General features: G+C 34.1%; 3 protein-coding genes across 5 annotated transcripts in view; 2 read left to right on the forward strand and 1 right to left on the reverse strand.

Moving 5' to 3' along the window:
- LOC115447758 (tyrosine-protein kinase hopscotch) overlaps positions 1-25,180 on the forward strand; it is a 26,701-nt gene extending 1,521 nt beyond the window's left edge. Inside the window, exons 3-22 of the mRNA XM_030174970.2 lie at positions 6,265-6,423; positions 9,889-10,066; positions 10,387-10,541; positions 10,808-10,900; positions 10,978-11,097; positions 12,566-12,714; positions 13,163-13,297; positions 13,853-13,980; positions 14,335-14,471; positions 14,824-15,021; positions 15,850-16,000; positions 16,883-17,021; positions 17,515-17,589; positions 17,871-17,983; positions 18,199-18,429; positions 18,825-18,977; positions 19,110-19,283; positions 19,487-19,659; positions 20,117-20,266; positions 20,610-25,180. Coding sequence (XP_030030830.1) covers positions 6,265-6,423; positions 9,889-10,066; positions 10,387-10,541; positions 10,808-10,900; positions 10,978-11,097; positions 12,566-12,714; positions 13,163-13,297; positions 13,853-13,980; positions 14,335-14,471; positions 14,824-15,021; positions 15,850-16,000; positions 16,883-17,021; positions 17,515-17,589; positions 17,871-17,983; positions 18,199-18,429; positions 18,825-18,977; positions 19,110-19,283; positions 19,487-19,659; positions 20,117-20,266; positions 20,610-20,748 — 2,950 coding nt within the window. The 3' untranslated portion in view covers positions 20,749-25,180. The remainder of the gene's footprint in view (positions 1-6,264; positions 6,424-9,888; positions 10,067-10,386; positions 10,542-10,807; positions 10,901-10,977; positions 11,098-12,565; positions 12,715-13,162; positions 13,298-13,852; positions 13,981-14,334; positions 14,472-14,823; positions 15,022-15,849; positions 16,001-16,882; positions 17,022-17,514; positions 17,590-17,870; positions 17,984-18,198; positions 18,430-18,824; positions 18,978-19,109; positions 19,284-19,486; positions 19,660-20,116; positions 20,267-20,609) is intronic.
- A 24,147-nt stretch (positions 25,181-49,327) lies between these two features.
- On the forward strand, positions 49,328-119,621 carry LOC115447771 (sex peptide receptor). 2 transcript variants are annotated; one of them, XM_030174994.2, is made up of 8 exons: positions 49,328-49,487; positions 77,331-77,674; positions 94,052-94,210; positions 105,108-105,244; positions 106,532-106,634; positions 106,773-107,353; positions 107,519-107,575; positions 118,973-119,621. In XM_030174994.2, the coding sequence occupies exons 2-7, from the start codon at positions 77,387-77,389 to the stop codon at positions 107,541-107,543; spliced, it is 1,293 nt and encodes a 430-aa protein (XP_030030854.1). In that variant the 5' UTR covers positions 49,328-49,487; positions 77,331-77,386; the 3' UTR covers positions 107,544-107,575; positions 118,973-119,621. The 2 variants fall into 2 exon arrangements, with proteins under 2 accessions (XP_030030854.1, XP_030030855.1); XM_030174995.2 differs by lacking the exon at positions 107,519-107,575 and having other exon boundaries at positions 49,330-49,487.
- An 18,831-nt stretch (positions 119,622-138,452) lies between these two features.
- Positions 138,453-143,216, reverse strand: LOC115447770 (allergen Tha p 1). 2 transcript variants are annotated; one of them, XM_030174992.2, is made up of 3 exons: positions 143,146-143,216; positions 142,544-142,736; positions 138,453-138,841 (listed from the first exon to the last, which is right to left on the reverse strand). In XM_030174992.2, exons 2-3 carry the CDS (start codon positions 142,725-142,727, stop codon positions 138,648-138,650), a joined length of 378 nt encoding a protein of 125 aa, XP_030030852.1. In that variant the 5' UTR covers positions 142,728-142,736; positions 143,146-143,216; the 3' UTR covers positions 138,453-138,647. The 2 variants fall into 2 exon arrangements, with proteins under 2 accessions (XP_030030852.1, XP_030030853.1); XM_030174993.2 differs by lacking the exon at positions 143,146-143,216 and adding an exon at positions 143,085-143,109.
- Positions 143,217-144,179: the final 963 nt, after the last annotated feature.

Consider the following 144,179-nt stretch of genomic DNA (forward strand, 5'->3'; position numbering starts at 1 on the left):
GGGGATATTAAAAATAGAGGATTAGAATTATTTTTACAATTTTATGCATTAAATACATGTTTGTGTTGATAATTAATAGTACCTAAGTAATAATGTTGTAATGATATTAACTAGAAGCATAGGTGCTGCTAAGATAATTTTTAGGGAGGTGCATCTGCATAAGTAGGTACTACATCATTTGTATATATTTTATCAAATAAAAATCGCACAGGTATTTGCATATGCTAAACTATAATAAAACCTCTGTGGTTGATTGTTGCCATTTCCATTCAGTTATTTTTATTGTGATTTGTACCGGATAGGAGGGTGCATGTGCACACCCTTGCACCCCGCTCCGGGCGCCCATCACTAGAAGTCATATTATGTACTATGATCTTATTGTTTTAAGGCTGTACATATAAATTTATATTGAAAGTAATAATTCCTATGCAATTTATTTTAATTGTTAAATCTATAACTTATAATTAGTGGTGAGGAATGTTATTATAACTGTAGTTGCACCAATAAAGTATGCTATTTTATCGCTCACATTGTATTGTGCACAAATAAGAGTTTTTATGGGCATGTTTTAAATGATAGCTGTCACAGCTCATTCCAAATATTTTATAAAGTGTAAAACTGACTTTTATTGACATAATTATATATTTTGTTTTATGTAATTAACCATCATCAGCCAAAGGCATGACAAGTCCTTTCTAGACTTTAGTGCTTAATCTAACCTCCTCAAATCTATCAAACCTGGTTCTCACATAAACTTCTAGTTGTGTCAATATGATATGGTGGTGCTGAAGACATAGTCAAGATGCCTTTCAACAGTTGTATACAATAATGGAAAAAAAAGTATGGAAATTACATATTCTAGTGACAGACTTATCGCTAGGATATGTCATACAGTTTTTGTTTTCTATTAGCGTTAATGATTACAGAACGCCGTCTTGGTTACGACTTACGGCCCCTGGGTGTAATATGGCGGTGTACCAATTCACATTGCGCGACATTGTGGGCTTTCAGTGTCGATGGCCATACAATTGTACTATGTCCTATTCCTTTTGTGTTTCATTTAGCATCGGTTCTGGGTAACTGACTGTCGCGATATTAGAACAAAATTTTCGTGTTTAGTGCATTTATGGGCCACAATGTACATATTGTGGCCCATATACAGACATAATATACATATACGCAATATACATATGTACACATAGCTCACCCTCTTATTGTTCCGCTACTTGATAGTAGCCGTACTTGACTCGCCCCCCCTCAGTCGTGAATCACTAGTAAAATTTACGTTTGTAATCAGACATAAATTATAATTGTATTATGAAATCATTTGGAAAAAAAAAATACTATGGGTTACTAACTTTATAAGTGAAATATCATAATTGGTTCATTATATTTTATTTCTAAATTTACCGCGCGCCGGTCGTAGTTACTGTAAAACACTTTATATTTGCTACACTTAATGCATTTTCTATGAATTCTTTATAAAAAAGCTAGCATACGAACTATAAGTTTCTCGAAATTCCAAATATTTTCACAGCTGCTGTATAACGATAAATGTATGTGTATTAATTAAATTGTGACCTCGATAAGTGCGGTGCGTAATTAAATTTAGTTATTCCCGTATACTCGCGAGCTACCTTTTATCGCCCAGGATATTTTTGTTATACCTAAAATTATAACTATTATTTTGTACGTAAAATACGCAAGCTACTAAGTTGAATGATAAGAAAGCAATAAACACGTTGCGTACATAGCGATTTGATTCGTTACCCAAAAACTACTGTTAGTTTGTATTTTGTATTACGCATAGAGATGTGTTCACTAACATTTAGTTTTAATCTCAATTTGTTACGTTAGCGCGGCACTCATTCAATTAGCACGATAGAATTCGCTAGCGACCGCCGTACGTTGTAGCTTTCCAGTAACTATAAATATTAATCAAATGCATAGGTCAAAAAGAATATGTCAACCGTGGATAATAATAAATCATTAAGTGTTACGTTTCCACCACCTTTGGTGCACAACAATGGACCATAAAAAATTTAATTGGTTTGTAACAGGGAAACAATAACCATCAACCAGATCTATTAACATGTGATATCTCGGTAATGATGATATTTGTTTTGCCATACTGTTAATCGGAAAACTATAAATTTGTTATAAAATTTCTGGTCTTTAGAAATGTTCCCAATTTTATAGACGAAGTGAGTTTAACCTGTTAATTTATTTACTGACAATCATTAACAAATCGGAATGCTCAAAAAATCACTCATTTGTAGGAAATAGAAAAAAAAAGCTTAGATGATAATCAAATATTGCAGCAATGTTTTGCAATATATTACTTAAATAACTTGTTTCTACGAGTCCGCTTCGCATATTATTTAGTTTAGCATTAAGCTTCGTATCGATTACTCGCGGCAGTTACGCGCCCCGTGTTTCATACGCGGCAAAACGAGTATTTGTAGCGCGAGTCGTTTTAGGTCTGAATTTTTATCTTGAGTGCGATTGCTGCGTGCGGCGCAAGCCACCCTTCTCAACTTAATTCTCAGTTGTCCATGGTTGGGCTTTGGAATATGACACTCTGCCTTGCAAGCCGAATTAAAACATGAGACAATTGACACGAATGTGCTCGAGCTTCTCGGCAGCCAGCCCATTTGCTGCGTTTCTAAGCATCTACAAAAAGTGGCTCGTCACGCGGCGTTTGTTGAGCGCGGCAATGTTTGAATAGGGGACCGGACAGGTATTACCAAAAAATCTGAAATTCAGTTTAAAGTAAAGTTTGTAATATTAAAAATAGTATCTCATATTTGTTTTTGTAAAAGAGTTGTGATTTGTATTTTTAAATCAATAAATAAAATACAATAATTATAATATTTTTAGTCTATTCTTTACGGCAAATGAAACACCAATCACGGCGCATGACGTCACACGTGGGCAAAATGTAAACAAACAGACGTCATCTGGATGTCATACCGCATTGTGTTATTTTCTGAGGTTATTTTAATGCTTTAAATGTGTTTTTTGACACAGAACTACTCTAATAATTAATATTAATTTATACGGGACGTTGTTACTATCTTCCAGCTTAACGTTTACAAATTGTTTAATCGTTAATCATAATGGACCACAAAAAATATCGTTGGTGCGTCGTACCTGAATGTAATAATACTTCTATATCTTTACCAAACAAATTATTTATTGATGTACCACGAAAAACACATATACGAATAAAGTGGTTGCAGTTAGCAAGACGAACCTACGACGGAATGTCTGCAGACTCACCGATTTAGTTCTGTGAGGATCACTTTGATGTAAGTAATTAAAAAATAGTATTTCGGTTTAAAATAAACCGATGAATATTTCAATTAATTAAATCTTTTGTACACCCAGGGAGGTTATGGTTATGAGATGTATTTATTTATATTTTAGCTGCCACATGATATGGAATAGAATATTTATTTATATAGAATTCTGGTTGTTACACAGTAACCTGAGATTGCCTGAGATTACCACGGTCTATGCAGTGTTGCCAGATCATAATTTCTCTTTACCCCAGGATTATTTGGAATTTAAAATTTTACCCTTAAACCAATCATAAATAATTCGGTACTTTTTTTCTATATCCTTATCTATGCAGACGCCACTTCTTTCTACACTTCCACTTCAATAATAATTAATTTAATTATCTCATTTTATTAGGAACAACTAGCTGTACACGAAAATTGTATTGAATAAAAAATTATAATTGTTTCATGGCCTACAATTTTTGTATGAAACATCTTTCTCTAAGCTCCATATTTATTACAATACCGTGAAACAATAGCTTTAATACCTTAACTCGTAGAATTACCCCAAAAATTACCATAAAAAAATACCCTGCTGATTCTGTTTTACCCTAAATCTAGGGTAAATAACCCTAATCTGGCATTATTGAATCACTGTTCAAATGACAAGACTTGTCAAGTTGCTTTATCCACGTATGACGTCACACGAGACGAAATGACATAATGTAGCGTTTGCGCGGGAATTATAGCTATTTAACATTTAGGCATGGTTTTATGTACTTTTTAAGCTTTATTTGTGCAAAATGCTATTTTTCTTGGCTATTTATATCCACAATGATCAATTTAAAACACCTTCTGAAAATTTGTCCGGTCCCCTATTGCCTCGCGAGGCAATTCGGTACCCATTAGGCGCGGCTCCCGCGCGAGCGGATATTCGGGTATTTGCCACACGTATTCGCTACGAGGCTTAATACGTGGCGTAGCGTCGTATGAAGCTGAATAATATAGCTTTCCATTAATGCAACATTTTCAGAATCGGAGCAAGAGTCCATACTACAGATTATTGTGTTCTAATTAATATTTTTCACTCGATATTAGATCTCCAGAGAGGATTGACGTTAGACCTAACAGAATTGTTTTTGCATTAGTTTAAAATTTTTGTGCTGCCTCACTAGAGAGGGACAAGAACATACTTATAGGTGTTAAAAGTGGTTAACAGTGCAAGGTATGACAATTTATCCTTCGGCAATTAGGCATTATGAACCTTCATAATGCCTAATTGCCGAAGGATAAATTATTTTTGTCCCGAAAACTGACTTTAATGCAGGCGGAGTTGCAAGCTAACTCTAGTGATATATTTAATTCACGGCGTTGGCATTATTTGATTACTTTACATATTATCTGGATGAGCTGTAGAAATGGCTGCACTTTATTTTGTGCACCTGTGGTAATTCGTTATTGCTACAATAAATGAATATTTCATAGCAACTTTCCTGCACTTTGGAACGACATTCGGATGGATTTTATACGCCACTTCATGATATATTTTTCGCATGATATAGGTCATATCTTTTGCTAGGTTCATGACCGCAAACGAAACTAGTGTATTGTGTAGGCAAATGAGGATTAATTCCGTTGACCATGACCTAACATAACACTGAACTTTAAGTAAATTCTATTCAATTTATTATTGATAGAGTAGTTTTATTATTCACTAAATCCACCTATTATTTTCGGATTCACTATTTCATTATATTAATAAAAATCCATTTTGCGTGACAATATAAAAAGTCTAGCGTGTTGTAAGTATTAAATTCACTCAAAGAATTTTTCAATTGGAACCAGTAGTTCTTGAGATTAGCGCGTTCAAACAAGTAAACTGTTCAGCTTTTGTATATTAGTATAGATGCGTAAAATTATTCATATGAGAAAAAATGTTTCTCACAGTATCATTGAACCCACTCAGATATAAATTTATTACATTTGCTTTGTAGGTATTCCTTAAAGACGCTTTTATAAGTACTACGTAAAATATATTTAAGGTTGTGAAATATTCATTGTACTGACTTATATACTGGCGTTGTCAAAAGTAACTCATTCATCCGCATTAGTCCGATAAGATTTATAAAAAAAAATATATATTTGTGCTAGTCCTTATTACATATACCAGGAGTGCGGGAGAGAGTTCTAAAATTTACGTTATTGTTGAGGCACTTCTCCCACTGTCGACGACGAACGAACAGCGAGGAGAACTACTAGAAACGAGTTAACGAGGATCTAGCAGCGATCGTATAGTTCCAATAGTTTCGCTGGGAAAAAGTCAGTGCACGAGTGTGATGGGCAATTACTCACACTGTAGTAGAAAATGATCTCTGGGAGTCTTGGCTATTATCTTTAACGGCTCTTGTCACTGCGATAAACTATTGGAAAGAGATTTCTCACTCATTTATCCTGGAGATTTTCAAGCTGGCGTACCCGCAGGCAAAAGATAGTTATGTATAAATGGTTATTCACACGAAATCTACATCTATTTTACGTTGCTTGAGCGAGAAAATAGTCGATAGCAAATCGCTGTCTCGTCGGTGCTGGTGAGACAAGTACCTAATACCAATACAATCAAACTAGCTTTGACAAATATTGTACAATATTTGTTCCAAGAGTAGTCTTCTCGCCTTCAAAGACGTGAAACTCGATCATTCAGATATATTCAGGAAAAATTTAATGTTATTGCTATAAAATGTGAAGATTTTACGAGATTAATTTTAGGTTCATAATTTATCTTTATTTGTTTAATACTGAGAAATAAAATATTGTAAACAGATGATGAACAGGATAGAATGGTTTTAAAATAAATACTTCAATTACGCCATTAAAATTATATTTGGATCCTTTTCAGTTTTCTGTAACAAAAAATAGACTTTTGTTTTTAATTTATATAAAAGCCTTTCATAGGTCCATTACAATTGGTGTTTCTTTTCAGGACACGTGCAATAGCTGAAGAAAAACTGCAACTCAATGATGTAGTGAGAAATTATAAAAAATATGTGCCCAAAGAGATTGTGAGAAGACACGGTCCCGTTCCAAAGAAATATGCTCATGCATGCCTTCCACAACTGTGTGCCGTTGGACACAATGTGAAGTAAGTGTTAATATTAATATGTACAATTATCGTGTTGAGATTTCGACTTGAATCCCCGGATCGGGTAAAGGGATGTTGGGTTTTTTGCTTAATATCAGCCTGGAGCCTAAAATAAATAGGGTATTTTTTGTTTTTTTCTCTTATCAAATATTTACCTCGTATTAATTTTAACTTAAAAAGAATTATTAAAATCCGGTAAAATTAACAAGTTATAAGCCTTTGAATTAAGGTAGAAGGGGTGAGTGTTTTTTCATTAAAAAGTATTTATTCAGTGAGGAATTATATTGCTTGCTTAAAGATATCGGTGTATTCGATATTGGTTATTACATAATTATACAGACGGCCATAGAGGCCTTTCATGTCATTTAATTTTTCCTAATAATTCATAAAATGGCAGTCGTTATTTTTTTTTGTTTTTCTTTTCATAATGACCTTTTGAATTTTAATTTAGTTTGTAGAACGGACTAAATAGGGTATAGTATATATGTAGTACTATTTCATGGTATTCGTTAGAGGTGAGTGCAAGTTCCCTTTGTAGACAATGGTCAAGGCATTTTATTTTTTCTATATATTGTTTTTACTGACTAGTATTTAGTTTGTGGAATACCTTTCTTGGTAACGTAATAAATTTATTTCGGTATAGACGAGAAATTATTACCTGTTATCTTAAAAATAATTATTGGCATGTAAAAGGCTATGTATAATGTAAGTCAGTATTATGTTAATTTTATATTTTTTGATAAATCTTAACATTATTTAGGAATAAAAGTAATTATTTTTTATTGAATTTATCGCCAATTTTTATTTTAATTCAATCAGAAGCTCGCTTTACAGAACCTTTTTTTCACATTTATTTTAATGATTAGTTAACTTTTAGCGACTCTAATATCGTAAATTCTAAAGGTATACACATCAAAGCGTTTAACGTCAAAACCGTCAGACATCTTACAGGTTTATATAGTATTTTGTTTATATAATATCATATAAAATAATATTTTGATGCTTATAATTCCTAAGCTTGTGTAATTACGAGCGTAAGCCAGAAATATTAAGCATTCTCATAACGTTTAATCACAATTACTGCGAGACCTTTGCCACTAGGCAACACATTCATCGGAGAGATCAGTTCATTTGTGTATAATTAATAGATAATGCCATACTGTTGGTGACACGTTTGACGTACTCGTATTAGTAAGACCGGTGAGTTTGCCTTGTCTTACATATTTATATTATAAATTCAAACGATTGGATGTTTGTTAGAAATTTATGCTGTAACCGCTGAACGAATTTGGATGAAATTTGGGTACACGCAAATCCTATGTCTTGAATTACCATATAGGCTCCTTTCTATCCCGATAATTTGCTTTTATGTGAAATATTTTTACTTTTAAATGTTATATTTTAAGTGGATGGCGCTGGTCGTAGAGATGACACTATATAAAAATACGCCATTAAATAAAATTGGTCTAATGAATCGTAATAAAGTATGTATAAGACAACAGCAATATGCCCTGACCTGCAATTTACAACGGGGAGTAACTAATGGCACTTTTTCACCAACGACTTTTTGTTTACGGGCTCCTTCGGCAAACAGCTTGGAGGAATACGTTCCATGCTTGGTGACGCGCGAATTACAGACGGAAATATACAGATTTACCAAACATTTTGCCAAAGAAACAATATTTATGTATTTTTAACAATATTAAACCACTAAATAATTCGCTAGCGGTAGGATATATTTTATATCCGCTCAGATAGCGACCACCGTACACAAGGTGTTAAAACCCGCCATAGTCGACCACGTACGTCGTGGTCCGGGATAGGCTTGTGTGTATCCGGTTCCAACAGGCCGGCATAATTGTGTCGACTGTCGAGGGGTAATCATCTCTCCTCAGTCGACGTTCTATTGGACACCACTCCGGTTCCATTAAGTGCAATTGGGTCACTTTGTCACGCCCATATCAAAAAAAAACCTTATTCAATTGTTTATCTGATAGTGTTGGTTGCAAATTAGAATGATCTATAGATGTATTAGGAGGAAATGCACGGCATCATTATTTATTCACATTTTGATTATAAAATTAACCAAACAATATCCGCATTATTAAAAATAATAAACATACAAGGTAAAGATAACATATAATAATAAGACAAATAACATAACATATTGCAGAAATATAATTATATATTTTTATATGTTTTATAAATTTTGAATAGACGGCTTCTAAAATACGGCTAGCGCTCTGTTTTGCTGGGGGAAGAGTAATATTCAATTTTCGAGTTGTGGACAATTACGTGTGTCACGGGAATATAACCTTATATACTACATAATAAGGTGACACGCGTAATGTCATGTAGCTGTCATGTTTGCCGGCAAACATCCAGGTGCTTCAAGGGTCAAATGCTTTACATCCGCCGTAGGCACTGTTTAATATTCTCTGTATGTACGTAATATAAATACGGGTTTTTGTGTGCTTACGATATATCATTTGGACTTATTTTTTGTTCTTTTTTTGTATAATTGTAATATTTTATGTGCTTTACGATTATTGTCTGTGTCGGTTTTTCTGCTTATTATAAAACTTTAGTCTGGAATTGTGTCCGATAAATGGAATTGTATATGTAATTTAGAAAAGAGCACATCTCAAAAATAAAATATCCAGATCTATACCGAGAAATGTATATAAACAAATAACAACGAAACTTTGTAACTGAACCCAAATTCTAACAAAAAGCGGCGATAGCCTAGTTGGTTGTGGAATGGACTGCCGAAACGAATGCCCGCAGGTTCAAATCTCAAAAAGGCACACACCTCTGATTTTTCTAAAAATTATGTGTGTATTCTTTGTGAATTATCGCTTGCATTATCGGTGAAGGGAAACATCATGAAGAAACCTGCATACCTGAGAAGTTCTCTATAGGAATTTCGAGGGTGTGTGAACTCTACCAATCCGCACTAGGCCAGCGTGGTGAACTAAGGCCTAATCCCTCTCCGTAGTAGAGAAGGTCCGTGCCCAACAGTGGGACAATATATAATACAGAGTGATATTATTATATAACCCAAAAATAAATTTAATTTTTTCTACACGACTAGGAAATTTCCATTTTCAAATATGTTCGCCATATATTACACAGGACTTAATATCGCTGGCAAATTGTCTGTTTATTATGTCTCCCCCTATAACAGAAGGGGAAGAAAGTGCTATGTTTGTAATCTTTAAAAGCAGATAACGAAACTGCGAAAGGTTTACAAATTAAGCTTGAATGTAATACTCGGATTGAAGGCATAAGGTCAAGAGATAATGTTTTATACATATATAGGTATATCTACTATTATGCGTTGCTTTATAGTATATTAAGATAATGATTTTTCTTGGAATAATTTTCATTGATCATGTAAACTAGGTTTATCCAGAGTAGGTAAGTGTGTTATTTTCCTTAATACATGTATAAAACTTATTGCAGTTACGTGAAGAATTTATACCTGCAGCAGTTGTACGGTTTGGCGCCAAATTATTTGGCGGAAGAATTCGATAATGTTTTTTGGCAGAATGGTGGTGACGTGATACCCGTTAGAGTAATGGTGACGCCCTTCCATCCGCATCAACCTGGTATAAGACTGTACAATACTTTAAAAAGAGAGGTAATTTTTTTTATTGTTACAATTTCCTCGTCTTAAATATTTTTTTTATAGTGAAAACTTTGAATTGATGTCCCTACATCGGTGTTTTCGAGCGTGTATAATCTGTCCTTTAATCGATGTTTAAAGAGACCCGTCAGACTCACATCCCGGTTTGCAACAGCTTGGCCGTGGCTCTAATATAGCTATAGTATAGTATAAATTAGATTCCATGTCTCCTTATGCTCAGTAGTTGTATTGTACCCTTTGTATTTGAACTTGTTATATTTATTTGAATTTATATTTGACTATAATTAATATATATTGCGTGCATTTTATTGTAGTGGTTTCATGCGTGCACAATAGAAGAATTAATTTATTTGACAAGGAATGGCGATAACTCTTTGGAGTTGTCCAGAAGGGGTACACCGATATTTCTCAAGTTTAAAACGGAGGAGCAGATATCTTCTTTTATATCTGTTTGTGACGGATATTATAGGTATACAGTTATAATATACACTAATTATAATTATAAAAAAAAAACAAATAATTGAAATTAAACTAATTTTCTGATTCTATCGCGGTTTTAGTATTTTTTATTTTCTCCCGACGTTTCGACGTTTCGAAGACTTTGCAGCCTTGATGGTCACGGGGGGGGACACTCCCCGTGATAGAATCCGAAAATTAGTTTAATTTCAATGTCTAACATTCGCGTAAACATAAGAAATCATTAAAAATAAATAATATTTAAATTTATAATTATAGGTTAATGGTAAAATGGACGTTTAATCTTTCGAAAGACGACGAGACACCGTCATTGAAGGATTTACAACGCATAAAATGTCACGGTCCAGTTGGGTAAGTGTTTAGGCAAATTGTATGCGTACGAGTCGATTTTGATGGCGGGCTAATAGAATATTTATTGTTATTCGCAGCGGGGCATTTTCATACAGAAAACTTGAAGAGAAACGTGGAAAAAAACATGGTTGTTATATATTGAGGCAATGTCAGGACGAGTACAACGTGTATTATTTGGACGTTTGCACCAAAAATAGGTAAATATTTGCATGACTGGTTTGAAACTGGCTTCCAATGACGATATTTGTTATTGGAACTTTCGGTGACCTACTTCGTTGCAAAACAAATTAATTTTGAAATAATCATGACGATATGATTCGTCAATAAAAATGTGTTAAAAACAATCTATATAATAATGACTTGGCATCAATGACGTTTTACAAATAGACGCGTCATACACTAACAAAATGGCACATAAAAACGGCGCACTATTGGCTATAGTCACGTACCTCTACATATAATTACAAATTGGCTCGAGAAGGAATAAAAAGATGCAGCACACATTCGTTAGAAAAGGATCTATATAAGTACATCGACAGTTACGTAACAACGTTAGTGCCGCACGCTCATTGGCCGTTAAGTCGGGCAATTACCTTACTTTCGTCTTGCCAGTATTGAGCTCGGACAACGTATCTATGTTATAAAAACATCTTAGCTTGGCATATTTTTTGGTGTAGTTTTGAAAATTACTGTCGTCACATTAAGGTATACGTAATATACGCGAAAAAATAGAAAATTAAAAATATATACATATATTGAGGAACACAATAAGAATTTCGAAAATAAACTATAAATAATAACTATATTCAACGAAATATTGAATTTCCTTTTATGTTTGAGAAATAAGCGAAAAGTAAGATTTGATTGATTATAAAACAGAGCGGGCAACACAGCACGAAATAGTCGGTGAAGGTATTTACATAGTATTTAAATCTCTGCAAACTATCCGTCGGATGGACGTATTACAGCGCCGTGAACACAAGAGAACCAATTGCTTTTAAGATTTGTATTATAATTAACTCTTAATTTTGTTTCATTTAACACTTACTACTATGTTGTTTCAAAAATTTATCGATTGTCGTAAATCGAACATAATTATGAAAAAAAGTCGGTTTTGACTCCATTTGTACTAAGTCATCTGAATTTTAGTATTTTTTTAATCTACTCGCCCCCTTGTCAGAAAAATAAGGGACTTTCTCACCCTTTCCCCCATACGTAATGTTTACAAAGTCTGTTGAAATTCCTTTATATATATTTTATAAAAAATAATTAATAATAATAATATCAGCCCTGTATTATATACTTACTTGCCCACTGCTGAGCACGGGCCTCCTCTACTACTGAGAGGGATTAGGCCTTAGTCCACCACGATGGCCTAGTGCGGATTGGTAGACTTCACACACCTTCGAAATTCCTATAGAGAACTTCTCAGATGTGCAGGTTTCCTCACGATGTTTTCCTTCACCGTTAAAGCGAACGATAAATTCACAAAGAAAACACATGATTTTTTAGAGTTCTAACCCCCCCCCCCTCGTCTCACATGTCATCGAAAATAAGCAAACCATACCTCCCTTTAGTGCTTACGTAAGTATATATAGTATTACTTGAACGGCCCCTTATTGGTATGCCGTTCGTAAAAGCCTTAATAAAACTTTATTTTTACAGCACAACGGAAACATACAGAATAGAGTTTAAAGGACATTGTTATATATTTAATTCGGAAGAATACTCTAGCATCGGAAGACTGATCGAGTGTCACCTGAATCCTGAAGGCAGGATATTTCTAAACGAGTGTATACCTCCATCGGAATATGGTTAGTAATACTTATATCTATATACTATATTATAGGATATTATTATTATTATTATTTATTTAGTTTAAGTTGTTCTTCCTGGAAGTATTTATGATGTAAAGGTAAGATCTTAATTGGTGATTTTCATTTTTATGTTGAATTCTTTTGCCCTATCTATAATTATAAAAATTTCCAATTTTGAAATGAAACTTTACAATGAATTTTTTGTTATAACAAATTTTTGTCGTTGCATTTTATCAGTCTTGCTTATAAATTTGTTTAAGCGTAAAGAGGTGTTTAAGAATTGCTTAAATACCTGTCAAAAACATCACCGGTTTCCTACTTTAAACCTTATTAAGAGGCAACATGGCGGGTTTCGACTTACAACTGATCGAGTAAATTTGTGTTTTAACTAAGCATAGCTTTGCGAAATATCTATAGGTAAGACTATATGTTTATATATTTTTAGACAAATCCCAGTTGCTGCTATGCGGGGAACCGATGAAGAGAGGTGTCCGTATCGATCAGGCGGAGTTACAAGAAATACTTAAGGATAATAAGAGTCCTAGATGTCTGCCCAATAAGGATATATTGCTGTATACAGGTAAATTGTATACAACTAGCATTTTTCATTGGACCCGTGTAGCAAGTCTCATCAGTTGAGTCTTAGTGACAGTCCTAAGTAGACCTTTCTAGCGTGTGCCAGCAAGTATTATGAAGTAATCAAGGTCTAACGTATGTGGAATCTTAAAGTTTTTGAGATATAGGTTATATTAAACTATTGTGGGAAATCTTCGACCTGCTTATAAGGATTGCGTCAAAGTTGGTTAATGTTTGAACATGAGGCATGGCAAAATATGCCTTAGAGCCTACGTCACAACTGGTGAGTAAGTGTTAGCCGTGAGGAATGTATAAGGTGTACAAACATAAAAGTCACACTTAAACCTATGCCTCTAAATAAATGCTAATAAAATGACTACTATTTAACTTAACTGTCTAATATGATGACTGTCGAAATAACATTTATTTTAAAAATTTGAAACGGGCCTTTAGTTTCGAAATGGGACAGCAATATATTTTATTAATTTTTGTTGCTGCATTTTAGTGTTACAATAATGTAGTTTGCAATACTTATATGCGCTTGTCTCTTTCTCTGAAGGTTCTGAGAAAGTTGGTTCGGAAAATATATCGGCAACATACAAAGCTCTGTGGAGGCTTGATGAAACCAAGAAGCTTTTGGTTGCGTTCAAAACTTTGCAGAGAGAAAAAGCGAACGACTATCTGAAGGTATTGTTAATAAAATTAAAATTGTGATCACGTCCCCTGTACGACGTAATGTTATTCTCATTTATGCATTTATATCTAATCTCCGAGATTTTTTCAATTTCGTCTATGACATACAACGTGGTTAGTTGCAAGCTGCATTCAAAATGTATCTTAATATAATATGTACATGTTTTCGACATAATTGTTTATTCGATATATATTTTTACTTTGTAAGAATGATAAATCTTTCTTTATGCAATAATTACTGTGTTTTGCCTACGATGACGTGTAGATGCGCATGCGCTTCCATATACGTTTGTATAAATTCTTACCCTACAAGTGTGCACGATAATAATATTTTTTTCCTCTTTGTAGGACTTCGTCGACTTGGCAAGCAAGTGGGCATGTATACAGTCCAGTTCAATAGTTCGGTTGTACGGCGTGACGCTCAGCTCGCCCACGGCCATGGTGTTAGAATATCTGCCGTACGGACCTTTCGATGAATATCTGAGGTGAATAAATCTGTATTTATTTAATATAGAAATGAAACTAGTGTTCGGATTTTATTGCACTTTTTTATATTTTAATCTTCTCTCAACGTTTTGAAGACTGCGGACCGAGGTGTTGGTCGTCCGAAAAGTTAAAGATACAATATCTACCTACATTTACGACCTAACAACTCAGTTCATCCCGTGACCATGGAGCTGCAGTCTTCAAAACATCTGGCGTAAATTAAAACATAAAGAACCGTGATGAAATTCGAAAATTAATTCCATTTCGTCTTGTTCGGGCATCGAGTGAACATCTAGTCAGGCCAATAAATATAAGCCGCACGTTTTTAGCTAGTTTATAATATTGTTGCAGAGAGCACGGGTCGCGCGTGAAGCCGCTGCAGCTGAAGAAGGTGGCGGCGGGGCTGGCGCGCGCGCTGTGGGACCTGTCGGAGGCGGGCGTGGTGCACGGCTACATCCGCTGCCGCCGCCTGCTGCTGGCCGCCGTGGACGGCGAGCGCATACAGGTCAAGCTCTCCGGGCCCACGCTGCGCCACTACACGCACACCGAGTCAGTACACATTACTTACTCAATCCCAATCGTAATATCATGTGAAACATTGTCAAAATAGGCCGTATCCTAAGATGTTTTTATTACATAGATACGTTGTCCGAGCTCAATACTGGCAAGACGAAAGTAAGGTAACTGCCCGACATTCACTTCGTCAACCTCCAACCACTGTCGCGGCTAGTCGGCTTACTAACTTCTTGTATTTTTATAAATAAAATGCCTTCCTGTGTTTTTAGACGATGTACAAATTATGCTCCAACTGTGAATGAAAAAACGTTTCATTTCATACGTTAGTAATAAGTATACACTATTTAACTTATTTTTTAAACTAATAAATGCATTTCATTCGACTGTCATGGCGACGGGGCGGCCGACGCTCGGGCCCATTCGGAACCACTCGGGCTCGCTCGGGCCGTATCGATGCGAGCCGCTAGGGCTATGACTATAGTAAATACTCCGCTGTTTTTATGTGCAATTTTGTTAGGGTATGACGCGTCTATTTGTAAAATCTCATTGGCCGTGTCCCTATTCTATGGATTAATATGTAGGCTACTTTTGTCCCAGTCATTTTGTCCTGTGGAAAATATTGAATCATTTTTTTTTGTAAACATGCGCTTGCCTGATTGGAAATTGAATATTACTATTTTTGTCTTATTACCCGGGCTAATGACAGGCGATACATGCACAGGGTTAATGCTTCATGTTTCTAATATAATTTTAGTTCCTTTCTTAAAAGTACACAAAGTTAATAAGTGTAAAAACCGTTGATGTTCTTAAACACAACTATATGCTGTAAATAATTGTTTAATAGTGAATTTCTTGTTACAGCGTGCACTGGATGCCTGTAGAATTTTTCTCGGACATGAACCTGGCGAAACGGTCTGTGATTGGTGACATCTGGGCGTTCGCGACCACGCTCTGGGAAGTCTTCTCTTATGGACAATCGCCGACGGAAACTAACCCGGTCCTTACGGCCAGAGTAAGTTCATGCGGTCTGATACGTTTAATTAGATTTTACGATAGTTAAATACGATTTAATAGGGAACCGGCCTATTTTGTTGTTGTTTATGTTCTATTTTGTTCATTATTCTATATGTAATGGTTAATAACACGAAAAAGAAGCACTCATGCGAAAATTGCATAAAAATTGGTTAAAAAATGAGCTAGTAATTCATATTTCAAATATTGTAACGTGCAGAAGTGGCGCGTTGTGGGTATATCGCTTCATCTCTTTCTTTTGCACGCGTCGTAATTCCCGATGACGTCAAATGTGGGTATTTCGTCTCTTTTCTGTTTCTTGTTAATTACTCCTTCTATCGACATTCAAAGACTTATAATTTATTGATTTTTTACCGGATTTTAATAATTTCTTTTCTGTTATAATTTATATAACGTAAATATTTGATAATAGTAAAGAACAAAAATGAGTCCGGTACCCTATTGTCGTTTATAGTAACTTGGCAATCCAAAAGATTGTAAAAATCGGTCGATCGTCTGTCCAAGTGCTTGTCTCTGGTCAGACTTTTAAGTTAGCTCTCTCCTTACCTTGATTTGTTGACAGGTTATGTGTTAGTTCATTATCTGTATAGACTGCTATAATTTGAAGAGTATAGAATTAAAGGCTGCATCCGTGATTTGCACTGGTCTTTGGAGATGTTAAAGAAATGCGTTTTTCACGGTGTAGCAATAATGACTTGACATTTGGGTTGTGTTGTAGATAATGTTTACGTATTTCTTCAGCTTGGTAATATCCAGACAATAATAAAATATTATGTGGTTTTTGCCGTCTCCAAAAATCAGTCTAAGTGCAGATTGCCGATTGATTGTGTACGAGGATGAGTAGTGAGTGTTGTGTGTGCAGAGCTACGAGATGGGCGCGCGGCTGCTGTCGCCGGCGCGCTGTCCGGGCGAGGTGTGGGCGCTGGTGACGCAGTGCTGGCAGCCCGACCCGCTGCGCCCGCAGGAGATCATGCGCGACATGAACCACATGCTGCACAGGGGTAACACACACACACACACACACACACGTATACTTTACTAGCATTTCCCGCGGCTTCACCCGCGTGGACAAGTTTTTCCGGGATAAATATTTTCCTGTGATAAAAGTATAGCACTCAAGAATTAGATACATTAGCTTTCTAATAGAGAAAAAAAAAACAAAATCTCTTTGGTAGTTCTTGAGATTAGCGCGTTCAAAAAACAGTTCATATTTTTTTTTTATAAGGTCACACAGCAAATTGTCTCCACTAGGTTTGATGGTAAGTGCGTCTAATCGATTAACAAGAGATCATTATCACTCAGCATTCAACACAATGAAGAATGTCCATGTATTCATTGAATCGCTTACAATTTTATTATTATAATCGAGTCTATACTATAAAAAACTTTAACTTTTTTTTTTCATTTAAATCCACCGTGTAGTTTTGAAATTACAGTATTTTAGTTTCTGCCTTATTATGTTACATGATAAATAAATGTAAATTGAATTTTCAGAATACGTTCCAATACATCATCACTACGAAGAACCAAAAATAGCGCTTGGTTATGATCACCCGGACACAGTTTCAAGTAAGTAATTTCATAGGACATTTATGTATAGAAGTGCGAAATGATACAGCACGCGAACGTACAAAATGAATTATTTTTAATAATATTGTGGGTCGAAATACGGAGACGCTACAGACATTTAAATGGTATTTTTAATTACTTTTTGTAATCACTGATATATGCCTGTTGAAAATGTCTAAGGATGTTAACTAAATAACTAAACCTGAGTACTAGAATTATATTGATATTTTACTACTTTAAAAATCTTATATCGATAAATTCATTAATCTATATATTTTTAGGTGACCGATTCATACCAAGCGAACTGAGTGATGCGGGGAGCAACAAATCCCTCATATCTGACAACAGCGTTCTATCAATGAACGGCACCATGTCCGACCAATACGATAATCCTGTGAGTATGTAAAATGATTTAAGTATTTTATATATTTTTTAGACTAGATTATCTCAGGGGCGTAGTATTACAATTGCCGTATTGAGTCCTCGGGATCGATCACCAGATCGGATAGTGATTTGGGTTTTTATAAATAGAAAAACACGGCGCTATATTATATGTAATTTGTTAAGTACATACCAGTTTTGAATAATACCTTATCTGCTGTATTGCAGTTCGCGGACAACAAAAGCTCGAACTCGTTGGAGAGCATGAACGCTCTCGCGTACGCGTTGCGCAACGAGATGTCGTCCGGCCGCAGCAGCAGCCTGGCGGGCGGCGCGGGCGCGCTGGCGGGCGACGACGCGCTCGGCCTCGACGACGCCTGGACCGCGCCGCGGCTCATGGAGTCCATCGTGTCGCAGGGCAAGACCTACCTCGTCACCATCACCAAGAAGATCGGAAGCGTGAGTAGCTGTAGGCAAAGGAATCTATGATCATACGTCATACAGCCAAAGTGGCTTATTAGTATTTTCTTTTCAATATTCGGGCAGTGTTTTTATTAAATTACAGCCAAATTTGGAAAACAAAAGTCGCTAAATTATGTAGCAGCAGCAATTAACGTATACTTAGTATGCAAATAAATAATTAAAAAAAAAAAAAAACTAAATGTGTTGTCAGTTGCTACAAGATGAACATTATAATTTTGACAAATGTAATAATAACGTTGACTGCTACTGTCAATAAAACAATTGGCAGTTAGTGATTAAAACTGGAATTCAAACAATAATTATTATTTTTATATTGCCTTTACATGTTTTTTAATTTAATCAGTTTCTAAAATATGAATGCTTTATTACAGGGTAATTACGGTCACGTGTTCAAAGGTTGGATGGAGCGTGATAATCAAGAATCTCAAAGGAAAGAAGTGGCTGTGAAAAAACTAACTCGACAAGCTGCTGAGAGAAATGGCACATTGTACGAAGACTTTAAAAATGAATTAGAAATTATGAAGGTAAATATTTAAAGCTACTTAGGTTTCAGATTAAAAATTTTCAAAGTAAATATAGATACACTGAAAATTATACCCTATTTTTTGTTATAAATGGTACAGATTAGTTAAGTAATATTATTTTGTCTATTACAGTCTCTACAGCATATAAACATAGTGGAGATACTTGGTTATTCGTGGGACCACGGGTCAGACGTACTCATTGTCATGGAGTACTTGGAAGAGGGCTCACTTAACTACTATCTCAAGTTCCAAGGGGACAAGCTGCGGATCTCACACTTGCTTAAATACTGCAAGGACATAGCGACGGTTTGTTTATCCGAATTTTATATTTGGTTTTACATTTCCATTATAAACAAGTTATTTGATATAAAAATATCAAATGCTAAATTGTTCTTTTCATATGAGGCAATAATAAATAAAATAATTTTTAATGTTTATCAGGGAAATTGCAATATATAAATAAATAATTTTTTAATCATTTTTAATGTAGTAAATATGCACATTCTCAGGGCATGGATCACGTGTCAGCCAAAAACATGGTACATCGAGACCTCGCGACGAGGAACATTCTCGTAGTCAACAAATATCACGTGAAGATATCGGACTTTGGACTTGCCAGGATCATACCCAAAGAGGAGAGCGCTTACAGACTGAAGACAGAGAGGTTGCTGCCTATTAACTGGTAAGTTATAAAAATGTTACAGTGTAATGCTAATGTCCACTAACTTTATTATTAATTTGCTTGCTATAAATTAACTATACAACTGCGTCCATTGAAAATGCGCCACAGAATGACTAGGTCACTGTGAATAAAAATATAGTTCGTTGTATCCACAAAAGCGCGCCCTGCCATCTTTTTAGCGAGGCTGGCGCGACGTACGGGGACTGATACCAGCACTTTCATCGACGCTATCGAACGCAATGTGAGTGCACTTACGTTGTTCTTACACACTGTGATCTATTAGGCAGTAATGGGGCGTCGCTTTGTGGATGAAATGATCTATAAATGCATTTATATTCTACTCTCGTCGACACTACCCTTTATGCGGACTCGTCTTTATAGTAAAGAAAGCTATCAGCTTCTTCAGTTGTTAATCATACGCTTTGAATATAGAATTTCCTTTTTATTTGATGTACAGGTATGCGCCGGAGTCGGCTGTGGAGCCGTGGCATTTCTCTACGAAGAGCGATGTGTGGTCGTACGGTGTGACGGCGTGGGAGATATTCACGCGCGCCAGACAGGAGGTGCCCAAATTCGACGTCGAGAGGCCCAGGGAACGCGCCTCCTGGTGAGAAATGCTTTATAGAATTGATCTCATAGTGTACTTAACCTTACTTGTGAAGATTAGCTTAGAAACTACAAAAAAAAAAAAAAAACGTCGAATTGATAACCTCATGTTTTTAAAGTCGATTAACAAAGATAGTGTTGACAGATTACAAATTGTGCCCGAAACTGGATTATATTGCCCAGTATCACGTCATGAGACAGATAATTAACAATATAAGCTGGGCGACATGTGGTCGCACGGATTACGCCTTTGCCTATCACGTCACATCTAAAAGCGTGAGCCTATTTTGTGAAGGCAACTATTATGTTGCAACATTGTTACAACATGTTTTTATTTGTTACAGTTTCCAAATACCAGACGGCTGTCCATCAGAGATATTCAGGCACTTGATGAAAGACTGTTGGCATCTAGACCCGAACCTGCGGCCCAAGTTCATAGACCTCATCCACACATGCAAGAGGTTCATGGCAGAGTATAAATAATTAGATTTCGCTTCACGCATTGGTGTAAAATCAAATATTTGAGCGACAAACAGGTATTTATAACAACTTGTGTAAACATTGCCTTGTCAAAAAAGGTTTAATTCAATTCGAAATGTTGCCTGGGCCGTTGTTGATATAAAAAATAGTGTCTACAAATATGGATACTAAATTATAAAGTATAATAAAACTTAAGTGTTATCGATTTTTTGTAACATTCGAACACAGATTTTAAATGTTGTGTAGCTTTGTTAGTGGATGTTTGTCTGTTTTATAGATGGTTTTATATAATTCGCAAATTGAAAACAAATGTGGCATTGTAAAACAAAAACAGATTTTTCTTTATGCCGTCAAATTTTGTATATCAATATTGTTATGAATTGCAATTTATTTTAATAATAATTATAGTTATTAATGCGGTTCTGCAAGGCGTAGTAATCGTCGCAAATATATTGTAAATGGATAATGCTATATTTGTTTTCAATGTGTATTATGTAAATAAATTGTAACTGGGAATTTATGACTATAGTTTTTGCAATGAGGATCGAAGTTGAAGTTTGGATTTATCGAGTCTCGTTTATTGCAAATTGTAAACGCATTTTGCAAATTTTACTGGAAACGCAATAAATTGCGCAAAATATGTGATGTTTAGCATCTCTAACGAAGCAGACTGTCTCTTTAATAGAGACTTTGTGATTAAAAAATGTGTTATTAAATACACGCTACAAATTGATTTATGGTAATATATTCGTATATCTATATATTAAAATTATGTCGCAATCAAATTCATTACCGTACAATCCGAATCTTTATCATGTTAAGAATTTTTCTGTATATTTAGTAAAGACCTTTTATCAAATGACATTTATAATGCACAAATGATTATATAGAATTGTATGTACACGATATGTAATTGTATTTGTGGTTCCTCGAAGCATTTGCCTTAGTTGTCTACCGTTAGTTTTGTTTTGTAAATATATTTTATTATAGTGTATTTTCAATAATCATGCATCTGAATCCTGTGGAATCTGATTACGTTTATTCATTCGTGCAATGGTGTGGACTGCGCATGCGCATTATTATTGTTATTTTTACATTTTACGCTATGCTTATTATAATGACGATAAAATACTTGCCGAGTATGTTTTAGATGTGACTAATTTAAAGTCATTTTTTAGATTAAATGTATTTTATATTTTGTGAGTGTGTATACATTATGCTAGTCCAACCATTCTGGGACAATAGTACTATGCCCTTTGAATTACATATAGCATATGATGTAATTACTGTTTAGTCGTCGTAGACACTAGACATGTCACGAAAGTAATATACAATATACATATCTGCGTAACTTCATCGTTAATTTGATACACGATAGCTACAGTGTTTATTAAGCTTGTAATGTTAGTTACAGATGGTGATATTTAAGTGAGTTTTAGGCTGATTTTACATTGAAGTTTCGTCAGCGTGCGTATTTGTCGAATGTGCGCATACGCACGCTCGAAACGCCAGTGGAGTATAGGCTTTTAACAGACACAATTTTATGTCGATTAGCACAGTCAATTGTTTTTACTAAAGTAAATATTTTCAATTAACTTCTTTATGTTTCAAGTCGAACAGAATAATCAGTTAACGCATTGTGAATTGAAATAAGATATTATGTTGACCTGTTAGTTAAATCGAGATTAACATATTACAAAATCGATGTTGTTTATTACAGTTAGTGTGCCCTCGGAATGGTTACTCGCATTGTTTGGCTACAAAACCAAAGATGATATTAAATGTTATTGTAATATCCGAACAATATGTATATTATAAGAATTTTATTAATTTTCTTAGTTTATAAGTTTTTTTTGCAATTTACTGTTGTGACAAATAATTTAGATATATTATATGTTTTAAAGCTAATGAAATGGTATAATGAATCAATGTAATTCTATAGTTAATTGTTTATTTAGATGATATTCTGAAAATATTTTATAAAATTGTTTTAAAAGAAAATTAATGTTTATGATTGGCAACATCTCAATTAATATAGGAGGTAAGTTATGGCATTGTGATCACAGAGACTGAGTTATCGAGATGTAGCGGTGCTAGGGAAGTATGGGCCTTATATATCTTGTCTGTTAAGGTTGATAGTGCATTGGCGAACATCGTGGCGATTTGTGATTACACACATGAGTTTTTGCGATGTAAATGATTTCATTAGGTCTTTGCTATTTATAGCTTGACCAGGAAAATAAAAAACCTGTGGTTGTATATGGAACTAGTTTCTTGTACTGACGACATTAATTTTAGAACGAAATTGCAAAAGTGGCGTCCACATTGCAGGTTGTTTATTCTCCTGGTTAGGCTGTAATTGGGGTCAACTATTAAATCTTGACGAAGTGTATACGTTTAAAGATTATTATAATAACATCTTTACTTTTTTTATTATTTACCATTCTAGAAACTTTATAAATCCAACGAATCAATTTTCATTTTATTGTTATCTTTATGAAAATATATTTAATCTTTTGTAATTTACCCACTCGGTATTTTTTTTATTTCAGTAGGTTTTAAATTATTTTGTATATACCTATAATTTGAAACGCAAGACCTTTCAATGTGATCATTTGCATTGTTTTGTGAAGTAATAGCACTGCTCATTAAATTGCTTGTAAATCAATGTATGCGCAAATTGCGTCCTATGAGGACATTAGAGAACAAATAACAGATAATATAATTAAATAAACAAAAGCATATAGCAAACGACGACAATAAATATAGAGTTGGTGGAACTACATGACGCAGCAACGAATTTAATATTTTAGTGTAGTGTGTCCATGTTAATGAGAACATCACGGATTACACGATTGTTTGAAAATATACAATACATTTATCACTTACCGATTGTATTGGCTTTGTGGGTTTTGGACAGACCGTTGTGATGTAGACGGGGGCGTAGTCGAGGCACGTAGTTGGGGGTCTGGACCCCTAAGTGGTTATGCTTGTTTAGATTTTGTCCATTTCGGCGTAGCTGAAGTTATTGAGAAATTTATATTTTGTTAACGGGCTACGCTTGAATGCCTAAACATAAAAGCCTTTTGATTTTTCACGCTTATTTCATATAAAAAATATACATCCTCGTTATATCTCCGTAGAACGTCTAATAGTTCCAGGGTTTACTTTACACAATTTATTAAATATAAATTAAATTCCGATTTTATTTTTCATAAAGCGTAGTTACATTGATATGACAGGTGCAATTTAGTTTCTTTTTACTTTTAACTATTGAAAAACCACTGGATATTACAACTCTTCCAGAAATGGGAATATATATTTGATAAAAAAAGATATTCATTTTGAATGTTATAATATAAATACCTACTTTAATAAATCACATTTAGATGTTCGTTTAAATATTGCACAATTTGATGTTCTTCATAATTATTCGCTAATAAGTTGGAAAAAAATACCTCGACTCCTTAGCTAGTCGATTTTTAATTAGTAATTGTTTGTGGTGCATTTTATTGTATGTGCCCTCAAATCTTGTGTGTGTGAATCAACTGATTTGGTTTGGCTAAATTCGTGTTATTGTGATGACTTTTACCACGCAACGATTAAACTGTTTGAAATTTGTTATAAAAAATATATTGTGAAACAGGCATAGATTGAGATCGTGGTTCGGGGGTTTAGTGCCACAAAATGTTGCGATATTGTATGTTCTTAGTTAATTAATCGGAGATCAATTTTCAATTCAGACATGAATGAAACGAAAGTAGATTAACTTCTAAATCTTATATTTATTATTCTCGTAACACTTGCTCCAAATCGAAAACCAGGTCGTTTGCTTGTAATGTTGCTGTAAATATAAGTTACATTGTGATGTAAGTGGATTTTCAATATTTTAAGACTGGTCTGATGTTCGAGCAATGTAAATTATGATGCAATGAAATTTTACTCTACAATTATTATTTTGTGTTGTTGATTTATTTGTGCGCAAGCAGGCCGTTTGGGTGTGTGTGTAATTGTCTTATTGACTGATGGCCCGTAAGGCCGTGTTGATTCGATTTAATAAGATTTACAGGCAGTTATTGTGATAAATATTCACGAGAATATTTTCATCCTGTGTACGTATATATTGTTGGAGTTCGCACGGAATTGCTAGTCATCTGTATTTGTGCCAGTTTTGAACCTTTTGTCATTGGTCTATGTCCCCCCTCACCCCAAAACGCTATAAATGTTAGGAGGTGACTAGCACTTCCGCGCGAGCCGAAGTACACGTTTATGGAATATTTTATAGAAAGGTAAGACTACGAACGTACAACGAACTTCATATGATTGGTATATATTTTACTTAGGCTGTAAGGCGTTATGTTTTGCATTGTTCGAAATAACGCCACGTCGATGTTATTTGCCATGAAATTTGAAATAAATTATTATTGGTACGTGATGTGTTATTTTTATTATATTATATCCCTTTCCTGGTGCTGTTAAAAACAGTTTTATGGTTTGATTATCGTATTTATTTACCCCCTTATTCAGAGACGTTTTTTATGGACTAAGGAACGGAGTAAAGCTGTGATAACAAGTCTGTTTCTCAGTGCTGACGGCATGGCAGCCGTCGCAATCCGTAGGCCTAGCGCCATTGTGATACAACAGATAAGAAACGTCTATGAGTAAGGGGGTTAGAATATATTTTGCGTAGGTGCAGATAATTTTAATAAAATATAAAATCTAGGATGTGAATAGATTGCTGGGAACGCCAAGATTTGGGTAGTAAACCACATCAGTATTAGTATCAAACGGTATTTAAATATGTTTAAGGGGGTCGAGTCAAATCTCATCTAATCTTACGTTGGAGAGAGGAGGGGTCTCTGCAAATATCACGCAATTTTTTTTCTGATTGAAACAAAAAAAAACCATTTTGGTCCATTTAATCCAGATTGTACATGCTTAAGATTTAATCTTAAGCATAATCGTAATACGATTAAGATAATTGACTAATCCGTTCGAAAGAAAATAATTTCATTCATACTTCGACGTTATACATCTACATCTTGAAACCGCGCATGGTTCTCCATGGACATAGAGTATATATTCTTTTTTTAATCGCAGTAGTTACGATACAGTATATTATTGTTAAATTTTTATTACACTTATAACTCTCAATAATATTTATTACTAATCTTAACTAGTCGTAAATAAGAGCACGAAGCAATTATTTTTTTCTTTTTACAATAACATACCAACGCGTTTACATAAGAAACTCACATTTTGAAAAATCTCACGTGAGATTGAGGGATGGGGCAGGTGGTTGAATAAAATCTCACATCTCACCAGGGCCAGGGAGGGACAGAAAATTTAAAAAAAACACTCACGTAATTTATGGACGCCCCCTTATTGCCTACGTTAAAAGTGCTAAATTGCACTAAGTTATAAAATTCTTGTTTATTTAAGCTTAAAATGATATCCAAGATGCAAAACTTCGGTGTCATAAGTATATAAAGTTGCCTAAGTAGTGATGTTATGAACTGAATAACTTCAACGTTGCCTCGGCAAAATTTAAGCGTGTGAACAAGTTTCTACAGCCAGTACATATAATGTTCTATACAAGATTTTACTCAATGTAAATTGAATGATTATATTTTGCTGATGTTTATAACGAGAGACAGATTTTATAATTTGATGATTTCTGATTCTGCGATGCACAACTCTAAATTCTCAGAAAGAAATCAATTTCTTTTAAATATACTTAACAGCATTCTAGAAAAATCTAAGGTCAGGTGGGGCAAGTGCGCCGACGGGGTAAGTGCACCTGCCCTAAAAAAATCGAAAACTAGTGATGTTATACAATTATCGCAATCTTATATCTATGCTTCTAACTGAAATGGAGTTCCACTAAAAACACAAATGGCTCTGTTCATTTTAATACGATTTATTCGCCATTTTATTTTAAGTGTCATTTAGACCTGTAAACAGAGATGACCCCGTGAAAGATAAAATCAAATATTTCAAGATATTTAACATATTTCTGTAAACCAGTAAGGTGAGTACATAGTTTAAACCTTTTATTTTAACTTCCTGTCCGAATTTTATCTATATATACTAAAATAAAGGTTTTTTCAGCAATGCGAAAAAATGCACTTCAAAATTGTCGAGTAGGGCAAGTGCGCCACAGTTAATAGTCGTATGGCGCACTTACCCCTAAACCATATATTACCAACCTTTTTTGAGAATAAGTTTTACTAATATGACTTATTATTATTAAAATGTAACAGCATCATTTTTTGTACTCAAGGTATTTTGTTTTGAACCGACTTAAATAAAAAGCTGTATTAGTTAATTCGTCGGATATTTGTTTGTTTTAAACGGTTCGTTTTTACAAAAGAAGAAATGAAAAATGTTATAAGGCCAAATTCTAAGTTTTTGAGTTATAACGCATTCAAAAATGTTAATTCCTACATAATTGTATGTTTTTTTTTAGTTTTTAGAAATAAAATGGATTTCGTATTAAAGCTACCATTTCTTTATAACAACATATCCGTACATAAAACTCGAATATTAATACCTACATATAGCAAAAAAAAAAATGGGTAAAATGTTTTGAAGCCCTGATTTACAAATATATGGCGCACTTGCCCCGAATTTGATTTGACAGCCATAGTTTGTTATAATATTAAGTTATAAAAAATTATCCAAGAGCAATGCGGGTAAAAATTATTTTTCTATGGACTAAAATGAGTGTTTTCTTTATAATGTCTGTTATTGACGTTTTTTTTTACACAGGCGCACTTATCCCATTTCCGGAGGCAAGTTCGCCTACTACCATCTTTTTTTACTTTGAGCAAAATATTATTAAATTATTGTCTGATTTCCTTGAATGGCTATAGGTCGTTATCACAAAATACCAAATATTCTTAAATTAATAAAATTACATTCTTAAGTCAGCACGAAAAGAAATTATTTTGCATTGAATCCAGCTATGATAATTTTATGGCGCACTTACCCCGACTGACCTTAATTGTTTTATGAGCTGCAATATAAAATTGTTATTAAAATTTTATTTTAGTTCAAATGTCTATTATAATTAAATACGTTTCAAAATAAAGCATAATATTCCCATCTAGCGTTATATACTCGCTTTTCCAGTTTTTTTTTTAATTTTATTTATTCTCTTTTTTTCTCCTAAAGTACCTACACATCATTTTAATTTGCTAGCTATTTATTAGATAGACGATTTAATAAGAAATATTTTGGTGTTTAAATTTTTTTTAAAAGTAAAAGACTTATTCGAGTTTTTTGATTGCAACTATATTTACATTAGTTGTACTTTTTTGCTAAAACAATCAGATTCTTAACTTACATTTTATTTACATTCTATGATTTGATTAGTTTGTAAACTAACTAAAATGGCTGCAAGAAAGCCAGAAGTTAAACATTTGGCATATTCTTATGTTTAAGTTAAATTAATTTTGCATGATTCGTTCTCGTGGTTTAAGCTTCGAAACATTAAACTTACCTACTTATAGACCTATCAGATATGTGTCAAAACTCAAAATATAAAGCGCGAAAAAATGCTACGTTGTATTTACAAGAGAAGTTATGAGTTGGTGTCAAAGGAGTATTTATGGATGTCTGCCGTCGGTGCAGTAGCGTCACGCATTGGCGGCTCGTGTCACGTTGCATCGTAATCAACGTGGACACCACTGTGACACCGATTGATTGATAGTCGCTGGTGTCAACGTTCGCAAGGATATTATGCCTTTATTCACTCAGCTCTTGATCGTTGAAGGATAAACGGATTAAGAACCGCTGCTGAGGAAAGTTATTTGTAAGATGAATTTAGAAAAAGTAACGTTGTTGGTAATGTTTTCAACGTTTTTATGTCGCGCAAGTATTCAGGTATATATATATATATATATATATATATATATATATATATATATATATATATGTATTAAAAGTTTTTAATTAATGTCAGATTTGTTGAGCAGGCCAAGTGAGTTCCATGAACTCACTTGGCTCGTTGACACATTTTGATATTCTTCAAATTCGCTTGCACTTATTAATATCATAATTTCGATACAGAAAGTAAAGAGTCGTGTGTCTTCAACCTTATAAATCGATGACTGGCATCGGTTTTGAAAGACATTCCATTTTGAAAATCCACACATGGTATTGAAAAGTTGATTGCATTAGCGTCAAAAATTTACTAAACGAAATAGATATTTGACAGCTACGAACAGTAAACAAGATTTTTACTTTTTATTGATTTACAATCTCAATAAATATTTACATTCAAAATGTGTAATTTATTTTGAAAGGCATTTCTGTCACGGTTTTATTGTAAACATGATTATATTGGTAATGTGTTCAATGTATTCACTTAATAAGCCTGCGAAATAATATTATGGTGCTGAGATGCTACTCGAACCATTACTACGTGGGTTGGTAAAGAAACCGACACGTTTATTAAAATATTTAAGTGTGAAAACTGCTGATCGGACTTTGAAGAAACATAAACTAAATCGGTATTTTACACACCTTTAGTACCGTGTATCTGCCAAAGCCACTGTAACCAGGTAAACCATATTATAATTCTCTTTGACTGTAACCCAAACTTCATAATTGCCCATCGTTGTTACCTGTGTTGGGAGCATGCGCTGACAAACTTTCAGCTTTTATAAAATAAAGAAGGTCGTATAATTTATTTTCCACTGAAACCGTCTGAACTGTAACATCTTCAGTATATATAAATTGAGTTATTGTTATTGGTTAACTATTTATTGTTAACATATTATATAGTATTTAAATTGATAAAACCTGTTAATTTTAAATAAATAAGTAATAAATAAAAATAGTTATGATTCGGTTCTATTCGTAGTTATTTATTAGTAGATATTCAAAAAATTCCAGTATGCGTATCGAGTTATGGTCAATTCGTTAAAATGTTTCCTATTATCACAATTCTGCGAATAATATTACTTTTTGCGATTTTAGTAAAGAAAAATTTGTTGATAAGTACTCGTTTAAATCAGGATGTTTGCATTTTCATATAATATTAAAATATTTGTAATGTAGTATTTACGTGCTCCAGTTTTTCGGCGATAAAGCGGCTATAGCCTAGTTGGTTGTGGAACGGACTGCCAAGACGAATGTCCGCAGGTTCAAAACCGAAGGGCACACACCTCTGACTTTTCTAAAATGATATGTGTATTCTTTGTGAATTATCGCTTGCTTTAAAGGTGAAGGATAAACATCGTGAGGAAACTTGCACACCTGAGAAGTTCTCTATAGGAATTTCGAAGGTGTGTGAAGTCTGCCAATCCGCATTAGGCCAGTGTGGTGGACTAAGGCCTAAAACCTTCTCAGTAGTAGAGGAGGCCCATGCCCAACAGTGGGACAGTATATAATACAGGGCTGATATTATTTATATTATAGTTGTTTTTTCATAAGATGAATTCATATACTTTGGACGTATTACATGAAAAAGCAACACACTAAATCCATTTCCTAATTATAGTCAAGTGACTCTACTCCGTCTATGGTGGCGAATCCGCCTTTATACAACGGGAATTCTAATCGATGAACAGGTTTGAAAGCTGAATAGGTAAATAGGGGATTATTGACCCTTTTAGCTATAGGCTAGAAATATTAATATAAAAAAGCAAAAATTTCATAAAATTTTGGCTTTTGGTAGGTTGATAACCTACCTGGAAAAATGAATTGTGTAGTTATTCTGTTTGTAAACTTTTGGTCCCAATTTAATTAAAAAAGCAAGAAAGAAGTAATAAACTATTATAGGTACTCTAGTTGGGTTTGTTATACAGTGGTACACGTACCTTTAACGTGTTAAGATATTCATTTTATTTTGAACATTCTCGAAGACAGGAGAACAAATGCTTCTTTTTTATTTTCTGAACTATTTCATGCTAGACTACAATAACAATCTTTCATCTTGAAAGAAACCTTGCATGTAATGCAATAATGTTGTAAATCTTAAACTTCGTGTTCAATATATATTCATAAATAACTTAATGTATTGCTAATTCCAATCAACAAGGTTTATAGAAGAGGCTTTTACTATTAATGAAATAACCAGTAATACACGAGTATATTGAATAACAGGCGTTTGAAATCGGGTATCGGAGTCGAAAACACTCATGCAAGCCTCAGTTAATCTAATCAATATGCGTCAAGCGTCATTCTTGGTTGGAAGCGACGTGGTGTTAAAGTGCCGTTTCCATAGAATGCATAAACGTTTCAAGCCGGCTACGGGCACAATGAAAGCGCCTGAAAAGTGATTTAAAATTGACGTAATGATTTTTATGTTTACGCGAATGTTAGACATTGAAATTAAACTAATTTACATTTGAGTTTGATAGCTTCTGTTTGGCGAAGAAATAATGATTGGGTGGCAGGTTTCCGTCATCGACATTCGATTGGTTTTTAGGTATATTTGCGAAATCATACATATTTAACTTATAGTGTGAAAGTAACTTTGTCTGTCTGTCTGCTACGGCTGACCCCTAAAAGATTTCGATGAGTTACTTTTTATCCCGGGAAACTATATAGCGGGTCTTTTATTCTGCCGAAACCTTTTCACGCGGACGGAGCCGAATGAACAGGATGAATGTTTAAAAGAAAAAGAGTCTTATAGACTAACTTATAACTATATTAAGTAGTAGGTTAAGCTATACTTTAAAAGTTTTGAGTAAATCTAGTTTACGCTTGCGGTGTTATAGCACGAACTAGTTTTGAACCAAGACGTTGGTTGGGGCTGGGCGATAAGCGGTTGATGCATATGCAACGTGGTTTGTCATACAAAAATATTTTATCATTAGGTATACATATGTATGCATAGCCGAACGGAATCCAGTTGGAGCAGAATGGCATGTGAAGAAAACTACAAAAAAAAAAAACTAATAGAAAAAACATGAGTACCTACCTAATTACAGGTAGGTATCTAATATAAGTATTACTGTTTGTTACTTGATAACGTCAACATAATAGATTTGGAAAGCCTTTCATGATCATAGAACACCTCTTTTGGTTCGTGCCTCGTGATTATCTGATGATGTGTTCGCGGGATTCAGATAATATGGAGTTATGATTACTGGCAGGAAAGTTAAACTCGTAGCGGTAGATATAAAACATATGTATGGATCTGAGCCATCAATTAATTTGAATCACTCACATCGCACGGCATCGCCACGGACCGGATGAGTCACGGATGCGTGTGAATATACCTCGTATTTTATTCTGTTTTCCGTCGTCTCCGCTAAGCCTTCACCACTAATTTGTTAAAGTAGTAAAAGGATGCGCTGAACATCGTACTTTCTTTAAAGTGGTTATTTATATTGTGTTTTTGGTTAAATATAATATTAAATTTATTGTTTTGTAACAAATGGTTGGTTACTTAATTTAAATACTTAATATAGTACTTTTATTAATGGATAGCATAAATTAATAACCGAACTTCTTACTGTAGTACTATACGATTTAACCATACATATAGCATTAGTTTTCCATTTCAGTGGTAGGTAGCGGCGTGTGCATCACACCTACATTTCGTCAGTTACCTTAGATCTCATGCAGTTGGATTCGTATCCTGAACGGTAATGGTAATGTGCCCAAAAATGGTAATAGGTACGAGCCTATTACTATTTTTTGGGCACAATTCAAACCTAGGCTGATAGTTGATAATAAACAGTAAGTATAATCCGATACATTTTTTTCCGATCTGGTGATCTAACCCCACACCTCAGCATAGCATTCATAGAACTATGCCACCGACGCAATTTCTATTATATAGATTATATTTCCAATATAAACACCATTGCGTTGAGAGGAGAATGTAAAATCATTGTTCTTTTTATTTCACTTTTGTTATAAATATGACAATTCTTTGGCAAAGACTAGTAACATAGTGACCTAATTTACATAAAAAATTTAAGCAGCATCGAATGTTTAGTGATTATGAGCTAAGCTATATTGTAACATTACTTTATTTTCAACATCTCCATTGGAACACCTCAGTCTGTCCTGCGACCATGAGTGCTGTAAATTGTTCGAAACGTCGGGGGTGAAAACGTAACGATTGATCGTGAAAAATCCGTTAAATATTTGTTAAGTGTCCATGAAAGTAATTAAAGTTGACTTTATATTTATTTTAAGTAAAAGTATTTACATTTAACGAAATTCATTTTATTATAGCGTTATCATACAGATGAAGTGATTTCGGGAGACGTTTCTTTAGATTTAGTTATTTTTTTGTAGTTAAGGGGTCATTTGCACGAGCTCAGTAGGCTGCGTGAAAAAGCCCGCCGGGCCACAAATTCGATATAGCTATTCTAGACCATCGAGATGAACACCCATCCGCGTGGCTCTATTAAGTCTACAGAAAACAAAACAAGTTAGCACAGCGTATATACTCTTGTGTTATATTATCATTAATTACTTCCAAACCATACAAAATGCAACAGCTGTAACTTAATTATTTTATGAAATAGCGGCTGTAACCCGCATTAATCGGTCCTATGAAGCTGTAGACAGACATTATTCCTGCAGTAAGGATCTATTACTGTAAAAAAACACAACACAGGGATTTTTATTGCAGTTAAAACAAAACGCTTACTCGTGTTATTGCCTGATATGGATTCAATAAATTTTGTAGAACTGGTCTGTTATTTATGATAATTGCTACTGAAAAACGAACGGTTTATGCCTGTCAGCAATATGCCGGCGATTTAAGTAACAGGAATTAGTGATATTATAATACTAGCTTTTGCCCGCGGCTCCGCCCGCGTTATAAAGTTTTTCGGGCTAAAGTTTTCCGTTATAAAAGTCACGCTATATATTTTCCCGGGAGCCTATGTTCTTCCTAAGGTCTCAAACTGTCTCCATACCAAATTTTATCCTAATACGTTGGGTAGTTTTTGAGTTTAACACGTTCAGGCAGACCGATGCAGCGGGGACTTTGTTTTATGATATATTTTTGTAGAACTTTTTAAGAGGAACAATCCCGTCATACATTATTGTTGCATAACTTTAACCGTTTACGCAGCGCACGCAACAGAAGCTCTCAAAACTAATAAATTGTCCCCGTTTTTGCATCATGTTTCATTACTGCTCCGCTCCTATTGGTCATAGCGTGACGATATATAACCTATAGCACTCCAGGAACAAAGGGCTATCCAACACAAAAAATATTTTTTTCAGTTCGAACCGGTAGTTCCTGAGATTAGCGATTACTGCTCCGCTCCTATTGGGCATAGCGTGATGATATATATAGCCTATAGCATTCCAGGAACAAAGGGCTATCCAACACAAAAATAATTATTCAGTTCAAACTCCTAGTTTCTGAGATTAGGCATTACTGCTCTGCTCCTATTGGTCATAGCGTGATGATATATAGCCTATAGCACTTCACGAACAAAAGGCTATCCAATACAAAATATTTTTTTTAGTTCGAACCGGTAGTTCCTGAGATTAGCCATTACTGCTCTGCTCCTATTGGGTATAGCGTGATGATATATAGCCTATAGCACTCCACGAACGAAAGGCTATCCAACGCAAAAAGATTTTTTCAGTTTGGACCGGTAGTTCCTGAGATTAGCCATTACTGCTCCGCTCCTATTGGGTATAGCGTGATGATATATAGCCTATAGCACTCCACGAACAAAGGGCTAATCAACGCAAAAAGATTTTTTCAGTTCGGACCGGTAGTTCCTGAGATTAGGTATTACTGCTCCGCTCCTATTGGGTATAGCGTGATGATATATAGCCTATAGCACTCCACGAACATAGGGCTATCCAACGCAAAAAGAATTTTTCAGTTTGGACCGGTAGTTCCTGAGATTAGCGCGTTCAAACAAACAAACAAACAAACAAACAAACTATTCAGCTTTATATAATAGTACTAGCTTTTGCCCGCGGCTCCGCCCGCGTTATAAAGTTTTTCAGGCTAAAGTTTTCCGTTATAAAAGTAGTAGTTTCCCGGGAGCCTCTCAAACTGTCTCCATACCAAATTTCATCTTAATACGTTGGGTAGTTTTTGAGTTTAACACGTTCAGGCAGACAGATGCAGCGGGGGACTTTTGTTTTATAATATATTTTTTAGTACTTTTTAAGAGGAATAATACCGTCATACATCATTGTTGCATAACTTTAATCGTTTACGCAGCGCACGCAACGGAAGCTCTCAAAACTAATAATTTTTCCCCGTTTTTGCAACATGTTTCATTACTGCTCCGCTCCGATTGGTCATAGCGTGATGATATATAGCCTATAGCACTCCAGGAACAAAGGGCTATCCAACACAAAAAGATTTTTTCAGTTCAAACACGGTAGTTCCTGAGATTAGCCATTACTGCTCCGCTCCTATTAGTCATAGCGTGATGATATATAGCCTATAGCACTCCAGGAACAAAGTGCTATCCAACACAAAAATATTTTTTCAGTTCGATCTGATAGTTCCTGAGATTAGCCATTACTGCTCCGCTCCTATTGGTCATAGCGTGATGATATATACCCCATAGTACTCCACGAACAAAGAACTATCCAACACAAAAATATTTTTTTCAGTTTGAACCGGTAGTTCCTGAGATTAGCCATTACTGCTCCGCTCCTATTAGTCATAGCGTGATGATATATAGCCTATAGCACTACACTAATAAAGAGCTATCCAACACAAAAAGAATTTTTCAGTTCGAACCGGTAGTTCCTGAGATTAGTCATTACTGCTCCGCTCCTATTGGTCATAGCGTGATGATATATAGCCTATAGCACTACACTAATAAAGAGCTATCCAACACAAAAAGAATTTTTCAGTTCGAACCGGTATTTCCTGAGATTAGTCATTACTGTTCCGCTCCTATTGGTCATAGCGTGATGATATATAGCCTATAGCACTCCACGAACAAAGGGCTATCCAACACAAAAAGAATTTTTCAGTTTGGACCGGTAGTTCCTGAGATTAGCCATTACTGCCCCGCTCCTATTGGGTATAGCGTGATGATATATAGCCTATAGCACTCCACGAACAAAGGGCTATCCAACACAAAAATAATTTTTCAGTTTGGACCGGTAGTTCCTGAGATTAGCCATTACTGCCCCGCTCCTATTGGGTATAGCGTGATGATATATAGCCTATAGCACTCCACGAACAAAGGGCTATCCAACGCAAAAAGAATTTTTCAATTTGGACTGGTAGTTCCTGAGATTAGCGCGTTCAAACAAACAAACAAACAAACAAACAAACAAACTCTTCAGCTTTATATAATAGTATAGATAGATAATTTATTAAATAAAAATAACGTAGTTTTGGTTTTGACCTGCAGTTTTAAGATTGTAGGTATTTTTTTATATTAATTAGATTAGTTTTATTAAAAAATAGCAAACAGCAAAAGGATAGGCTCCTTATTACACTATGGGAAGGAAATAAAACGATGAACTGTGTGATCCGTGGATTATTTGTGTATTTGTTACAGTTAGAACCCATTTTGAGTTACAACGTGTTTTCTCTAGTTTAAGCTAGTTTTCACTAAAAACCTTTGTTACAACTAGAATTAACTACCGCTAAAAATCAGTGAAAACTAGTCCTAACAAGGCAAAATATGTTTTGTCGAAAAGATTCAGTTAAAACTGTTTCAACCTAGTTGAACTGTTTCAATCAAAATTCAATTGTAATATGTTAACGTTCGTTTATCTCAGATGATTATTTTTGTTCTACATTAACTGAGAAATTTGAATAAATATTTTAATAAATAATATCCATATTTTCACTCGCCAAAAAGTTTTTCTAATACACCTAGTATAAGTACTAGTATTAACTAGGGTTCAAGTTAGAACTAGTTTTATCTTAATATATAAAACAGTAAATTCTAGTTAGAACTAGGGAATTTTAGTTTTTATAAAGGCATGCTTCTTATTTTAACTAGAGAAAACACTTTTAAATAAGAACGGGTTTTAACTGTAACATGTTCACAGACGAGAAGTACATAAAGTCTTACAGGATAAAGATTTGAGTGTGTATAGTGCTTCATAAGTGTATTTGTAAAATATTTGGTCTATTAACCCCGACGTTCTGGATTCAATTTCTAAGTGAGGCATCAAAAAATTGTGCCAGTTTTTCCATTAGACAAGCTAGCAACATGTATTTTTTCCAAGCCGTTATCAAAAGACCAGCTGAGTAAGTCATCTAAGTAACACTAAACCAACTAATCTACAAAGTGAAAGAATGTTTGTAAATGAGCACAACCGTTCAGTGCCACAATGAGCTGACGAACATCTCGGTCACGTCAGCGCGAACGTCTTGATTGAAATAATGTTGTGTGGCATTTAAGTCACGTTCGGAAAACGCCACGGGAGGCGCAATCGGGAAAATCGGCCTCGCGCGCAGACAGTTTAATTTCGAACCGGCAAAATTAAGCGACGTAAAAAGTTTTATGTAAAATATATCTTATATTCTCAGGATATCTGAGTCTTTTATACACCTTTAGTTATAGTCCTAATTTATAACTATAGCGTTTTGTAATAGAATATCTTACAAAATGAACATAGGCCTGAGTTATTTGCTTAACTTTATTCATTAGTGTAGTAAAGTTAGAGAAATTTTATGATTTTTGTTGATCAAATTATTCGCAGCTAAACCAGACACACGTATGATCACCCACTTACTCAACGTCTAGCTCAAACTTTACGTATCAAATGGCAAGCAAAGTTATAGCTCCTGTGTGTGCAAGAAATGTAGGTATGTTATACAGAATATACAAAGTTGCAGTATTCTAATCTGACTCATAACTTATGGTACATTTTCCTATTTCTATCAATGTTATACTATGGCAAGTCATAAAGAACAATAATGCAGATTTAAGAACCTGCATGCAGTAGTTGATACGGTTCTAAACTGTTTTCGGTCTCACGAATTTGAAGAATAAGTGTGATATATAGTTTTAAATGACGTAAGAAACTACTTGGTAAGAACAATGAACACAAACACTGGATTTGCATTTTATAAGCTTAGTTTAGGCATTGTGAAAACCCAGTTTGACAAAGCTTAACCTAATTAAAGTCCCTTCGAGGCAATTCTTGTGCACTCGGTCTCCACACCGAATGCACGCCCATGCACGGGGGACAGTTATCGCGACACTAGGCACATAGTTAAGTATTTATACCTTATGGTTGCCAAATTGAGGCTTACGAGTTCTCGAAAACATTTCCTGGCTTCCTCCTCTCTTTCCAACTTAATAGGGTTCCTTATCCTGTCCCCACACATCCTTCCTCAGATATCCCAACTTTCTTCCAGGTGCCCTGCAGTCACTAAGCGGGGAGATTCCAGTATTCGATTTGCATGCTTTTCACGGTATTGACTGCAGGTTCCGATACATAAAAAACTGATTAAGGGGTGCGCACTCTATGAGTGCATCATCTTTGGAAGAAGTGTCTCTTTGGAGAAGACAATAGAGAGCAACCCGCGCATTTTTTGGCTGAACGTATTATTTCTATCAATGTTATAGTGAACGTTTCGGGTTCATAGAAGATGTATTTTTGAATATGTAAACTTAGTTATAGTGAAAAAGCAGAAGTGGTAAACATTGAAGACGAATTAGTAATGGCCAGTTAAATCAGAATTTTCGAGCCATAGCTCACATACGCTGCCGCTATTAAAACATTCATGAATTTACCGTTTTGCGAAACGTACCATTATAAAATTTAATTAAACTTGATTCGATATTCATGTTCATTTTAGATATTTTATAGTTACTACGATGTGTCGAGGCAGACTCACTGGCAGGGAAATACGATTAAAGATAAAAGAAAGGAGATAAAGCGAGCAAATCTAAAAAAGGTTGAACTATGAATGTACGATAATAACTTAAATTACACATTTCAGACGAGATAATAAAATTATTTCTTGAAAAAAGTAAATCTTCAAACGGAATCATGTGCAATGTTATACATACGTATATACTATATAGAATAGTCTTCATACTCATGCCACCTCCTCTTAAGGATGGCGATAATGCCTTTTTCTCCTGAAAAATGGACCCTAGAGACGACTGTATTAGAATAGAAGTTTAATAAATTTACAATAATACGAATTTTATATACACATGGAGAATTGGTTTTTACGGCTGATCGTTAAGGTGTATATTATTTCTAGTAATTCTCCGTTTAATTCTTCTCATTGTAAGTAAGCCCGTGATTATTAGATCTTCAAAAGGCATTTAAGGTATAAACTTATGTTTCATACAAATTCAAATTATTTGTTATTATTTGGTTTCATATACAATTTATTTAAAGTTCGTTTAGTAATTTAAAATACAACCGCTACAAAATAACACCTTAATAAAGTAGTCTATGGAATTTAGTACTTTCTTTTATGGATTGACGATGAATTAAGATGTCATAGTTCTATACCTAAAAAGCTAAGACTCGTATTCACAAACGTTACTTACCTAAGTACGGAGCAATGCTATGATAGTCAGTCTGTTTTTCAGTATATTCGGCGTGACCGCCGTCGCAGTGCGTAGGCACAGGAGCGCTGTGATTGGTTAATATTCAGACACAATTTGCTTCAGTTGGCTGTCACATAAACAAAGCCAAGGAAACTAGTAAAATTGTCGACACTATAAGTTCGGGCGCATTGTGCGTAGTATTGTGTGTGAAAACAGGTGTAAGACGTGATCAAAGACTTCATTTTTATATGATTTATCTATTGCTTCGATAAACTAACGTATTTATAATTATGTTCAGTTTATTACAAATTGGCACACTGATCCATCACACTACCTATAAGTACATACCTACTTGGAATTCTTAACAATCTGTTTGTTTTTAGAACTAGTATATTAATTACAGGTCACTGATATTCGGTTTATGTTTGTACCTTACTGGAAAGGAATATTTTAGTATTATATCATAGACTAGCTTTTGCCCGCGGCTCCGCCCGCGTTATAAAGTTTTTCAGGCTAAAGTTTTCCGCCATTACTGCTCCGCTCCTATTGGGTATAGCGTGATGATATATAACCTATAGCACTTTACGAATAAAAGGCTATCCAACACAAAAATATTATTTCAGTTCGAACCGGTAGTTCCTGAAATTATCCATTACTGCTCCGCTCCTATTGGGTATAGCGTGACGATATATAACCTATAGCACGCCACGAACAAAGGGCTATCCAACACAAAAATATTTTTTCAGTTCGAACCGGCAGTTCCTGAGATTAGCCATTACTGCTCCGCTCCTATTGGGTATAGCGTGATGATATATAACCTATAGCACTTCACGAATAAAGAGCTATCCAACACAAAAATAATTTTTCAGTTCGAATCGGTAGTTCCTGAAATTATCCTTTATTGCTCCGCTCCTATTGGATATAGCGTGATGACATATAACCTATAGCACGCCACGAACAAAGGGCTATCCAACACAAAAATAATTTTTCAGTTCGGTAGTTCCTGAGATTAGCCATTTCTGCTCCGCTCCTATTGGGTGTAGCGTGATGATATATAGCCTATAGCACTCCACAAACAAAGGGATAGCCCTTTGTTTTTGTGAAAAAATCTTTTTGTGTTGGATAGCCAACACAAAAAGATTTTTTCAGTTTGAACCAGTAGTTCCTGAGATTAGAGCGTTCAAACAAACAAACTCTTCAGCTTTATATAATAGTATTGAGTATAGATGTCGCAGTAGTCAAAGTTGCGTTAATGATGAGATGTGTATTCGTCTGCCAAGTTTGAATTTCCCGCCCTCTAAATTCGCCGCCCGGGACACGGGCCCTGGCTTGCCCCCTAGATCCGGGGCTGACTGAGAGTGTTATAAACGTAAGAGTAGACAAATATAATGAGAACGCTTCGAACTGCTATGCTATCGGGAGCTACACGTGTTATTGTGAGTCAACCATAAAAGATAGACATATGCTGTCGTGGGATATTTTTTATATAATTTTAAGGCGAACATTTCCGTCACACATGATTTCTGTGTAGCTTTAACCATTAAGGTTGCACACGCGGCGGAAGCTTAAAAAATGGAGTAACTTCTCCCGTTTTCCCAACATTTCCCTTCACTGCTCTGCTCCTATTAATTGTAGCGTGATGAAAGGTATACTATAACCAGCACAGGAGTATGAAAAATAAATGTACCAAGTTTCGTTAAAATCCGTCGAGTAGTTTTTGTTTCTATAACGGTTATACAGACAGACAGACAGACAGACAGACAGACAGACAGATAGATAGACAGACAAAAATTTTACTAATTGCATTTTTGGCATCAGTATCGATCCCTAATCACCCCCTGATAGTTATTTTGGAAATATATTTCATGTACAGAATTGACCTCTCTACAGATTTATTATAAGTATAGATAGATAGATATAGAAGAAGATAGAAGATTAATTATTCAGTAATTAAAAAAACATTATCTAAGTGTTGATTTATGTCTTTATTGCTGGTCATAATATTCTGTAATATCTTAATTTTTACTATTTACATTTAACACTGAACTCATCTTCTGCAGAACCACGTATAATTTTCTAAATGTCCCTTTTTATCCACGTATGGCAAAGTGATAGTACGTGCATTGGATACCAAATAAATACTATCCTTGAGACGTTTAGGTATGGCAAAAACTTCTGTCTCTCTGCTTCTACATAGTAAGGTCTCACTATAAATAGAAGGAAAAAAGATATCCGAAAAAATACTATAGCCTAACAGCCCAAGCTTCAAACGAAGAAGAAAACACGACGCTGAAATTGCGTGGTAATGTTTGATATAAAATAAGTGTGCAAGCATATAAGACGGCGGCGGGCAATGGGGATTAGGAGAATCAGCGCCAAGGGAGAAAGGGAGGGAGCGTTCGGGATCGAAGGCGTTATTGACTCGCAAACCTGTGTCGCAAGCGCATACTAACTATATATTAATTAAATATTGTAATCCGAAATATATTTATAATTTTCTATCATGAGCAACATGTTTATCCACAGCTCATACCATGAGAAAGAGATCGGATTAGACAATTCACTTAACCTGATGTATTGTCGATAGAATGAGTTGAGCAAAATAATGTTTCTACACGGCTGCACTGGTACCCTGTTCTTTGTGACCTTCACATTATAATGCGGATAGTTCAACGTTGAAATACAACTTTGCACGATTGGACGAACTAGGACAAATCCACGAACAGAATTACATAAATAACTTTAAAATCATAGTTACATTTTTGAATTTTTGTTCGGAATAATATAAACATTTGCTGAATTGAAAAACTTTAGGAGAATATTCGGAAACGTAATGGAATTCTGATATTTTAGAAACTGTAGATGACGCTATATCAATGGAAATATTTTTGCTAAATCAGAAGACTATTTTACATACCATAGTAGTATAAACTATTAAACGGCGTATAAGTATTGTATAACATTATTGTATATTTACTAGTATTGATAAATATTTTGAAAGGTTTTTAAATTACTATGTTTGAAGACGTAAATATTGATATGATTTGTCATCCTCAAAGTCTTTCTTATTTTATTCACGTTTAACTTAATTACTTATGATAACAAAAGAAATTAGTCTGAAAATGACACAAAGTTTTCGGTGTTAATTAAAATAGTTTGTCATTGTTCTGAGGGAAAATATGAATAATAAAATATCTTGAGTGTTTAATAATGCTTTCATATTTCAATGAGCGGATTTTATATAACATTATATAATATGATAATTATAAAAAACCTATGACGTCATCTCATCATATCGTTTTTATCTTGACCAATTATGTTTACGCATCAATTAAGCATAATACTTTTAGTTTGCATGACCAGGTCTTATCTGAGTAAGAGTTTGGTGTAACAGTACACGAATTTACATTTAGATAACACGAAGTCTTAAATAAAGGGTTAAACCCTAGGCAACATTGGTTTAAATATCGTCTTGACTGTGAAGATTCGTGTGTTGTTTTTGTTTCGTAGCTTACCTAAAATGCGTGCGTACTTTGCTTTCGCCTTTATATATTCGTTGTTAAGTCCGAATTTCATATCATTAAATAAATCAGAGTAAAGTAATATGTTTTGTACTTATAATTTGAATTTATTTTTGTAATGTAAACTCTTTGTTTCTGTTTTAAATAATAAAATACTGGATATTGAAACATGGGATATTTTGCACATGCATTATAAGACTTTATTTTTCATATAAAATACGAATTGATAATTTATTTCCGTTGTAAATATAAGAATATTTCAAATTTTGATTTGATGAAGCAATAAGAGTAAAAGTTGTTTAGTGGGATTTTCTTTACCAATGACCCATGATATTAAAGCAGAAGTCCTAAACGAAATAATTCAAACCTTATTTAGTGCGTACAATTGATAAACAAAGGTAATATTTTCAAGCTACCTGATAACTCTTGCTATGAGATGCGGGTGAAAACGAATTTTCATTTTACAGGCCATAAAAACGTAATGTTCGTTTATTTCTGCGTCAGATAGGTTTATCTGAACAAATTATGATATGCAAGCTGCTTGATTTGACGCAATATATAACCGTAATCGTCATTAGTAGACGGGAAAATTTACAGAACCGTAAACTGTCTATGATACTAGCAATCGATCATAACTGCTAGGTGTACTCTTATGAGGTATTTTATTTTGACACATAACACAATGACAGCAAATGTAGTTGATACTTGGCTTATCTTATTTCATCAGACGATATACTCTCGAGACAGCTTTTTCAAACACGAAAAGATATCCAATATTGTTCGAAGATACAAACGTATCGGCCTAAAATAAATACCAGACTTTATATTAATATACAAGCAAAATATTTTACACAATCGTCTTCTGTGATTACAGAAGTTTTGATCTGCGACATCTTTGAAGATTCTCAAAAAGAGTTCTTTAAGTTTGACAGTCAGTAATAAAAATATTTGAATTGTGTGTGTCTGACAAGTGTGCATTTGAAGATTGTAAAGATCTTTTTATTTGAAAATGATTTTTGGTGATAAAAGTATAAATTGCATGGATTTGGATGGTTGGCGCACAGGTGGAGCAAGTCTTAGGAACATTATATTCTTTGTAACTTAGAAGATTTCATTTTATTTTTTTTAAAGTGCACTTACTTACAGACACTACGTCTATACGTAATTTGCGATCAAATTAAGGTATTGTTAACATTGAGAACTGATACTTCTTAGTCATCAAAATACGCATTAATTTAATATTTTAGAATGCTTAATGTCCCACGGGGATAAAAATTAATTAGAAGCGAAATATTTCTTCTCCGATTGAATCTAAAAATAAATATATATTATCGAATGAAAATAAATTGTTTCCTTGAAACGAAATTTTACTACCATTCAAAGAATTTCTGTTGTCGTAATTTGACGACTGAGTTTTAGAAAGTCAGTTTTAATGGCCTTTAGTGTTACGAAAGAAAGCGTTCGGAAACAAATAAAGATAATAATGAGTGGTAACGTAGATACCACAAGATTTATTGTCGCTTGTCAACACATTTCGATATGCTTAAAATAGTTTCGTTTACTTAGTAAAATCAGGAGAAACAACATAAATAATTAATCATTTTGTATTACAGTGGCATTATTGTTTACACAAATATATTTGCTTTCCATAATGAAATATATAATCTGTTACCTCCAAACAGATTATGTTCAAAAGGATATTGCGACATCAAATAGTTAGATAATATAATGAATGTAGCAGAGACAAAAGAATGTATAAAAGCTAAAGACCATGTAACAAATTAAGCAAGAAGGACAATAAAGCAGGATTCCTAAAAGGATTGTGAAGTACACCCACAGTAAACAAATAGAAAAAAAAAATCCAAGCCGGCGGCCTATCGCTAAATCCTCAACGAATGTAATTTCGTTCTTGTAACATTTCGTCTTTAAGTAAAGCTGGGCCTGAAGTAATCAGTGTTTCAGTACAAATTAATCAGTCGATAGAGATCAAACCGTGGTCGGATTCAGTGAGATTCCGCCTGGAGCTATGCTGTGACGTCATCAGTATATATGTTAAGCCACGAGAGTCCATTACCCAAAGGACATGTCCAACTGCCCTTCATTTGGGAATTAGGCGCCCGAAGATTTGTAAGAAACAATTACACTAAGGATGGACGACTTCATTCGCTTTTGTTTTAAAGATTATAAAACTATAAGAAAAGCAAAACCGTAATTTCTTATCACACGCCAGCATTTGTTAACTTTATAAATTTCGTGTAAATCTTTGTTAAGTTTATCTTCTTAATAAGTTTCTTATTAAGTGGCCTATCATAAATTGAAATGTTTCTTTGTACTTGTTTACATGGAAATCTGTTTTCTGATTTTGCTAAAATCTTTTAACGTTAATTGCGAAAAAGCACCGTATAGTCGTTCTTTACAATTAGTTTTACAAAGGCCTGTTAAAAAAGAATGTAAATGAACTTTCGGTGACGGGTTTCGATTCTACGGTGCTGTTTTATTTATTTTTTATACCGCAATGGCATTGTGACTCTACTGCACTTAAAGGTACGTGCAGTGCCGTACAATAATATGTCGACTGACGAGAGATTACCCTCGGTAGTCACACAATTATGCCGGCTTGTTGAAACCGGATATACACAGGGTGATCCTGGAACACGACACACTTACGTGGGCCACTATGGTAGGTTTGAACACCTTGTGTACGGAGGTCGCTATGCGGGCAGATAAAAATATATCCTACCATAAGCAAACTTTAATATTTCAGTACATATGCAACTACCGATATTTAAAAAGTCGCGATGGTATTAATTATTTTTGTGACATACATTGCGACATTAGTAATTTTTACAGCCAACGTTATTAACGTGGATAAATAAATATATTTATATTTGTACAGCGTACAAACATTGGCTTGAACATTCAATATAACACTCGGACTCAAATTGAATCATTCGGAGCTTATACATCGATTCGGGAATTTAGTACACACGCGCGTAGAAATGGAATTTCTCTTAACAGAGATAGGGGAAATGCATAGTTCAGTAGGAATATTATTTCTCTTCTACACAGGCAGAGCTTGTGGCAACACGTAGTTATTAATAGGTAATTTCATCTAAAAATTTTTGATCAAATAATATATTTACATGTGAGTAATACGTCCATTTTGATTGTAATAAATCATATCTAATACGTCCGTTCATTAATAAAAGGATCCATAGGAACTTAATGGGACGGTCCTATAGCGAGCTATATTGAGTTCCAACTGCAAAGCTCTACATTCCACGCATTTCATGTCAGGACATGAAGTTTAACTTCAGGGTTTGCTTTTATGCGGATTGAAGCAAATACTTTTAGCGTCTTCGGTTGTAGAGGATAAACGATTGTTAGCTATAGCGCTAGCTAGGAATAGCAGTTAAAAGTACCTACATCGCTCGCCGTGGGATTGAGCTCTTAAATAGGAGAAAGGATTATACGCACAAGCCGTGTTATTATTATACATTTGATTAATATGTTGTAATAACATTATTATAAGGATACCAATATCGGTGTTTCTATTTTCACTTTATGTTATCGAACCAATATGTAGACAATACTGCAATACTTATAGCTGGGCATATTTTGATGTAGGGACGAGCCTATTTATATCGGGTACAAATTCCAATCTCCGGGCTGATATTGAGTAGAAAAACCCAGTATCACTTTGCCCGACCCGGGTATCGAACCCGAGACTTCAGCACTGCAGTCATACCGTAAACAACGCTACCGTCAGTCAATTATAGTTATGGAAAATTAGACTGAATTAATTATAAAAAGGTAAAGTCCTTCTGGAAAGGCCTTCTAGGCGGTTAAGGCGCGCGCAACACCTATTTTAATAGAAACTTGAACATAATGTGTACACTAATAGGTTTTACGCATTACACATCTAATAGGTTAGTCAATATCCATCGATCTCGATGCTTTACGCTTTATGGAAAAATACTGTTAAATCGACAGTTGAAAATACAGTATGGTTCCGTATATTCTAATTTTACAAATGTTCGAATAGTGGAATACCGCGTAACAAGCATTGGTAAATAACGAATAAATGACGAAAAAGTTAATTTGAGATTCATACTATTGTAAACTTTTATTGATAAAATATTTTTTTGTTACTTGCGGTATTTGTGAATGATAGGCGGTATCGGAGTATCTCTGACAAAATGTGATTGTTTCTGTAGATATTTGCTTGGTATTAGTAAACGCATATGTACCGTTGATTGCATTTGACACAGATCAAATGTTAAATAAAAATACGTTTCATTTTAAGCAAGATTTATATACTGGGAAATTTTATTTCCCAAAAGGAGTTTTACGTGAGTAAAACCGGGAGCTAGAGCAAATGTAATTTGAATCATCACCAATTATCGTCATACGTGCATAAGATTAACAGAGTATATTTTTCTGAATAAATATCCCACGACAATTAATTAATATCTTCAGATGAAACGTAGCGCAAATCAATCTTCGGCCCATAAACTAAACACCTATGCGAAAATCGCCGTCTATCGGTTGTTACGGCCTATCTATCTTAGAAACTATAATATGCGAAAAAAGAGTCGTTGTTTGGTAACTGCCTTGGTGGCGTAGTTGTACTGCATGCCGGTGCGACAGCGCTGAGGTCCTGGGTTCGAGTTCCGGGTCGGGTAAAGTGATATTTGGGTTTTTTTGCTCAGTATCAGCCCGGAGTCTGGAATTTGTGCCCGATATGGCGATAGGCTCGCCCCCTATCACATCATGGGACGGAACATACTTGGCGAAAAGTGGGTGTCCTGGTTGCGCCTCTGCATACCCCTTCGGGGATAAATGCGTGATTTTGTGTGTGTGTGTGTTAGGTAATGATATACCAACAAACACACATTCGCCTTAACACACTTTTATGAGGTTAAAATACGGGCATTTTGTTCCTAAAAAGATTTGATCACAAGAAATTAATTTCGCAGAACCCTAAAAACACTTAAACACAATTTATGACTTGATAAGTTTAGTTTGACATTGTTATTTGCATAATATATTGTGAAGGTGTGACAGATAATCGAGGGAAATTGCATTAGTATTAGTTGTAATACAGAATAAGAGGAAAAACCCAAAATTGGTTAATTTAGAGCATGCTTGCTTTTATTGCGCAAATTTATCCAGTAATTTCTTTTTATTGGTTTGAATAACGAGACGAGCTTGCCGTTCGCCTGATGGTAATATCGACGACATGAACAGTATGAGAGAGAACATGATACGACCGCCCATAAACAGTAGAAACACAAATTACAAAGTATTGTTCGGTATTCCACTGCGCTCGCCATCCTGAGACATAAGATGTTAAGTCTTATTAAGTCCAGTAGTAACACAAGCTAAAATGTTCTTCAAACCGAAACACGACAGTGACAACACACTACTGCTTGGCGGCTGAAATAGACATTGCGGTGGTATCTACCCAGGCGGACTCTCATATATAAGGGACCTACGAGCAGTAACCATAGTAGAACACTGCATGCCACCGCACTGCGGCCGCCTTAAAACAACAACGTCACTGTTATAGTAACAACTAACACAACTCGTTAACTAGTTCGAAAAACAAATAAGTAAAAGACGGTTCTTTTAGAACTCCCGCTTAACTTCGATACGATTTGTTAATTAAATGCGAACAAATTATTAAAAGAGGAATATTACCTTTGAAGGAGCGTATTTACAATAAAATACGATCAAACATAAAATATGTAAGCTCACTTAACATTCTTAAATCTCAGCTATCAAGGTACTCATTGAAAGTCAGTTACTCTTTGTTAAAATTTGCGAGCAGTCAACTTTTATTTGTAAAAAAAAGAGAAAAAACTGCTCATTTGAATAATAATATTTTTTTTTGTTAAGTGAGTGCACGACGGTCACTGTATTTCAATTAATATTATTTTCGTCATGTTATTCTCTTGTAAGTGACTTTTTTATTTTTGAGAATAAAATTTCTTTGACCTTAATTACAATAACAATTAATTAGATATAAGTTTATAGGCCTACAGAAGAGTGGCATCATGTCGATTGAAATGTCGTTGTGTTACAATAAAATTTGGCTACATAACTTGAGTAACATTTTATTCGGGAAAGTAGGGACCATGCTAAAATACAAAAAAATATTGATACATTTTTCATTCATTTTTATACCTTTTAACGCGATCTAAACGTACTTTGGAGCTATTAATGCGATGTCAGGTTCTGTAAATAACAATAAGAAAACAATAATAGAGAATGACAGTCCTACGTCATCCTGATACTATACAGTTATTTTATATGGCAAATGTAGAGGTGGGATTAAACTGTAGGAGTTTTGTGGCAAAAGGATATATCGGTGGGCCGTAATTATCTATTTATCAAGTATCATTTCTGATTGTTTGAACAATTAAAATATTTCCAAATGATATAGAAAAAAATAGACACAATTTTAATCATAATATATTTATCACATTAATTAATTCTGAGGCTTTCTGCAGAATCTTTACAAATTCATCCTACATTAAATATGAAGATTTAGAATCTAATTATCAGGGCTTTGAACTTCAATATTTGTATCAAATAATTTCACCTGCGTTTGATAACGGAGGCGAGCTCCGTCCGCTGTTTTTCAGTCGCGCCCGTAAGAGCAACCGCGACGCACTGCTTCTGTGTCGGACGGTCGCAAAGCTTACGAAAACATTCATAAAGAAACTGTTTTATGTGAAGTGAATTTGTGTGTTCTTCGTCATGTTTGATTGTAAGTATTAATGTTAGAGAATGGTGTTTTCGGATTAGATGGTAGTTGTAAGGTACTATTAGTAAAATAGTTTCCGGCAATTGCTTTGGCTTTTGATTTTTAAAAAGTACTCTTAATAAACTTTATGTATATTGTGAGGAATTAGTAAAATAATATTTTAAGACGTGACGTGTATAAGAATTTATAATCTAGCGTAGATTTATGTTTCCTATAAATATTTCTAAATGAAACTAAAATAGATTCTTTTATGCGCACACTATATCAAGTTTATTGGCTAATACTATGCGATTGATTGCAATTGCAAGTGATTTTTATTATTTTCGTACAGTCATAAAATATGATTTTTATTCGGTATCATGACTTTTAGTCATTAAGAGTCGGTGGTCTACGATTAGTCCGAAGACTATGGTCCAAGCACATTATGTGTATCGTTTTGAATTATAAGTAGTGATTGTAGCAAATTTAATAAATAAATACGTTGTGATTATTTTAGTGGAATTATTACCGGCATTCGTATATTAAAGCTGTAATAAAAGGTACTTTACTATAGGAAATATTCCTTCAGACGGTATTTAACACAATATTGAATAGCGTCAATCCACTTCCAGCCAAAACGTTAGTTTTAACTCGACGAACGCAACAAATAAGATTTAAAAAGTGAAATAGCCGAAATATTGCTGTCTCTTTTTCCAGAAGACGGTCGAATACATTGAAAATATAAGTCATAACTTGATAAATATTTCTCCAAACATTGCTGTAATTCTCTTTTTACGTCACGCATGTCGCGCAAAAATAGTATGATTATGATAATTTACAGCACGATTCAAATTGAATGAATTAAGATTTGTGTCAATGTTTAATACTGGTATTTTATTCGAATTGATTCAAAGTATTTGTATTTTTACTAGTACTACCCTGGGGCCGTCTCGTATGCGCTGAAGAAGGCCACCATGGTTTTTGGTTGGTATGCCGCTGTAGGGTATATAGAGGGTAGGATCTCGGTCCAATGCTCGCTCGGATGATGCTAAACTCCCGAGTGTCGGCATTGTGCCGTAAGACCAGTGAAACCAACATAACTATTCCATTCACTCCAAGTGGTGGTAGCGGTAACGCCTTTTCCCCGCGAAAAAAGAAAAACGGGCCTACATTGCATTTATAACCTTATAGTAAGTGCAGTATAGTCCAAGCATTATTGTCGAACAAGCGATTGTATCACTTGCTGACGTCAAGCTCCTTTGGAAGATCCAACCGTGAGCAAAACGTGTTTGGTAAACCCTTGAAACAGCTGGAACTGGACATCAAATCCAGGACTTCTCAGTTAACAACTTTAAAACAAAAATTTTAAATGTGTACCATACTCGTACATTTTTTTTATTTACTGATAAAATAATAAATTATTGTATATGAGTTAGTTTTTATTAGGAAATTACACGAGTTGAAGCGTGAAAGAAGACAGAACGTACAGGGCCCTTATTCTGTATGATAGTGTAAACGCGTAACGCGGCCGTGTCATGTTATCTTCGAGAAATGTGCGTGGAATGGTATTCTGTAAGCCAAATTTCTATAGTCCTAAACATGATGCGTTGTGTTAAGTGCTTGTTACGCACTGTCAAAATAACGTGCGGGATAGAGAATAATGCCCCAGTATTTTGTTTTTAGAAGAAACCTATGCAGTCACAATAAATGACATTAACAAGGAGGTTGAGTTCATATTTCTTCATTTACGCATAGAATATACAGTTACAGTAGAATAAATTTCTGGAAACATCTATTATTAACCATTGAACCAATGTTGTTGTGATGTAGACAAACTTAAGTAGGTACTAAATATATAAAGTATGATAATATAATTTATCCATGTTTCATAATTTTATTGTTTTTTAGAATCCCTGTGAATGTAATAAATTGGCATTTATAAACTTGTTAATACTCGTGATATGAACTCAAGATTAGTTCAAAGTTATGTAATAAAGTTGTATGTCTCTCTACATGACATGACGCAGGTTGACTATAAGAAACTTATATGTTTAACTATTTCACAAATTGAATTATATTAGTACACAATTATTTGCTTTTTTTCCAATGATCTCGAATGATAAATAAACCATGATTCATTGACATTCTAATTTTTACCAACATCAAAATGTATTATAATTTTCCGACATAAGTAAAAATCAACATAGGACGTAGTCATAGTGAGACAAAGATATGTTCTATCATATTATGTTTAGTGGCATTAAACATCAGATAAAATGTACCATATTTATTAATTTTACTAATAATTATTATATGAAAGTTTGGTAGGAATAATTGTTAGAAGAAGTAAACAAGAAGGTCTGAATAAATATAGGTGTAATTTGTCACAGAGATAGACCATACATTACATTTAGTAATTTATACAGTTTGTAAGGTTAAGAGATCTATTTAAGGAGGTTATTCAGTGTTCGATTTCCGTCCCAAAGGAATTTTATCGTGTAGGTTTTTTGCCTGTACAAGCCATGTTGAAGTATGAAGGGGAAATGGATAATAATTACTTATACTTAATAAACCACGAATGAAATATATAAACCTGGAAACGAATTGACAAAGAAACTATAACGATTTACATTCATCAATAAGTAAGGAAATGACTAATCAAAGTTGCAAGAGGTCGCTGGATGCATGCCGCTTCCAAAAGGTCGGTCTGGAAATCGGGCGAGGCCCATGTTCAGCAGTGGACATACTGCGGCTTATGATGATGAAGCAAAACACGGAACAGTTCTTTTTACAGTATTGGCTACTTTCAGTTTTAACATGGGCGAACATAAATACACGATCAGTCTATTAGCGTTACATAAAAATATCGATATTCGCGAATGTTAGAGTCGGACATTCTTATACGCATAAGCGTGCGCGCATTTTTAAATCGAATATCCGTTGCATTGTTAATACTTAAAGACCGATAAGTCAAACAAGTAACTAGCACAAGGGTACCTATTACCTACCATTATGTATGTTATATGATATGTTTGTTGGGATTATTAAGACTTTCTTTTTGAGGTTTACTCTGTCAACTTTTTTGCGTATATTTTTATTAGTTACATAAAATGAACCGCTGTGTATAGAATAGCCTCGATTAAAAATACACAGTATAATACAAAAATGTTTGTGGAGTTTAAAAATAAATAAAATGCTTTATTCATCACGTAGGCGAACATAGTTGCACTTATGATAAGTCAAGGGACATAAGAATATTTAATTATTACTTAAATAAAGTCGCTTATATAAACTAAAGACAATTTATATTGATGAAATTGAAATACTTAAAAATATATATTTATTTTCAATACATTCAGCTGACTTTCACACTTCCAAACACTTGTCACATGGATTATATTAAATAATATTGTGTGCACACGTGTGATTGATTACGGGCGGCTGCTGCTTGATAAGGCTAAGGACACATCGCATTATGCCGTCAAAATACGTAACTAGACATATTATTAAATATTTGGGAAAATGTTAACCGATTTACGTAGTCTAATGATCTTTATCGACCAAGATAATATTCTTTACGTAGCAATTGTTCTAACAATAAAAATAAATAATAATTCATAAATATAAATATTTAATAATAATTTTAATTATAATTTTGGATCCAGGTGAGAAAGTGTTGGCTGCGAGACACTTGCTCCTAATAAGATAATGGCTGGATTTGCTGCGAGAAAATGGTAATGGTCTGAGTTGTTGTGGGTTTGGGCTAGTCTAGACTTAAGACGTTAGCATGTCGGCAAAATACTCACCTGACAAATACAAACTAAAATGTTTCAATTTAACAAGGATTTTCACACAACTAATACAAAATAACGAATTATTTTCTGTGCTTCTGAATACGATAATGGATAAAAGGTATAAACGGGAAAGTGTAGAAGTACAAATTAAATAAACGAATTTAACTAATATATTCTGTAACTTATGACTTGTAAATATTCATAGATTTTTATCTATACTAATATTGTGAAAAGGTTAAATTTAGTTAAATTAATTAGTTTGTGACAGTATAACTTTCATTGATCGAAAGGTATACCTTTACAGGTTACTGTTTCAAAGTAATATAGGCAATTTTCTTATTTTTGTACTAAATAAAGAATGCTGATCCCTATTTTTAGCTTATAGATCACTTAGACATTTTAATTCTATATCACATTTGTAAACTTAAGCCGGTAAGAAATATAAAATAGATTTTCATTTTATGCAAATTGATAACCTTCATACGTGCTTTCCGAATCGTCAGGGAATCACCTCGCCAATGTCCACACTTCCAGCTGCAACTTGTAATTTCTAAGCTAAACCCAGTTACAATTATTTTTGTCCCGACCTGGGATTCAAACCCAGGAACTCAAATATAATAAACCCGGTTATCATGCTGGTACCGCGTACGCATTACAACAACGCTACAGAGACAGTCAAAACAAAATTATATTATGGCGTTAACTTTGCCCCGACCACATCAAAATTTAAGCTGAGACGAAAATAAGCTCGCTGATTAGTGGATGCTTAGTTGCATTTCTGCCTACGCCTTTACTTATTAAGCCGCGAGCTTATATATATTAAGTGTATGTACCGAATTAAGTTATTTAAAGAACATAAATACGGACTACACAATACATGAGTGACGATTCACTCCAATTGAAAGATGTAGTATTTCTATTAACTTTTTACAATTCTATAAGAAAACAAATGTTTGTTCAAAGAAAATGAAAGTTTAGTTTTAATCTAGTATAGTGCGTTGGCTTTATAATTTCTTAAGTCAGAGCATTACAAGTGATTAATCGTTTCATGTGGGACTGCTTTTATTTTCTAAATAACAAAAGCATACAATGCGCATTCTTTTAATTATACTCGTTTAATTTCTTAAAATTGTTATAAACTCTTCATATTTACGAGCATTGTTATTTCTTCAGCGTTGTACGATACTATGTCGTTTTTTTAAATTATTAAAGTTTATATATTCTATTATATTCCTTTACAAAACTCTTTCTTTCTTTCAATTTAAATCGATGAATGTTCATAAAACTTGAAAGTTATTCTGACTTAGGTGGTAATACTTACTAATGTTGACGTGAAAGAGGAGCTGAGAGCGAGTTTTATCCCACTGTCTTATCTGGCGCTGTTCCAGTTTACTTGAGAATTAGATAATTTACCTGGTTTCTCTAATCTATTAAACTTTAAGTTGTAGGGTAATTATAAGGTAACGGACTTGTATACTTGAAGGGATGAATTTTAAAACCTTTTAAATCGTTTCATGAAAAATTATAAAAAAACTTTTTAGAATTATATTATAACATTTACTAAAAAATAAGTAACAAAAAAACGTAGTATGTTTTTGCATTCCAACACGAAAAAAATACCAAAAACATGGATGGTGGGCCTTGTTAGTAAACGGGCTTTATTCCGTCACACTATCTTATTTATACTTGGAAGGGTTTTTAATACTTTAATTAATACAGCTATTAATCCAATAGCCAAAAGTTTTGGAAGAATGCTTGTTTTAATACTCTTGACTATTAAAAGATCATAATGATGGGGATTTTTTTCAAGATAATGTGAAATGGTCCCTTAGATAACGCGATGGTACCCAAGGACTCGGCTTAAAAGCAATTCTAAGACTGTCTGGACTAATATATTTGCTCATTAGCGTGGGGCGATAATACGTTACTGTATATTAGATTTTTTTTAAGTGGCCCATTACCGGCAATCTAAGTGAACATTATTTTATAGAAATTAAAATAACCTTTAATTCCAAGTTATGTTCATGCTTATCAGTGCTTGGTTGGGAGCTAAATACAGTTTTATACTGCAGTTTATATATCTTTAAAAATGACAAAGGAACGTTTAAAAATTAGGGTGTGAAGAAACACTAATATATTATAAAATATTTATATTATAATGTGCATACGTAACAAGATAAACTTCTCTTATGTTAGGAAATTAAGTAAATGGAATTAAGCGATAACTTGAATACGATTTTAGTGAGGACACTTACGGGAAACTCGAGATGATAAAAGTTTAAGACATTTGGGTGTGTTTGTTTTAGTGTTGGGATACGGATACCTATGTGTTATAGCAAAAGCATCTGTAAAGCCAGTCCTTTAAAGTAAAGAATACACTGTGCTTATGAAATTGGTTTTAATATATTTTTTCTTTTTTATATGCAAAAATGTATCTTATTTCTTCTAATATTAAAAATGCAAAGGATTGTGAAGACATTTGGATGTTTTATGAGAAGCCAATGCATTATTCATAAACCGCTGAACCAGTTTGGAAGTTTCTTTAAATGAATAAGTAGGCTATTTTAATCCTGGAAGAGAAATTAACTTTTAATCAGAAGTAAAATCGAAAGACATCTAGTAAATATATCTGGAGAGATTTATCTCTCCAGATATATAGTAAAGAGATAGTAAAGAGTTTGACCATTAAATCGTTTTATATCACGAGCGTAAAATATTTTTTTTATTGAAATGTATGCGACTATATTTATACGACGGAATGGCCTAATGGGCATAGTCACATACTTTTTAATACAAAGCATATTTATTGTCTGATATGTTCTTACTTCCTATCACGGATGTAGTATGAAATGGTGTAGTGGACAGACTTCTTTAACAGAGACTTTCAAAACATAAACAAACCTTGCACCGAAAACCTACGGATTTGTTTTAAATTATCGGATTCCCTGCGTGTTATTTTAGGTCTGTGACATTGCATTGAGCACAGCCGTATGTTTGTTTTTTTACAACATGGCTATTTTTGCTGCTTATGTTATATTATTTCCGGCATTCTTAAGGTTCCCTACCTCAAAAGGACTCTTATTGGATTACTTGGTTGGCGGTCTATCAGTCTATTTGTCTGTCAAGTTTATATTTCTCAAGAATACGTACAGGTTATATGTAATACTCTCTCTAGAGTCTCGTTCAACTGTGAAAGAACTTTAAACTTTCAAGACACAATGTAAAGGAAAAACATTTTACAACCGTAAATATGTATCTAGTTTCATAAAAAAAATTAATTTTATACTACAAACTTTTTTACAGTTAGTACAGTGATTGTGTCTAGGGATCGAACGGTAAAAGTCGAGTTTGTCAAGTTTAAACTTATGGTTAGATACCTTATAGGTTTGTATGGTAGCTTTGGGGCGCAAGTCCAACTCGCACTTCTCCGATTTACGAGGACATATTAGTTTTCCCTGAGACTCGCCGAGCTTCACTGCTCGGTGTCATAAAATGCGTGCCACTGCTGATCCTGGCTTACAGGAGTTGTAGTGGTGGGTGTGAGGGCGGGAAAGTCTCTTCTCCGATTTTTTAAAAGAAAGAAACAAAAATAAGCTAGGGGACTGATGATAATTGATATCAAATTACAACATAATTATCATAAGTACGTACAACATAAGTATGTACGTACGTACGTACTTGTATTCGTGTAGAAGTTTTTTGTTCTACTTTATATTTTGTCTAACTTTGTGACACCGGCTGTGTTGTAATCTTTCTCTTTTGTCTTTTTGTAATGAAAATTCTATACGAGCTGTGATTTTTTTCAATAAAAAATAGCCTACGTCTATCTCCAGTGCATAAACTATGTTTTTAAAAAATACGATGTTTATTCATTGTTCCGCGAAAAGGAAGCAAGGAAAAGGACAAAAAAAACGTAACTTCATGGTAATAGTATTTAAAAAGATTAATATTATCAATAGGTACCTAGAGTAATCTATGTCTGTGCATTGTGCTATGGTCATACATAACTTTGATTTCAAATCATAGATTACGTATGACTGATCACCATTCCGAAGTCGTGAATAATACAATTATTTCCTATGGGACGAGAACCAATCTCAACCATCTAATCTAGGAAGTCAAACTTATTGAAATGAATTTCTGGATTGCACGCAGGGAAGACGTTAAACTTAGACGTCGCATCATACTGTTTATGCTTCCACAAACTATTATATAGTGGGGGGTCAGTGTACACTGAAAGTAAGTACAGTTACCGAAAAAGTAACTGAACCAATTCAAAACTATAAATCGCTTGGACACGTTCAGTTTCATTGAATCTTTTTTTCTTCGTGTGTAATAAAATAAGTTGAATTTATTTCTCCTCTGTAAAGAAAATAAAAATATTGGTAAAATACAATAGTGAATAGGCGATTTGAAGTTTTGTAGGGTACTGTATTTACTTATACGTACGCGATAAATATTGTAAACTATGAAATGTGGACGTCCCCTTAGTCTTCGATAGTGATTTTTGCGCTCCTCAAGGATCTATGCCCTGTGCCCAAGTACCGTCGGCATCGCCCTAGTTATAGCACTACTGGTACAAGTATCAACTAAATAGCAAAGCAGATCTTAAAACTATGAAACCTCGAAACCCCAAGAATTCACCAATTTATGATTATACAGGTTTTTAAGTGACTAAAGAATGTGATCGGCAAAAAGCGGCTTATCGGCAATGATTTATAATCTACCACTGTCTTTAGACCGACTTGAATACAAACACAGTTTTGCAGTCGCTTTGCTTGGTTAATAAAAATGTCACCTTCTTTTTTATTTTAATTACTTTTCTTAAAGGTCAGTTGATTTCAAACCCACCGTTGCACTTAATTAATAATAATCCATCCAGTCTAAACTATTACCGATTAGATTAGCCGAAAAATATATTATTACAAATTCTTCAATCATTTCAGACTAGACTGCAATATTACAAAGTTCGGTTGGCAAAGTTCAAGGTAGAAAAGATCACACGAGAAAGCTATTACCGATTAGAATAGGCGGTAAGATGTTATTAGAGAAATTCTTCAATATTTCCAGACTTGACTGCAACGTTACGAAGTTTGGTTGGCAAAGTTCAATGTAGAAAAGATCACGCGTGAAATACTAACAAGAGAACTGTCGCAGTGAATTAAAGCTTGTAAACGTGGGTGTGAAGTAAATGTCGCTGTACAGTCTAGGCTCTATACTACCTACTATATGTGGGCAATAGTAGGTTGGAGGATTGGATTTACTCGAAAATAAATGGGTGAAGGTTCATACGGTTATACGACAGAAAGGCGTTCATCGCATCGCAAGTTCATCTTATTAATATCACGCATAAAGTGTAATAGCAAATAAAATTAAAGTAGTTTGTAATCATAGACATTAGACATCTATGGTATAAGAAATGCGAAGCCATAGAGAAGTCGCTAGCAGACAGGAGCTACGATAGCGTCGCGGGGTGAACGCTCTAGCGGCAAATATTAATTTGTCAAATATAATTTTACTATGAAATATCATTAGTACAAACCTACTTAAAGTCGCGTCAACGTGGTATTGGCGGCATCGAGTAACATAATCTACCAATGCAGAGTAATAACACTAAAAATAATTACATTCTTATTTTTTTGCGGATAGTACTTATTTTTATGGGTCCCGAGTCGTCATCCCTTTTCAGTAACAGACAATATTAAAGGTGTAAAAATGGTTTACGTAATAAAAATATTTAAAATATTTTTTTCATTAGGGATTTCCAAAAACAAATGAGTACACTATAAAATCGCTTTGCTTGGGTTTGTAATTGGGCAAGCCATTGTCGACGAATATGTAGCCATTGCGTTGTTTTGTTAGTGGCGTACATTTTGTGGTTGCCTAATGACTTTATTTATGTTAAGTGCTAGATATTCACACAAATATTTCATGCTATGTATGCAGATGCATATTTTTACGTAATTGCTCATAAATTTATTAATCTTAATATTTTAGATGGGAATATTTATGAATATGTTTGAATGTTTGGAGTACATGACTGTTGAACGTTGCACACAAATACATCTTTACTGGAATAATTTATAAGTATAACATTTATTTCGGAAAAATACACAAAAGGACTATTTTACGACAGGTCATTTCCTCGCGAATAACACCTAGTAATGTGAATATTCTGTAAGATAACTACATCTTAAATATGCTCAAACAAATGTAATCTTATTTGTCTTTTCAATTAGTGATAACGCCGACCTAAAAACTTGACATGGATTCACAATAATTAAGAGTTTAATTAAATTTTTACGAATATATGTATTTTTTTAGCGATTCTTCTAATGCGGGATTTGGATCATTTAACATTTTGTTATATAATAGTAGTGGCATACCTGGATATCAACTTTGTCATGACTTTTGTTTTTCATTGATAGCGCAGTTTACAAAATACAGAAAACTTTACACCTTCAACCAGGTTGCTTATAAATAGTAGTCGTCGAAGTAAACGCATTTATAAGGTTACACTGTAAAGGATCCAGTTGTTAATTAATGTGTTTTTATAGCAAAACACCCGATAAAACGTTTCACTTTTATGGCTTGCTCCTGTTTCAATTTGAAACTTTGTTCATTTTAAACAACTTATTTATTATTTTTATGATACTAGAATTGTTAAAAATGTTTTAAAACTTCACTTATACGGAAAGCAAGTTTTGATATTGTTTTATTTGTAGCGTAATGTATTTGAATAAAGCTCTACGAATTTTATTTCGCACCATTCGACGTCGAACACTCATTTCATGAATATTATGTATAAATCATATTTCTGGAAAGTTAAATAGTAAACCATTTCAGAGGAAAGTCTCCTAAATAAATACCTAGAAATATCGATATATATGTCCTACGTTATTTAGTTGCGGGCTTAACCTTCTTTGCGGGCTTAAAAAAAGCGGCGATAGCCTAGTTGGTTGTGGAACGGTCTGCCGAGACGAATGTCCGCAGGTTCAAATCCCAAGGGGCACACACCTCTGATTTTTCTAAAAAATTATGTGTGTATTCTTTGTGAATTATCGCTTGCTTTAACGGTGAAGGAAAACATCGTGAGGAAACCTGCATACCTGAGAAGTTCTCTATAGGAATTTCGAGGGTGTGTGAAGTCTACCAATCAGCACTAGGCCAGCGTGATGGACTAAGGCCTAATCCCCTCTCAGTAGTAGAGGAGGCCCGTGCTCAGCAGTGGGCAAGTATATAATACAGGGCTCATATTATTATTATTATTATTAACCTTCGTGCGGGAACGAAAACAAGGTTCTGGATTTTATCAATTTCGTGGCTGACTAGACTGACTTTGTTGGTAAAGGGGCAAAGAGTTAAAAAAGGTCTTTAGGCGAGCCCGCGTGAAGCCCCTGCAGGCGTGAGGTCTCAAGCGGTTGCCTGGTTCGCCCCTCCTAAGGTGCCTCTGACTACTAATCATCACGGCACATAAAACTAAATACATGATGAATTCTTCACGGTATATGTCTTGGTGCTTGACTCTTGACCCTTAAAGAGTAATGTAATTTGAAGAGTAATCACAATAGACCTAAGTCAACGTCGATCGTGAATTGACCGTTTCTATTACGTAATTAAATATTTACACAAACTTCATCTGGCAGGTATTTTTGTAAGGAAGTTTGGATAGCACTTAATTGGATTTCAATTTGTCACCAAGTTCCTTGTCACGAGGTTTGCACGTTGCTATGCAATAATAGATATTTAGTGTTAAATGATGAATTTAATTAATTGGTATCTTTTAATTTATTCATGCATTTATTTTCTTTTGTATAACATTTTCTAACAACAAATAATTTACCTTTATACTCGTATACATACATGAACTATACGTTTGGAGTCGGTGCCTTCGACATCATCAAGGATGCTTACGTAGCTGTATGTAACACACATTTATTTATTTTATGTAGGTATATATTATACATATGTCAAAAAATATAACCAACTAGCTTTTGCTCGCGGCATCGCCCGCGTGAAGGAGTTTTCCGGGATAAAAGTCCCATTATATATTTTCCCAGGATAGTAGCCTATAACCTTCCCAGGGTCTTATACTATCTGCATACCAAATTTTGCTTTATTATACCACGTCTTAGGTCACGTCCCGTTCCCGTGGGAACGGGATAAAAAGTATCCTTTGTCCGTCTCCTGGTTCTAAGCTACCTCTCCACCAATTTTCAGCCAAATCGGTTCATCCGTTCTTGAGTTATAAATAGTGTAACTAACACCACTTTCTTTTATATATATAGATTACGTAATAATAAAAAACACTTCTAAGGTACTAGATGGTCTGGGTGATAACATCATAGGTGTCTCGGCTTGTCATTCGTTTATTAAAAACAATACTTACCTAGAAATACCTTCGACACAACAAGCGTTTTCCATATAATAATACCCTACTCTTATTTTGTCAAACTACGCTTCCCCATTTGGTCCCTTTTTATGCGTTTGCGGGCCAACACGTACTGCAGAATTTTTTCGCATTCGCTTGGAACATGAGATGTTTCGGTTAGTGTAGATAAGTTTTGTTCGAGAATAAATATATTATACTAGTTCTTGTTACCGGCTTTATCCGCGTGAAAGAGGGTTTCCGAGGTAAAAGTCCCGCTATGTATTTTCCCGTAGAAAAATTTACTTATGTCGTTCCCAAAGTATCAAATTGCCTCTTTAGCAAATTTCAGGAACCCGTTCGGTATTTTTTGAGTTTATCGCGTTCAGACAGACGTGATGGGGGATTTTGTTTTATCCTACCAATATTATAAATACGAAAGTTTGTGAGGATGGATGTATCGATGTACGTACGTGTGTTGTGTGTGTTTGTTCCTCTTTCACGAAAAATCTATTGAACGGATTTGGGTGAAACTTTACAGGAATATTGGTTATACATCAGAATAACACATAGATTTTGTGTAATTTGATCATAATATTGATACATATCAAGTAAGTCGGAAAAAAATATCCTGGAAAACTTCTTCACGTGGGCGACGCCGCGAGCAAAAGCTAGTAATATTATATGTAAGGATAAGGATAATCATGTTATTCGAGGAGTTTCTTTGTTTCATGGAAATGGGAATCTATCACGCTAATATAGGTCGATGTCGGCTTGTTGGATACGTAATGACTGTTAGGTTTTATAAAAATCATCATTATTATTAAAGAGTACTTCAAGTTTCTTAAAATACCTTGAGTATAAACATAAAAATGTATCGAACTTTACAAAATAAAAGGACAGAGAAAAAGAATAATATACATTACAATACCCACGGTCTACGAAGATATATTATCTTTATGTTAAAAGGTAAAGTTGGGCTTGCAGGAAAAATAAACATTCCCGACGCTTGTAAAATAGTTAAAGTATTTGGCACGTTCAAAAAATTTTCAAATAATATGCATTTGCATGATCTTTAGTTAAGATAATATACAGGTATTCTTTGTCTATAATAGAGGAATTCCCGTATTCTGCCCGTGTTTTTGATAGACGCAGTGAAATGCAAACAAAGATGATAATAATATTTCATAATGTACTGTAGATTCATGTCTAGGCGTGTGTATTTTGGGACGTTTTTGCTCAGATGGGCGGACGATATGCATAAGATGGATGGAGTTTAAGTGGAAGATAAATTGATGGGTAGAGGGTCCCTTGGAAAAGGAATTTAGCCAAAATTCTACTATGCTCATATATCATTGGAGATTATGGTAATATTATTTTTAAATTTATCAGTGTATATAATTCAAAGTTCTGCATTAAATTGTAAGTTTATTTAAGTAGACTGGACCCTAACGAATTAAATATATTATAAAATGTTATTGTATTCTGTCTCTGCCCGTCGTGGATTATGGATAAGCTGAATTGATTCTGATCTATTTTTGTTTTCTCTTATTGCGAATTTTTGTGTTAGATTCGATTCGGTTAATGGAATTTGGTTAATTCCACAAGCTTTTCATTAGTTTTCCTTTCGACAATTGTTTCTCTATTTGCTAACTAATTATTGTTTGTTTCAGGCGATGTGTAAACTTGTTGTATAATACGATATGGGTGGTCGTTCCAAATACACTTTTGTTAGGATTTTACGCATGGTAAACCTTGTCGGAGTATCTAAATTAACTACTATTGTTATAATTTAGATACTCCCTTCTATTGTTATTACCAACACTTTATGCGACAGTAATTTGGCTATGTAATTGTATTTGTAGGTATTTTGAACATATTGGAACAACGGATTGTTATTGCTTCTAAATTAGTTGAGATATGCCGTACTTGCTAACTATCAATGAAATACATCTTCGTTACTAAAACGTATGTCTTAGAGTAGTCGATGGTAGCTATCCAAATAAAAATTTAAAAAGTACCTTAGATTGTTTCAGGGCCTGATCGAAAAAGTATTTCATAACAAAAAACAAAACCGAGTGATTTTTTTTGAGATTTTTGGACCCTACGTTGGAAAGGTGCCAAAATAGCTAGTTTCAAATTTCGCCTGTTTTCTCCCGTCACGTGAAAATACCTGGATCAAATTCGCCGACACTTTGCCGGCATACTGATACCATCTCGACTTCCTACGTTGTATATTTTTAAGGGAATTCGGTAGCTGAATTTGTATTTTTGAGGTATTCGCGAAATCGAAAGAAGATTTAAAAATAGAATCTTGCAACGTACTGTCCGTTTTATTATTTTTTTATTAATCTGCCTTTATCTCGATGGAAATGAACAAGAAATGGAGTTTGTTTGTAAATATTATATTTGGACATTTTTGTAGGCTGTAATCTTATGTTTATTTAAGTCGAATGAATTGTTTTTATTTACAATGGCTGTCTGAACGGTACCGAATAACATTTTTTGTGACACCACTGATAGGTCCTTGAGTTAGAATATGAATTCTGCATTTCATTGCACTACCACATGATTGGCCATTTACGACTATAAAAAATGGAGACCGGTATGATGATTACAATCTTCTTCCCTTTGTTGTTATCCTTAGGTTCTAATAATAAACAAACAACAATAGCCTCGTTAATTAAAAGTTAGATAATTAAAATAAGACAGGAATAATTCAGGAAAAATGCGTAAAATGATTTATATGAAGGTAAAGCAATCAATTAAAAACTTATTTGATAAAACGCTTCCTTGAATGGAGGTTGAAAAAATAATCATAATTAATTTACCTCGGAAGGGTTGAGTTATTTAACGTATCTACAACCCTTTTTTACGTGATCGGAATTTCACGTTCATTAACTCACATGTGCGCATTTGTAGGGTTCGAAGGATAATTGTGTTATGAAATGTCTGTAAACGATTTTCTTTATTTTATTATCGTGTCTAATGATTTTTAATGTTAGACATTGAAATTAAACTAATTTTCGGATTTTATCGCGGTTAAGATTTTATTTTCTCCCGACGTTTCGAAGACTTTGCAGCCTTCATGGTCACGGGGGGGACTGAGGTGCTGTTCATTCGTAAAGTCAAAGTTACCTATCTATCGTGTCTATTAGAATATTATATCTTTTATTTAGACCTCATTTTATAAAATTGACTATATGTTTACATCATTAAGTCGCGTTCTCTTAAGTAGAAAATTTATTAGTTTTGTAATATTTACTATTTTAGTAATAATCAGCTTCTGTAAGTCGCGCTTGGAAATTAGAGGCATAATAAGAAAAAAAATGCAGTAAACATTTTATTTACAGCTTAAGTGGTTGTTTTTCTGAATACCTTCATATTTTACTACATGTCGTACTTGATCGCGAAGCTCAGTCTTAATATTACTGACTTGTTTTTGCGTGCAGCTTCCCAAGGGGTTCTTTTCGGTGTAGAAAGCCCGAAGCACCCAGAAGTAATGTAATTTCCTATTAGTGAAAAAAAATATCGGTTATTAGTTCCTGAGATTGGCGCATCCTAATAAATAAACGTCACTTTTATATTGGTATACATTTTACAAGGTACCTTACACCAAACAGAAATTAGGCAGGTTTAACAATAACCACTTCGGTTAATAACAATAAGAATACATTAAGGTGGTGTTACGGGTAAATTCCAGGCGAACGGCTTATAATCAACTACTGGGACGTCGGAGTAAGCACGGGCTTGGGTCGCAATTTATCAGTAGCTCAGTTTATCCGACGCAGGTGGATACTCTCAGCGTATCACTACGGTTGTTACCTAATTGTTGAGTAAGTAATTATAGTTTGGCGATTACCTACTATGGATTTTGTTGTTTCTTTGTATCAAAATGACTGCATCTGCATATAAGTGCACATTGCGTGACCTTAAAGATGCGTTTAGTCCTCCAACCTTAATTTTATGATGTGGGATATCTTTAACCGCCTCCTCGAAACTGCTATGGTTATTATTTATCGATAGGTAGTACCTGTATAGACTATAGAGCCGTTTATTTTTAATAATATTTCTGTTTTCTAGATTAGAATTCTTTATTTAAATCGTTCTTTCTTAAAGCCAATTTCTTCATTCACAGTAACAGTCAAAGTTACAACTATTTTTTGCCAAATAATAATGTTTGTGTCGCGTCTTGTGACTTTTACCTTAGCGATGTTGGTGTTGTTAGAACTCTCGGCGATACTTTAGTTGTTATTTTTATAGTTTATGAAAAAACTCAATGGCAATCATGTTCACACGGAAGGTTCTAGTAATAATTAAAAAGTCATGTTTACATAATCAATCACGAAGATTTCCCGAGATTTTTCTTATATTCAGTGTTCCTAGTACTCGTTCCTTTTAATGCAGCTTTCATTGTGAGTCCGACGATTTTGCTTTATTGTTTTGTGCCGTGGTCACTCAAGAAAATTAATAACAAGTATTACGTTTCTGTGATTCATTTTATTTTTCATATTCATAAAACCTCCGTTATTTTATGATTAAGTTTTTATTTATTTATATACGAATATATATGTAATATATAAATTTTTGAGGGCATTTTTTAATGAAACTTTTGCTTTTGTACGCCATCTATTAAATCTTCTCAGCATCTTACTATCTTGTTTCCTGCGTACATTGTATGTAGTATATGTGCTACATTGTCATTATATTTTTTCCCTATAGGTAAACTTAACTTAAAGGGTCTACGAATGCTATCTGTAGTTTATACACTTAGGTCAGATCGACCACTATTTTTTTGATGAAAAGTAACAAACTTGCTGATGGTAACATATATTTTATATCCGCCCAGATAGTGACCATGGTACACAAGTTGTCAAAACCCGCCATAGTGGCCCACGTAAGTGTGTCGCGTTTCGGGATCAGCCTGTGTATATCCGGTTCCAACAGGCCGGTATAAATGTGTTAACTACCGAAGGCTGATCATCTCTCGTCGGTCGATATTCAATTGGACCCCACTCCACTTACTATCCAGTGTAGTGGGGTCACTTTGTTGTGTACATATAAAAAAAAAACTTTATGGAGTAATATAATTTTATATTATTCATAAAATCGTTTTATAAATAAAAAAAAAAAATTCACGTCGAATTGATAACCTCCTCCTTTTTTTGAAGTCGGTTAAAAATATATAAGTCTGTTTCAATTTCAACATATCGCTACATATTATAAAAATAAATGTTCTTGCACTACAACATAAAAAATATCATACATAGGCTTTATTGGCTTAGGGCCTTCTTTCCGGGCTTTCTCCGGTTATACTACCTAACATATTTGTACATAAAACTAAACCTGTTACTTTATTATTATAATACGAATATACTGTTAACATACGACAGTAGTGTAATTATCTTGAAGATCGATCAAGTCTTAAGTTTGGTTCAGGAAAAGACAAAAACGTTTAAAATAAATTTCTAGGGAAAATGGATGTCTTGGTCCCCATATGCGATGAACGCGTTACGCGCACGTGATACATTGTATTGCCTTTATTATTTTTGTGGTCTGTTACGGAAACAAAAGAAAAAAATTAATAATTTTAAGAAAACTATGATAAAGTTTTTAGTCACTAAATATGTCTTACATAACTTAACGCATTGCCTTAACGCATATTTAAAATTAATTTGACAAAGACACAGTTATTCATATGTGCCTAAATATTCTTCAGTAATCAGTTTGTTGGTCAGGTTGTCCTGCGATATAGGTCTCACTTAGTTCTTTTCACCTATATTCTTAACTTCAGCTTTGTAACTCATCGTGTAAGTTCTAAGGTGATGTTTATTTTTGGCAACCGAAAGCGATATAAAAGAATTATTATCTTTCCGTTCACCGTTCTTAAATTTTATAAGTATTGATTATAACCCTAGGTTTGCTATGCAATACATTGGCAAATAAAACTTCTCGCCATTATTAATATATTATAACCCAAAAACATATATTTGTTTCTTAAAGAAACTTATCTATTCTTTGATATATTTTGATGGGCCTATTTACGGAACACAATGAAGTAAACATTTATTTTCTACTAAAACTTAGTTAATCCTTGTTATACAGAACTAATTAAACTGCGTCAACTGATCATAAAATAAGCAGTATTTAAAGGCAGCCTTTTAAATGCTATCTAAATTGAATATAAACGAACAACAAGCCCGATAAAATTAAGCGGAGACGCAACACGAAGCTAGTATCGAAACTCTCTGTTAATTGTCGGCCATTACTCGTTAGCTTGGCGTTAGTGGCCATAAATAAGACTGCTTTACTTAAGGCTCAAGTTAAAAGGAAACTAAGTTAGCGTTCCGGCCTCCGAGAGAATGTAATCAAATTTTCACCTCACAGCGCTAGAATAATTTTATTCTGTTTTCTGCCGTAAAGATATCGCGACGGTGATTTTCATAACGCTGAGTTTTATGGTCAGGCTGGTTATTATGTGTCGAAATTCTCTGATAAATTTTGAACTAGTTTTAATAGTTATATAGTAATATTGATACATAAGTTGCATATAAACAGTTATATAGACCACTTAATAAAAATTTACGAATAGTAAAACATTTAAACTAGAGTTCTCCGATAGAATAAATAAAGATATTTTCTGACAGTCTTGTGTATTTTATATGAAAAATATAAAATACGGTATTTTTTAAAAAAAATACAAATATAACATGTACGTATTATTCTAACAATCGAAGATCTGATATCATGTAGCGAAATTTCATATTATTTTACACTGTTATTTTTATTGCGCTGTGAAATATTTCTATATCAGTCTGTTTTACTTCGCATTATTTTTATATTTTTGTTATAAGGTGATACTCCAATTATAAAATTACATGAATTGGTTTTTTCGGCACAAAATCTTTTAATTTTCATTTCAAGAAGGTATATAGTATGTCCATGTGACTTCGATGGAATCGTTTCAGTAATTTGAGGTAGATAAGAGTTACTTTCTAAAATCAGAGCCATTAACAAGAAGCTGAAATTAATTGGCCATCTGCCACCAACCTTTGTCGCTGCAATTGGATTGTATTCCTTTTTTGCTGGTATTGTAGATAATTATGTTGGTCCGAAATAACGTGGTACGCAATTACAAGAAGGGATACAATACTAATATGGAATACAGAACTAATAATACTAACTAGTTTGTTGAGGATAAATACATCAACAAAATATGTCCGTATAACATCTAGTGTGCTTCTTTGTGCTGCGGTCGCACTGATTAAATTATTTGATTCGACTGTTCGTTTCTTGATTTGAAATACAATTAACTGTAAACATTTTTGTCGAAATTGAGTCGGCAGTTTGCTTCAATATGTTGTCGCTTTGTTCGGTTTGGTTGGCTGATTGTTCGTTTCTTGAACTGCATTTGACTAAATCATATTTTGAAGTTGCGTCAACAGTGAGTGCCTCATTAAACACATTGTTCGGTTCGATTAACTTCATTGTTGACATAAAATAAATATTTTTGCAAAAACGCTTTAAAATTACCTTTTTGGTGGTACCGTTATAATTTTAAACTTGAAAGTGGTAGGTAACGTATCAATAATTTACTGAAGTGCAGGAGGAGTAAAAGGAAAGTAAGAAATAAAGGACTGGGAAAAAGGAGAATATATCATCATACCTTGTAAACTCCATTATTATAGCGCAATAATGTAAAGTTTAGATTGAAAAGTTTTCGCAATATATAGTGTAAGAATTTTCACATACGTTTAAACTAATGGCAATAATGATTCACATGTGCGACTCGCCGCAAGTCCTGCGAGCATAAAAATTAACTTCAAATTGTAATTTATGAAGTCATCTTGCCGAGATTGTTTCCGCGGCAAAAATCACTAACGGAGTCAACTGCTGCAAGGTTTTTTTCCTAATTTAAACCTCGTTTAAGATGCTGATTAGCTATCAATATTACCAGACAAGCGACGATAGCTTAGTTGGGTGTGGAACGGACTGCCGAGACGAATGTCCGCAGATTCAAAACCCAAGGGCAGACGTCTCTGACTTTTCCAAACTGATGTGTGTATTCTTTGTGAATTATCGCTTGCTTTAACGGTGAAAGAAAACTTCATGAAGAGCCCTGCATAAATGAAAAATTGTCTATAGGAATTTTGAGGGTGTGTGAAGTCTACTTTTCCGCATTAGGCCAGCGTGGTGGACTAAGGCGTAATCCCTCTCAGTAGTACAGAACGCCTGTGCTTAGCAGTAGGGCAGTATATAATACAAGGTTGATATCATTATTATATATTCCCAGACATTCTGAACGTACTGCAAACGGCTTTTAAATCTAGAGTTATTATTACCATTCGGACTACAAAGTACAAACCGAATAAAACTCAAATAGAATTTTATTTAATATGAAGTGCTTTCTCCTTTGATAGTATGAGGCAAGGACAATATCAGCTTTTCCGTATTTTAAAAATGTCTTAAAAATATTGTACTTAGTGAACGCGCAGGAAAACATAAAATACCGCGTTCACAGTAAATTTTCTTTAAAACCGCTTTGTTGCTAATCAATAGTACTATTATATTTCGATCATAAAATATTTTATATTAAAGTTAACCCCAGTCTTTTAGGGGTCGTTAAATGAACCACGTGGGGTTGTAAAATGTGGAAAAATCGCTAGCGGACGGTATTTATATTCTATTAAAAATGTGATATAACAACGGTTCCCTCAAAGAAATAAATTAGAGCAAAAATGTAACAAGGGTTTGTCCCTACAAGGAAATAATTTACGTGAACTTCGTTATCATTTCCTTGATTGTTGTTTTAATCACCTTCGAAAAGGTTCCTAGTTAGACGCATATGTTCTTTTAACGGACACAGATTAAACGCCACTTTGAATAAACGATCCATCGCTTATTTTGATCTACCTCAAAAATGAACCAATCAGAAATTTTTTTTTGAAATGCTTACAAATGAGTTATTTTAATTGGTTCATTCTCGGAATCGGATTGAAGATTGAGATTGGGATCGTTTATTGAAAACGGCTGTAAGTTGTGATTTTTAAACCGATTTGCGTGATTATCTTATGTTACTAATATTATTATAGCAATTGTTTGAAAGTTCGTTAGAGGTACACGTAGAACCGCTGAACTCATTTGGATAAAATTTGGCACACGAATACACCATGTCCTGACTCCTGTATTAACATATAAGTTACTTTTATCCCGGTAATTTGCACCCTTGGGAAATATTTGAAATTTTACCCGATTTTTAAATAGATGGCGTTGGAGTCGCATAGATGGCGCTATGTATCACTATAGTTATTTAGGGATTTTTGTAGTGGAAAAGACTTTTCAACCGGCGTAACCGCGAGCAAAGACTTAGTAAAATATACTATGATAAAATTTTATGAAAAGACTTCAAGCGGGCGTAGCCGTGAGCAAACTCCCAGTAAAAATACTACGATAAAATATTATATTACGTTCAATGACCTAAAGGATGCCATTAGCAATCACCATAAAGGTTAGCGAATTATTGTATCTATAATAAAGACTGGGCGAGGCCTGAATGAGTGATCGTGGCGGTGTTTCGTGTTACAGAAATATTTGGCTTATAGTTTTTTTAGTATCACCTGACTGATGTCAATCTCTACGCACATACATAAGTCAGTTCGAGCGTAGTGTAATACATTCCTATATTAAAAGTAAAATATAAAAATAGACATTAATATTGGTTTTAAATCTTGTAACATTTTGTTACTTTATGGTGAGTTTATTTCCAACTCGCCTCTTTCTATTTGAGTAATTGCATTTATTGCTACAATTGTGCCGACCTATAAAATAGGATTTAGATTCACTGTGGATTTTGTCGCACCGAAGTTTGTCGGAACAACGCAATTTTAGTGGGAATACAAAATATTATAACCAGTGGCCAAGGTTGAAATTTTACGAAAGGGTTAATGATATAATCAATATGGATGAATTTTAAAGACAAAAGGGTACTTATTTGCAAAAGAAACGGAAGCCGGTAGGTATCGAGTCCCTTCCCCACTGATACAAACTCAATTTAAAATAAACAAAATGATTATTTCAAATAGAAAGAGGTAAAACATAATCATAAAAAATTGAAAAATAAAGTTTAATATTAAACTGGTCTAAAATTGCAATTAGCTTCTTTAAATAAACGCTACCCACGCGTTCTTACAATGAACACTGTTATCCACGTGGAAGTGATTATATTAAATCTCTTGCGCGGCTGTTTAGTATTGTATTAAGACGCATTCTTTTTTACCTAGTTGGATATAAAATAGTACTGTACCGCATGGAAATTCGAGTGACAATAGCCGATTGATTTCTCATATATAAGAAACTAATAGTTTTTTTTATATCTCAGGCCGGCAAACTAGCAAACACGTCACCTGACCGTAACTGCTTACCGCCAATATATCTCTAAAACATCAGATTCATGGAGGGATTGACGATCTTAAGTAAAAGAAATAAGGGTTACGGAAGAGAAAGGTCCACTTGGGCAACTTTAAATTTACAATACCATGTTTCAAATTTTGGATTTTCGTAATGTTTACGACTATGGTTGCCAACTATATTGTTAAAAATAGTATAATTATTTATTTTGCTGTCTTAATTTTTTTTTTAATAGCTCTGTTCTTATAATGAAATAGAAAATTAGCTCCTCTTTAATTTCGATTTAATTGGTGGAAAGGAAAAAAGACTCTTTAAAATATAATAAAAATATGTTAAATATGATAAAACGTTTGTGAGAAGCTCCTATAATAAAATAAACAATAACTACTTACAAATTTTTTTCAACCTTAAAACAATATATTTATTTTTGCCTTTAATATATTTTATTTCTCGTACAAAAATAAAAATAAATTCATCACTAATTTAACTAAGTACTAATAATTTCGTAGTGTTAAATAACATCAAGTTCTTAAACTATAGTTCGTATGTTCTACTGCTAATGCCAACAGAAGGATGCCATTTACTTCAGGGCTTACATTTCTGCCTAAATACAAAGGCAGGTCGTAAAAAACCCTAGTGCAAGGGTACTTATCTGCAAAATAAACAAGTTTATGACATGCTTTGTACATAGTCTCGTATTAAATATGTATGGGCTGCGTCTTAGCGTAAATATTACTTTTTGTTTGACATCGTTCTCTTAAAAAAATTAAAAAATCATCTATATATATGTACTACGTACTAGATCTGGCATTCCGTATACTCATTGTTTTCTACTCAACTGCTCTGCAATCCGTACGCCTGACTTTTATTTAGTATGATTTCAATTTTCAACATTGACAGCGTGTGGTTATCTACGGAGTGACGCTCATAATATAAGAAGAGTCAAGTGTAAATATTAATGTGAATAAAAAATATTAGTCAAATAAGTTAAATTTTTTGTTTTTCAAGTGAATAAATAGGCTACAACAGTGACGTTTTGGTTGCCATTTTAGTTCAGATTTTGAACAAATAGTTTATATGGACGTTCGTGTCTATAATAAAATAAACAATTATACGTCAATGAATAAAATATAAAACATTTTGTAAAAAGTGGTGCATATTTTAATTCAGGACATGGTCTTTGTGTGTAATATTTTATTTAATACCTTTCAGAGATTTCTCTTTACTTCTAACGAATGACCAAAACATTTCGCAGTTGCAATATTAACAAGGTTTACACAATATTATACGATTTTTACAACTGTATTGCTTTACAATGATTATCTAAAATTATTAAATTTTCGTCTAAAAATGTTTTCTTGGTGTAACTAAACAAATCGAAGTCATGTATAATATTAGACTCGAATCTAAACTATTGTATAAATCTTAAGAGTATTGTTTGAACGCGCTAATCTCAGAAACTACTGGTTCGAATTGAAGAGTTCTTTAAGTTGGATAGCTCATTTAACGAGGAAGGTTAATGGTTACATAACATCACGCTATGACAAATAGGCATCAATAAAAAATGTTGCAAAGGGGGAAATATGTATTCCTTTTGCCTGCACTGCGTAAACTATTAAAAAGTTAAAAAAAATGCGGAATTTATCTATCTGAATGCGACGACGGATTTAGTTAGAATTTGGTATGGAAATAGTTTGAGGCCCAGGATAGGACATAGGCTGTCTGTCCCGGGAAAGTACTTATATATAGCGGGACTTCTCTTCCGGAAAATCTGTACCTACGAGCAAAAGCTAGTAATAAATAAACAACAAATTTATTTCCATAATTAAATGTGTTTTAATATTAAATGAACAATCAATTCGGGTCAACAAAGCATATTAGTCGAGCGTCGAATTTTGATCAAGTTATTCTAATTTATAAGCAACTAGCTTTTACTGGCGGTTCCGTTCACGGAAAAAAGATTTTCCGGGATAAAAGATCGCTATATATTTTCCCAGGTGTACAGTCTTTCGTCTTCCCAGGGTCTCAAATCTTTCAATACTAAATTTAATCGAAATTGGTACCAATAATTCCGCCGTCAAAGCGTAACAGATAGACAGTTATTTTCGCATTAATAATATATACTAGCTTTTGCTCCCGACTTCGCCGGCGTGAAGGAGTTTTCCAGGATAAAAGTCCCGGTACACATTTTCCCGGGATATATGTTAGCCTATAACCTTTCCAGGGTCTTAAACCATCTTCATACCAAATTTCATAAAAATTCGTTCAGAAGATTTGGAGAAAATCGATAACAGAGAGACAGAAATAGGGACTTCGTTTTATAATATGTATAGATACAAGTATGGAAGTGTAGATGTGATGGACACTGCTTAATACTGATGTAGGGCACCTTTGTGATATAATATAAACACGCATTATAGTATTGGACAACATTACCCATCGAGTTACAGGAAGAAAATCGGCAACAATAAAATGTCACTAAATAGAAGTGATAAAGGTGACAATCTACGAAGCTAAAGCTAACGGATTTTGAAACTGAATATTAATCATTGCGGAGTATTTTAACTTTTTATAGAAATATATTTGAAATAGTAAAAGCCGAGAATGTCGTTAAAGTGGAAAACAGTGTGATGTTACGGAATGTATTTTTTTGTTTTAGACATAGCTTTTTAGAGCTTAATTAGCTTTGGTTCAAAGTGTGTTAATGTCAGTATTACGGCTAAAGTATCTTTTCTAATATGAGCACAGCAAAATTATACACTGGACTTGATCGTAAATGGGGTCCAATAGAATGTCGATTGACACAAGTTGATTACCTCACAACTTGTGTCAATTATGACACAATTATGCCGGCCTGTTGGAACCGCAAATACACAGGCTGATCCCGCAACGTGACACACTTATTTGGTCCGCTGCGGCGGGTTTTAACACCTTGTGTACGGTTGGCGCTATATGGACGGATATAAACTCTATCCTACCACCAGCAACGTACACCAGGGCCCTTATTCTGTATGATAGTGTAAACGCGTAACGCGGCCGTGTCATGTTATCTTCGAGAAATGTGCGTGGAATGGTATTCTGTAAGCCAAATTTCTATAGTCCTAAACATGATGCGTTGTGTTATGTGCTTGTTACGCACTGTCAAAATAACGTGCGGGATAGAGAATAAGGCCCATGGACTTATATATGTAATAAATGTCAAATGACAATAAGACATTGTTCGTGAAAACACCAGGGCCCTTATTCTGTATGATAGTGTAAATGCGTAACATGGCCGTGTCATGTTATCTTCGAGAAATGTGCGTGGAATGGTATTCTGTAAGCTAAATTTCTATAGTCCTAAACATGATGCGTTGTGTTACGTGCTTGTTACGCATTGTTAAAATAACGTGCGGGATAGAGAATAAGGCCCCAGTTATTAACAGACAAGGAGACGCCAATCTTACCTAAGCGTTCAGATCGAATTATAAAGCCGGGTTTACACTGCTTTCTATATTAAGAAACTTAATTTAAAGATCTTAATAATGCGAGCTATTAAATCATACATTAAGTATCATGTTTAGCAATATACAATACAGTATGATAGGAGTACTGGAATGCGCGATAATATTAAAATTCTTTAGAAATATACTCGATGATTGCGAATTCAATAATTCTTTAGATAATATTATTTATCATATTATATGTGCATTATATAATATAATCCGTAATATACTTTATAAAAACCAGAAACATTTGTTATTGGTTACGGTTTTAAAACCTTATAGACCGTTTAAGTATGGTTACCACATAACGGCATATGTAGGGCAAACCGCGAATATAATTATTGTTTGAAATAAACATTGTGCTGTAATCATTGTGTTTAGTAAATGAACGATAAAACTATATTTTATGCAACCAAAATAATGAATTAAGTTGATAAGCATCGGAAAACAGAACGTTCAGAAATAAATGCGTATAATTTGTATCACCATGGTTTTGTGGTATAATTTCGTAACAAGACTTTGCCGTTTACACGTGGCATTCTCAGATAAAAGTAGCGAGCACAATAGTACCATACTTTGTTATTGAAAAGTTTAAGTCACGACTTACTCGCCACAACAATTGTAAAAAAACTCTCTGAGATTTCTTATACACTATCTGTGTTACTTATAAAAATTTCGCAAAGCTATGCTTAGTTAAAACACAAATTTACTCGATCAGCTCAGTCAAAACCCGCCATCTTGCCTCTTAATAAGGTTTAAACTAGTAACCGGTGATGTTTTTGACAGCTATTTAAGCAATTCTTAACCGCCTCTTAATGCTAAAACAAGTTTATAAATAAGATTATATTTAATACAATTAAATAAAAAGGTAAAAAAGTTCATAGAAAAATAACAAATAAAGCAACGTGAGTGTGAGGAATAAAAAAGTTTATTATTAAAAATGCGGAGTTTCAGATCGTTGTCTCGTTTGCACAGCTCTGGAATGGTGCCAGCGAGGAAGCAATCATGAAAATAATATTTACTTTTCTTATTGCCATTAAGAGATGTCCTCTATAAGCTTTAATAACGTTGTATGAGCTGGTGAATTCGGCTTATTTTCTATTCTATTGGTTTTTAGAGTCATCAAAAAGTTTTTATTGCACATTATTGGAATAACTTCAATAGTCAGAAGACGTATTTGTGTGCTATTTCTTTGTGTGATGTTTCTTATGTCTTATGAATTATGATACGTTATAAGCAAATAAAAACCTACACTAAATGTAGGTTTATATAAGGTATAAATTAAAACGCAGTTCTTTTCAGCGCTATACAGTCTTTAGGATCCTGCCTAATCTATAGAATTTTCTCGATTCTACCTTGACTGGAACTGTTTTCCGCATACATTTGCAAATCGATAAGATCTTTAAGTCATCAGTAGAATCTACGGGAGGTCATCTTATCTGTAGTAGACTTGATTTTCGCTCTATTATTTTTCGACCACAATGGCCATCAGCGCTGCAATAATCTTCACCTTTATTAAAATGTTGTAAAATGCAGTGTATAATAAAAGGATAATGTAACTTCGCTTTTTTCTACTAAGACTGTGGACTTTATTCCTTATGAGTCACTAAATACCATTTGTATCACCGATGTTTAAATAATTTTCATCATATGTATACATATTTGTTTCGGTTTTTTAATACTTATGCTTTACGATAAACTTTTAAATAAAAAAAATAAATAAAGAAATACAAACGTACTTACATTAATGTACTAAACATTATTCACATAGTAACATTGGAAGATCATTACAAACAAATATTTATTGTTCCAGGTGTTACAACGCGTGAGAAATGAACGAATAAACAAGCTCTATAAAAATATAACAAAATGTCCAACAGAACGCAGACTTTATTGGATATATTCCAAGAGATATTAGCCGCGTCAGGCAATTCATCAGATAGCATCAATGAGACACAAATCGTATCCGTCTTGCGGGAGCAGGCGACGAAGTCAGGCGCGGGGGAAGACTTCGAATCCGTCATAGTTAAAATGATGAAGGATGCGAGAAGCAAACTGAATTTGACGCTAAAACCCGATACTTGCGGGTATTGCGAAGGCGGTTTCCGAGATGTTATTCAAGCATACAACGGCATCCATGGATACGTCAGTTTACTGGTGCGTATTTATATAAGTAGTTTAATAAGGATGCAAATAAGGGTACGGGATCTTCAATATTCTTATGGCATATTGTATGATATTTTTATTATGATGTACTTGTTTATGAAATATTGCCTAGATTTTTTTTATACAGGGTCGTTTTGATATTGTGTTAAATGAAACCGTATACTGCTCTTCTTGAAAACAACACTTTACCATTATCATAAATAAATATTAATGAAAGAGATTTGTCGAAACGGTGTCATAGTTTTAATCAGAAACACACACCATATTCGCACTTAACTACAAAATGGTTTAAAGATCAGAATAGTAACTGGGATTTTTGGCAAAAATATTCGTTATTCATGGAAGATATTTGACATAACATTAGCTGAGGTAAAGATAAATGTGTGGTTTCATTTAATAACGTAATGTTAAAATGGCATTGTATAGGAAATATGGATCGTGGAATAGCAGGTTTATTTTCTAAGAGCATTATATAGTTGAAATTTTTACAGCAGTTGCGACTTCACACTATTTGTAAGAATTATAACGTAACATTTTATTTAAAATAACATTTCCTAAGTAAAGCGTCTTTGCGACTTTCTTGCATTGTCAACAATTCACTTTTCCGCTTTCATTTTATACACTAAAATTATTTATTAATGTATATAAACGATAACAGATATAATAGTTTCTAAGAATATAAATATTTAAAACGAGATCTTTGAACACATTTTACATTAAAATTTTACCAACATTGCATCTGCGGGTTTGGAATAAGTATTTTATCCACGGTTTTCTCCAGAGAATGTTGAGAGTGAAAGTATTACATACAAAAGTAAAATAACGTTGCTTCGTAGCTCAAAATCTTAGCAGAAAAAATTCTTTCAGTACTTCAGGGACTATACGGAAATTTTAACTAAAGCAATTTGTTTTGACTTGTTTATGAGTACTTTGTGTATAAAAAATAACGTTTGCTAAAACTGAGAGTATAATAAATAAGTCTTTTCAAAAATTCCGAGTGTGACTACATTGAAAGCATTTAGCGAATATCATACAGGTCGCGTCTTTTATATTTTGTCTAAGGCGGCAGATTTCAATAAACTATTCTAACTGGTATCTATGTGTTAACAGTAAGAATAAACTATGAAAATAGTAATTAGTGAAAAGATAAATAAATAAACTAAAACTACTGAAATAATTCATCTGTAAGCATGTAAGCTTAAGCGGCGTTAGCCTAGTTGGGTGTGGAATGGACTACCGAGATGAATGTCCGCAGGTCTAAATCCAAAAGGCCCACACCCCTAACTTTTCTTAAAATTAATTAGTGTGTATTCTTTGCGAATTACCTCTTGTTTTAACAGCGAAGGAAACCTGCATACCTGAGAATTTCTGTATAGGAATTTTGAGGGTGTGTGAAGTTTACCAACCCGTACCAGGCCAGCGTGGTGGACTGAGGCCTAATCATTCTCAATAGTAGAGGCCGCCCGTGCCCAGCAATGGGACAGTATATATAACACAGGGCTGATATTATCATTATCATATTATTAGTGAGCACTTAAATCAAGCTTTATTTTGATTAATCTATATTCACTATGTATCCGACATTCGTTACGCTAGACGTAGCTGACTGTGGATTAAGTTCCAATGAATAGTCGTAATAAACGTGATGTGACTTAAATACATACATTCGAATTAGCATGAAGAAAAATAGTGGGAATCAAACAAATTGGATGAAAATCAAGATCTTAGCTCATCAGTGGTACTTGTAAAAGGCCTACGAACTGCTTCTGTGAAATCGTTGCAGAAAGAGGAAACAATTTTGATTTAGTTGTTTTTAAAAGTAATTCAATCGAAAGGTTGTTATTAATTAACAAATTCCGCTCCGCAGCTTTAACATTTTCACCCCTTTTTCATACTTTGTATTTTAGAAGTTTCAAATACTGCACCAACATGTTTTGTGATTTGCATTTCGAAAAATAAATCTACACGCTGACGATTAGTCATTAATATTTAAAAAGATTATTATATAATAGAAATAAAGTTTTAAGAACGTCTGATTGCTCCTTACTTCATAGTTTCGTAGCAAGTCTTTAAGACTATCGTTCTCTGGTATTACAAAACCTCGGTACAGACGGAAATCAAAGTAAAGGCTTGAAAATTAATGTTCACATGTCGTTGAACCTGGTCGGAATAGTTGGCGTGACGTAACGCGTCAACTTCATCATTTCTCAGTTGTGCAGCCAAGCACCAAGGTTGTTTCCATCACGCTTAACAAATACGTGGTTTATGATAATTAGAAATGCTCACGTATTTTATATTTCATTAAATATTTCATTTATATTATTGCCTATTTAAAAAAAAATGGTATTGTACATTTATACACCATTCAGTAGACTGCACACATTAAAAAATTTAAAAATAAAAAAATATTTTTGTTTTTGATTTTTTTAATATCTTCAAGACGATATTTTCGACTTAAAATGTTACGTTCGACGTACTAAGAACAATGAGGAAGTTTCTTTACAAATGAAGCCGCAAGCAAAGTTTAATTCAAACCACTCCGACCTCAGCAAGCTTTGTAAATCCATTTTGCTCCTTTAAACGAATTAATAAAACCTCGGGCGCTGGAGCCTAAATCTCAATTAGTCAACTAAGCCGACTGTTTTGAAATTAAGATCGACTTTTCCCGTTTCGAGATTTGACCTATATATTTACCAGGCAACTGTATGGGAATTTAATAACCAAATAATACGTAATTCTAATCTTTTGGAACACACTTGGTGAAAAGTAGGTGTCTTGGTTGCAGCGGCACTGCGTAGGGGCGGTTGCGTACGACAACTTAGACACTAGTCGGAGGAAGCCTGCGGCCGCCCTTAAGGCGCCGAAGATGGTCATCGCGGAGTTGTAGTTGGTGTGCTGTGCGTAGGGTGTATATAGTGCTAGGGACTCGCCCCGGCGGTCGCCCGACCTTTACCATCACTCCGGGCGGCTCAACGTCGGGTCGTAAGGCACGGTGACCCCAACATAACCGCTCAGTTGCCCCCAATGAAGGCTGGAAGGGTAGTGATAAGGTACTTTCTACGCGAAAGCAAAAAAAGAAACGTGCCCTGGTTGCGTCTCTGCACACTTCTTTGGGGATAGATGCGTGATGTGTGTTTGTTTTTTAATCTTTTTGGAACTAATAAGCATATTACTGTGAAGGAGATAGAAACAAAGTTTTTCGGTGTTTCAATTATTAGTTGCAATTTATTATTAAATTTTGTAAACAATATGACGCCTTTTATGTTCAAAATGTAATTAATGTTAATACTAGACTAACGTAATTAAATTTAATTAAATATATCCGTGTATAGTCATCTAATACGATTTTTAAAGCGGATATAACAATCGAAGTCCCTTTGATGTCTAAAAGCTGGTGTCAGATAAGGGTTACAATTAATTATATATTACCGTATTTTATTATTTTTGTAAAATGGTTTCATTACGAAATATAAAGAAAATATTTTAATAAATTGTTACATATTAAATTATACAAAAACTAATAACAAATCGTAATATTTTTTTGCATTACGACATGAAAAAACACGCTGCAAAATATGGATGGCCATGTTAGAAACGTGGGTGCTCAACATGGCCCGCAGTTATTATATTAACGTAAATATGTATGATATGGATATTTACGTATTAACTTCTACGAAAAATCATTAAAGTATAAAAAGAAATCAATTAAACCTTGCTCGTGATTTATAATGAAAATGTCCTAAATTAAAATTGAATCGGACCAATAATAATTCATTGAGTGATCTAGCACAATATTTGGAAACAATATAACACTAAGTCGGATGTTTATTCAATGTACTTTAAATATTATATTTTATATGTACAAAGGTTTACTTGATGGAAATAAAAACTTGGTCAAGGTCATATTCAGTATAAAAAACATGTCAGCTATTTTTTAAACGGCAATGCTTATGGAACTAGTAGCAGATACATTTCGTTCGTGGTCACAACCACATAATTTGAAATAGTTTAACTGGCATTTTTACAAACTGGGCCTTATTAGGAATCAGGAGGTATACACTACCTTCACACACACTACCTTCGGATTAAGAGAGAGTTTATTCTATAATATATTAAGGCTGTCTTGATGGTAACTAGCATTATTGAAAACTGGGCTTTATTAGGAACCAGGCTATACCTTCCACCTACCTTCGGATTAAGGGAGAGTGTATTTTATAATATACTGAGACTGCCTTGACGGCATAGCTGCGTTACGATTGCTAAGGTCTCGGGTTCCACGTCCGTGTCGGGTAAAGAGACATCGAATTTTCTGTTTAGACTTTATAATACGGAGTCTTGAATACGCCCAGTAAATGGCAACAGGGTTGCTCCCCATTACATAGTATCCTGAACATAATTTGCGAAATGTATTATAAGACCGTTGTCTATATAAGAAAATATGCGTAATATTATGTATATATGTTTATTAACCACTTACAAGAGCTCATTGTATGGTTTACACTACGGTAAATTTATGCGGTATGAAAAGTTAACATGAAGCCGGGCTTGCAGATGTGAAACGAAATTCCTAAGAATATAGCTGCGGTGTTAGTTGTAATTATATTGTTTACAGTATGTTGCCTTGACCGGATAGGGTAAGATGGGGCAAAGTGAACCACGGGGTATAGAACATTTACAATCGAATTATACTTATTTTTAGGGTTCCGTACCTCAAAAAGAAAAACGGAACCCTTATAGGATCACTTTGTTGTCCGTCCGTCCGTCTGTCAAGGCCCTTTTTCTCAGGAACGCGTGGAGGCATTAAGCCGAAATTTATATCAAATACTGAAGTCTATAATACCATTAATCTGTAACAAAATCAAACTTCTATGTCAACGCAATCAAAAGAAACAACAATTTAAGCCACATATTTTCAAACTCGTAACTACTCGTAAGGGAATCAAAACCTAAAGAGTTCCAGTCGACCTAGAATCTTGAAACTTGGCATGAAGTAAGGTTTTATAGCACGATGAGCAAACTTTTACTTACCTACAGGTTAGAACGGAACCATCGGTGCGCGAGTCCGACTCGCACTTCGCCGTTTTTTTATATACCAATGGCCATCACTGGTCTGTCTGACGACAAATGTATCGGTACATTAACCATTGAATTATTCTGAACCCTTCTTGATTCACTTACCCCAGCTTATTCTACCACTGTCTTGCAGAAAACCAATTTAATGTGATAGCTTTATTGATGCGTTTTGTACTCAATGTGATTCTAGGACACTCAACAAATCTCGGCTCTTCATTTCATTCGTTCCAGGTCGGAAACTCATACAAGATTCATCGTGGATTGTGGTTGTTAATGCTCATCATTTACTCGATTACATTGCGATATAAATATCCTGAAACTAAAATATCATCATGATCATCTATTCGAATATTTTTTTATTTTATAAGCCGGAAAATAAAAGGTTCACCCATTGTTGGGTGTCCAAAATCACATCATTACGATGGGTTTCCGCGAGAGGTAGGTATTGCTGCGGTTGAGCTGGTTGAGTCACTCCATACCCGTCAAAATACTGTGTGGATTTATAAATTTGTCAACACTGTACCACGTTTTCAAATAAGCTTTTGAAAAATTTAACTTTATACAATATCCTTCCATATTATGAAATAAAGTCCCCTGTTGTGTCTGTCTGTCTGTCTGAACGTGATAAATCAATAACTATCGAAAGGATTTAGTTAAATTGAGTATAGATATATATGTTGAGACCTTGAGAAGGATAATTACGTTTTAATCCTGAAAAAATATATAGCGGGACTTTAATTCTGGAAAAGCTCTTTGACAATACAATAAGTATGAATATAATTTAAGATAATGCAATTTAATCTTCAAACCTCACTTATTAGGGTAAGAATAATTTTTCAAGTAAAATTAGTCATGTTAACTTAATTTCACGACTTCAATTACGATTATTAACTAGTGCAATTCAAAAGTTTAAAAGCAAAGTTTAAACTTAGAGCGAGACCTTTTCTTAGAGGATAATTAATATTCACTTAATTTTAAGACTGGTTACTAATTGAATAAAAAAAAAAATATTATATTATAGGCCTAATTAATGATAATCGGATTTGATTGTCTTGTATGACAACAGAGATGTGAGAAAGAATGTTTTAATTCGATCCTTATTGATGCTCATATGTGCAGCCCAAGCTCTAGTATTATTCTGACATATAGCCGACTTTTTATATTCCTTTGCCAACTCACAAAATTTATAACAAACGCCGTCTCGTTCTCTATTTAAAAATGAGTTTGTTTTCCGTACATTAATATTCAGTAAGTGCTCCACACACGTTTTGATTGGCGGAATATATAAAATATCCAAACATTTTACTTATTGAAGAAATCAGTTTTCTTTTAGCTACTGTTTACTTACAAAGATTGAATGTTTACGTACAATTGTTTGTTTTCAATTAGCGTGGGGTTTTTTTAATCACTGCAAACTATTTTCTGTTCACGATGATTGATAGGTTCCATGAATCATTTGCGTTAACGTCTTTCAAATACGTTCGCGAAAATTTTGAGAAGTTTAGTGTGAGTGATTTGTTGATAATGGATATAAATTGTTCTCCTAAATTACCCCTAGAGCGATAGGTATTTGGATTAAAAGTGATGATGACGTAATTTTTTATGACGCTAATGTGCAAGTAAGTGGAAGGGTACCATTGACCCGTCTACGGATTTTTTAAAAACTCCTATTAACTAAATTGTGAAAAAATAATCTAAAGTTATTGACTAAAAGTATAGAACCATAAAAAATAGATAAACATACGCGAATCCCGTTTTCAGTCGTAAATCGATCTTGATGGAGCCAAAACAGTTTCTTGTCGAAATTTTCATACAGATACTAACACACTGGGATATTTTGATATACCGGCGTTTTTAATATGCATTAATTTTGCTTTAGGCATCGCTGTCAACTCGTTGCCTAGAATACTTCAGTATCTACTATAAAAGTAACACCAGATTCAGCAACTTCAGTAACTGTCAATAATTGTCAGTAACTGTCAGTAGGTGTCAGCTTCATAGGTGTTTTCTCAGCAAATTGACAACGTCTCCGCGAGACTTTAATCATGTGTTCGTATGACTTTAAAATTTAATCTTTATCGTATTCAAGCCATTCAATCTTTAGTGATATTATCACATGAAACCGGCTATTTAGCGTATCGGAGATCCCATTTGTGGCACTTGAGCGCGAATATTTCGAGTATTGCTGATAGCTCCAAACCCACATGTAATTTTAGACTGGCTCGTAGCCAGAGTTCAAGAAATATGATAATGCCACTATTAAGGTGTGATGCTAAAGGCCGTAAGGTGTTTTTTATAGTGATTTTGTGTTACAATATGCATACAATATGGAGATAAAAAAATGTTGGCGTCATTTTCCAATGATTTGTTTAGCGTACTATATTATAATAATTAAATAGTAATTTTGTCGGTTTAAAGTAGTATTGTGTGCATTTAAAATTGTGTCAGAAATAAATCTTTCTTTCTAAGATGAAAAAAGTTTTTGGTATCTATGCATAACTGATTTTGCATTTAGTCATGCATTTAGTTTTCTAAACGAGTTGTATTTAGGGTGGGATAATAAATCAGCCTTCCAGGGAATTAAAATTCAATGAAGTATGTCACAAAATTAATAAAAGGAGTGAAAATTAAATGTCATCAGCTGTTTCTCTTCTATTTGAATTATATTGTCGTTCATTCACAATATTATTTTTTTCACATGTTTTCCATATCACACCAGCCAATCACATCTCATTTAAATAGTTCATGTCTCAGTATGAATTTAATTATCTTTACATGTATTAAAAAACAAATTTCCCCCAACTCTTCTGTCAGCCTGTCAGAACGCGATAAATTCAAATACAACCTAAACGATTTCAAATGATATTTGGTGTGGTGTTAGTGTGGGTTCCTGGAAGGACGTAGGTAACTTTTTATTCCGAGAAAATAAATAGCCAGAATTTTTTTTTTCACGCGGGCGACGACGTCATCTACAGCTAGTTGTCTGTTGAATCTATACTTCTGTGCTAATATATAAAGCTAGAGTTTATTTGATTGTTTTTACACACTAATCTCAGGAATCACTCAACCGATTTTGTTTCTTTTTCATTTTCTTTTTATTTCGAGAATATATTTATCCTGAAAAAACTTTTTCACGCAGGCGGAGCCGCAGGCATAACCTAGTATTTATATAGCGCGATTCTATTATAAAAATATGAAAATTGTCCAATACGGAAGAGAATAAAATAATATATTTATTAAGAGCTTTATTTGTCGTTTATTTTAATTTGTTTATAAAAATTGCTTTTATTAAGAATAATTTTGTAGTCAATGCTAATTTCCTCAGCGGGGGTGGATGTTTGTTATGAAAATACAGTAACACTTAATATTTAATGAAAACATTATTTATTTGACCCCGATGTCGGAACAGTGTGGGCAGATGAATTTATTATCATAAAAATATTATCTTCGTGATTGTTTAATAGGTCTTTTCGATAGAGGAAATGTCGCATTTACATAATGATTTATATTATCAATATGCTGTTTGTATGTTAGCTAACTGTAATGACTGTATCGATTTAATGAGCTTTGAGGATATAATCATAGCAGTGTTAATCATGACTGCTTGATGAACCACACTAACATTAATGTGTAATGCCTATTACTGCTATAAATTAGGTGTAAAACACTGCGATAGATCAAAATCCAAAACCCAATGTGAAAGGTATAACGCCACAAATATCATACGTGGGCAAGTATTGTAAGCAAAAAATGCGTTTATTAAGCAACTAGCTTTTGCTCGCGGCTCCGCCCGCGTTATAAAGTTATTTTTAGGCTAAAGTTTTCCATTATAAAAGTAGTAGTTTCCCGGGAGCCTATGTTCTTCCCAGGGTTTCAAACTGTCTCCATACCAAATTTTATCTTAATACGTTGGGTAGTTTTTGAGTTTAAGACGTTCAGGCAAACGGATGCAGCGGGGGACTTTGTTTTATAATATATTTTTTTAGAACTTTTTAAGAGGAATAATCCCGACATACATCATTGTTGCATAACTTAGCCGTTTACGCAGCGCACGCAACGAAAGCTCTCAAAACTAATAAATTGTCCCCGTATTTGTAACATGTTTCATTACTGCTCCGCTCCTATTGGTCATAGCGTGATGATATACAGCCTATAGCACCCCACAAATAAAGGGCTATCCAACACAAAACGAATTTTTCAGTTCAAACTGGTAGTTCCTAAGATTAGCCATTACTGCTCCGCTCCTATTGGTCATAGCGTGATGATATATAGCCTATAGCAATCCACAAATAAAGGGCTATCCAACGCAAAAATATTTTTTCAGTTTGGACCGATAGTTCCTAAGATTAGTAAACAAATATAATGAGAAAGCTTCGAACTGCTAAGCTATCGGGAGTTACACGTGTCATTGTGAGTCAACCATAAAAGATAGACATATGCTGTCGTGGGATATTTTTACATAATTTTAAGGAGAACATTTCCGTCATACATGATTTCTATGTAGCTTTAACCATTAAGGTTGCACACGCGACGGAAGCTTAAAAAATGGAGTAACTTCTCTCGTTTTTCCAACATTTCCCTTCACTGCTCTGCTCCTATTAATTGTAGCGTGATGAAAAGTATACTATAACCAGCACAGGAGTATGAAAAATAATTGTACCAAGTTTCGTTAAAATCCGTCGAGTAGTTTTTGTTTCTATAACGGTTATACAGACAGACAGACAGACAGACAGACAGACAAAAATTTTACTAATTGCATTTTTGGCATCAGTATCGATCCCTAATCACCCCCTGATAGTTATTTTTGAAATATATTTCATGTACAGAATTGACCTCTCTATAGATTTATTATAAGTATAGATAGATAATCGCGTACGGTTATTACTATCAATTATAATAGCTCCGTCTAAAAAATAATTTTAATATTTTTTTTTTTATTTTTTATAAAATTATCACCATAAGTCGTCTACATACAAACAGTAAGGATTATTTTGATATCAGACTACGTAGACTGGTTTCAGTCTTGAAATTGAAAATGATGTAGCATAATTACCATACAAGGCCACTACTAGTATTTCGATTAAATGTTGTGAAATTATCGCCATAAGTCGTCTACATCTTCACAGCATGGATTAATGCGATAACTATCAGACTATGTAGACTGAAAACGGCCTTGAAATTGAAAACATGATTATATCAAATCTGAACTCAATTACTAGTCCTTGTAAGTTTGGAATTGATCAACAAGTCTAATAACTACAATCGGCGCGGTTGCAAATGGTATCGTTGCAATAACAGTTCCTTTAATAGACTTCGATAAGTATATTGCGGGAACGAAAGCAAAGGAAGAGGAAAAGTAGAAATAAATGCCGGCTCCGAAAGAGAAAACCTTATTATGTAAGCTAACATGAGTGGATTGGAGTAATAAGGACGCAGCAGTTAACATTATGGTCTAGTAATGCTTTTGGAACTACAGGTATAGTGATGTCGATGTTTATTAAATTGTAGTTGAATATTTCTGAACGTACGTAGCTAATTAGTTTTTGTGAAATACTGTTTCGATATGTTTCGTCTCATCTGCTTTTTTCGTTTTATACTTTCGCGCTATCAAATAATATATAGAATGAAATTATTGAGACAAACAAAAAATGAGACGAAGAAAATCGCAATAATATTTCATAAAAAATATTTCGTAACATACATTTATTTTCAGAAATACTTAGTTATATTGTTAAGATTATGCACTAATTTGATAGTTGGGTAACAGATATCATCATCATCATCATCTCAGCCACAGGAAGTCCACTGCTGAACATAGGCCTCACCCAAGGATCTCCACGTCGACCTGTTGGAACCTATAACAGATATATATAATAATAATTAAAGATCTTCCTACACGGTAGTCATATAATGCGATAAAATTTTTGAACTTACTTGGTATTTTTGTCACAATTTAAAATAAAATTTTAACCAATATATTTTATACACTATAACTGTAGTGTGGATATAAAAACTAAGCTATGTTAGGAACCTATTTACAAGTACAATTCGATCCAACATAGCAACGAGATTTAGTTTTACCTAGATGTCAACTTCTTGCTTGGTAATGGATTAGAAACCTTAAAATATTAAAATACAAAACATTATTGAATATGTTAGGTTAGCTATGATTTATTCAAACTATTATCTTGTTATACATCGTAGAGTATAGTTTTTTTTATTGCTTAAAATGACGAGGCAAGTATGCCGTTCGCCTGATGGTAAGCGATACGACCGCCCATAAACAGTAGAAACGCCACCCAACACCTTGAACTACAAAGTATTGTTTGAAATTGCACTGCTCGCCATCCTGAGACATGAGATATTAAGTCTTATTATGTCCAGTAGTTACACTGCCTACAATATTCTTAAAACACAACAGTGACTACGTATTGCTGGCGGCAGAAATAGACATTGCGGGTTACCTACCCTGACGGACTCTCACATATGAGAGACCCATCACCAGTAAAAATGATGATTTTAAATACCTGAATATTTTATTACAAATGTTATGACTACGGAATGAAATTTAATAAAAATGAAAATTATAAAACGTTCGTAAAGCTATAGAATAAAGCCGAAACGCATTTGTATTGAGCGGAAAGTAATCAAAATGGCTTTGGACTTACGGGCTCAAAGTAAAATAATTTTTCATTGTTGAATTAAAGCGTTCCTTTATTTTTAATCGATGAACTATGTTTTTATATAATAGATGTTAAATCTTTCGCAATACATATTCAAGAAGTATCTAATATATATGTAAAATTAGAATTTGGTCCCAAAGTAAGTCGCATGGGTATAATTTTGATTCGAGCATTTCCTGTTTACATGTTTGTTAGAAGTAAGCGAATAATCCAAAGGATGGATTTCGCTTTTGCACCTAAATACCAAGTCCTGTATTAACAGCTAATTTAAAGAAAAATATATATATAATAGAAGTTATTATTTGGTTAAAAAATTTATGCTGCATAAACGTAAACATCATTCATATTAAACCACCAATTTGTTCTCAATAAATATTATATTTTAAAATTCCTCAGTTGTCTGTGGATTGGGGATTTTCATGGAAACGGTATTTTTATACTTCAGTAAGCTGAAAATATTTAAAAGCACGTCCAATCATCGTTCGTGTTTTGATTCGAAAATTGACATGTCAAAAATAAGAGGCTTATATAATTCCAGGACACTGTACACAAACACAGGGCAACTGGTTTATGGCAATTAAATTAATCATAATGTAATGCTGATTTTCAATTATCAGATAAATTTATTCGTAGAAAAAAGTACAACACAAACAAATTAAAAATGGTAGTTGTATGTATTGGAATGTAGACATTAATCCTGGGAAACGAAACTTCATTGTGCACTATTATCTTTTGCAACTTATCATATCCCACTTTTATTACTTTATAATATTTTTAAATGTGAAAGTTTGTGTGGATGTGTGTATGGATGTATGTACGAGTATGTCTCTCTTTCACGAAAAAACTACTGAACGGATTTGGATGAAACTTTACTGTAATATTGGCTACAATTTATAATGATTTTGTGTAATTTGGTCATAGTACGAGTATAATGAAACATATCAAATAAGCCGAAAACAAAATTCAACTGGAAAACTCCTTCACGCGGGCGATGCCGCGAGCAAAAGCTAGTACCTACATTATAATTCTCTTTGTTTTGTAACTGTGGCTTTCAATTTAACTAGAAATCATTACAAACCTTATTTCATTTATTACAACAGTATGTATAGAGATATCAATTTATCTCGCTTTTATATTCACTTAGTTACAATTTATTTGATGGATAACATTTGTCTGACGATTGAAAATTAACTCTAAATCAAATCAAACTTGACTACGTGTTGAACTGGAAATAAAATTAGTTCGTTAATTCAATGGCAATTGTTCAAAGTTCATCCTTAATTTCATAGACGTATGAGCGAAGTTTACATTTACGGTAGCTTATCTTGAGTTATTACTTCTAATGTAGATTTTGACAGTTTGGATCCAGAGATTTGCGGATGACTTATGTTTGCTGAGTTAGTATTTCAGCGGGTTGTATAAGATCATTCTGTTTTATTGGTAATTAAGTATTAGTATTGAAGGTGTAAAAATATGAGAAAGGAACTAAATTAATTTGTTAAGTTTATATCGGTACCGTCTGAGTTTAAATAAGCGTAAAATTATCAGTGAATGGATTCAAAAATAATACCCAATTGAGAAAAATATTAAAAACGTCGAAAATCTAATTTTGTATTAGAAAACATAACCTTACTTTCGACTTCTTGGTCGTTACACCATTGACAGGGTGGTCATGATCATGTAGACTTTTACTGTCAATTATTCGAGTTCTATTTAATATAATTAATTTAATCCTTCAAACTGAAAATAAATTAGAATTACTCATAACAATGAATTTCATTTCACGAGTATAATTCCACTGGTCGTAAGTAGATATCGCCTTAATAAACTTAATAATTACTTTAGAACTTTCTGCGGCTAAATTAAAGGTGATTTAATAGTTTTCATTGCCATTGTAAACGTTACTTCTAGGCAAAATGATAAAATTTGACGGCCTAAAGATATTGTTAATTATAAAAGGCTTTTCAACTTGTAAATTGAGAGTTTAAGTTTAATACGTTATTTTTAACTCGGTCCAAATTTGGATCAGATTTTAGGGTGAAGTTTATTTAAAAATCGTTCATATGACATTACAAGTTTTTAATAATATGACAAAGACAATATTGGTCAAATGATTAATCATATGTCGAAAGAGAAATGTTTACCTTAGCCCGTACTACTGTATTCATTATATGTTTATTAAAACTATATACGAGTGCTTCAATTTACGCATAAATGTATCTTTTTTTACGTATTATGTGTACGTTACCATTGTCTCGGTATATTTCTTCAATGATAATGAACTTAACGTATTAAGTGTAGTTGGTCCTTCACTTTTTTGTATGTGCAAGGCAAAGTGGTGCACCTGATGGTAAGTGGAGCGGGGTCCAAGAGAATGTCGTCTGACGAGAGATGATTACCCCTCGACAGTCGTCATAATTATGCCGGCCTGTTGAAAACGGATATGTACAGGTTGATCCCGGAACGCGATACACTGACTTGGGCCACTATGGCGGGTTTTAACACCTTGTGTACGTTGGTCGCTATCCGGGCGGATATAAAATATCCTATCACTTAATATTCATAATAATTAAAGAGACTAAAACTGTGTGTAATTAAAAAATAGTTTTTAATAAAACTTACCGCACAATCCTTTATCATTATGAACATCGACTGGCTTACACCAAGAAATCTCATTTCGTCTCTCAATTACAATCACAGAGAGTACTTTGCACTTACTTTTAGTCCACCGATTGCATTGTCGGTTGACCAGCAAGTTTACAAAACTAGAAAACTAGTTTTCTTCGTACAACAGTTGTTATATTATGTGGCCATACCCAACGTTTTGTTATGTTGGACATTATGTAGGAAATTATGCAGTCTTCTTTTTATTTCCTCTTTAGGAAACTGCGAAAAATATTGCGGTGTTGTCCTCTTCGCAACATGACTTAAGTTTGATTTGACCATGAGCTGCCCTTTGGAGATAACTACAATGGTTTGAATTTCACTTAGAATTTGGCATTTGAAAATTGATTTTGTGTTTGCCCATAATAATGTGTTAGCATTCAAATAATGCAGTTCATGATCAACATATTTTGAAACTGTTTCACAAACGGTGTTCAACATATTTTGAAAAGTTTCACACACGTAGTTCGAAGGCTACTTTTAATAGATTCGTGGATGCAACGATAATGTGCAGCGAAATTCGGAAGCGGTCGGTCATCCCCAGATTCAAAGTGGGTCATTAGATTTAGACCGGAGCAGTGTTCGACTAAATCACTAGATATTTCTAACAATTTGTGGTAATTGGTTGGATATTCAATTTCATACTCCGACATTGGACTTATAACATGCATAAAACATAGAATAGAGGTAGGTTAAAGGGATTTAAAAAAAATATGGATCTTTTATACCATAAGTAGACCGGACATGCGTTGATATAATTGTTGGAGATTAACATGACAATTTATGATTGAAACTAAATCTGGTGTTTCGGAAATAATGAAAAAAGGTATTCTCGTTAGCGATGTACTCAACATAGGTAGGTATATAATGACAAATATGATTAATATATTTTTATTATTTGGCTCTTAAACCATTTTATGGTAATCTTTAAAGATTGGTCAAGATGATACAGCAGCAAATTTGTTATTGTCTGTAGATAAGAATTTGAAATTCAATTTCAAGTGACTAGTGTATAATATTAACAAAAAAGATGATTATCTACTATCTGAATTTGATTCTTGAAATATTCCATACATATTGTATACGATAAAACAATTGAAAAAGCCGGTAAGTCGAATTCAACGTCGGAGTCTTCACTTAGCTATTTCGCGGTGAAAACGCAATTATCGCTATTGTAGCGATAATTTGGTTTTCACCGCGAAATAAATAGGCATCATAATTCTAGCTATCGGGGAGACGTTCGTAGATTTGATATGACTTCGCTTTCAGTCAGTTTAATTAGTTTTTGTGCAATTTAAAATAACTATGTCCATACTTTAGATTTATCCATCGGAAATTTGTCAAAATTGTTTTACAAGGTTTTTCAATTACAATTTTGTGCACACGTCACTGATTTAAATATTAAAGGAGGTCTTCCACTCGGCTTCGTTGAAACTGAATATTTATTAGACAGTGTGTGGGCGTGCGGATATAATTATGTGTTTAATGGACATTAAACCATAAAACACATCGGGTTTTAAACCATAAACGTACATTATACGCCACATTTTATTGTGATGGGAATGAAAGGAATACTGTGCTCTCTTAATAAAACAATGACCTATTCCAAAATTGATAATTTGTGGAAATCGTCAGAAAACTTATTTCTGTTTGAAAACTTTTTTAAGTTGCTATAAAACTGAAATTGTTAAATATAAGTTAAAAATAAAACTATGAAAAAAAGGAAAAATAAAAAAAAATCGCAAACAGAAATGAGTTTTTTGACGACTCCCACAAATTAAGAATTGTGGAATAGGTCGTTATTTCATTAAGAGAACGACTGGTATTGTAGTGTTATTACTGGGTATATGTAGAAAGAAAGATTTCAGAAATGTTTTCTGAAATCTGAACCTTATTCTGGTCAATATAGAGACTGATATGATATGAATAATTTATGTTTTTGCTTCAGGTATGCACCATAGGTGTTTTGGCAAACACGATGAACATAGCAGTGCTGACGAGGCGGGACATGGCAGCCGCGCCGATCAACAGGCTACTCAAATGGCTGGCCGTGGCTGATGTCTTCGTCATGGTTGAGTACGTGCCATTCGTTATATACAGACATTTGGTAAGATTATTATTCTACTGTTTTGTAGTCAGATATCTGTTTTATAACATAAAAATATTGGAGATATTGATAAGCTTAACGAGACGAAAAGATAAGATGGGTACATATGTATATGTCATTGGTACTATAAATATGGTACAAATTAATTTAATTCTAATCAAGATTTTTACACAACATATCTAGCCGCAGAGATATGTATTCGTATTAAAAACAAGGACCGATACGCCTTTTTGCAATCGTTAACGCTACCAAAAACAAAATCTATATATATAAAAATGAATTGCTGTTCGTTAGTCTCGCTAAAACTCGAGAACGGCTGAACGGATTTATCTTATCTTGGTCTTGAATTATTCGTGGAGGTCTAGGGAAGATTTAAAAGGTGAGAAAAATACGAATAATTGCCGGGAAAATCCTCAAAACAGCATTTTTCTATTTCCCATACAAACGTTTTCTAACTAATACGTAGAGTCAATTTGAGCTTTATTGCTATTGTATAAAGTTCACTGTTGTCTAAGCAATGTAGGTGTGTTCCTAACATCAAAGCAGTGTGCGTTGGAGCACAGAATATAATAATGTAATGTCGCGTTCTGAAACTCAACAAAAGTGATATCGCGGACCCGACTAAATTGAACAGTCACAAAATTTAATATATCATTAGTTATTTTGTTGGCTTCACGATATTATTTCTTTTGTTTTACTTTGAAATGCACGTTTTCGTTATGGACAATTTTTGGGCTACTTTTGCATATCTATACTTATAATAAATCTGTAGAGAGGTCAATTCTGTACATGAAATATATTTCCAAAATAACTGGGGGTGATTAGGGATCGATACTGATGCCAAAAATGCAATTAGTAAATTTTTTGTCTGTCTGTCTGTATAACCGTTATAGAAACAAAAAACTACTCGACGGATTTTAACTTAACTTGGTACAATTATTTTTCATACTCCTGAGCTGGTTATAGTATACTTTTCATCACGCTACAATTAATAGGAGCATAGCAGTGATGGAAAATGTTGGGAAAACGGGAGACGTTACTGCATTTTTAAGCTTCCGTCATTTCGTGTGCAACCTTAATGGTTAAAAGTTCCTTCGATTTCACCAGGATCCCATCATCAGACCCTGACCGGACAATCGGACCACCTGCATACCACCATAAATTAAAAAAACATCCCGACAAATTGAGCACCTTCTCCATTTTTGAAACCCGAAATCCACGCGGGCGAAGCTGCGGGCGGAAGCTAGTAATATATAGAAATGACATCCGATCGATAAAGTCTAACGCTTAGATATGTCATGGCCATTTATTTTCCAATAACTATGGAACGGCGGCTTGACTACGGCTCGTGTTTTACAAATTTCAAGTTTTATATGACAGTTATCGTATTAAACAGCCAATGTAAATAGATCTCATTTTATTACTATTTATTTGGTAGCATACATTAGAGTGTGATTTTTGTATTTTGTCAGCTTATACATTTACTCAAAAGTTGTACGTATGGTGATAGGTCTCTCATATGTGCGAGTCCGTCTGGGTAGGTACTACCGTATTGTCTATTTCTGCCGCCAAGCAGCATTGTGTAACCACTGTTATGTTCCGGTTTGAAGAACATTGTAGCCAGTGTAATTACTTGACATAATAAGACCTAACATCTCATGTCTCAGGATGGCAAGCGCAGTGGAATACCAAACAATATTTTGTAATTCAAGTTGTTGAATGGTGTTTCTACTGTTTATGGGCGGTCATATCGCTTACCATCAGGCGAACGGCACGGTCGTTTCGTTATTCAGAGCAATAAAAAAAAGGAAAAAAAACCTTAATCTACCAAGTTATTGCTATACTTAATCTATTTTCTAATTCGAGAACAAGTAAACACTTTTATAATAAAATGTTGTAAATACGACTACAGAGAAATCGTTTGCATGCCGTCCTAAAATAAACCACTAGAATGAGGGACACATTTTCTAGAGAGTTATTTAGTTAGAAATAAGCCTCCAACTACAAACATATTTTGTAACATTCCTTTCAATATTGTGGAGAGTAGGTCTGAGGATGACCTAGGGCAAAGACGTTGTAACTTCGGTTCGGACACGATCTAGCTTTTTATTTATAAAAGAAATATACGTGTATATAATGCTTTATAGTTCGCTTGTAGTTCAAGTTGAAACACATGCTTAAGAGGTATGTGTTTTCGATACACCACACAGTTATTTTGTATTTGCTAAAGAAATTTTTTAATTTTGTCGATGTTCAACAATAAGGCGTCGAGTAAACGTTGACAACTATTTACTGAGCTTTTACACGTATATTGCACTCTGATAGTTGAAAAATCTGATAGTCTGCTATAAAACAGGGTTTTTAAAATAAATAAAATACTTTATTTATCACGTAGGCGAACAAAGTTGCACTTATGATACGTCAAAACAAAGCATAAGAATAATTATTATTATTTCTAAACAACTATTAAAATTACTGATACAACTATGGACATTTTAAATTAGGCATAAAATTTATAATAAAGACGAGGCACAAAGCGAAGTAACCAGCTCGGGCTGGCAAGTAGGGGGAAATAGAAGGGTAACGCGTCGCGATCCTCACCGGCGAGGACATAAACCCTAACCTAGCTAACCTACCAGCCTTTCACTAACTACCTAAGTGATGACTACCCGAAGAAGAAAGGCAGAAAGAAACTCCGGGCTTTTTTTTTGTGTCATCAATTGTTCAGTACTTCTTTTGTACTTTTTTTTTCAATTCTTTCTTACAGTCTTCTTTACAGTACCTGTGTTCCATTTAGCGATTGGCTTATCCCCTATCATATCACGGAACGGAATACATATGACCGACAGTGACTGCACTAGTTGGCCTTCTGCCGACGCCTTCGGGATAAAAGCGAGTGTGTGTTGTTTCAGCAATTTCCGAAACTCTGTTTCATACTCGCGATGACTCGCTATAATGTACCTACCATAAACCTAAGCATATATATATGTTATACAGGCACATCAAAGTGACTCCACCGTACGGGATGTTAAGTGGAGTTGGGCCAATAGAATATCGAGTGACGAGAGATGATTACCTCTCGGCAATCGACACAATTATGCCGGCCTGTTGAAACCTGATATACATAGTCTGATCCAGGAACGACACTTACGTTACTATGGCGAGTTTCAGCACCTTGTGTATTGTGGTCGGTATCCGGGCGGATATAAAATATATCCTACCACCAGCATATCTTCTTAAATGAGCCCTAACAATATAACATTCATACATACATTTATATTGTGGGAGCAAACACAATTTCACATCCATATTACAATATGCGACACAAACAGTAGAGTTACCCAAAGCATTATATTACATGATTGTCATAATTTCAATATGTTTCATTTAATAAGATATTCCATTGTTGTAGAAAATGGTCTCTTCAATATACGGCTCATAGCTTATCTTATTATAACCACATAGGGTCCAATTTGTGTTGTACGATCCTATTATAATCTCGATGAATAGTGATCGTGGGTAGTTTAAATAATTATCATCAAATAGTATTGTTCTGATTTATTACGGTTATTTCATACTATTAATGCTATAAGTATTTCATAGGTGAGATATTTGCATTTGAAAACAAAGGGGAAAGGAAAGGATTCTGTAAATTGAAGAACTACATTTTGGTTTTATAAACTGAATAATTTGGAAAGAATAAGTAAATTTGTGTCACCGTCTTAAACTGTTTTTGGACAGATTTATTATTATGGTAATTAACTTCGTAAAATTCGCAATATAATTTCTTTTAGAAAATACATGATTCCAATTCTCTAAAGATAACATTTCATCGGGGGTTCTATGAATATAAAACATGTATTTATGATTAAATATTCTTGTTACTTATATCAAAAATCAGTGTTCTTTGTAGTAGTATCTTTGCAATAAAAATTTGGCGCAAAAAAAAACTTGGCACTTGCAAACCGTGACTTTTTATTTGCTGTGAGAATTCCGAGGATGTATAAAATTTCACGTAAACCCAGTTGAGATTTGTATCGTGAATTTCTTCGCTGTGAGTTTTGTTAGTCCCATCCTTGAACACTAGTCGTCTCGATATCTTGAACTAAATAAAATCTGTAGTTTCGGTTTCAATATACTTTGTTTCTCGACATAAAATTATATTGTTCAAGCACTTATGTTGTTCCTTTATATTTTTGTTGTTTAGTTCCATAATAACAGAGTCTCTATACTTCCTTTGTTCAATTCTAAAAACGATGAATTGATATGAATTTTATAGCAGCTAATAAGTTAAAATAAATACGTAAATTATGTTGCATAATACATGATGTGCGTCATAAAGTATTCCTTAGGCCATTATCGTGTACGGAATTATAAGAGTAGACAACGGTTGTTAGATTGAAGGGATGTTGTAAGTATATTCTGAGGATGCTTTTCTTATTCAAATCACGTCCTTTCAATGAGCATTTGTTGTGCAAGCGCTCAGCTTATTATAATATGAAAAATTATGTTATACAGGGTCATTTTGACATTGTGTTACTTAATGAAACCACATATTTTCCTTTTTGACATTAACACTTTACAAATATTACTCTATCCGTAGACGGAAAATAAAAAAGTCTAAGATTCGAACATAGTTAATATTAATAAAAAGTAATTTTAATTTTACACGCCTTATGCTGCTGCTACTGCTCTAAGTTAATTCGTCGCGACAACATCACAATTGCAGTCAGAAATACTCTCACGCATACGCCAAATTAGCACTTAAATAGAAAGGGGTTAAAAAATTAGAAACTAAACCCGAGATTTTTGAAAAAAATATAGTAAATGGATAATTTTTGGCACCATGTTAGCAGAGATGAAGACGCGTATTTATTTATTTATTTATTTGCCACTTAACAACTACTTTTACAGGGTAGCCCTAATACAGTAGTGTTGATTTTCTTATGGTACTACTTACTTATACTATACTATAAAATTATCTTTAAATCTATATTAACTATCTTTAAAAAAAAATAAAAAAATAAACTAGGTACTATAACAAATTAAATATAGAGATATCTTAGTGAAATCACTCAGAGTACACAAAAATATATCAATTTTTTCTGCAACATCGTTAAGCGTGCTCAAGGCGCGTGTGATAGGTGCCTTATTAAGCAAATTGGTCCTTCCACGCGGCACCACCAGCAGCCGCGGTCGCCTCCTCCTACCGAGGTAATTGTCAGGCACGGAAAACTTCACCGCTTCAAGCAAACCGGGGTTGTCGATCTTGCCACGAATTAACTTAAACAAGTATGTTACCAATGCTAGTTCTCGCCTAGTTGCCAATTCCTCGTAACCTACCATACCTAGTATAAACAAATTCGGATACATTAACGGATAAAAGGGATATACACCATACAGTTTCTGGTACAGATACCTAGTAAATTTGTTTTGAATCCGTTCCAGCATGAGACTGTATTTAGTTTCATGTGGTGACCAGATGACTGCATTACATTCTAATTGACTCCTTACTAGTGCATTGTACAATGATGTCATAGCTTTATTGTCGGTAAATCCTTCTGCGTGTCTCAGCACAAAACCCAAGTTTCTAAATGTTTTTTTACAAACATTTATTATATGGTTACGAAATGTCAATTCGATGTCGAGGCACACTCCCAAATCTCGTACTGTTTCTTTCCTATTTAATATCACACCGTCCAATTCGTAGGGGTGGTGGTATGGTCGTTTTCTCCGACTGAATGTTATGACCGAGCACTTGGCTCCGTTAAAATATAATTTATTTTTCTTGCTCCACTCTACAACTCTCTGTATATCCTGCTGTAGTCGCTCGCTGTCACTCTTGTCTTTGATAGCCAGAAGCAGTTTCAGGTCATCCGCGAACAACAAACAGGTAGCATCTCTAACAACATTCGGCAAGTCGTTAATCATTAAAATAAAATTTAGTGGCCCTAAATTACTCCCCCTGACTTACTCCGTATCGAGTAAAATATAACTCTGATTTATAACCAGCAAACTCAACATACTGTTGTCTATCCTTCATGTAGCTAACAAAAAAATTAAGTAATTTTGGAGTGCATCCGACGGACGCCAATTTAGTCAACAATATATCATTATCAACTAGATCAAATGCTTTTTTAAAGTCAAAATACGCACAATCGACTTGCCCACCCGCATCTACATGGGGAATTACATAAGTCATAAAATTTAACAGGTTACTATTCGTGCTGCGATGTGGTCTGAACCCATGTTGAGCATCGGATAATAGTGCAGATACCTGTTTAAAAACACACTGGTGTATTATCGACTCAAATACCTTGGCCGGCGTCGCCAGCACTGCCACCGGTCTATATCCGCTGATGTCAGAACTCGCCTCCCCCTTGGGCACAGGAATAACCCGCGTAATTTTCCATCTAGTCGGAAAATATGATGCGTCCATGCATTGGTTAAACAGATGTAATAGTGGCTCGGCAAGCACAGCACTACAATCTTTTATAATGAAAGCCGGAATGCCGTCTGGACCGGCGGAAGTCCGAGGCTTAAGTCTCGACAGCGCCTGTTCCACCAGTTTTAAGTCCAGCCGGCCAATGTGCACACGCGCACTGCTCCCACCACTAGCTGCCATCGCTGCAGCGACGTCCAGCTTCGCCCGACGATCACTATATACGGAGTGAAAGAACCGGGCGAACTCATTTGCACACTCAGAATCTGTTAAAATATAACCATCTCTTGTAATTTTTTTGCGATTTACTGTTCCTTTTTTCGATTTAACATATTGCCAAAAAGCTTTAGGGTCATTGGTTATATTTCGCTGAATAATGTCTAGGTGTCGCTTATACTCAACCGCTATCATCTCTTTAACCCTAGTTCTATAGTAAGCGAACTTAGTATAATCTCTTTTTGCCTTACTAATTTTATACAATTTATGCCACTTAGCCTTTACTTTAATATTGCGAATAATGTCCATTGTATACCAGTTTGGGTAATTGAACCTAGACTCTGCAGTCTTACCCTTTTTTCTGGGAACACACTTATTCATAATACTATCCAAAGTATTATAGAAAAAAGTTAAAATCTCCTCCGGGTCAATTAAACTATACATGTGCGTCCAATCAGTACTAGCTAACAAAGAATATAATAAATAATAATCAGCTTTATAAAAATTCCACTGCTTGTTTAAACTACTTTTAGTATTATAATTGTCAGGACCGGGTGTGGTAGAAGTGGAAGCCGTAGGTAGGAGATGAGCGCGCGCTGTAGAACCAATCGGTATACGTATAGCGAGCGGCGGATGATATGCGTCTATCGGCACAATCGCCTCGTCCGCCTCCCGCACACTCACGCACTCACCTACACTTAACGAACACAGTACTAAATCTAGTTGTCGTCCATTACAATTAGGAACATAATTCTTCTGAGTGAATTCACAAAAAGATACAAAATATTCGTAGTAATTAGAAGTGTTATAACTGGAAGAGTTTAAGTTAAAATCACCTACAACAATAATATTTTTATATTTGACACATACATGTTCAATTATTTGGAAAAGAAACAAATATTCCTGATCGTTACTACTTGGTGGAATATAAACAACACAACAGTTTAGTTTCATTTATTAACGCAATGTCAAAATGACTGTATGAAAAAGGCACCAAAGAATAAAGAATTAAACATTTTCGGTAATATTTTAAGATTATTAGTACAAATATATATTTACTAGTAAATTATTTTGTGGTAAAAATGAGTGAGGTTTGGAACAGACCCAAAAAAAATTGGCGCTTCGAAATGCATAATAATGTATCTTACGCTCTGTGTATATTTTATGAAATAATAGTGCCAAATAAATGCAAATGATATAATTAAATATGCAGAATACAGAATCCGACATACCGTTTTTGCGGTGGCACAAGCACATTAAAATAACTGAACACGTCGAATTGTTTTCGTTCATCGATGAATGGTTGACATTCTTTTAAAAATTATTCTGCATGTTGATGTTATTATAGGCTTTCAATTACAACAAATATTACATTTTCTTTGCACGAAAACAATTCTTAAATATGTTTTCGTTTTACATTATTATATTTGATGCGTCTCTACTTTTGCCCTGTCTCTATGATTTTCACTAACTAACTTTGATATTAGATATAAACATTTCTGTCTCTTAAGTAGTTTCATATTATATAACATGTACTTACATTTTGACGTTTGAAAAGATAACCTATCTAAGCGACAATCAGTAAACTTTACAGTGGAGTTATTTAAATTTATGATGTTAATAAGAAAATTTATAACAATTAAACTATTTACTTTACAAAATATGGTCTACTGATATTAAAATTGTCCTAGAGATTCAAAACCTAGACTAAAACGTAAAAAAATCAGGCGATTACAAATATTGATTTAAGTATTTTTTGGTATATTTGTCGCTTATAAATGATTGTTTTTTAAGCGTCGATATTTATATTTTTTTATTTTATATACTTTCGTCTCTCCGCATACTAAATGGTTCACAAAGACTGCTTGCTCAAGACCGAATCGGCTCCGTTAACTGAGTGAATTGGATAATAGGATCCTTATAATAGGTAGTTTCACTCCGCTTTTGTATTGAGGCTATTATACTTAATAGTGTATTGAGCGTTGATAAATTGATTTTACGCCGAGATTTTATATAGGATTTTATATTTTATATCGGATCCAACAAGTGCCAGATTTATATTTTTTATGAGTGTAAGCCACTTTATTTCCGCCGCCACATGTAAGTAAGTTTATATATGTATGTAATTTTCTAAAATACTTAATAATTTTCTATTTGTTTGTGTTATGGAAGGCACTAAAGTTAAATAAACGAAATTAAATCGAGTAACGTCCTCTGAAATCTGCCGCTCATAGGCCGCGGCCTATACGGCCTATTTACAAATCCAGGACTGGATCCAACGCGTTTTTGATAGGTCTGTCTATAATTGTTTAAAGGAGGGTTATGTTCAGCAGTTGACTTTATGTGGCACCGGCTGATGATGACATTGATGAGAGTTTATAAATAGTTAGTTTAAAGTGAACTCTTCGATGTTTAATTTTATGCTTCCGTAACAGATTTGCAGAATATTTTCCGAAAAAATATTCGCGTGTTTTTTTGTTTGTTATTAGGTACTTTATTTTATATAAAAAAAACTTAAAATACATTAAAAGGAGAGTAAATAAATCCACTAGCTCGATCGAATGCATCAAATTGATTCCGAATGTATTATAGTGCGGCTTGAAAAGAATTTTCCACAAGCTCCCTCTACTTCAAATTGAAAACTAGCACTGGGGAATCGGACTCGATTCCAGGAAAAAATGTATTTACATATCATGACCCTGATTTAAATTCTGAGAATCTTGCTTACAAAATCAAATGAAACTTTGAAACAAATTTTTATAATAATATTTGAAACTTAAATGTTTCCTCTTTTATACGACGTGCGAGATCTTTGGCGTTTAACATTTAAACCCATTTATGTAAAAGAGCAAAACTGGTTGTAGTATCTCACGAATTTCATCCGTGTGTTTACGAAATAGTATAAAACTTACAGGTAAAGTTGGACGACTTAAGCAAAATATGAATAGAGTATATACTAAAAAATACCAGCCCTATTATAATCTAAAATTATATTATAAAACTGAAGAGTTTGTTTGAACGTGCTACTTTCAGGATCTACTATACTAATTTTAAAAGTCACTAATAGGAGTTAATTACTCCTGAGCTGTAGGTCTTTATCCAGAGAAAATATTTATCACGGAAAAAACTTTTTACGCGGGCGGAGGAGCTGGCAAAATATTATATACTTGCCCACTGCTGAGCACGGGCCTCCTCTACTACTGAGAGGGATTAGGCCTTAGTCCACGCTTAGTCCACCACGCTGGCCTAGTGCGGATTGGTAGACTTCATACACCTTCGAAATTCCTATAGAGAACTTCTCAGATGTGCAGGTTTCCTCACGATGTTTTCCTTCACCGTTAAAGCGAACGATAAATTCACAAAGAATACACACATGATTTTTTAGAAAAGTCAGAGGTGTGTGCCCTTGGGATTTGAACCTGCGGACATTCGTCTCGGCAGTCCGTTCCACACCCAACTCGGCTATCGCCGCTTCAAAGCTGGCAAAAGCTAGTGTTATATCGAGGGTTGAAAAGCTAATTGAAATAAGCGACATTTTTATCGAAAAAATTTAAATAGGATAAAACATAGAAAAAAGAGCTGATTTTAAATATGTATGAAACTTAAAGTGTCGCAAAAAAGTCGCTTAAGTCAATTATTAATTAGCCTTTTTACCGTCGTTACATAAAGAAATAATATCCATTGCAGGAATAAGGCTCTTATAATACTAAGTACTAACAGCTAGTCCACCATACTGGTTTAGTATATGTAAGCAGACTTCACATACATTGGAAATTATTTGTAAAATTATGTATGCAGGTTTCATAACATTGATCTGTTTCCGATATCAACAAAAACACACATCATGCATTTATCCCCGAAGACGTATGCAGAGGCGTAACCACGACGCCCACTTTTCGCCAAGTGTGTTCCGTCCCATAGGGGCCGACCCTAGCCTTATTGGGTACAAATCCCAGACTCCGGACTGATACCGAGCAGAAAAACCCAAATATAACTTTGCCCAATCCGGGATTCGAACCCAGGACGTCAGAGCCGTGTCGTACCGCGCATGCAATACAACTACGCCACCAAGGCAGTCAATGTTTCCAATATCGTTTGGTTAAGCAGTTCCTTCTATGCAAATGTTTATTGACACATGGCTTGTCTTACTTCGCGTGCATGAATACAACTTATGATGTGATTCCCGTTTCTCCTTCTCTATCATTAAGAAATGTTTACCTTTTTTATCCTTTGTTTCAGGTTTTACCAGAAAAATTGGACTTTCCATACTCGTGGGCGATGTACCTTCTCTTCCACATGCATTTCGCCCAAATATTACACACTGCATCAATATGTTTGACGCTTTCATTGGCTATTTGGAGATATATCGCGATAAAGTAAGTACTATAGATTACGAAGATAAGTAAAATTGTAATAAAGGAGTGACGATCGTTAGCTGGAAATGGGGAAGGTGTGAGATAAAATGTATAGGGTTTAGAGATATTTATGATTATTAAAAAATACTATTTCTATAAGGTATCAAATGTAAAGATTTTGAATATTTATGAATAATTTATGTTTATGTAACTAGCTTTTGCTTGTGACTGTGCTCACGTTAAATAGTCTTCTGGGATAAAAGTCAATTTATATTTTCCCAGGATAAAATGGAGCCTATATTTTATGTTAGACCCTAGCAATGTATAGATGAAAATTGCATTCAATTTCAAAGTAGTTTTTGTGTGATGTATGTACAAACATAAAGAGAGATAGTCGGAGAAAATTTAAAAAACTGTTGCTTTGGCTTCTATTGCTTAAGCCCCTCATATTAGTTATTCTTCAATATCTATAATGTACACACATCGGCTGATTACAATTTTATTATATTATGTATAGATGTGAAAATAACTGTCTGTTACCCTTTCGCGGCTGAATCAGAGTTTGAGAGCTTGGGAAGAACATGCGCTAATTTTTATCGCGGGAAATAAAAAGTACACCTTTAACCCGACAAATCTTTACCACGTGGGCGGAGTCGCGAGTAAAAACTGTTAATAAATAATATATAAATTCTAAAATACTTATTTGAAGATTATAAACATAGAGTCAACTTAAAACTAATTGTTAGTATAGTTATGTAGACGATCAAAGCCTCATAATTAAATTCACTGGCGTATAACATTAATATACAAGGATGCGATTAAGAGACTCGTTATCGTTTATTTTCTTTGAAAACATTATTCAAGATGAGAAATGGGTTGACGTTTATCAGCCTTAATTAATGTTAGGCAGGACGAAGATAAAAGAACTGAGCAGTTAATAGGCATTTTGCAGCCATTTTTCTGCCAATATCAGCCGTGTGTTATACTGTCCCACTGCTGGACACGGACCAGAGTGTCGTGAGGCCTTAATCCATCACGATTGTCCTGTGAAGGTTGGCCGAATTGAGAAGTCACCTTCGAAATACGAATTACGCTGTTAGTTTACATAACATTTTAGAATGTGCATGTTTATTTTCAAAGCGAATTACACACATCGTGAACTTTATGGAGGTCGTGACCCGAATAGCCCCCGATTTCCATGAGTGACAATTTGCTAGCGCCAATGTCTTGGGAATATTCGAACATTAGGTGCGATAAAATAGCACTACGCTGGCTGATTGTGTTTGCTGTAAACCGTTTTATTTCCAGATATTCTGACAGAAGTCACATTCTGTGCACGGAGCGGCGGTGTAGCATCGCGATATTGACAAGTTTTATATTACCGCCTATTCTTTGCACGCCCACCTTTATGGTAAGTTGCCAATTTTATTCAATACTTTCTGACTTCTTTATTGTTTGCTTTGTAATACACTGCGCACGTAACATGCAGCCGTTTTCCATACAATGTTAATTATCATGCAATGTATGCAAATTCGTTTTTGTTTCGCAGGTATTTGACATTCACACAAAGAACGTTACGGATGCATACGGAAATCCTGACATTGCTTACCATGTCGACTCTGACTACCAGGGAAGGTTATATCAGGCGAATTTTTGGGTTCACGCTGTTCTTATAAAGCTGCTTCCATGTTCAATCCTGACGGTTATAAGTGTTTGGTTGATACGAGCGTTGTACAACGCGAATCAACATCAGAAGAATCTGAGGAACTACAGCGCATGTCCCGCTGCGGAGAAAATGGTCAAAAGACAGAACAAGGCCGACAAACGGACGGATAGGACAACAAAAATGTTGTTAGCAGTACTGCTTTTGTTTCTGGTGACTGAATTGCCGCAAGGAATTTTGGGACTGATGAGTGGTTTATTAGGCTGGTGCTTCTTCAAGAGATGTTATGATCTGTTCGGAGAGTTGATGGACTTTCTGGCGCTGTTGAACGGAGCGATTAACTTCATTTTGTACTGTACGATGTCACGCCAGTTTCGTCAGACGTTCCGTCAGATGGTGCTGCAGCCGCCTCTTGCGAGGTTCATGCCGCCCACAGTCTCCCACTCCGATTCACACAACCAGAACACGTGAGTCATCCTCCAGTATTTATTTATGCTTTCTCTGTGATTAATACTCTGCTTTCCACCAAACTGAAATCCAAAACTAACATTCAGTTGCATGCATGAACTTTCGATACACGATACAATACAGCTTTTATTTTGATCATGAGCCATGAATTGTTTGCCCTCCAGGTGCATGGAAAAGATAAAAAGGTAACTACGCCCGAACTTCAATATAAATATGGATATGTGAGTAACAATGCTTTTTCATTTCTAACATAAATTCCGAACTTTATTTTCATACACATAAAGTTGACGTAGAATTATAGCGCCGGCTCCAGATCGGCATCATTGCGACTCAAAATAGATATTGAAAAATGGACTTAAGAATTATGTGCGATACTGTTCATTTTATATACCTTATTTCAAGATTTAATCACTGCGCTACATTACAATATAGTGTATGTGTCAGTGTTTGAAAACTTAGAAATCATACAGTGGGTATCGTATAATAAAGCTATCACTAAAATAGGAAATAATCTTGTTGATATGAAGAAAAAGTTGAAGGTAAAAACCTGTTTTAAAGTAGGTCAACTTATTATAAAGATATATAACATATTATACGATTAAGGAGCCGTTTTTAAAATTACTTTTTACGTCTTTATATTTATGGCTTCACCTTATAAATAATAATTTATATTAAAAATTATTGTAGGTTTCTTTACGCCTATTTTTGTATGTTTACAAATATAACCCATAGCGTTGGCCGTGGCGATTAATGTATGTATACGTCAACTCTTAGTCAAGGTAGGATTCTCAACACAATCGTAGCAGACAACGAACATAGACCGCAGTCGCCATTTGCAACAAATAGCACTTAATATTAATTACTAGCTTTTGCTCGGGTCTTCGCCCGCGTGATGAAGTTTTCCGGGATAAAAGTCCTTCTAAAAAAAGTATCCGATTTAATTATAGGTATTTATGGCTCACTATTTTGGTCAAGTGACATAAGAGGTAGATAAGTTTATTATGCTGTCGCAAAGTTTTATTTAGAACTATTTAAGATAACCAATCCCACGGTACATCATCTTTGACTAACTTCCAATGGTTTAGGAAGCGTACGTCAAGATAAAATTCTTTTTCCGACTTGCTTGATATGTATCGTTATATTATGACCAAATTACACGAAATCATTATATATTGTAGCCTATGTGTTATTCTGATGTATAACTAAAGTAACTGTAAAGTTTAATCCAAATCTGTTTATTCGATTTTTCATGAACGAGGAATAAACATACATACATACATACATTAATATATCCATCCCCACAAACTTTCGCATAAATAAAATTGGTATAGAATGAAGTAGGAGTAAATCATTTCTATACTGATAATGTTTTAATAAAAATTGAATTTATTTTTGAACAGATGAATACCGCTGTCTACTTCAGAATTATTTCATAACAATAAAGATCCCAGGCACGCATTTGGAATCGCTTAAAAGCACTTGTATTACAATTTCCGGGTCGCATGTGCATTGTATATCAGGGGCCTTCTTCATGTGGGCGATAAATCTATCGCTAGAATATGCTATTCCTCTGATATAATAAGCCTGTATCACAACAATGTTAAATGTAATTCATATGGTAACATCTTGAACAAACAAACATTATATAAAAGTACAATATTAAGTTTAATGAAGGTAGATTATCCAATGTTGTGATACAACTACCCCGCTTTTAAAAACGTTTGTCAAGCTGTGAATAAATGGTGAACGCGATGGATGTATTTTATTTATCTTAAATCGTAATACTACACATTATAGGGTTGCGGTATCAGTGGTACTGCCTAAGATGTTTTTATTACATAGATACGTTGTCCGAGCTCAATACTGGCAAGACGAAAGTAAGGTAATTGCCCGACTTTGCGGCCAATGAGCGTGCGGCACTAACGTTGTTACGTAACTGTCGATGTATATACTTATATATCCTTTTCTAACGAATGTATGCTGCATCTTTTTATTCCTTCTTCGAGCCAATTTGTAATTATATGTATAGGTTTTTATGTGCCATTTTGTTAGTGTATGACGCGTCTATTTGTAAAACGTCATTGGGTACTGCAGCAAGAAGCTGAATGAGAGTTCCCATTGTTGGCGCAATAGGTATAATTTATTTTTCTAATTTTATATTTTGTTTTCTTTTTGTTACTATGTGCACGTTATACTGGTTTGTGTGCAATAGTAAAAATCTTTATTTCTTTTTTTCTTTCGAGACACAACAGTGAACTCTAGAATATTATCAATTATAATATGAGAAAAAAATCCGTAGATTTACAAGAGAAGAAGTTCAAATAGTACAACAAATTGCCTATCTTACATTACTCGACAATAAAACCTGTAAATCGTGATATAAGCGTTAAGTAATTGTTACTTAGCACACTCATTCTAATCTATATATTAAGTATCGATACGTATGCAAAAGAATACACTATGATTAACATAAAGGCGCGGAGTCACGTGCGGTTTAAGAATTATTCAGCTTGTTTTATTGCCTCGTGGGATATGAGAGGCTGTGCCTATTCGGCCCACATGTTGTTTGTCAATTTATTAGGCTTTGTGTGCACGATGTAACATTATTAATGTGCGTTGGCTTGTATAGGGCATCCTAACTATATGACAAATATTTGTATGCTTTAACATAATGGCATTATGTATCATTATGTAATTGTTAAGTTTTTTGGTGACTGAAGTCGAAAATTGAGATGTCCAAAAGTTGAGAAAACATGTTTTACAATAAATATGTCAACAAAAAGTAATATTTCATTTATAATATTTTTATTTTTGACACAATGTCAATGTTCTGACGTGTCAGAGCTATTAAAATTTTATTATCCGAACAGATCTCTAGTATCCGAAATTAGCGAAGTGGCCATAACTATTTGTTGTAAATATGGTATATGTTCTTAGTAATTAAATAAAGTTAGTAAAAAGATGTTATTGACATGAGTGTTTATTTCGGACTAAAAGGGAAGTAACTATGGCAAACAAAATACAATTAGTTCTAAAAATAGAACATATAAAAAATAATAAGTCACGACGAAGGTTACAATCTCCAACAGCCGCCCTTAATCGCAGTTGTGACAGAAACAAAACAAATAAAATAATTAAGTTTCTAAACCTAAGTTAACTACACATCGTTTGTGTGCTAGAGGTCCGAGGGCCTTCGTTAGTACATCAGCAGGCATATCGTTACTTTTTATATATTCTAACTTAACAATATTATTAGATACCTTTTCCCTAATAAAGTGAAACCTAGTATCTATATGCTTCGTCCTGCTGTGGTGTACAGGATTTCGAACAAGATTAATGGCACTTTGGCTGTCAGAAGCTAAGTTAACTGAACAAAGTATACCTGTTATCTCGTATATAAACCGACGTAAGTAACACGCTTCCTTCGTGGCAGACACTAATGCCATATATTCTGACTCGGCCGAACTTAACGCAACAGTAGGTTGCTTCTTGGATTCCCATGATACTGGACCTCCACTTAACTTGTAAACATAACCGGTGTATGACCTTCTGTCGATTGGACAGTTTGCCCAGTCTGCGTCACAAAAACCCTTTAAAGGTTCTCTATTCTTCCTGTAAACCAATGAATAGTTTAGGGTACCTTTTAGGTATTGCAGAATCCTTTTAGCAGCATTCCAGTGTTCTTTAGTAAAACACGTATTAAATTGACTTAAATAGCTCGTGGCGTAAGCGATGTCTGGTCGTGTGTTTACCGCTAGATACATGAGGCATCCTATTAAGTTTTGATAAGGATAAGACTCACCGACTTGACCATCCATTATTTTTTCCATATTCTTTTTAATTAATGGAGTATCCACGGCCTTACAATCCTTCATATTAAATTTTTCTAATATAGAAAGAATATAATTTCGCTGGTTCAACCTTATACTCTCGGAATCACTTTCAACTTGTAGTCCCAAATAACATTTCAGTATTCCGAGATCTTTTAATGAAAAATATTTCGACAAATCATTCTTGACAGTGTCAAATGTCAAATCAGAATTAAAGAAGACTATTATGTCATCAACAAAGATTCCTAATATTACAAGTTCTTTACCAAAAGTTTAGTATACACACAAGGTTCGGAAGGAGTTCCTATGAAACCTATTTTAGAAAGCGTTTCATTTAACTTTTTATTCCAAGCTCGCGGTGCCTGTTTAAGACCGTAAAGAGATTTCTTCAATAAACAAACTTTGTTTTCTTTACCCTTTTGAATAAAACCAAGAGGTTGCTCCATGAAAACTTCTTCTTCTAAATCTCCGTTAAGGAAAGCTGTATCGACATCTAAGTGCTTCATTCTCAACTTCATATCTGCAGCTATCGCAAACAACGTGCGGAGGGAAGAATGACGAATCACTGGTGCGAACGTCTCCTTGTAGTCTACACTTTCAACTTGATGAAAACCTTTGACGACGAGTCTCGCTTTATACTTGATAATATTACCATAAGCATCCCTTTTAATTTTGTAAATCCATTTACATGGTATAACCTGTTTGTTAGGTCTATCTACTAAATTCCATGTATGGAGTTTCCTTAAGGAACTATACTCATCAACCATAGCATGTTGCCACTTATGAGCATCATCGGCATGAGTAGCTTCGTAATATGTCGTAGGTTCATTAGAATCTACCATTGACGTATTGTAAGCTTTATAAAAATTTGTTGGTTTTCTGTCTCTGGAAGGGTATCTGCGCTCAGGGTGCGATTCCTGTTCCAAATTCGCTGTCTCTTCTTCCACACTAGGCAGTCTTAAGCCACTGAGAGACTCTCGTTCTTCCAGAGTCACTGACTCTTTTGTACTTTCTAGATTTACTGGTAAAGTTGCTTCAGCCGCCGGGCTGATACTCTCATCACAGTCATAGAATTGACAGTCATGATCAAACTCAGACTCAATCTCTTTTGCTCATCAAATAACAATATAGATTCTGACTGTGCGACAGACTGCTTCTGCTTTAGCGCTGTAAAGCAATTTTCAAAAAAGGTTGCATCTCTGGATATAATAACTTTTCGTGGGTTAGCAGGGTCCCTAAAAATATAAGTGCCTGGATTTTCAGAATAACCGACGAAAATTGCTTCCTGTGCCTTGACATCTAATTTCTTCCTGTGACACGAAGGTATATGGACTAGAGCTCTACAACCAAATACTTTTAGATGGCTAAGATCACCTTTTCGTCCATACCATTTGTCATAAGGAATTTGTCCACCTAAGGCTCGATGAGGAGACCTATTCTTAAGGTAAATGGCAACTTGGAATGCATCTTCCCAGAATGCTTTCGGTAGTGAACTTTCAGCTAGCAACGTTCTTGCCTTTTCTGTAACCGAACGATGGGTGCGTTCCGCTACTCCAACTTGCTGAGGACTATAAAGCGTCGTTGTTTGATGTTCAATACCTTTTGAAGCAAGATAATCAACAAACTCTTTATTCACGAACTCCTTACCTCCATCAGTCCTAATTGCTTTAATTGTTTTATCTAACTGATTTTCAACAAAACATTGAAACACACAAAATATATCTTTGACTTCTGTTTTAGAAGAAATAAAATAAGCAAACACTTTTCGCGTATAATCGTCTACTATTGTCAACATATATCTATTTCCTTGAAAAGAAGTTGTAGACACCGGTCCCATCAAATCCATATGGATCAGTTCCAAAGGGGAAGTAGCCCTATTAAACGCTAACCTTTTGAAAGGTTTTCTTGCTTGTTTACCTTCCACGCAAGCGATACAACTAGTTTTATCTACTCCTGTATACTTTATACCTACCTTGTGATTTTTCAGTTGGTTCATGCCTATACGACACAAATGTCCTAACCTCTTATGCCATATTTGATAACTATCCTGACAACCAGAGTGCACATCTTGTGTCAAAAATTATCCGCCACATTCTCGGAAACATTTACAGTACCATCTAAAACGTACAGTCCACCACAGGGCGAGGCATGAGCAACAGATTCACCTGTAAAATTAAAAGTATCAGATTTATAAAAGTTACATCCATTTTTATCAAAACACAAATAAAACCCTTTTCAACAGTTTTATATACAGATAACAAACTAGCTTTCAAATCTGGTATATAAGCAACATCACTAATATTGTTGACCACGTTCTCGGGCGTGTTTATTGAAATATTTCCAATTCCGCAGCACTTAATCTGTTTTCCATTTGCGACAGTAACAGTACCTTGATTCTGTATCGAGATATTCTGAAACCAGTCCCGTCTAGAAGTCATGTGTCTAGTACAACCTGAATCTACATAAATTATATCCTTTCTTGGGTTTCCAGAAGTATTAAGACTTGTAAATATCGTATCATTGGTATTTACCGCATTGCCTTTCTCCTTCTTGTTTCTCTGTGGACAGTCTGGTCTCTTATGTCCAGGTGTCTTGCACTCATAACAAACTATATTCTTCTTCATTGACTTAGGCTTCTTCTTCGCATGAAAAACAGAGTCTAATGATGTAGCCACATCTTTGGACATTTCATTAAGCAGTTTTGTTTTCACCAACTCTGTAGTCACGTCTACATTGCAATTTTCTAAAGCCATAATGAGAGGTTCATACCTTGGAGTTAGACCTCCCAAAAGTATTGCAGCAATAGACTTGTCCTCTATGACTACATCAATATCCGCAAGATCCTGTGCGGTTGACATAACTGCGTTAATATATAGTTCAATATTTTTGAACTCTGATAGACTCAACCTGTACAGTCTACGCTCCAAAAATAATCTTCGTCCTATTCCCTTATCTTCAAAGGCTTTTTGCAAACAAGTCCATGCCTCAGATGCAGTTTTCGCACATCTTATATGGGTTATCGCTGCACCTTCTACTGATAAGCATATCTTTGCTAATGCCTTTGCGTCTTTGCGTACCTTTGTAGAGGCAGGGGTTGTGTCTCCATTTGGGTATCCACCGATTGTTTCCCACAGATCCTCATGCATAAGGTAATTGCGCATCTTAAATTTCCATGTAGGATATCCATCTTTATTCCTCAAACATGAAAATGTAAAAGATGAGCTCGACGACGGGGAATTTTTCACACTCGAAACATCTCCAGATTCATGTGACATTTTCAGACTATTACTATTTCCTAGTCACACAAAAAATATATACAACTTTATTTTAAAAAAAAGAACTAAGCGTTCGTGCTGATAACGTGTTGTAAATATGGTATATGTTCTTAGTAATTAAATAAAGTTAGTAAAAAGATGTTATTGACATGAGTGTTTATTTCGGACTAAAAGGGAAGTAACTATGGCAAACAAAATACAATTAGTTCTAAAAATAGAACATATAAAAAATAATAAGTCACGACGAAGGTTACAATCTCCAACACTATTTAGTGAAACGACAACACTTTACCAACAACTGTATCCACTGATTCAATAAACGATTCCAATCGCTACTTTTCAAACTTATAGCGGAAATAAATCAATTAGAATATAGTTTGTTTGATGTAACAAATGATTTATTTGATTGGTTAATTTTGAAGATAAATTCTAAGTTAGCAATTGAAATCGTTTGATACTGGCCGTATTTGAATAGCTGATTTGAATTTAATTAGAGAACAAATTAATCTATCTCAGTAATTAAATCAAAACTCATATTGACGTGAAATTTATTTTTAACCATTCATTTATAACGTTTATTGGCTGCAGGCGCTTTCCGATCGCAAACGTATAAAACGGAATTGTTGACTAGCAATGGAGGATCAATTTGTCATATAAAGAGCAGAGCTGTTATAGTGCATTTCAACGCAGCTGTTTTAATGGCTCTCGAATTACAAAGCGATATATTCTATACTAGGTTTTGCTCTCGGCTCATTCTTTTTTTATACTACCCACTGCACCTGATGGTAAGTGTACTAGGGTCTAATAGAATGTCGAATGACAAGACATGATTACCCCTCGGCAGTCGACACAATTATGTTGGTCTGTTGGAACCGGATGTACACAGGCTGATCCTGAAACGACACACTTATGTGGGCCACTATGACGGGTTTAAGCACCTTGTTTATAGTGGTAGCTATTCGGGCGGATATAAAATATCTTATCACCAGCAAAATTTCATTCCGCGCAGTCATGGAATAAAATTCTGACTAAGTAATTTGCGAAGAAAAAAGTAGTCTACATATTAAACTATCTATTTCTGTGTCAATGTTAATCCATACTGCTGTTAAGCAAATTTTATTTTGATTTTTGTGTAATATCCATGCATCGGTAACCAATTGATTTAGAGTAAGACGTAGTCGTGTATTCGATGTAATTAATCCCTTTACCCGATAATATCCTGTTATCCGACAAAGGGATTAATTAACTCTTTTACTAATTACTTTGTATTTGGTTTCCCTCGGAAGGGAAGTAACTCTTGTCAATCTTTCTATACTAATATTAAAGTTTTTACGATAGATAAGTATTTACAGAGATTCGTTGAGCTCAGTACTTTAAGTGGTACTTTCGATTCTCGGTTACTGAATTGATAATGCACTTTGTCGTGAATAGTATCTAGTATCGTCACCCTTATAAAGGATGGATTTTCATAAATTCTTTATAATGCACATATACTTTATTCGAACTCGTGTGGATTTTATGTTTCTAGATGCACAGGGGCCTTATTCTCTATCCCGCACGTTATTTTAACAGTGCGTAACAAGCTCATAACACAACGCATCATGTTCAAGACTATAGTAATTTGGCTTACAGAATACCATTCCACTCACATTTCTCGAAGATAACATGACACGGCCGCGTTACGCGTTTACACTATCATACAGAATAAGGGCCCAGGTTCCAGCTCTAAGTTATCTGTCACGTTTGAGTTAAGAATTTTATTATAGTTTCCTTTCTCTGACTTCTTTGATCTATCAAAAATTAGGTGATATTTGTAGTTTATTAAGAATAGTGGTGCGTGTACCTGGAGTTCCATTAATTATGTATAGATCTTCCAAAGTTTACTAATGGTTACTGATAGTGACCCCTATCACACATAGGACGAAACACACTTGGCGAAAAGTGGGTGGCATGGTTGCGCCTCTGGATACCCCTTCGGGAATAAATACGTGATATGTGTTTACTGATTGTGCCGATTATAATAATGATTCAGACTAAATGGCCGTCCTCCATGATGGCTTTTGAGCATATTGATCCCATTCATTTCATGTGAACAAGAGCCTTCGATTTAGAGCATGTATACCTAATTTTTCCATTTCCTTGAACCTGAAAGCTTGACTTTGCTAAAATCGTTAACGTTCCTCAAGTTTCACCGTCGTTTATTGTTAGACAAGCGTTTACGAAGTTATTACTCGTAAAGATTTTGGCAGTAAATGTTTATGAGGAAACCCTTTTAATGCCCACCTGTGCGAAATCGTAATTACTTTAAAACAATATATTACGATGATATGAATATTGGTTTCATGAGAGGTCATTATTCATCACTGTCGAAGTGTTTCGCTCCACAAATTTTATCAATAATATTTGCGAATACAGGGAAAATTTAAAAAATTTGAATCCGAGTTTGTAATAACACTGGTATAGTGTATCGGCGCTTTAGATCGCTATAGTGATTTAGAGATCAGCAAAATAGGCTTTATATGCGAATGAAGCCGCGAAAAACACCTATTGTCTTGTCTGTATATAATATTATTCTATGTTTGCAAATCCCATATAAGTTTCAAAGCTCGGTTTTAGTCTCTTTTCTGCGTGTCCCCGAGTTAAGCTCTGTTATGTGAATTTCAGCATGTCTAGGCGTCTTTGGTACCACACTATTTACGATTTAGTACACTATTTGAGCTAGACATTACGAGAATGTCGGATGTATATATTATTAGGTAAATGCTTGGACATAATTTCATAATAGACAGTTTAAATGCATTGTTGAATATGTAGTAATTTGTATTTTAGATTAGACTGAATATTGTAAAGGCTGATATGCCATACAATAAACCTGGCCTCATTAACGCTATATCTATATACATTATACCCGCTTATTACGATCACGCTTAATACGATTTCCCGCATGGTACGCCATTTTACGTAAGTCCCTGCAATCTCATGTATGTTTTCATACATTTCATCACTTAATACAATTCGTCATTCTGTATAATCTGCCATCATGCGTTTTATCTTAAAATTATGAACTGCGAAATATATTTAACATAGACGCATTCAGTTTACTTTTAAATTTATATGATAAATCCAAGTCAAAGCAAGCATTAAAGATTGGTTGTCCTAGTCGGAGTCAATTTATGGTAAGACGAAAAATGCACGTTGTTTTTAAAATGTAATATCGCTCGCTGTAACATAATATGATGCACAATCTCGAGCTTGTATCATTGTTGTTTGTTTCATTGACTGGTTGAAACTTTATTTCATAATTTTCTTTAAATAATAATATCTACTTCTAATGTAATAATACAAGCATGACAAAATAACTTTAACAATTTTATAATCTACCATTAAATTAGTACATAATACGTTTAATTTTCCCGCTTAGGACGAGTTTTTGTCTAGATCCTTTTAAAATCGTCTTAAGCGGGTTTTAGTGTAATTATAATAAATTCGAATATAGTGTAGCTACGAACTATACATTAATACATCGAATTATGCTGAATTATAATAAAATTAGTTATAAATGAGAAGATAATTTAGGATTAAATATTATTCATTCATTTCAACTTTGACCTCATAAATGATTATTATTTTAATATTCAACGAGCAGTGTTGATTTTAAAGTAAGCGTTTGAGGCTTCAGTTAAATCCTTTAATTAGCTTCTTAAAGTTAGTCTTGAATATAGGCATTGAAATATTATGGCTTAATTTAAATGAATATATTGCGAATAGAGGCAATATAATGGAATAATGATAATATTGAACTAAAATAGGGCTCAAAAATGAACGTCTAATACGTTAAATAATCATGTCTTTCATTACATTGAAAACTATCTTTGGGCTTTGGTTCATATGCCGGCATTGACCTTTAGTTGGTGAACAAAATATATACAGTCGCTTCCAATAAACTATACCAAACGCTAACTATGCGTTATTGGTCGGATTAAACCAATCAAAATGATTCATTTGTTTGCATGTCTAAAAAACTTTATTCTGATTAGTCCATATCGGCTATATGTAGATTAGTAGTAGTTCAGATTATTTATACCATAGGTTCCCAAACTTTGTTTCTCAAACACTACTTTGGTGTTGCGCAGAGAGTGCTTGACCACTATTGCCCAGCCATCGCGGGGGGCGTCTGGATAGTTATGTTGGGTTTATCGTGTCTTACGATCCCTATCAATATTATCTGCCTACATTGATTGGTGAAGTTAAGCCAATATTTTAGTACTTTATTATGAAACCAGGCAAATTTCTTGGAAACCATAAGAATTGTTGGACCCTAATTTTTTGGTCACGCCAACGTAGACCCCGTCAAGTCTCCCGTAGACCTTCTGAGGTTCCACCTGGACACTTTGGAAATCAATGGCTTAAACTATAAATTTTTTACCATAATATTAATATTTTTATAATTTTTATAGAAATCTGCCAACAATGATTTCACCACGCAAATTAATATAATTTTCTTTTGTTACAGTGCAAAAACATCCATACCGTGAGGGCGGATCAAACATGGGAATGCTCCTGTAATATGTGAACATTTTCTATAACAGTGAAACGTGACAAGAAATGAGACGTGAGAACTTGCAAAGACTCGTGAATTTGATATGTCCATGATGTGGAGTGACCACAACATATGCGTCTTTAGAATGCTTAATAGTATGTGTATGTTTGCAACGAAATATCTGAGGCCATACACAAGATGGCTTACTGCAATCGTTAATGCTAATAGTAAACAATAAGTCTATCGCTAGGATATGTCATTACCGTACATTGTTTTTTTTTAGCGTTAACGATTTGAAGTCATCTTGTTTAAGTAGGCCCCTTAGTTAGTAATAGGCTTTCTATAGTATAACATGTCCCGCAGAGAATTTATATTATTCGTTGTAAATTGTTCTTTGTCATGAAGCAAGAAGTCAGAATCTGCATAATCGGGAATTCTGGCATTGCTTATTTATTATAAAAATAAAAAAATACAATGTATGAATTTGGAATCCCGATTTCTTATAGATTAATAAGGTTTAGGGACATATTTATGACATACTCTTAGTACAAGACATTTAGCGTCCTAAAACAATAAAATTTAAGTCCTAATGAAAAAACTTATCTCAATTGTAATGTAAATATAATGTTAACGTACAATTTAATTGATCTTAGGTAATATTATTTCCGTACATATATTTATGAAGGTTAAACTCTTATCAGCAGTAGAGAAACCTTGATCCTATTTCGTCTTCGCGGGCATATCCGTCTTTTTGCAATTACGGGCGTTTTATTTTATTGCTTTGAATGACTAGACGAGATTGCCATTCGCCTGATGGTAAGCGATACGACCGCTCATAAGCAATAGAAACACCATCCAATACCTTGAATTACAAAGTATTGTTTGGTATTCCACTGCGGTCGCCATCCTGAGACATGAGATTTTAAGTCTCATTGTGTCCAGTAGTATGCTACAATGTCCTTCAAACCGGAACACAACAGTGAGTACACGCTGCTGCTTGGCGGTCAAAATAGACATTGCCGTGGTACCTACCCAGGCGGACTCTTACATATGAAAGACCTACCAGTAAATCGTTCTAATCGAAGGAACGATTTGATAGCCGTATAGTAAAATAACAAAAAATACCCTATTTACCTATAGGGTTATTAAAGGTGATCTTTTATTAGAACTTCCGTAATTGCAAAAAGACGGATTCGCTCCTGCAAACAGAATAAGACCCTCTGACTATATAAATAAAGATGATTGAATATATTTATAATATAAGTATGCAATGTACTACCCTGTATTATGCTGTTGCATTATTTAAGTCGATATGCTTTGGCAATTTTATAGTATTGTAAATAGGTATATGGCGACCACGATATAATATTGTTGCAACGATATTCTTTTAAATGATTTCCTTCATATGAATGTAATGAATATAAAATATAATTGAAGTTTAACAAAAACGATCACGGAAGGGAAAGTAATAAAATTAAATTGGTTATGAATTAAGTCATGGAAATGTTGCGTAATTGAGTGACATTCATATTATAATGAAAAAGGCATGGATTCAATTGCACAATTCCATATATTTTAAAACCTTTTATTTTGTATCGTTTATTATTATAACTCGATATTAGCAAAATCACCGTTATATATACGGTGGAAGCCATAATGTAAAAGAAAAAGAACTGTCAAAATTATGTTAAAATTTTGATTTTTTTTATAATATTAAAATGCTTCTACAGCGACTTGTGAAAAAAATATTGTACCCAATTACGTATTTATTTATCTATTGTACATTTATCAAGATGAGAAGGATAAATTGGAAATGGAAGCGTTGTGCCAGAAGACATACATTTGAGATAATGCATTGGGCGTTTAGGGAAATCGAAACGAGGCCCTTAAGTGTTGAGATAGCTTCCACAAAAACCGATCGAACGCATAAATAAAGGCACACTCAACTCTGACGTTCGTATTGCTTCTGAGTTCTGACATATTATATCTGTTAGTATAGTTTGTAACCATTTCTCAATTCTGTAAATAAATATGTTAACTGATAATGTGTACACTGTACATAGCTTTATTAAGTAATTATAAGTATATTTTGCTTGAGATCTCACCGTTAGGTAAGAATTAGTGTGTAATTTTATATGCTTGATCGAGCAAGTTTTTATATTGATGTGTATAATTAAATAGAGTATTCGCCCGGCCACGAATGTCGGCGCGGTCAGCGGCAGCTGATAGCAGAAACGTGCGGAACGATATTGCTGCATTTGCCGCTTTGCCATGCCACGCGCGATGCAGCGAAGCGCCAGCGGATCGCGGAACGCGTGACTTTATAAATTATAGCTGACCCGATAGACGTTGTCCCGTCTTAACTATGAATTTGCAGCGCGAATTTTGTCAATCGCTGACAGTTATTTCAAACAATTGAGTTATATAAAATTAATATTTTCGTTAAGTTTTCTTAAATTTTCCTGACAATAACAAACACAACAAAAATATTAGTGAAATCGGTCCAGCCGTTAACGCGTGATGGCGTGACCAAGGGAAATAGGGATTAATTTTTATATATATAGATTATTATTTGGGCAGCCTTCAATATAAAATTATATTTCAGACTTCCGTCTTCTTGTATTTGAATTAGTTTTTTCATATCAACAATTAAAACGGGAGTCCTTTTATTCAAATAAATTCGGTTTGGTGAATATCGACGACTGTAATATAATGAATTACGTCATTACTCAGAAAAGTTTACAAAATATACAAGGATTACTAAATATAAATTTGATTATGTTATTATAACTGTCTTTATCTGAACAATTATCGTTATAATTTTCACACTATTATTGGTTATGCTGCGAAGCGAAAATTAAAACTCAGCAGAATTAATGTTTCACCTTATAAATTGGTATAATTGCGCGGAACTATTAATTAAAATAAACAAATAAATTAAATGCTTGAATCCGCCGACGTCGCGCGTTTCCGCTATCTGTGGTACTGCCCGTTCCGCCGTCCGTGGCCGAGTGCTATGAATATGCAAGTCATGAAGCTACCTTTCCCAAGGGTTGGTGCCAGTTTTTATGAATAAAAGTGCATAATTGTAGGACATAACCAAAAATAATAGTCATTTAGAATTTATGTGATTAAATGGTTTGAAAGAACTGTTATTTCAATAGCAAACCTTTTTATTTTTGTTTTCCACTCTATTACCCCACTTTTAAGCGGTAGGTAACTATTTATTATTTTATTGTTTATTAGATCTACTAAACTGGTTCATACACTTGACATTGATAAATACAAGTATCTTGTAGATAACATTTCTTAATATTCAGGTTAGGGCAACAATTTTATACGTAATTTGTCGATTCGTTGGACACACCAAAATAGGTAATATTAAAAACATACCCTTTATGTATCCCCTATATCTGGCTCTCTGACTATAATGTTTATTTTTGTTCGTAGCCTTTGAGCTTAGTCTTTGTTAAATATGTGTACTAAATAATACTTTTGGTGTAAATACCCACTTAGTACGTCTAGTTTGTGGGTCAGACCGCAATAGTTTATAACTTTGAAAACTTTGGTTACGAAGTCTCGCTTTAAAGCTCTATTACTATCTATATTACTTATACGCGCCTGGAATGCGAAATATATTCGATGAAGGATATTTTTTTATAAGGAGAAGAAGAAGAACATAGAAGTTGGGGCTGAAGTTTCTAAAAAATAAGATGCTGTACTGTGTAGACTTCTTGTTGAGAAACACTGCACTATGAAATTGATATCTTTTAATAGTTCTTTTATACTTATTAAGAACTCTTATACGTGTGTTATGTTCAAGAATTAGCGAAGGAAAATAACCGAGGTTTGCAAACACACACAAACTCAAGCTTATTTAAATCCAAGGATGTTGTGTGTGTTGCTTTAATGGAACAGGAAAACGTCATGACGAAACCAGCATACTTGAGAAATTCTCCATAAGAATTTCGAGTGTATGTGAAGGGTGGTGGATAAAGACTTAAACTCAGTAAGAGAAGAGGTTCATACCCAGCAGTGGGACAGTATTTTTTTTTGTTTTTACAATATACAGATCTGATATTATTATTATAAGTTATATAACTAAAGACATTTTAGATTGGGAATAAAATTGAAGGGAAGAACAAAACGAGACCAAAGAAGCCTGGTCGGGCTGGCGGGAAAAAGAGGTACATAAATTTAATAAAAATAATGGAGAAAAGGCGTCGCAATCCTCACCTGTGACGACGATGAAGGTCTTAACTTAGCTAATCCATCACTATCCGAAGCAGAATGGCAGACGGAAATCTGGGCTTACGTTTTTATCAACAATGGTCCTTAAATCTTGTATTTTTTACCTCAGTTTTTTGTATATGGAGTAAGGTAAGTTATACACCGTGATTTTATAGTCGTTTTGGAACCGAAAATTTTCAATTCTTTAATAAACATATTTTGGTTCCAAAACGACTATAAAATTACCTTGTATAAGCTAAAGCACGCACATCACCTTTAAAATGGGATAAAAGCCAATAAAAGGGTTTTAAAATCAGGACAGATATGAACAAATACTAAACACTAAAATTAAATAGTCATTATTCAGCAGGCAACATTCGTTCTTCGGTTCATTTTAATTAAGTGCAGTTTTTATCTTTTACGCGAAGCTTATCCCGCCATATTAGATTGTGTGTTTAAACAATTCATTTTATTGAATTATAACTGGCAGCCTTCATGTGGCATGTTTGTTCAAACGATTAACCGCACTTTGGCGGTAGCATCATTGTGTATATTTGTAGTAATATTACAGTTTGCAAACTTAACAAAATCCGTTGTTAGGTGATTTCTGCGAATAAATTTCATGGTAACATTGTAATATGACCGTTTTATTTAAAAAGAATAAAATTTTATTTAATTTCTGATCAGTGCACAGTGGTATATATATGGTACTGTTAAAACCCATATATCTATAACACTTATGATCTTAAGTTTTACCAACATGAGTTGGTAAATGTAAGGATTTTGCAAACTATATTTTAAAAGTAGTGACCGATTTACTAAATCTACCCTTAGAATGGCACTAATATAACAACAGCTGGAAAGAATATACAAAATGACATATCATCAGGCACTGTTCAGGCTGGCAAGCTTCACTCTGATAGTATACAGAAAAACCTAATATTACTAAACCCGATCCGAGAATTGAACGCGAGATCTCAGCACGTATCTCGCGTATTTTTAAACCACCGTAACAAAAAGACATACTTGATTAAAACTGGCATTTGTAAATTTTGCTTCACTGAACTGAACCTTAATATCTCAAGTTTGAATATAAATGATTGCACCGACGTGCTGTCTGCGAGGTAAATGATGGAGATCAGACAAGCTTTGAACCTCCATCAGTTCCTTAGCGCGTTTTACGGTCTGCAGCACGGAAAATGTTCTCAGAAATTGTTCAATAGTATAATGTTTTTTACGAGCACTGCAAAATGACCTCTCTGTACCTGATGGTAAGTGGAGTAGGGTGCGTAGAGTGACATTGAATGCCGCACAGTTTTACTGCATTGGACCAATTGGATGTGGATTTATTTATCGGGAAAATATTTTTTTTTTATTGCTAGAACGACGAGACCAGCTTGCCATTCGCCTGATGGCAAGCGATACGGCCGCCCAAACCGTAGACACACCATCCAATACCTTAAATTACAAAGTATTTTTTGGTATTCCACTGCGCTTGCCATCCTGAAACATGAGTAAGTTTTGAAAATTTTATACGCCCCAATGCCACTCTTACTCTTACTACTCTTAGATAATTCGCTGGCGAATAACATCACACCTATATAGTTCGAAAAACACTCACACACAGTATATTATAAAATACAAAGTGATTAGAAAAGTAAAATCGGTATTATTGGTAAAAATATTTACTTGTGAACAATTTTTGGCATAATGTTAGCAGAGGTAAAGAAGAGTATTTAGTCTATTTATTAACGCAATGTCAAATCACTCTGTATAGTAGATAGACATAATATTCTTCAAACTTTATAGGGTCGTATTACAGTATTACTTTGCCAGAGCTATCATCGAGCAGGAAATAAGTTGAACAAATAATACTCAACAAGAAAACTTATTCAAGACTTAAACTCTTTGATAACTTGACCTCACTCGAAACGGGTCATAGGATCTACTTTGATTCTCATAAGTAGCTATCTCTAACTTGTAACAAACGATATTGGTTGGATAGTTTAGGCTCATCCACTTTCGAAAACTCATTTCAATATTGTAGGCGCAAAACAGTCTTATAAGCATATTGGATAAGATTTTACAACCTACCAGTTTTATGCCTATCAGCCTTCACCATATCAAGTAGGTGAAGCTACAAAGTGATTGCCAACCTGGAATTGATTTCATAGCCTTTCTGTTCACAGTTTACAAATTCCTGCACTAAACTCTATCAAGGTAGTAGTAACTTAGTAGAAATAAAACAAATAAATTTTTTAATTTGTAGCTAATTAGTTACGACAATAAGGATTTTGTAGGTCAAGCCGTTTAAAAAAAGGTGTTACTGCTATATTGCCGTTCTATGATAATTATATTTTTTGTCTACCGTTTCTCGATAGAATTTGATATTAATTTATGATCTAACGTGTGTTCATGTGTCATGAAAGTTTGTTCCAAATCAAAAGTTATTTGAAGGGATATTACGAGTGGGCTCCATTTCAATCAAAACTCACCCTCTCTATTGTCATCTTTAGTTTGTAGTTTGATGTAACCTTGCCGAAGTAAAGAAAAATGACCCCTATAATAACTTTGTGTCTATTGCTTTTGTATGTAGAGAATGTGAAAAGTTCGTTGATAAATGGTAATTTAATGATAATATTCGTGTAAAATAAATAAAATACATAAAAAGTATTTTATTTATTATTCCTCAATTTATAAATTTCATAATTACTAGAATATTCTCAAAAATATTTGATTACAGGCTTTATATAAGTTGTTAATAATAGCATAATAATAATATCAGCCCTGTATTATATACTTGCCCACTGCTGAGCACGGGACTCCTTTACTACTGAGAGGGATTAGGCCTTAGTCCACCACGCTGGCCTAGTGCGGATTGGTAGACTTCACACACCTTCGAAATTCCTAAAGAGGAACTTCTCAGGTGTGCAGGTTTCCTCACGATGTTTTCCTTCACCGTTAAAGCGAATGATAAATTCACAAAGAATACACACATGATTTTTGAGAAAAGTCAGAGGTGTGTGCCCTTGGGATTTGAACCTGCGGACATTCGTCTTGGCAGTCCGTTCCACACCCAACTAGGCTATCGCCGCTATATAAGTTGTTAATAAGTGGAAAAAGACGCCCCTATATTATAAATTATGGCATTATTAAGTCAATTTTGCAAAGTTATCATCCCATACTTGTTTTTCACATAAGTATAATTTAGTTAAAGAGTAAGTCAGTGCTATAATTCATGAGGGAGTTAACCCCGCTTACGTAACTATGTTAATTTTATGGGGTAATATTTTCGTTCTGTAATTTTTATCTCCAACCCTTTTTACGATGAACGACATTCGTAAATATTCATGGAACCGTCCAAATAAAGTCGTTTAATAATTAAATATCGCCATTTGTAAGTGGAATTCGTTGGGCAAGAGATCTATTACAAAGATATGTTTTAAATTTTACCATATTGTTCACAATTTCTAGAAAATTCGCGTCGCCACATTAATGTATAAGCCAACCTAATACAAAAGAGAAACACTAATATGTACTCCTATATGAATGACTAGCTTTCGCTCGCGGCTTCGCCTGCGTGAAGGAGTTTTCCGGGACAATTTTTTTTTCCGACTTATTTGGTATGTATCTTTTTATTATGATCAAATTACACAAAATCGCTATAAATTGTAGCCTATATATTATTATGATCTATAACCAACATTACTTTAAAATTTCATTCAAATCCGTCCAGTAGTTTTTTCGTGAAAGAGGAACAAACATATATACATCCTCACAAACTTTCGCATTTATAATATTAATAGTGAATAGAAAAACTTAATAAATACAACCTACTCAAAACTGAGATTAGGCGTTTATGGAACACGCAAACACAAGTCATCCCTATAGTAATAGGTTCAACTGGTATGGTAACAAAAAGTTTATCCAGATATATTAACACATTGAATTCCACCATGGATATCAACATCCTCCAAAAATAAGCAGCAATCCATACGTCTATTATATTGAGCAGAGTGTTAGGGGACACGTTTTTCGTACACGGGGAACAACAGGGAGATTGAATTACTTCTTCCCTGAAGGTATCAGGGCGGGTAGTCAATAAACCCGAGCAAAAAAGCTCGAGTCAGAGAAAACTCTTAAAGTTGAAATAGTGAATGATATGGGATATGAGAATAACTAGAGATAAGTCTGGCATTGCAAAGTCTATGGGCGGTGCATACTGCTTACCATCAGGCGGACCGCTTGCTCGTTTGCCTATTAAGGCAAAAAAAAGTCCATCGCTAGAATATGTCATTCCCATTACCCATACATTGAGTGTAGAGTTAACGATTGTAGGACATCTTTACTCCAGGGAAAGTATCGACTGACGAGAGATGGTTACCCCTTGCCAGTCAACATAATTATGCCAGTGTCTGAAACTGAATATACACAGGCTGGTCTCGGAACGCGACACATCGGATCACTATGGCGTATTTCGGCCCAATATGAATATGCTATCATCAACAAAATTCAATTCGATTCATTACATATTTTACACACCCCTTTATATATCGTAATAATACAATACACTGTGTTAAAAAAATGTTACAAGTGTTTGGCTATAGGCAATCATTCATGGGGTATAGGCCGCCCTGGCAGTCGCATATCAGAAACAGCGTGTTTAGCGAATGAACGCGAAATTGTCACTAGAATAACCACTTATCAAACTATTGCAAGTTAAACACAACCAGAATAAGACAGCACATAGAACTCAGTAATAGCTGGAATTTTTTTATCATTCTAACTTCAACAATTTAAATAATATTATACTGCAAGCTCTTATAATATAAAGTAGCTTTATGTTTGTCTGCAGCCATAACTAGTGTATTAATTTGCACTAATGAGTATCATTGAAATTATTCAAACAAATTGCTGGTTGTAGAATATATTGTATATACGCCCGGATAGCGATCACGGTACACAGGGTGTTAAAAGTCGCCATAGTAAGTATGTCTCGGTCAAGGATCAGCCTGTGTGTATTAGATTCCGACAGGCCAATTAACTCTCATCAATTGACATTCTATTGGACCCCACTCCACTTACCATAAGGTGCAGTTGAGTTACTTTCCCGTGTCTGAAAAGAAACTTTGTAATAGATTACCATATACATAGGCTATGTACCGTATTTATGTATGTTATTATTGCTGCAACATATTATCAGTTCGGTAAAAGTTTAATCTATCTATTGATTAATTATTAAAATATTTGTACCGCACGGAGAATTTTGACAATAATTGGCAAGAAAATATTTTGATACAATGAAGAAATCAAAACGACAAACTTAGAACGAATGAAATGGAACTAACAACTTAGTTTCTGGGTCAGGGAGTCTTTTGTGAGAGTTTTCAATTTGGAACATAACTTCAGTTGGATAGCTGCATGATTTAGGTTTGCGTTCGAAAAATGTTTCTTCCTTTCGTTCTTTGCCGTTTGCGAGATGTGGCTACTCATTGTTCGTTAGTAGTTATAGGTACCTACTCACACACACACACACACACACACACACACACACACACACACACACACACAATATCACGCATTTATCCCCGAAGTGGTATGCAGAGGCGCAACCAAGGCACCCACTTTTCGCCAACTGTGTTCCGTCCCATGGTGTGATAGGGGGTGAGCCTATCGCCATATTGGGCACGAATTCCAGACTCCGGGCTGATACTGAGCAGAAAAACCCAAATATCACTTTGCCCGACCCGGGATTCGAACCCCGGACCTCAGAGCGCTGTCGTACCGCGCATGCAGTACAACAACACCTCCGACCTACCTACCTACGTACTCGCCCTTGTATATATTAGTATATTAATTTAGGCTAGAGATGGCGAATCTTTAGTGGGTAATGTGCCATTAATTATAAAAAAATGACCCGTAACGTGCCTTCCAGGTCTTTATCTATCCGAATGCTCGTTTTTAGCGACTTTTTTATGACCCAACTATGTTTTTTTTTCTTTTTTTTTTATCGGGGCTCGGTAAAATGGTTTCACTGCACTTGATGTTAAGCGAATTGAAGCTCAAACCTTTCTTTGTATTTATATGTTCATATCTTTATATGTATAGAATGTTTCGCCTATTACTTGCGCGCTCAAATTATTTTATCACATGCTACCACTGGCACGTGTGCTATTGATTCGCTACTAGGAGATGGTTTTATGGTGGAAGACAGCGTTTCGTTACATTTAAAATATATTAGCTATCATAAAAAAAAAACATCGCGCCTTTACTCCCGGAGAGGTAAGTAGATGTGCAATCAGGGCACTCTTTGCCATTTGTTTTCAGTCCCATGATATGATAGCGGCGAGACTGTCTCCATACCGGTCGCTTTCAAACTCCGGGCTAACATTGAGCAGAAAATCCTAAGCTTTGCCTAATCCGGGATTGGAACCCGGGTCTTCAGGTATCATACCGCGTACGTACTACAACCACGCCACTTTGGCAGCTTTAATGATATTTATAACATTTTAAAAATAAAATGTTCTCGCGTGGCTAGAGGCAAGAAAGTTAATTAAGAACCCGGAATATGGGAACTGCTGATTGATAATTTTTTTGATCAACGAACCTAATTAAAACAGGGATAATTAATAAACCAGATGGTAATGAGTATGCCCGTATTGGAGGTTTCACGATCGCGCTTGAAATCCAAGTTTGACTTATTACATTTGCATATTAATCATTTTTTGCTTGAGGAAATTGTTCGCCATTGGTTACTGGCTGGGCTGTGGTACTAGCTGAGTCTTACGACGGGAAACTTAAGTTAGAGTATTTTTATAAAAAAAATATACTAAATTAAGATTTACTGAATTTTTTGCTCCTGAAGAGTTAAAAAGCTAGAAGCGGATAGCAGATATTACAATAATTCGATTATAGTTGTTGGTGTTGAATTATAACTCAGACGAATGTTTGAGAGAGTTCTAGGTAATTTACAATATTCATGGATTATCACAACTTGTTAGCAAGTACCTACATCACAGGGCACGATAGTTATAACACAATTTAATTTTAATATTAGTTCCGAATTTAGCTCTTATTGGATAACTTTAAGGATTATGAACGATCGCTTTGTGAGTTGAATAAAAGGCGTTAAGCGCCTACACGTTGCCTTTACCGTGGCACTTATTTTCAAAGAAAACGCTCGATAGTTCACAATTCAACGATGTTGGTAACGTTACAAACTAATATTTCGTCGGACTCTATATACTCCTTTTTATGTACAGTCAGCTATAAAAGTAGTTGAACAAATTCAAAATTTAAAATCCTCTTTAACTTTTGTGCCCTTATCAACAATAGTTTTAATTTATTTTAGATAAAGAAAGAAATATTGTAATTAAAGTTCATGTGTAGAAGCGTTTTGAAATTTTGAATTTATTCAGCTACTTTTGTGGCTGACTGTACATCGGACGTTGCGTGATCGCTATCATATTATTGCTGGAAAACACATATAGTGAATACTGGGCCTTATAGTTTTCGCTTTTAAAAAATGCATATCGAACTTTCGGATTCACGTTAATGTGGCGGTACACCTAGTGTGCACAATTTACACATCAATAAATCAGTAATATCGGTCTAGATTTTAGAGTTCTGCATTAAGTGAGGGCTGTATTCGATGTGAATATATGTTAACCAATAATTATTGTAAGCGATGATAGCCTAGTTGGTTGTGGAACGGATTGTTAAAACGAATGGCCGCAGGTTCAATTCCTAAGGGCACACACCTCTAACTTTTCTAAAATTATGTGAGTATTCTTTGTGAATTATCGCTTACTTTAACGGTAAAGGAAAACATCGCGAGGAAACCTGCATACCTGAGAAGTTCTCTGTAGGAATTTCGAGGGCATCGAAGACTATCAATCCGTACTAGGCCAGCGTGGTGAACTAAGTCCTAATCCCTCTCAGTAGTAGAGGAGGCCCGTGCCCGGCAATGGGCAGTGGCAGTATATAATACAGGGATGATATTGTTAATAATAATATTAGCCCTGTATTATATACTTGCCCACCATATTGTTATAATATAATAATTATCAAGACGTTAAAATTAGAACTGATCAACTCAAGAAGTCTAGAATGTCATTCTTTGAATTTCAGAAATATCAAAATAGCTAATTATTGTCTTAAGCGCCACAACGCCAAACGTCAACTTGTCGCAAAGAATTTATAAGACTTTACCAACAGTCAGTTGTAAATAATGTAGTTTTTCTCAGCAACAAGTTGACCGCGTGACGGCGGTGGCGAGATCTCATAACTAAAGTAATTTCTGAGATTGCTTAAGACGTCTGCGAGCCTGTATTTTCTGCTGATAAAATATAGTTTTGTTTTAAAAAAATTAAAAGCCAGCTTCTAAAGCAAAATTGGCATCGTTTTATTTGGTTTAGTGACTGAAATGTTTTGAAATTTATATTTCGACGGTTAAAAGGCTAATTGCCTTTTTTTGTGACACGTTTTATACATATTTAAATTCAGCACTTTTTTCTATTTTTTATAAACAAGTTAAAATTTTTCGAAAAAAAAGTGTCTCTTAAATCAATTAGCCTTTTAAACGTCGATATAATTCTCAGTTGGAATTTTATTTAGTCCTCCTGCAATAATGAAACAGGAACGTTTATATATTTATGGATCAACCCATGTTTAAAGCTTCAATTCTGACCGTTAAAATGAGTAAAAGATATGTAGGCATGAAAATGCCATCCGCAGCACAGCGCTTGAAGAATTTAATTAGTGTTTAGCACTGCGACAATGTCCAGGGTATTTGAGATATTCCCAGTAATCTGTAATCGTTTCACATTGAAATTCATGAACTATCACAATGTAATGACTCAGCATAACATTATTCAAACAGATTTTGACTGCCTTGCTTGCGTAGTTGTAATTATACACCGTGTGAATGTGACTATGCGCTGAGATCGTGGGTTCGAATCCTGGGTTGGACTAAAAAGAAATAGCGACGGGGATTTTCCATCTTAAAAATTACTCACTCGCAACTCGGAGTTAGGAAATTGTTAGTGTGGTAGTGTGTTTCGGAAAGCAGGTAAAACTGTTGGCTCTGCATCTGATTTCTCTCCGCCATGTCGGATTACCGTCTCACTGGACTATAAGAGAGAAGGAACAGAGAGTGCAGCTGTGGATTGCGCAAACATTTGTGCACTATAATGTCGCCTGCGTACCTGGCTGGTCTCCGATGAGATTGGCTGCCATGGCCGAAATTCGGCTAAGAAGGAATTTCATTCATACATGCAAAATTTGTTTTTAATTGCATTTCGGAAGAGGGTTTAGTCGTCTGGGAGTTTTAAATGCAATAAAATAAAACTCTTATACTAAAGAGTATGCGACTTATTTTCATCCAAACTACATCAATAAATTTTCGAACAGACTCGTATATTATTCCTTAATGCAATAACACTTAAAATAATTGCAAATGAATCTTCAGATAGTACGGGAACTTTATAAATTACTTTGTTAACTTTCTTGAGCATGTACAGCATAAACGTGGATTTTGAAATGTTTTTCTCCTACTCCTAGTTGCTGGAATGGTGCCTGCCTCCATTTAATCCCGTGTGCATAAATCAGTCTGGATTTCGACTTTCGACCACTCCTCCTTCCTTACCATCTTATACAATTCACGAAGTGCATATTATAGTAACTTAGTGTAGCTATATTATTTATATAGCTGTGCTTGTATGTGAATATTTCTCGAAATAAACGTTCGATTTTTACTGTCTGTCTGTTTTTTTGGGTTGTCACAATAAATTCATTTTATATATTATTATTTGATAGAGCGAATGTATTAAGGTAAACAAAAAAGAGACGAGACAAAATAACTAAATAATATTTCGTAAAAATTATTACGTTGCGTACATTTATTTTGAGTAATACTCATATATCAACTAAACATTTTATTCCATATTCCATTTGAGTGATATTTATTATGTATTTAAATAACCAAGTCACAAATAACTTATTCAACGCGTTAAAAGAATGAATTATAATCGTATATAATGCGATCAATTGCATGCTATCTTTATCGTTACAAGCATAAATTTTGAGAATAAAGTTTTTTAGCAATTGCAATGGCATGATATATTGCTATTTAAATATATAAGATTCCATGTTTTCTCTTTGTTCAAACACGGTTGACTGTTCATATTATTACAACACTAATGGATTCTTGTTGACAACAATAATAAAGTAGGTGACCACGTTTGGAGACAAAGAGTAACTGTCCATGTCCCGAAAGATGTTATTAGGTTTATCGTCAGCTGAGACAATAACATATAAAAAAATCCTTTGCTACGTATCGTAATATTAAGGGTGGTAAAATCCATAGCTGGATATTGTCAAGTTCGTATCGAGTTATTGACAAGAAACGTATAAAACTTTCCTTAGTAGCGTATGAATTCATGAGGAAAAATCCAAGTATTGCCTGTATCAGATTTCTAAGATATTCGTATGTGTTTTTGATCTAAAAATAGCCTTTGAATTGATGGCTAGAAAATATGTACAAGTCTGTCTACTATTGTGTGGATAAAAGTATAAAGTGTTAATGTATTTATTGCAGTTGTAAAGGACAACAAATCCAATAAAGCACATTTCAATATTGAGTATATTTGATCGAATTTGATTTATCTAAATCCTTTATCAATTTACCGCAAGGGTGATCACCAATCGATTTACCGACTCGCTACCAATATTAAAATGCGAAAGTGTTTGTTTGTTTGCTCTTTTTTACGCAGCAATGAACTAACAAATCGCTATAATTTTTCATAGACATTTATCTGCAGTAAAGTGAATTTTTTACTCCAAAAAGTTGCGCTGTTGCTTCGGGTTTTTATTCCGAGAGACGTGTTTGGTTCGGGCTGAGACGCAAGTGTATATGATATGTATACCTATGTAGGTAATTATTTTTAAATTAAATGATTATGAATTTTTTGACTCTTAATCGATTGATTTGAGAGATAAATTATAATTAGTAAAATCATATGGTCTTATTCATAATAAAACTATCAGAATTATCAGAACTTTGGGCGTTATCGGAGGCATGTAAAAAATTGGTATTCATAACAGTTCAATTGCGCTAAAAGTCTCCGATAAAGATGCTTTGATTTATCGAGCCGAACCCCCATTGTGTTTATTGTAACTATTAGGTATTTTGAAATTTTTATTATTATTGACGTCTACATAGACATTTGACTATATGTATTTGTCAAAGGAATTAAAGCGAAGTCTTTAAGACCTTTCCAAACATATCATTAAATAAATTCTTATTTTGCCGTTTAATAAAAATAAATAGTGTGTACTTTACCTCTTCAAATGATTACATTTGTTCAATATTTGGAATTAAGTGTATGGTAAATTTATGAACACCGTAAATTCCAATTTAGATAGGTAGACAAGTATTTGAGTAGAGACAGTCGATTGTTTCAGGGCTCTTTGTATATTCACGAGAAATACAATACAATTTCTAAGTAGTGAGGTATGAGGTGTCTGTAGCTTTAATTACAAAATTATAGTGTTTTGTTCTTCATATATGGAGTTTAGGAGCTCTGTTTACAACCTTTACGCGTTTGGAAAAGTCGTAAGTTTGTAGATACATATAATCTAGATAGATTTCTTGTAAGCGCGACTCGCTACGGTGCCGTAGTTCTAATTGTAATGGAATGAGTACGACTACAGCTCTGAGGTCCTGGGTTCGAACCCCGGGCCAAAATAATTATGACTGGGTTTTTCCATCTTAAAACATTACTCAGTCACAGACTCCGCATAGACAAGTTTTACTGCATTGACTATATTTTCCGCCATCAACGGTATTCTTGTTTGTGGATTTGCACTACATTGTAGCCAATGTGGTTACTGGATTTAATAGAGTATGGTCGAGTTAAGTATTCATTATACTATAGCAATATAATTAAATATAATTTTTCAATTCTAGACATTTGTTTCGTTTTCTTAGAAAAATGCTCTTTTAAGAGGCTTGGGTAAAAATACTTTTTCTGTAAACTTATAAGGCGACTTGACTGCCTTATGTCAAATAATAAGTTGTGAAAATATTTAAAGGATAGATTCTTTAGTTCATAATATTTTTCTAGCATTTATAATCATCTTAAGAGCTACTGAACAAATATAGTGGTGTAAACAAAACACGCAAACAAATATTATACCAAATAAAAATATGTTTGTTATTTCATAATAAATTAAAGACTCATTATTTCAGATATTCGTAAGACTTATTTATAATTGAGGAAAACTGGAATGGAAAATTACAAGGCAATCATCGACGAGATATTTCATATTTTTTTAATTATTAGAAATGTTATCGTGTTTTTCGGTCTTCGCTTTGGTGACTTTCGAGACGTTTCTTTGAGGCGATATATAAACTGTAAAGCGTGCGCTGCGAGCACTTATCAGCGCTCAGCTTTCTAAAGAGTTAAGAAATCCGCTTTGACTGCACATTTAAAAGGTTTTGGGGTTTAACATGTCGATATTTATAATGCGGTAATCGAGAGGGTAGTAAGTCAGATAAAGTGGTCCTGCTGTAATACATGGTTAACTGAGTTATATGAGTGGGTTTACTTTTAAATCAATCGGGTTTCAACATTTCTCACCTGTTGTTATCTATAAAAAACAAATTGGCAAAGATTATGCCTTTAAATCCAATTATAGAAACAAAGGCAGGCTGGAAGATTTAACGGAATTAATTTTAATTGATTATTTTAGGAGTGAGTAAATACTTGACATGAAAGGGAAACGAATCCTTGTTTTAGAGGACCTATTTTATTAAACAATTTTATTGAAATTACGCGTTGCGATAAAATTAGAAATATATTGTCACCATTAATGATAATTTTTAAATATTACATTTAATAATTTTTTAGTGCCAGATTATTTCCATTTCCTTCTCGGTTGACGCGATTTTCGTAGCAAAAGATCCGTTAACAATTATAATTTGGTCTAGCGCGCGTTATTATGTGAACTCCTGGAATAAAATACATGTACATAGTTGTAAAAATATATAATAATATCAGCCTTGTATTATATATTGAATGCCTACTGCTGAGCATAGGCTTCCTCCTTTCTCAGAGAGATTAGACCTTAGTCCACCACGCTGGTTAAGTGCGGATTGGCAGACTTCACATACCTTCAAAAGTCCTATTAGAGATCTTCTCATGCAAGGTTTCTTTACGATGTTCCCTTTGACCGTTAAAGCAAGCGATAATTCGCAAAGAATACAAACATATTTTTTTGTAAATTCAGAGGTGTAGGCCCTTTCGTTTCTGAATCTGCGGACATTCGTCTCGCCAGTCCGTTGCGCTCCCAACTAGGCTATCACCGCTTCTATTGCTTAAGTTGTTGCCATTAATTACTGGGTCTAAAATTATCGCTTAGTTGGGTATGTAGTTGTTAACGCGCGTCGAGTGCTTGTTATCCGAACTATATGCGAATTAATAAATCAATTTCACGTTTGAGTACAATTTCAAGTAGCCTTTAATGTATTGAGTTAGCATACGTTGCCATTTAAGAGCTTGTCCTCAGTTGAGTCGGGTTGTTTAAAACAAAACTTAGCTGTCAAAATCGGTCATACATTGTGACTTAAAATATTATTTGAGTTGATGTTATAAGTTTTATGAAATAGCGACTATCTTAAGATGCCGTCCTCATTCGACAGTGTCTTACCTGGTATCGCACTTCAAAGCAAGACTGAGTTTTGTTCCGACGTCAGTACTCAGAAGCACATATAAGTTAACTGTCACTCACGAATCATTTTCATACAGTCCGGAACTATCATATTCATTCGTCTTATCATCAGTGCTACAAGATATTGTTGCAGCCCATTGTGTCATTTTCAACCGTAAATATAAAAAAAAGATATATTCAATATACCTAGTCTTGCCATAAATATTGTAATAAAGAAAAAAGAAAATTGTTAACTGCAAATAACATTTATTACTTTTACAGTGTGTCAGTTTAATACATAAATATAAAACAATTAAAAATATAAAAAGCTTATTCGAAGTGGTCTCCATTGGCTGCAATACAGTCCTTTAAACGATGAGGCCAGTTATCAATAGAAGCACGCACTCTTTCCATGGGAAAATTCTTCACTGCCAATCGTATAGATTGTTTTAGGGACTCCAAATTATCATGGCGTTTAGAGCAAGCTGTACTCTCTAAAACTGACCACAAATCATAATCCAGCGGATTAAGATCGGGACTAGACGACGGCCAGTCTTCAGCTCTGATGAAGTCCGAAACGTTCGATTCCAACCAAGACTGCGTGGACCGAGCTTTATGACCCGACGCCGAGTCTTGCTGGAAGGACCATACTTGGTTATTGAACATGGTGATGTTAAGGGGCTTAACTACCTTCTCAAGAATGGTATCTTGATACACTTGTGCCGATGTTTTGATACCTTTTTCACAAAAATATGGCTCAGTCACTCCTTCATAGCTAACACCCCACCAAACCATCACTGAAGTCGGATAATGTCCACGTTGCACTCTGTCGACTAATTGGGAAGCTTCCTTAGAGCTTTGAGCATAAATACGGTCATTTTGTTTGTTAAAATGTTGCTCAATTGTAAAAATTTTCTCATCCGTAAACAAATTTTTTCTGTGACCTCCCTTTGCGTACCGCTTCAGTAGTTGTTTCGATTTTACCACCCTATTCTTCTTTAAATTATCAGTTAAGAAATGGCCAGTGCGTCTCTTATAGGCTGCAAGTCCTAAGTCATCTTTTAAAATACGCGACATGGTTCTAGGTGCTATCTTCATTTCCCGAGATAAAATCTTTTGCTTTCGGACAGGATTTCTTCGAATTCTTTCCCTTACTGCTTTGACCACCTTTTTCGTACGAACACTACGTGGACGGCCAGATCTTTTTCTGTCACAAACAGAGGAGGTCTCATTGTACCTATTAATAGCCCGGTACACAAACATTTTACTAATACCAAGTGTATGGAGAGTTTTAAAAATTGCATTTGGCTCCATACCTACTTTGTGTAATGCTATCACAGCGATTCGGTTCTCTTTATCACCCCACACCATTTTAATATCGCAAAATATTTTACAATGTATTGGCGCCAAAATGAGAAAACACAATGAACAATCGTATAAAAATGACAGATTCGAAATTCAAATGTAATATTTTTTTATAATTAAGTGTAACAGTATTTATGGCCAGACTAAGTATTTCAATAATTTATTTGAAAATCTATACAGGGGTATGTAAATATTTCTGTAAAATAAATATAGGTAGTTTAGGAACATTTTGAGTGTAAAAATTCGTTATTGAAATATGTATTTGAAATTACTATTGTCTGCATAGCACCATATATTTGAATACCATAAAACCTAAACATTAGTATTATATATTTTTCAATAATCACTTCGGTGCGTGCTTCTCCAAGAACTCTTTCAGAGTGTCCTGGTATTTCTGTTCAGGGTCAACCTTCTTGTTCAACCTTCCCCATTCATCAGGCAACTGGGCTATCATAGCCCTGATGAACTTGGCCACCATAGGCTTCTGTTTCTCCGTACATTTGCTGCAAGAGGACGTTGTACCATCGGGAATCCATTCTATAAGAGAGAATAATTATTAATAAAGTATACTTCATAATCACTAATATTATAAACGTGGAGTTTGCGATAATGTTTAGATGTTTGTGAGAAGTAAAGGCAGAATCCGCATGGATTTGGATGAGATTTGGCACACGGGTAGACCATGTCCTAGATTACTATATAGGCTACTTTCTATCCCGGTAATTTGTTCCCATTGGATGTATTAGTATTTTTAATCTGATTTTCTAAATTAATGACGTAATCGTTTAACAGATGTCGCTACGAACAGTCCTTCCAGGAATTTTGTAGTGTTGAAAGCTTTCAACTGAGCGAATGGATTAAGGACTGATCCGTGGATTAATTGTATAAATGTTAAGCCACTTGGGTAAAAACCCACGTCTAAATTAAATTATCAAATTCGTTCCCCAAGATGAGACCGCATATGGTGGGCGTAAGCGCGGATCTCGACGTCGGCACCACATGAAACTCGCCGGTCACGGTCACGGTGTCAAACACCGGGCAATAGTCAACTGTGTAACGTATTATGTAATGTTAAGGAGGTTCCACGCAAAATGGCGCGCTAACCGAATTATTAGCTACCTATTCCAAATTTAAAATAGAAAGAAAAAACAATCTTTTTTTTATTTTATGGTATTTTTACTTTGGTTGTATGAAGTTTTTTATAATGTGGATGTTGTTTCATTAATTTCGTAATGGAAATGCCACTAAACCTGATTCAATGCATTTTCTAATGTACATATAATTTTTATCTGAACCTTTATTAGACAGAAAATTTAATAAGGACCATTTTGGTAGATTACAAGTTTCAAAATTTTATTATTTAAAGCAATTCTTCCTATATCTTTGCATATTACCGCCCATAACTCATGCGTCCTAAATCTATGGAACAAATGCTTGATAAAACATTTAATAATTTACTTATAAATCGGTGCAATGAGCATCATTTCTTAAAAAACAAATATTCATAGTCGATTACAATGAAATATTGGGCCCTTATATTTAAATTGATAAACTTAATGATGCCAGTGGAGAAAAATGATATTCATCTTAGTCTAGAATGAAGCCAGGCTAAATATAAAATCATGACAAATAACTTAGCTTGCTGTTTAAAGAAGTGCGAACTCAATGTATTGTTTTAAATTATTATCATAATTAATGTTTACCTTGTACTGACGGATTACGGAAAAAAATAATTATGTATTCGTTGTGAGATTTCTGGTTTCACACGCTGTGCCATTATATGTATATTAAAATAAATAATACTTAATATTATGTCTACACAATGAAAATAAAAATAATTATTTATACTTTTTTAACTTTACTTGAACTAGATTTTGCTCGCGGCTTTTGCCCGTGAAAGATCATTTACGGGATAAAAGTTCCGCTATACAAAGTGCCCTGTGTCTTTCCTAGGGTCGCAAAGTATCGCCATACCAAATATAAACAGACAAACAGACACAGCAGACAGAAGAAAAGAAATATCACTAAGGAATATCATTTCCTAAATTATATTCTTTTTATTCTCGTTCTGACTTTCTCCATTATAGGGTTAAAGCGACATACTTTTGCAAGAATATTATGTGACGGAAATACCTTAGTTCTACGCCCTATTGCCTGCTGGATACCAACTTCTACGGGAAGGATCCCGTGCCGCGTAAATCGTATTAGAAAACACACACAATGTGTTTGAATACCCTGTGCTCGATCTGAGACTTCACGGTCTATAGATTATATTATATCCATGAGTTAGAAAAGAGACGACTCTATCTCGGATGATTATATTATTTTTGAATATAATTACGTCAATTTATTTTCCTTTACTTACAAACAAAATTCGTTAATAATGAAGGAAATTATGTTCAATTACTTCTATAATTTAGTTAAATGTGAAACAGCGGGCTGTTTTGATATAAAACAATAATTTGTCAACCTTTGAATAGAAAATAATATGTACAAGGAATAATTATTGAATATAAGAGAAAAATAATCAGGTTATAATCGTGTTTACAAAATAATACGTATTTTAATAAAATAACACTCATCCGTCGATGAGAAATAGATTAAATAATTAGAATTCTAATTTTTGCCACTGGATTACGACTTACGTTAATCATCTTATACGACAAGTTAACATCAGTTTGAAATAAAAATTAGATCAGTTTTAGATAACAGACAGCAAAGTTTTTACTGAATTTCATTGATTTTTTATAAGTCTGCGATCGATTATCGTCTATAAATAATTAAAATTACCACTGAACTAACGTCTGATATCAATGAACGATGCAAATCTTAATCTTCTATCTGATTACGAGAATGAACCAATTAAAATGAGTCATATGATGTTACAATGAAAACTCTTTATATAATTAGTCTATATTCGTGATAGAACGAAAAATCGATTGGGGTCTATTTGAATCGGCGGTCAATAATGCCATAGCAACCATTTTTTATATGGTAATTAGCAAGGTCCACTTAATTATAAATGTAAACGTATGTAAACTTTTTCACATGTGGCTTTGTGCGTCAGTACCTACGCAATTAGGAATACGGAAACAGCTCTACATAGAGCTTGCTTTACTTTTTTAGTACAAAAAATTCATCAATAATTACATGAAACATTAAATATAATATGGTTTATTTTTGCACTTTGCTTTTATTACTGTCATTTTAATATTGAATATTTCTTGTCGTAAGAGTGTTATATTATCTAGTACGGTTGTAAACGTCATGAGAGAATTAAAATATACAAAACGCGATAAAATCTGAAAAATGCTTTAATTTTAATGACCGATGAAAGTTATTATATCGGCACCCAGAACTTTTCTCAGAATATAATGCATTGTTACCATGTTACAACAATACTATAATTAATTGTTACTAGACAATCTGTATGATTTATTGTATTTTTTCTGGCGTCAGTTAAAGTTATGATGTTATAGCGTCTGTATTATGAATATACATCTATCTTCCCCTTACACTTGATACAGCAACTCCTGTAAGTCACGATCGCCAGTGGCACGCATTTTATGACACCAAGCGTTGAAACGAGTCTAAGGGCACTTATCATTTAATCCGCCACAAAGTTAATCAAAGAGAAAAATAGATATTTTATAACTAGCTTTTGTTAACGGCCCCATTCGCGTGAAGCGTAAGCGTATATTCTAAGTTAGACTTGTAGCAATACATTGGTCATAACTATATTCAATTCGATGCAATAGTATTTGCGTGATGAGTGTACAAACATATAGACAGATTGACAAAATTTAAAAAAATTATCAATGGTTGTTCCTCTAATAACGACACCCTAATGTACGACTATAATGAATGATATCGACTTGTTACAAGTTTATTATATGTAGAAATTATGACATCTATTTATAATACTGGTGTTAGGTCTCCATGTGAGAGTAGGCCTGGGTAGATACCACCGCAATGATTATTTATGCCGCCAAGCAGCAAGGTATATTCACTGATATGCCCGGGTTTGAAGGACATTATAGCCAGTGTAACTACGGGACATAATAGGACTTAAGATCTTATGTCTCAGGATGGCGAGCGCAGTGGAATACCAAACTATACTTTGTTATTCAAGTTGTTGGATGGTGTTTCTACTGTTTATAGGGGGTCATATCGCTTACCGTCAAGCGAGTAGCAAGCTCGTCTCGTGATTTAAAGCCATAAAAAATAGGAAACACTTACTCTTGATATCTTGGCCTTCGGGAGTGCATTTGCCTTCGTCAAGGAAGCAAAGGGTGTATGCTTTGAGGAGCCTCTTGTTTTCTATTACCTCGTCGACGTTAAAGTTGTCGTATTTGTCATCATAGAATTCGCCGGGACGAGCGGCGACGACGGCCAGCACAGCGAGAGCGATCACGAACTTCATTTTAGAGAGCTTCGGAGAAAAGAGGTTTTAGTTAGAACATAAAATTTTAGTAAAGTAATCTTAGAATGGTTTCTTAAAATAAATAAAATTTGTTATGTGTAGTTTAAAAATGAGATTTAAGTTAAAAATAAATTAAAATTTTGGGAAGAGGCGATTTGGAGAATTCTAAATGAATATTGCAAAATGGGTATATCTGTATAATTTTAATTAATATTTTACCTCACTAATATGACACTGGTTTTACTTAGAAGTTTAACAAAAAAGCGATAAGCGGGCCAAACATCGTGCATTTCTCGTTCGAAAATTAAATACCAAAAATATATAAAAGTAGCTTCGTAATCCATTGAAATATAAAACCTTATTAAATCTAGAAACTTCTTTTTCTAAACTCTCTTCGGTTCAACAACGTGGTACTCACCGGATAACTTCACTGTTTCTAATGTCCTATGAATTTGGCGTTCGTCTTTTATAGCCACGAAAATGATTTCATCCTTGGGTGCGTTATATGCGTTACAGCGTATATTACGCTAGTTGACGTGCGAATACGACAAAAAATGCATTTAATTATTTTTTGTGTTTTTTAATTGGATTGTTTTGTTTATTTCCATTTTGGCTTTTGTTTTTATTTTGGTTATAAATTAATATATTTCCTGTGATGTGTCAACTTCGTAGCCATGATTATTTTTAACTTTAATTATATTTATGTATACTATTCCTATTTTTTTTTTTTATTTTCTTGTTATTGTCTGTCAGTACCCACTATCCAGTAGGCTTATTCATTTCATACAAGTTTGTGCAATTCCTGATATATTTCTGCCTAATCAATAAAGTATAAAAGTGTGAATATTGCATGTCCTTTGTTAAAATAAACTGTTTTTATGGAATACCGAGCGCAAATATTTTGCTTCTAGTCATGGTTTGGTTTATATTTTTAATTATGTAATTTAATTTGCGTTGGATTCTATACATTTGATTGTTTGATTTTTTATAGTATATTGCGTTTCTTTTTATAGCTTACAAGGTTTTGCTTGTGATTTCGGCACTAAAAGTTTTTTCCACTGCAAACCCCCTAAATGACTGTTACTATCCATTGCGTTTTTGTTTTTCAAAAGCAATGTAAATATTCAACTTATATCCAATTCCAATACGTATGAACCATGTGGTTCATACGTATGGTAAATTCCATTCAAACCCGTTCAGCGGTTTCTGCGTTTACTTCCAACAAACATCCAAACCTTTGACAAATAATAGCGTTTATAATATTAGTAAGAAGTAAGATAAAATATGAAAGAAAAAATATAAGATTAGATTAGAGATACGTGCGAATTAGGACTTTAAGACTTGCCAATGACCGTGAGCGTTCGGCAGGCTGTAAGTGTTATAGAGTATAGGTGTTGCAACTGCGCATAGTAATAATTTTATTGTCCTCGCCTTCATCAATATTGCGTTCAT

This window comes from Manduca sexta, chromosome 16 (genome assembly GCF_014839805.1).
Source record: "Manduca sexta isolate Smith_Timp_Sample1 chromosome 16, JHU_Msex_v1.0, whole genome shotgun sequence".
NCBI lineage: Eukaryota > Metazoa > Arthropoda > Insecta > Lepidoptera > Sphingidae > Manduca > Manduca sexta.

Coding starts and splice junctions, on each gene's coding strand:
- LOC115447771 (XM_030174994.2), top strand. CDS start 77,387: ATGTCCAACAGAACGCAGACTTTATTGGATATATTCCAAGAGATATTA. Junction 77,675..94,051: donor ATGGATACGTCAGTTTACTG/GTGCGTATTTAT, acceptor TTTTTGCTTCAG/GTATGCACCATAGGTGTTTT. Junction 107,354..107,518: donor GATTCACACAACCAGAACAC/GTGAGTCATCCT, acceptor TTTGCCCTCCAG/GTGCATGGAAAAGATAAAAA.
- LOC115447770 (XM_030174992.2), bottom strand. CDS start 142,727: ATGAAGTTCGTGATCGCTCTCGCTGTGCTGGCCGTCGTCGCCGCTCGT. Junction 138,842..142,543: donor CGAAGGCCAAGATATCAAGA/GTAAGTGTTTCC, acceptor TCTCTCTTATAG/AATGGATTCCCGATGGTACA.